The 142,128-nt window shown below is 52.4% G+C and overlaps 1 protein-coding gene and 2 long non-coding RNA genes across 5 annotated transcripts; 1 reads left to right on the forward strand and 2 right to left on the reverse strand.

The window, feature by feature from the left end:
• Window positions 1–20,589: 20,589 nt before the first annotated feature.
• On the reverse strand, window positions 20,590–95,603 carry SMAD6 (SMAD family member 6). Of its 2 annotated transcripts, XM_082737117.1 has the most exons (4): window positions 93,777–95,601; window positions 85,841–85,897; window positions 81,894–81,971; window positions 20,590–21,614 (listed from the first exon to the last, which is right to left on the reverse strand). In XM_082737117.1, the coding sequence occupies exons 1-4, from the start codon at window positions 94,588–94,590 to the stop codon at window positions 21,073–21,075; spliced, it is 1,491 nt and encodes a 496-aa protein (XP_082593243.1). In that variant the 5' UTR covers window positions 94,591–95,601; the 3' UTR covers window positions 20,590–21,072. The 2 variants fall into 2 exon arrangements, with proteins under 2 accessions (XP_082593243.1, XP_082593244.1); XM_082737118.1 differs by lacking the exon at window positions 81,894–81,971 and having other exon boundaries at window positions 93,777–95,603.
• Window positions 95,604–95,863: 260 nt separating this feature from the next.
• LOC309867908 lies at window positions 95,864–97,281 on the forward strand. The gene is made up of 2 exons (XR_014313391.1): window positions 95,864–96,254; window positions 97,035–97,281. It is a non-coding gene; the product is annotated as an uncharacterized lncRNA (long non-coding RNA).
• Window positions 97,282–104,703: 7,422 nt separating this feature from the next.
• Window positions 104,704–114,362, reverse strand: LOC309867911. 2 transcript variants are annotated; one of them, XR_014313394.1, is made up of 3 exons: window positions 114,029–114,362; window positions 112,822–113,034; window positions 104,704–105,314 (listed from the first exon to the last, which is right to left on the reverse strand). It is a non-coding gene; the product is annotated as an uncharacterized lncRNA (long non-coding RNA). The 2 variants fall into 2 exon arrangements; XR_014313395.1 differs by lacking the exon at window positions 104,704–105,314 and adding an exon at window positions 111,563–111,795.
• Between the last annotated feature and the right edge of the window lie 27,766 nt (window positions 114,363–142,128).

Genomic DNA, 142,128 nt, shown 5'->3' on the forward strand with positions numbered 1-142,128 from the left:
AGCTTGTTAAAATGCAGAGTCAGATTTAGTGGGTTTGGGTTGGAGCTCAGGACTCTGAAAGGCTAACAGGCTCCTGGGGGAAGTTGCTGCTGCTGGTCGAGAGGCCACCCTTGGATGGAGAACAAGATTTTGGGAAGCCCCACTTCTCCGCAGCACACTTTCCTCCTGGGCCTTCTCGTTCCTCTCACTCCACCTGCCTGGTTCCCTCTGTATTCCTCATTCTGGAGTGCGAGATCTCCCCACAGCCACCTTTGAGATGGCAGGGCAGCCTCTGAGGGGCCTTTAGGAAAAGCGACCCAGCTACACAGGGAAAAGTCTGCTGCGTAAAGCAGTTACCCAGCACGGGCCAAGTCCGTGCATCAGGCCCAGAGCCTCCCATCACCCCTAGATCCCCGAACACTGGCTTCTGGCTCCAAAGCAGCCCTGGGGTCACCTGTAAACTGGAGAAATGATCACAGAACCTGCCCTCACCAGGCAGGGAATGAAATGGGTTCACACGTGCAAAGCAGTTAGGCAGGGATCTGGCACCCAGTAAGCATTACCTCTTAATTTTTTTTTTTTAATTTTATTTGACAGAGAGAGAGAGATCACAAGTAGGCAGAGAGAGAGAAGGGGAAGCAGGCTCCCCACCAAGCAGAGAGACCGATGTGGGACTTGATCCCAGGACCCTGAGATCATGACCTGAGCTGAAGGCAGCGGCTTAATCCACTGAGCCACCCAGGCGGCCGTACCTCTTAATTTTTTGAATGAATATCTGGCAGGTGTGGATTTGAAGGTAACTTACAGATCAGGAAGCACAGTAGACCAGAAACCGGCCCGTGCATCAGAATGACCTGCAGGATTTGGTAAAACCGCACCCCCGGAGCTTCTGACTTAGTAGGGCTGTGGAGGGGCCCGAGAATCTGCATTTCCAACCAGTTCCCCTAGGGAATGCTGCTGCTGCTGGTCCAGGGACCCATGTTAAGATCCCATCTGACCTGGGACAACTCCTGCCTGATGAGGAAGCCTGGAAGCCGGAGATGGCAGGCAAGGCTGTGTCACCCCAGGAGGCAGGAGCCTTCCCACCTGCCTGGGCTCCAGGGATACCAGCGAGGGGCTCTTCTGAGCCCCGAGGGTCCTGAGCAGGCCTCTCCTCCAAGCCTGCCCCCTCTTGTCTGGCCCAGCACCCCCGCCCTCAGAAGGCCCCCCCACCCACCTTTGTTTGCATTCCTGGAGCCTGTGTCAGCCCGGGCAGTGGGCATGTCTATGCGGGCAGCCCTGTGCTCCAGGCCTCCTGGGCCGGGGCCACAGTGGCCACGCAGGGCTCACTTAGCAGGCCCCGTGACTCACGCTTCCTCCTGGATTCCGGGAAATGCTTTCCCACTGCTGCTGCTGCTGCCGCCGCCTTTCTCTTATTAAATGAGAACTTCTCTGCAGACTTCCATGGTAAACTTGGGATGGGAAGACAGCAGGAAAAGATGGACAAATCCATTCCCGAGGGGGGGCCCCAAGAATTCCCATCCCCCCCCCCCCCACACACACTCCCACCCTCTTGCCAGCCCTGGCCTGAGCCCCCACCCCACCACGGAGCTTTGGTCCAGCCAGGCCAGCCCCAAAATGCTTGCTTTTATTAAAAAGGAATGGCCTCACAAAGGCACGACTGTAGGAAAGGTTGTAATTTGCCCAAATAAAACTTAATTTGATCCATGAAATAGCTGTGGTTTATTGTGTAATAGATGTGCTATGTGTTTCAGTTTAATAGAAGCCAATATAATAGGAGGCCAGCTGGGGCCTCCAGAGTCCGGCCTCTTTCCCACCACGCACAGTAGGGCCACACAGCCCGCCCGGATGGCAGGAGCCTCCATCAGGAGAGGATGGAGGAGGGCTGCCCACGGACTCCTGGCCCAGACTAGGGAGGCCCATGGGAAAAAGAGCCCAGGGACAGACAAGTAAGTGTTTGGGGGGGGGGGGGGAATGAAAACCACCCTTTTTCCAAAGCAAGGCTGTGAGTGTGAGAGTCTGAGGAAGGGGCTGGGGTGCTGAGTCACTTTCCTGTCCCCTGCTGGAGTGGGAGGGCCCCCACCAGTTGCTGTGGGAGAAAGGAAAATGGTATGTCACCTGGAATGTGCTTGGGGGCCGTCCCTCTGAGAAAGCCTTCAGGGACAGTTCCCGGGGCCATGGTCCGGAGACTGCCTTGGCCTCCAGAGCCTCTGCGGGTAGCTGCCTGTCCCCAAGCTCAGCATGATGGCAGCAGAGGCTGGGGGAAAGAGCCAGGGCTGGGGGGCCCACTTAGGTCTGGGGAGACTCCCAGAAAGCATCTAGTCAGCACCCCCTGACCCCATCCCGACCTGGTTGTCCAGACTGATGCCCAGAGAGCCTACGTGAGCTTTAGGCCGTCAAAGAGCCAGGAAGCCGCTAAGCTGGCTCTCATCCCAGGAATCCTTAAGACCTACAGGTGTGGGTCAGGGATAGGGATAGGCAAGGGTCCCCAGGGGCGGGGACCCACTGACGGAGGCCAGTAGAAGAGAAAGTGGGCAGGAGAAGCAGAACCTCACCTTTGCCAGTGTCTCCCGGGAGCCTAGGGCACTCCAGCGTATCTCATTTAACCCTCATGACCCTGTTCAGTAGGTATTAGTAGCTGGGGTGGGGCTTGTCCAAAATCAGTTACCCCTGGACCTTCTAAGGCCTCCTGTGGGTGGAGACAGAGTCCCACGAGGAACCCCGCCCCTTCCCTAGTCTCTTCCGGCTCTGGGGGCTCTGATCCCGGTTGCTCCTGACTCATTCTCCCCATAAAGCTTCTGTTAAAAAGGCCTTTATTTGGCTCCATGTGATCTTGGACACACCTCTGAGCCCCAGTTTTCTCATTTGTAAAATGCCAATAATTACACGTACCGCACAGAGGCCGTCCTGGGAATTAAATCAGATACCATATAAAAGCGTCAGGCTTGGCATTCAGTAGGTATCCACTAAGTCCACCTGTTTCAAACAACTCGCTCGGAGAACAACATGTGCCAGGTGTGTTCTCAACATAGGTTGGGGAGAGAGAACTGTCTCGATTTGAATTCTTTTTTTTTTTTTAATTATTTTTATTTAAATATTTTATTTATTTGACAGAGAGAGAGGGAGAGAGAGATCACAAGTAGGCAGAGAGGCAGGCAGAGAGAGGGGGAAGCAGGCTCCCTGCTGAGCAAAGAGCCCGATGCGGGGCTCAATCCCAGGACCCCGAGATCATGATCTGAGCCAAAGGCAGAGGCTTAACCCACTGAGCCACCCAGGTGCCCCTGGATTTGAATCCTAACGCTGCCGTTTGCTTGCCTGGTATCCAGACAGCTCATTTCACCTGAGTCTCAGTTTCATCACCCAGAAAATGGGCAGAACACTACCTCCTTCACAAGGACAGTGGAATAATTTAATGGGATAATACATGGCACATAATAGGTACTCAATAAATGATAGTTGCTTTATTATTTTTTATCATCATTTCTCTCTTTTAAACGCTCTTCCATAGCCTGACCTCCAGTGTGTACGACCGGTATGTCCCACACAGCACGGCCCCATCATCTTGTATGTGCTGTCCCTGCAGTCCCCAATGGAGGGCTTAGTCTATCTGTGATCTGGGGTGTCTGTGCAGAGGCTCAGAGACTCCTCTGCATCCCAAGAGCCCCTCAAAACAAATCACACGTGAATCCTACAACTTAACGAGTGGAAAGCAGTTACCTGGAGGCATCAGGAGGACATGGTCTTCTGTTCTTCCGGGAACATGTCACCTTGTTGCCAAGCCTGCTATTGGGCTGACCCCGGTGGGTCTGCGGGCCATCTGGAAGGGTAGGGGTCTCACTAGTCAGGGTGTAGCCCTTAGAGCCAAATGAAGCTGAGATGCACCCCATCACCTCCCAAGGACAAGGGGCATCCTTCTCTCCTCCCCTCCCGCCCCTGCCCTGCCCACCCCCACCGTGGCCTACTGGGCCAGGGGAGGGCAGGAAGCCCCATTAGAAAGTCATGCTGTGGCTCAGTCATCAAAAGCCATGACATGGGTCTTACACAGCATGGGAGCCCTCCAGAACTGTGGCTTTGCTCAAGGTCCAGCAGACGTACGTGTGTGTGTGTGTGTGTGTGTGTGTGTGTACACGTGTGTCTATTTTTTCCACTGTGTTTTGCAGAATTCCCTTAGTCTCAGTACCTTGCAGGGTGGGCCACAAGGGTTAAGGGAGGCTAAGGGTTAAGTCAAGCGTGGAAATGCACTACTGGATGACAGAAATGTGAGGTTTCACTCATTATCCTTTCACACAGTCAGATTTCAATGAAGCAGAACACTGGCAGTTACAAATGTTTTATTTAGATTCAATGCCCAATCCCTTTTGGTGCCACGTTTATTCTGGAGACTCTGTTTTTATAATTATATAATTTGTAATAAAGTTTAACATGATCTAATAAAGCTCATCCATGCTCACTGCAGAAGATTTGAAAAATGTGACAAAGTAGGGGCGCCTGGGTGGCTCAGCCATTAAGCGCCTGCCTTCAGCTCAGGTCATGATCCCACCGTCCTGGGATCGAGCCCCACATCCGGCTGCCTGTTGAGCCAGGCTCCTGCTTCTCCCTCTTCCACTCCCCCTGCTTGTGCTCCTTCTCTCTGTGTCAAATAAATAAATAAAATCTTAAAAAAAAAAAAAAGAGGTAAATTAAGTATCATATTATCTGTATGTAGGTTTAGCACCTGCCTTTTTTTCCCATCTGGTCTTATTACATGATAACTTTTCCGAGTGATTAAAAATAATTCTAAAACATGATATTTTTCTTCATGAAAAAAACACACACTTCCGGTAAATAGTCCAGAAAAAGACAAAGTGCAAGGAAAACAAACCCAGTTGCATCTTGGTATCCCTCCCAGCCTCCCAGGTGCAAAAGCCATTAACACTTAAGCACAAGTTTATTTGTTTGTTTGTTTGTTTGTTTGTTTTAAGACTTATTTACTTACTTATGTGAGAGAGAGAGACCTCGAAAAGGCACTAGGGGAAGAGAGAAAGAATCAGCAAGGTTCCCTGCTGAGCAGGGAGCCTGACCTGGGGCTTGAGCCCAGGACCCTGAAGACTGTGATCTGAGCTGAAACCAAGATGCTCAAATGACTGAGCCACCCAGGAACCCCGCTTAAGCACGAGTTTTAAAGGCTGTGTAATATTTTGTCATACAGGTGTACCATCATTTCTGTAATTCTCTGTTATTGGCTATTTAGACCATTTTGGAGTTTTTGCTATTATTAAAAAAAAAAAAAAAAAAGACTATTTCTCAGAAAGAACCCCAGAGGCAGAATTGTTGGAACAAAGGGCATAAACATCTTTAAGGCTTTGAGCTGTACTGAGAAACTGATTTCCTGAACATCGCCCCCTATAGAAAGACATTTATCCTGTTCATCTCACTTGATCTCAGCCCCATGGAGCACTATTTTTCTACATATAAATAGTTGAGTAAAGCAGTAAGTGAAAAACACCATCTCCCTATTTCAACAGAATCTTGTGTTTTCTAACGAGGTTCCACATACTCTTACTTACTTTAAAACATAAACCTAAACTAAGCCACTTACATTTTTCCTTTTGTTAATATCCTTTTCAGGTCCACTGCCTATGTTTTTTCTATTGAGGTTTGTAGAGTTACTTTCTTTTTGATTTGCAAGTGCTCTTTACATATTTGTTTTTATTTTAATTCCCTCTAGGGCGTATTTGGATGCACAGAAGTTCCCAATTTTAAGCAAGCAGATACATACATCTTTCCCGGGATCATTTCTTCCATTACCGCTGTGCTTAGAGAGGCCCTTCCCAGCCAGAGATCAAAATCATCAACATTTTATTCTAGTTATTTCATGGTTTCATTGTTTTCACATTTTGCAGTCTCATCCATCTGGAATTTGTTCTGCTCTATAGCTCGAGGTGAAGATGTAGCTCTTTGCTGGTGTCCCCTCCCCCCACCATCTCCCCCAGCCCCTAGCACTGCTCATCCTTCCCTAACACCAGGGGACCTGGGGAAGTGCAACAGCCCCAGGCATTCCACCTTCACCATCAGAAGATACTTGCTTGCACCATATCCTCCACTTACAACCACCGTACCCCAGGCTCTCTGCCCAGAAATCAACATGACACAGTTACCGCCCTCAAGCAGCTCCCCAGCCAGCCCAGCAAAAGACAATCATGATAACATTCGAGGATGCAAAGGCAGGCAACAAACAGGTAACCCAAAGGGGTCTGGGTGGCTGAGGCGGAGTGGGGCAGGGGGAGGAGACAATCCTCACCATACGCCATTTTGTTTCACGTGCACGTCTCCTGGTAAATACATGAAATCTGCCTAAGGATTACTTCGTTTATTATTTTAATTCTTATTTTTTAAAAGATTGTTTATTTATTTATTTATTTGACAGAGAGAGAGAGTGAGAGAGGGAACACAGGCGGGGGAGTGGGAGAGGGAGAAGCAGGCTTCCTGCCGAGCAGGGAGCCCGATGTGGAGCCTGATGTAGAGCCCGATGTGGGGCTCAATCCCAGCACCCGGGGATCATGACCCGAGCTGAAGGCAGACGCCTAATGACTGAGCCACGCAGGAGCCCCAGGATTACTTCTTTTAATGAACAGAAAGGAGTTTGACAATCAAGGCAAGGAAGTGGGTGAAGGGCATCTGGGAAGAGTGAACAGCATAGGCAGAAGCTTGGAATCACAAATCATTTCAGCCATTTAGGGCACCTTCTTATTTAGGGAACAGGTTCTGCTGAGAGGGGCTGGGGGGCTGCAGGCCAAGGAGGGCCTTATATGTGCTGTAAGGAGCTTGGGACTTCCATGGGCAGCCTATAGAGAGCTTTATGCAGGGGAAGGACTTGGTCAAGGCTGCTTTCTAAGACGACCCCTCTGGCTGAGGCATAGAGGGGAGCAAAAGGAACTCCCAGATGGACCCATTATGAGCCCCGTTATGGGGTTAAAGCAACATCATGGAAAGGTTATGATGCCAAGAGCCATGTGGTCTGGGGTTGTCCTTCTCAGCCCCTCCTGGAAGAGAAAACCAGCCTGTGGGCAACTGGAATCCCACCCACAAGGGAGGACTGTGGGCCCCCTCTGCCCCTACCCCAATCTCAGAGAGCATGGCTGTCTGTCAAGCGTATAAAAAACCAAGGAGCCGAAAGGCAACCAGACTCTGAATCCAGGGCAGTCTCACTCCAAACCCTGGCTCAGTCCCTTACCTCCCATGAGACCTGAGGCAAATGACTCCTCAGAGCCTCATCTGTCCGTACCTGTGAAACGGGACACACAGATACATTAAAAGGGTTAGTGCGTGTTCAGTGTGAGTATCCCATTAGATAATGTATGTGAGCTTCCCATACGTGGGAGGGGCTCAGGGCTGTGTAAGTACAATCCCACTGCTCTACAGCGGTGGGGGGGGGGGGTGTTTTAAAAGGAGAGTCTAGAAAAGGCACCATGTACCTCAGAGGACTGCTCAGGATTTCAGGCACAGGAAGGAAGGTGGCATCACAGCTGACAACAGCTCATAAGGGAATCCCGGCCCAGACCCCATGTCTGATTGGCCCCTTCTGCTTCCTTTCCATCCCAGGCCCTCCACCAAGCCCTTCATTCTCTCCTCCTGAGCCATGTCTCAGACCACATCAATGTGCACCCCTGTACCTCTAGTTTTCCAAAGCACTTTCAGCTCCTGAGTTCATGGGTTCTTTGCAACCTGTCTGGGGTCTCAGACCCATTTCACAGATGAAGAAACTGAGGCCAGCCTCCCCATATGGGGAGGTGGTATTAGGAAGCCCACTAGCTACTCCATGCTCCCCCAGCTTGCTAAGCCTCTCACCCATGGGGTCCAGAACTAGGGGCCAGGCTGAGGGGCATGAAATTCTATGACCAGTGTCCACGAGTCACAGAAGAATCCCAGCACCTTGAAGGAAGGAAAACTAGCAAGGTGCAACCTGGAACACATGGACACAAGAGGCAGGCAGACCTGGTTACAACCTGCACCACCACTTGGCTGTGTGACCCTCGGCAACGGCTTCACGTCTCTGAGCTTTTGCTTCTCATCGGTAAAGCAGGCATCATCCCACAGATGCTGAAGCATTGTGGTGAGTGTGAAAGGGGAGCATGGATGGTGTATTCGTTATTTATTGCTGTGTAACAAATTACCTTGATTTTAGGGAGACTACCTCCCAGGACTAGTCAGCCCTGTGTGTCCTGTCTGTCAACACCAGGTGGCAGGTGGCATCCACCAGCCCCACCGGATGCTGGCACCGTGGTGTGGGTGGGCTGGCGCAGACATCTGGGGGTGCCAGAGTTAGGACTCTTTTACACTGTTTCTCTTAACATCGTGGTTGGGGAGGAAGGTTCAGAAAACCTTCTGCTATCAAGTCAGAGTCAGAGCTGACTGTTGGGGGATGGCTGACCCAGCAGTCAGGAAACGGAAGGTGCCAGCATGAGTGTGGGAGGGCTACAGGGGCCCGGTCCATTAGGTTGGGGGATCCCAACATACAAGACGCTCCCTTCCCAGGGGCTGGGGCTCGTGCCCTTCCCTCCACGGCCAGTATTTCTTTTTGAGTGCCTACATACCTTTCCTTTTTTGTGTTATTTTAAGATTTATTTATTTATTTGAGAGAGAGAGTGAGAGAGAGACCTTGAGCGAGTGCGAGGAGGAGGGGCAGAGGGAGAGAGAGAAAATATAGCAGACTCCTCACTGAATATGGAGCCCAGCGTGGGGCCTGATCTCATGACCCTGACATCGAGGGTTGGATACCAAGAGTCAGAACCAAGGGTCAGATACCTGACTAACTGAGCCACCCAGGCGCCCCTGCACTTCACCTTTTTTCCAAGCACACCTATTTGTACCCAGACCTTTCTCTCCGAAGGACCAGGTACAAGAGTGATGGGACATTTTTATAAAATTTAACCAGAATTCTGTTTGAATCCTCCTTTGGCCAGACTACCAAGCATAGGTGGTGTTAAGGAGGCTGGCTATTGGGGAGATGTAAGTAGCAGCGTGTCCAGGAATGCTTAGGGCAGGATGGCACCTTCTCAAACTGGGTCTCTGTAACCCCACACCCTTCTCACCCTGGTCATTCCCCAGGACATGGCCCCACAGAGGAGCCCTTTCTGGGGACAGCCACAATCAGTGACCAACCTGCCTTCATCAGGAGTTTGGACCAAGAGGAATGTGAGGGAAACGGAGTGGGGAACTTTGACTCACCAAGACCATCCCTGGGAATGGGAGGGAGCCGGAAAGGTCACCGTACACCTTGACGGTCAGGCTTCTGTGGAGTGCCTTCTGGGATAAAAGGCACACCATTGTCACCTTGCACATGGCCTAGAGAGCTGAAAGCATGACACGATTCGTTTCAAGAGCCATAATATTGAGGCTCAAACTGGCTGGTTGAGCAGACCGGAAGGCCACCACCATTACCTGGAAAAGGGTTAACAGCAAGGAGGTACCCGCCCATAGTCAGAAGACGGGGTCAAAGTTTTGGGGCAGTGACTCTGCCTGAAGCAGGCAGGGACCACACCCACGGCGAGACAGCCAGGTCAGCCTTTGGCCAGGGTTACAAGCATGGCGTACAGCGTAGACGCTCAGAGTCCCTTACTTGCACGGGTCTCTGAGGGTAAAAGTCTGACCACATCTGGTAGGATGAGAGGTTCAGGTAGCCATGGGGGGCCGTCTGGGCCAAGGCAGCCATGCAGTCGGTCTCAACAGAAACAGGCCCCTTCCCCGTGGGCGTCTGCAGGAATGACCCACACTGCTCCATCGACAGCGTCAACCTCTTCCCAGTCTGTGACCCTGCAGAGGTGCGTCTTCAATCTACCAGCCTCTAGTTTTCCAAGTGGTAGATGAAACAGCCAGGTCATGGGCTTGCCCAAAGGACAGGAAAAAGACGTGGAGCTTCATGGAGGGTTGGCTGGAGCTGTGAGAATCATCTTGACTTCCGTCCCTGGGGAAGGGTGACAGTGCCCATTTCCGGTTCTGGAGAGCTGGCACCAAGGTCAAACAGCCACAGCAGTTAGTGGGCACCATCAGCACAAACCTGACCTCAGAGCCTTGGGTTTCCTCTCAGAATTTGTCTTGGGCTAATTTTCCCAAGAAGGTCAACATTCCCTTACGGCAGCAGGACCCACTGATGGGCCTTTCCTTGTCTCTGACTGGATCTGAAGTTAGCACAGTGGACTGCAAGAGGGGCCGGGTCATCCTTCTTCTTAGACGGTGTGATGAGCCCACACCCTTGTCTCCAAGGGAACCAGCCTAAGTTCTAAGAACACCTTGGGTTTCTGCCAGCAGCAGTCATGAATTTTCCTCCTGTCCCCCTGGTGTGAGTGCCCATCCGAAACTGCTATCCTAAAGGAGCAGAGGTCCTAGTTGTAGCTGTTTGCACGGGGAGAAAGTGAGACTGGTCACAGACTGGTGAGGAGATCCCACCACCCAAAGGAGAGTCAGCCACAACCAGGGCACGATTTGGGCCACCTCTTCTCAGTGCTCAGCCTGCGACCGCCTCCCCGGGTTCCCCTCATCCAAAGGCAGCAAAACAGAGGGTCACTGATTGCCCACTTGGCCATACAATTCAGGCAACGTGTTTGGTGCTGATTTTCATGGACTCCTCCCCAAATCCCATTAACTGTCTTGGGATGCCCTCATCTTTCCTCTTCCAGCGCCCCATCCTCATCACTGTCAAGGACTGCGACAATCTCAGATTTTGCCCTATTTGCAACATAACAAGTCTGCTTGCCCCCTTTCCCGCATGCTGGCGGAGGACTGCAGATTCCTGAGTTGGAGACTCCAGGTCTCTATTACAGCACAGCCAGCAGCATGAGCCTGCCACTTGCCTTGGTTTCCTTGTGCAAAGAGGGAAGGTGAGCCCTGCACAGTTGGTGGGGTCCTTTAGAGGGGAGGAACCCTGAGCTTCGGGAACCCAAAACTCTTACAACAGTGGGTAGTCAACATGCCCACCCTCGGCACAAAGGGTCACCTTCTAAGGCTGTGGGCTGTAGTGCCTCTTTGAAGAGATCATCTAGAACAAAGGCAGTCAGTGCCTTTGCTTGAAAGATTTCCAGAGAGACCCGTGGAGAACTGGCTCCCGACACTCCATGCTTTTTCATTTGGTCCCAACGTGATAGAGGATATCCTCACCATTTCGCCTATGAGAAGGCCAGTGCCTGAAGACATAGAAGTCTTGGGCACGTGAAATGCCCAAGTTCACGGAGACTGGGAAATGATGGAGGCAGGAGTCAAACCTTGGTTCGCAGGCTTTCACTCCTCTCCAAAGCTGGTCCTCCATCCTCCGCAGCAGCAGCAGCTTTGGCATGAGGCTTGGGGAGAAAAGTGGCAAAATTTCTGTGTTTAAAGATGGTCTTCAGGGGCACCTGGGTGGCTCAGTGGGTTAAAGCCTCTGCCTTCAGCTCAGGTCATGATCCCAGGGTCATGGGATCAAGCCCCACATGGGGGGGGGGTCTCTGCTCAGCAGGGAGCCTGCTTCCTCCTCTCTCTCTGCCTGCCTCTCTGCCTACTTGTGATCTCGGTCTGTCAAATAAATAAATAAAATCTTAAAAAAAAAAAAAAAAAGATGGTCTTCAGTGGCTCTGTGGATTTTAGGGTCCCAAAAATCTCCTCTCCACCCCCCAACCCTGGCAAATTCAAGAGCAGACACACTTCAAAGGCCTGTGGCTTATTCTGGTCCCTTGGGAGCCCACCCCCAAGGCCTAGAAACTGTCCCAGAAGATGTCTAATGACACTGCCTGCTTGGGCGGGAGCCAGGCCAGCCAGAGCACTCCCCTCGAAGAGCACCTCTGGGACTCTCCAGGCTTGGACTCAGACAGAATGGGATCCCAGCTATGTGAACTGACAATCCCTCAACTTAAAGCCCTCAAGCTGCTGCTTCTTCCCTGCAAACCATGGCGGGGACACCCTTTATCATGGTGAGGACGTGGCAGAGATCCTGACCGTGGTCCCAGATGAGGCCGAGTGGCCCCGGGGGTCAGACCTCAGCCCCCTGGAGCCCCAGAGCCAGGAGAGCCCAGGAGCCAGCCGAGGCCTGTCACCAAGGCAGACCCGGCGCCACTTGGCTTTCTGGAGATCTGATGTGGTTTTTGACATTCATTGACATTATATTTGGGGCAGCACAAAGCAGAGGATTCATAAAGAGTCAAAATTGCTGCGTCAGGGCCAGGAATGGAACCATCCTTACTCCTCCAGTAGAGGAGGCTAGGAAACAGCAGTGGGTGGGGTCACCATTTTCAAAGGGTCTACTTTCTATACAGAAAACTCCAAAATGGGGTGCCTGGGTCTCTCAGTCATTTAGGCATCCAACTCCTGATTTCGGCTCAGGTCCTGAACTTTAGGGTCCTGAGCTCAGGGTCACGAGACTGACCCCTGCTTCGGGTGCTGCACTTAGCAAGAAGTCTGCTTGTCCATCCCTCCCCCTCTGCCCCTCCCCCATTCCTGCACAAGCGCACATGCACGCGTGGGCTCTCTCTCAAATAAAGAAGATAAAATATTAAAAAAGAAAACACCAAAATGCTGCCCATCTTAGACCAATTTTTAAAAAAGATTTTATTTATTTGAGAGAGAGAAAGTGGGAGTACACGCAGGGAAGGGCAGAGAGACAGCACTCAAGCGGATTCCGCCCTGAGCACAGAGTGGCTGTGGGGCTGGACCCCATCACCTCCAGATCATGACCTAAGCCAAAGCCAAGAGTCAGATGCTTAACCACCTGAGCCACCCAGGTGCCCCTCATCTTAGAGAATTTAAGGAACTCAGCCAACACTGAATGAGCTACGGAAGAGACTTTTTCTCTCCTCTACAAAAGATCATACATGAATATGTTTTTGTTAAAACAGTAAGGAAAATGCCTTTAGGGCTGTGTGCGCGCCTGCAGTGTCCTTTGTGTGTGTTTTTTTAACATTCCTACAGCTACGTTTTGTTCATTGCTCGATGATGAGGAATAGAAAGCGAAACTATTAAAAATAAACATTTCCAATTTGCTGGTTCAAACAAAACTGACCAAAAGAGGAAAAAAAAAAAAGCTGGCAACAAACATGATATTGGGGCGCCTGGGTGGTTCAGTGGGTTAAGCCTCTGCCTTCCGCTCAGGTCATGATCTCAGGGTCCTGGGATAGAGCCCTGCATCGGGCTCTCTGCTCAGCAGGGAGCCTGCTTAGCCCCCTCTCTCTGCCTGCTTCTCTACCTTCTTGTGATCTCTCTCTCTGTCAAATAAATAAATAAAATCTTTAAAAAAAAGATACTCAAAAAATTCAACAAATGCTAGTTGTTACAGTCAGGCCCTGTTCTAACTGCTTTACACATAGAAACTAATTTAATTTAATCTTCCTAACCACACTGTGAGGTGAGTACTATTTTTATGTCTATTCTAACAAAGGAGGAAACAGAGGCTCAGAGATTTTAAGTGACTTGCCCCAGGTCGCTCAGTGGGAGGCATAGCTGGGCCTGAAGCCTGGGGAGTTACCTTCAAAGCCTGCATTCTTAGCAGCTGTGGAAAATCAAGTTGCGTTCTGTTACCCTCAGGGCTAGGGGGTAGGAACACCAGCTTTGGAACCAGAGAGATCAAAGTAGGAATTGGAGCTCTGAAACTTACTAGCTGTTTAACCTTGGGCAACTTACTTAACTTCTCTGAGCCTCATCTATAAAACAGGGATAAGGATTAGATGAGATGATGGCAAAGTGCGTAGTACAGAGCACATCCCTCAGTAAATGATAACATTATTATTCCTATTGCCAAACAAAGTAAATATTCTGTTACCAGCAACTGTTCCAGAACCTCTCAGGAGGTCCAGTCTGAAAGTCGGCTCCACCTGCCCCTCTTGAGTCCTAAGATTTTGCGGTGTGCAGCAGGAAGCCATCTAGTTTGGACCTTTTGTTTTCAAGGGGAAACTGAGGCCCAAAGAGAACACAAGCCCCCTCACAGCATCACTCAGCCAGGTCTCCCCCAGTCTGGGGAGGTCACATTAAAAACCATTTACCACCTCTGCTTGGCCCATAGGCTCCCTGTTGTACAGCTGGGAATTCTAGGCATTTTATCTATATTCCACCAGCCTCCCTGGGAGCTGCTTTGCACACAGTCAGCCAGCAAGGCTGTGGTCAGCCTGGGCTGGATAGCCCCTTCCCCAGCACCTGCAGCAGACCCCCCCAACCAGGCCAAGGTGACACACAGCTTCCTTTGGGTCATACGGCTGCCAGAAGTCAGCCAAAGCCTCAAAATCTCAGGGTGTGGAATTTTATTTTTTTTAAGATTTTAATTTATTTATTTGACAGACAGAGATCACAAGTAGGCAGAGAGGCAGGCAGAGAGAGAGGAGGAAGCAGGCTCCCTGCCGAGCAGAAAGCCTGACGCGGGGCTCGATCCCAGGACCCTGGGATCATGACCTGAGCTGAAGGCAGAGGCTTTAACCCACTGAGCCACCCAGGCGCCCCCAGGGTGCAGAATTTTAAAAACTTAGTCTTCATTGGCCTTTTATTAAAAAGCATAGGAAATGCAGCGATGAGCAGGCACTCAGTGTTCTGGAACTTAGACTTAACACATGATTAAAGTGGCAAATTTTATGTTCTGCTCATTCTACCACAGTAACATAAAAATGAGCGGGGGCAGGGGGGGCTCCTGGAGGGTTCAGTCATTAGGCGTCTGCCTTCGGCTCGGGTTGTGATCCCAGGGTCCTGGAATCGAGCCCCACATCAGGCTCCCTGCTCGGCGAGAAGCCTGCTTCTCCCTCTCCCACTCCCCCAGCTTGTGTTCCCTCTCTCGCTGTCTCTGTCAAATAAATAAATAAATCTTAAAAAAAATTTTTTTAAAAAAAGCATGGGGGAGATGAAAACATTCTAGAAGTGGACGGTGGTGATCGCTGTACGACAATGCAAATGTACTTAATGCCACTGAACTGGATACTTAAGAATGGTTTAACTAGGCAATTTTTTTAAAAGATTTTTATTTGTTTATTTGACAGACAGAGATCACAAGTAGACAGAGAGGGAGGCAGAGAGAGAGAGAGGGAAGCAGGCTCCCTGCTGAGCAGAGAGCCCGATGCGGGACTCGATCCCAGGACTCTGGGATCATGACCTGAGCCAAAGGCAGTGGCTTAACCCACTGAGCCACCCAGGTGCCCCCTAACTAGGCAATTTTATGCTGTATCTACTTTACCACAAATAAAACCAAACAGAACCAAAAATGATCTGTTCCTCTACCCTTCTTGCCTCTCAACTGCTTTGCTCAGGCCAATGTTGGCTTCACAGAAACCTTTGCAGCACCTCAAAGAGGCCAGGTCTGGAAGGAGCTCCAAGTCAAGGGCTTGGCCCCCACTGGCCACTGTCTTGGCTGTGTGACCCCGTTTAGCACACTGTCCATCTCTGGACCTTAGTTCTGTGACAGTGATGGAACCAGAGCCACTCTCAGGGCCTTTCCAGCTTGGACGTTCTTTGAGTCTGTATTCTAAGGCATCAAAAGAATACCCCCGAAACTGGGAATTCTTGCTACCACACCCCTGAGAGGGCAGAATAAGACTGCAGGACATGAGCCCCCAGAACCTGGAACCTGAGGATAAGTGAGGGTTCTCAGGGGTCTATAAGCAGGCAGCTGGGGTTGTTGTGGAAACACAGGAGAATAAACAACACACACCCCTCTAGATGCCCACTTGGTCCTTTAGAATTTATCAAACATGCCCCATCCATTACCTCTGTGACTCTTTTATTCCACAAACATCCAGGGAGTCCATCCTCTGTGCCTGGCACGGGGCTGACCCAGGGCCATGTTGACAAATGGAACACGAGAGCTCTCTGGCATCCAGGAGACCCCCTGGAAAGAGAAAAGGGGCAGCAGTGTGGCCAGAGCTCAGACTGGGCATGCAGGGTCCGGGTCAGGAGGAGGGCACGGCTTGGGCACAGCTTGGGCAAAGGCCCAGGGAGAGAGGTCTGGAGTGGGCTGTCTGAAAGGGGCTAGCCGGGTAGGGATAGGGCGGGGCCAGATTCCCTTGGGGTGAGGGTCTTCCAGGCCACTTTAGGAGGGGATTCTCCATCCCGAGAATATAGGGACGTTACCATCCTGAGGAGGAAGGTTACCCCCAGATTTGGCAATGCAGCATCACTCTGTGTGGAGAGTAGGTTGGAAGAGGCAGGAGAAGGGCAGGAGGCCCAGTGACGAGGCCGCAGCAGTGTCTGGGGGAACCACTGGTGTCCCCCCGCCCCCGAGAGACTACCCAGTGGATCGCGGATGTCCTTTCTCACTGGGGAATCAGAAGTTCACACGGGTGGGGTGGCTGCCCGATGCCAACAGCAAGTTAAGGCACCTGGGTTTGAGTCCTTAATACTTGCTCTGTCCCCAGCCAAGCTTTCCGGACCAACCTGGACTACCTTCCGGGCTCCAGATGATTCTAATGAGTCTAATTTGTAAGTGTACTTGCTGAAACCTTAATACACGCCCGTGCTGAGCGCGTAACAAGCATTGGTTCATCTGTCCTCCCAGCAATCCTAGGAGGTGCGTAGTCTCATTAGTATTCATATGGGGAAACCGAGGCACAGAAACGTTTAAGTAACTTACCTCAGATCTGGTAACTGGTAAGCAGCTCAATCAGGGTTGGGACAAGGCAGCGGTGGGCACTAAGCCCCCTGAACTGTGCGAGTAGGGGGTGGGGGCAGGGAGCTTCCAAGACAGGGGTAGGAGGTCAGGAGGGGAGTTCTCCGAGGGGAACAGAGCACTGTAGGAATCTGCGCGCACACACACAGGAAGCAGCCTGACCTGGAGTCCTGAGACCAGAGGTTTCAGCTCCTTTCTGCCCTGACCTTGCTGTGTGACCTTAGGCTAATTGCACACACCCTTCTCTGGGCCTTGGGTTTTGTCACCTGAAGCATGAATCAAGACCTCCAGGCCCATCCCTCCCCTTTCCTAGATGTTTCTTTCATTTCTAGATCAACCTCTTCTACCCCCCACTCCCAGGCAGTAAGGCAGCGGAGGGACTGGAGGGACTGGAAAGGGGGCAGTGGAAGGAGTCTCTGGTCTCTAAAAGCCTAGGAATAGCAGGAAATCCCTCCCTCCCCTCTTCCAGGCCTGACCTCGGGTTTGAGCCCCACCCACCTCGCTTCCCAGGGCCTGCCGGGACCAGGCTCCCACCACACTCTCCAGAGACCCGGCCTTGTTTAGAAAGTGTCTCCTTTGGAGCCTGAGTCACTGGATCCCTGGGTGGTCTGGGGGAAACCACAGAGTTACTGCAAGTACCTTACCATGACTAGGAGAGCAGGGAGAGGGGCGGATCCTGCTGCCCCTCTGTGACCTCGGCCACTCGGCTTCTGGTGTCTGGGACTCCCCACCTGTAAACTCAGGGGCTGGAAGGGGAGTCTCAGACACACCCCCCCGCCCCGACACTCACGGCCGCCCAAGGACCTCAGGGAAGTCCTCAGCCTCGGGACAGGGCAAGCCTGGGAGCACAAGAGCTGTGAGGTCAATGGCCCGGGGCCCAGGAACTCAGCGATCTCCTCTGGTAGACTGTCCCTGAGGGACAGGCCTGCTCCCGCTCAGCCGAGGATAACCAGCACCCAGGAGGGGCCTGAAGCTGGCCTCTGACACAGAGGACTTGTTCCTTCCCCCAGGGATAGGGGAGGAAATGACAGCATTCATGTAAGCATCAGTTTCTCCATCTGAAAAGGGGGCATGCCTGAGACCATGCGGGCAGAGATGCTCCTGGAGACCAGTTCCTAGCGTGTAGAAAGGGCTCACCAACAAGGCCTATTACTAGTTATTGCCTAGAAGAAAGAAAAGGAAGAAGAAAACGAAGAAAAACCCAGTGACTCCTTGCCCAGCCTCACATCGAACAGCTCGGTTCGGCTCAGTGCCCGAAAGGAGGACCAAGGCCTGACAATATAGGAGAGCAGAATGGGGCCTGTGTCCTCAGGCACAGGCCTGAGGGTGGCAGCTGGGAGTGAAAGGGTCTGGCCTGGCAGGGGACCCCGGAGGTGGTTTTCCTTGAACAGTATGGTCCTTAAGGCATCATTCTAGAATCAATGTCATCTGGCTGCATGGGCACCCTGAGAACCTGGAACGTGGCAAAAGGAAGGCACTATATGGTCTTCACAGAGTATACCTTGTGGTGGGAAGCAGGCAATCGGGGTCATATCCGAACTTCCACAATTAAGGGATTGAGGTAAGCACATCCCTGCTCTGGGTCTCAGTTTCCTCATCTATGAAATGGGTGCAAGTGTCAATCCCTGTCTCTCTTGTTCCCCGATAAAGGCGGATTGTGATCATTACTTGTGGAAGTAATCCAAGCATCATGGGGTGACAGACAGGCTGCTTCTTCTGAGAACAAAGAATCCCTCTCAAGAGACTGGTGTTGGTGAGCCCTATGCACAGGGGGGAGCTTGGGTGGGTGCTGGGCTCAGCCCACTCATTCCTGCCCACATCCCAGCCCTCCTGCTGGAAAGCCCCTACAGAGAGCTTTCTAAAGGCCCTCACAGGACACCTGGGTGGCTCAGTCAGTTAAGCATCTGCCTTCAGCTCAGGTCATGATCCTAAGGTCCTGGGATCAAGTCCTGCGTTGGGCTTTTTGCTCAGCTGGGAGCCTGCTTCTCCCTCTCCTGCTGCTCCCCCTACTTGTGCTTTCTTGCTGACAAATAAATAAATAAAAATCTTAAAAAAAACCACAAAGGCCCGCACAGATCACCTCCCTGGCCCACTCAGAAACCAGGCACCCACTCCCCGCACCTGTCACCCCAGCACCTCATCCTGACACCTAAGGGCCTGCTTCCCTTCCCGGTTCCGACCCTGTGTTACTAACAGCTGACATATGCTGACGATGGACCAGGAACGGTGCGATATCCTTATTTCTCCCAATTCAAACCTACTTCTCAGGCAGGAGCAGTTTTATCCCCATCTTATACCCCCTTACGGTAACACTGAGGCATGTAGAGACGTCTCCAGAGTCGGTCTAGTGGCAAACACGGGATTTAAACCTGGCTCCAGAGCAGGAGTGTCTGGAGACACTTGTCCCCACCTCCTAGCTGTTGCACGTGACGGATGCCTCCTGGTCTCTTCCAGTCTCACTGCATCACCCCTTTGCTCCTGTCCTCCCCACCACCCTCAACCTGTCACTTGGCCGTGAGTACGGGAGCCTAACGCCTCCACAGAACCAGCTCCTTCTTCCATCTTGTACTCCGCTAACTGCCTGAGCCTGAAGCCCCCCCCCCCCCAGCACTGACCCTACACCCAGATCCCGAGTGGGCATCATCAGGACAGGGCCTCGGCGTGGGGCATCCTGGTGTGTCCAGGGCTTGGCAACATCAGAGGCACCCGTGTGCCTCCAATATGGGGACAGGATTAGCTGGGGTGGGGAAGAGTCCATCAGTAAATAACTTTGGGAAACAAAGTCAAATGGTGTATTTCTCAGAGGATGTGGTAGCCATGATCCCGCCTCCTAACAGTCACAGTCTCGGGCAGTCCCTCCCTCATCGTCAGCGAGAACGGTTCAAGCGGTAACAGAATGTGGCGAAGGGATGCGTGCCACTTTCGAGCCAAGGTGATAAAGGATGGCAGCTTCACTCTCATTTGGGTCGTCTGCTCTGGGGGAAGCCAGGTCATGAGTAGGCCGGTGGAGAGGCCTGTGTGGTGAGGGATTGAGGCCTCCAGCCAACAGCCACGTGAGCGAGCTTGGAAGCGGGTCGTCCAGCTCCAGGCAAGCCTCAGATGACTACAGCCCTGGCGGACAGCTTGACTACAGCCTCACGAGACCCTGGACCAGAACCGCCCAGCTGAGCGCCTCCTGCATTCCTGAACACAGAGACTGTGAGAGATAAGAAATGTTAGTTTCAAGCTGCTACAATTTAAGATAATTTATTACGCAGCAATAGATAATACACATGACTTCTCTGAGCACTTAATATGCTAATGTAAATCTCCAAGAAAGAAGATATACAATGTAACATTCCCCTTAGTTATCTGGCCAAAGAAGCCTTCTTCTTTTTTTTTTTTGAGTTTTCTCATTTAATATGGCTCTGGTCCTACAATTAAATGTGACTTCTAACCCTGATCTGTTACGAGCTAGTCCTCTGCTCTTTCAGAATCTCCACTTTTCCCTTTTATAGAGTAGAAACAACCAACCTGCCTTTGCATAAATCATAAATACAACCCCATATGGCCCTAGTTCTGAGCTCTTTGGTGAGTGGTGGGAGAGTGGCTTGTCTAGGTCTTAAAAAGACCCTCACCCTGGGGCTCAGGTGGGTTTTTGAAGGCAGCAGGTGGGCCTGAGGCCCATTATCTTTTTCTTCCTCGGGCCATTACCCCAGAGTGGTGAAAATAAGCGTCTTCTTCCAGCTTGTGCACAATGCAGAGATGGGAGACACGGACCTGTGCCTCCCCCATCAGACTGGGAGAACCTCTCCTGCCATATACACCTGCCCCATCCAGAGGATTCAATGTAGCCATGGGTGGGAGGGAGCACCAGAACCTTCTCTGGCCTCAACAGTAAACATATGCCCTTCCTCCCTTCTCAATTTATCCCCTCTACTCTTTCCCTGGTAAAAGACTGAGATCAAGTTTCAGGATGCTGGATAGGTCAGAGACCCACGGGAGCCCCGCACATCCCTCTATGTTAAAAAGAAGACATTAAAAAAAAAAAATCATAATGCGAATACTTTATTATCAATGAGTGACTGGTATTAGCTTTTTGTCTGGGCATTAATATTGGAGAAACCATACACCAAACCCAGGCTTTTCCACCTAGCTCTGCTGTATCGTTTTCTTAAAAACAAAAACAAAACAAAACGAAACAAAACCACAAACACACAACAAAACAAAAACCAAAGAATAATAATAAAGGAGGAAGGAGGAGAAGAAAGAAAATATATTTGTATTGAAAGAATTAGAAGCCAAAGTGCGTCTTTCTTGTTTTGTCCATATACACACATTGCACCATACATAAATAATTACATTGTAAAAATGACTCCATAATTACAAGTATAATATATATTTCCATATAATATATAAAACTTTATATTAAATCTAGGTAGATGATATTTGGGGGGGGAGGGGTGTCGTCCGTGGGGGGGGGGCTGTGTCTCTGGGCGGTGGGGCGCGGGGTGGGGGTGGGGCGCGGGCCACCGCTATCTGTGGCTGTTGAGGAGGACCTCGAGCCAGCACGGGCAGGAGGTGATGAACTGCCGCGAGTAGCAGGGCCCCCAGCCCTTGGCGAAGCTGATGCGGACGCTGTTGGGGTCGTAGGGCCCGTCGGCGGCGTCGGGCTCGGGCCCATGCTGGAGCAGGCCTGAGCGCTCGAAGTCGAACACCTTGATGGAGTAGCCGGGCGGCACCTTGCGCACGACAAGGGCGCGGCCGCCGGGCGCGTCGAGCGTGGGCGAGTTGACGAAGATGGGGTGCTCCGCGCGGTTGTAGGCCCACACGCCGTCGGGCTCCTTGCTGAGCAGGATGCCGAAGCCGATCTTGCTGCGCGTGCGCCGCACCGACTCGCTGCGCTGCTCCAGGTTGAGCTGGCCCAGGCAGAAGCCGCTGCCCTGAGGTAGGTCGTAGAAGATGCTCACGGCCTGCTCGTACACCGCGTAGAGGCGGCCCACGCGGGTCCGGTGCTCCCAGTAGGCCACGCTGCACCAGTGGCTCGGCTTGGCGGCATCCGGAGACATGCTGGCGTCTGCGGGGCAAGCACAGGGCATGGGGGAGAGGGGGTAAGTGGGCGGCAGGGCGCGGGGCACAGGGGCTCCCTTTCCCCTGGCCAGGTGGCTTGGCTTTTCCATATAAAGTACGGTGGGGTTTCCAGCGCTCAGCACACCTGAGGGCAGCGCTGCCCTGAACTGTAACTCGTGGGAGAACAGACCCCTAACACACCCGCCGAGGGGAGCACCCGAGTTTAGGAGCCCACGGAGAAGGCAAGTCACCCGCTGTGTGCTCCGGCTCCGGGTACGCAGACAGGAACTGCACCCGGCTCCTGCCCGTAGAATTTTCCAAGCTCAAGTTAGCAGGAGAGGGATAACCGCCCCCCTCCCCCCACACACACGCCCAAAGGAAGGGCTGCACACTGTACTTCTGGCTACATCTGACTCACTGGGTCCTCCCATCACTCTGGGTCGAGGCCACCTTCTCCTCATTTTACACAAGAGGATCCAAGACCGGGCAGACACCAGCAGCCTGCCAAAGGCCACACAGGGTCTGAGCCCTGCCTGCCCAAGCCTCAACCTGAACAGAGTGGGATTAAGTTATTGGGGGGCATACATCACCACTGGAAAGAGGACTCGGGCACAGGAAGACATGGTAGGGTGGGGGAGTTGGCCCCCAGAACCCCTTCCCAATTTTGAGCAAGATTTGAGCAAGATGCCCAGTTTCCCAGTCTCTCTTGGCACAAAGTACAGATTTTTACCCGAACTGCAGCCCCTTCCGCCACATGGGAAAGCTGAGGGTCTCTGAATTTTAAAGCAAAGTTGCTTTTGTTAAAGCAATTGTTCAACTGCTTTGATTGTTACATTGCTAAAGCCAGGGCTCCAGAGATCACCAGCTCTCAAAGGTGTGTGCTGCCCCTCTCTGGCCCTTGGTTTCCCCAGCAAAGGGACAGCAAAGGGGTGGCCCGGATGACTGGAATCCCTTTCCCCTCCAGCTTGAGGCACATGTGCATGTCCGGATGAACAATTTTCTGTCACCAGACTGAAGGTCACACAGAGGCCAGGGCCTGTCAGAGGGGCTGCCCCTCAAGGACAGCGGGCAACCCCCTATTTGCTGCTGTCCTGTGTGGGCAGCTTCTCAGATTCTGAAGCTTTCACATATCTGGCCCTTCCTTTGAGGTCAGCTCTGAGAAGCAGGTGGGCTACCCCGTGAGGGGACATGTTCCCATACAGCCCTTGGATGGGGCTCATACTCAGAGGGAGAGGCTCCCCCGAGACTATCATGGGAGCACAGCAAGGCACTCTATGGCGTAGCTTCTCCAAGATCGAAGTCCAACCAAACCCCAGGAAGAAAACACAGCTAACAACCTCATTCAGGAGCCTGGGCGAGGTCAACTGTCTGCCTTCAGCCCAGCCCCGCCCCGCCTAAGAAGCCCCAGAGCAGCGGGGTGACAGGGCCCCTCAGATCTTCCTAGGCCCTGGCAGGCCCGCCTAGCCAACTAGCAGGAAACTGTCTCCTCGAAGGGCCTCCTGTAGGCTACCAGCTCTGCTGAGGCCTGGGACTGGGCAGAGCCCCAAAGGGCGTGCCCCTCACCCTTGGCCCGGCGTCGAGGTCCCAGACACAGGTCCCCAGGCCACTCCCCGAGAATGTGTTACTTTGCCTCATAGTCCCCTCCAGGCTCCTCCTGGTTCTGGCCAGTGGGGGGATGGAGGAGGGGAGGAAAGACCCAGGTCCTTGCCCTCAGCTGACTTGCCCTTGGCCAGCAGGTAGAGAAACAACTTTGGCGTGGGGTGGGCGACCAGGCTGCTGGCAACTAGGCCGGTGCCAGCAGGTGGGCAGCCAGGTACGCTGCAAGCCACGGCCCCTCTCTCCATCCATCCATCATCCGGTACAGCTCTGGAAGTTTCCAAGAGGAAGCAAAGCAGTGCCATCCCAGCCTGGCTGTGAAACCCCAGGACCAGTCTTCTCATGAGCCATGAGAGTTCCTTTAGTGCACTAGAAACAGAGAGGTAGGGGAGCAAACATCTGTGCCTGGAGAATGTTGGGGGACAGGAGAAGCAACGTATGTCCCCTTCCTCCCAACAGCCTTGGATCACTTCTGTTACCAGCCCCTTTCACAGGTGAGAAAACTGAGGCCCAGGGAGGTGCCATGAGCTGATGGAGGGTATACACGAGGGAGTGCCAGGCCACACTCTGGAGTGGTGGGGGGCTCTCCTCCACACTCTGGGTAGACTCCCCGCTGAAGCCCCCACACTAAGCAAATCCTCTCCTTCCCCAAGCCTCAGTGTTGCTGTGTGTAACCAGACTGCTGTCATGGTCTGAATCCTAGAGGTGCTCACCCACTACCCAGTGAGTCATACCCCCCCAAACCGCAAAGAAAGGCCTTCGCTCCCCAAGAATGCACTGCAGCTTCACTGAGGCTTACTACTGTCCCAGCTCTACAGATAAGGCTCAGAGGGCCACCCAGTCATAAAGTGGCAGCTCTGCCCCAGGGTGGAGTCCCTCCATCATAAAAGGCAAAGAAGCACTTTGGCAATCTGGGGGAGGGGCAGGAAAGGGAGGAGGGGGGTTAAGAGTAATGGAACTGAAGGCCTTTGAGGGGGATACTTCCTGACCCTCTCCTCTTAGCTCCTCCTACCCAGGCCAAGCCAAATGTCCCTCATCATCTACCTCCACGTCATCAGTACCCATGTCCCAGCCTTGCTCCAGCATTCCTCATGGGAATTGGATCCTGTGCTTGGGAGATGAACCCCAGAGCTATCCTAGGCCTCTAGGGCCCAGCCTGTCCCAACTGTCTGGCTCAGAGACACTGCCTGGGCCAGGCCTCACCTCCCGCAGCCTCTATGGTTAAGCAGACTGGGTAACACTTCATCACACCTGGGCTCCTGGCCAAGTCTTCCAAATTCCAGAAGATAGACTGCTGCCTCTGAGAAGCCCTCTCTGATCTCCCCCTCCCATGCACCTGCGGCCTTCAATGCAGTCACTCCTGATGCCTGAGCAGGTGTCTGTGCTGTTGGTCAGTGCCCCTGGCTGGTCTAGACTTTCCCGGAGGAAGGGGTGTGCCTCAATCCTCTTTACCTCTGTCCCAAGACTGCATGTATCCCCAGGGTGCTCTTAGAACATGCTAAAAGGGAAGGAGGAAGGAAATAAAATTCATCCTAAGGGTCAGCCCAGTGCCCTCACCCCCAGCTCCCATTGGATCCTGCCCAGCAGGTAGGGCCGGGGCTCTCGGACCCCGAGGGACAGTGGGCAAGGATTTAGGTCTGAAGTCTCCCAGAAGCAAGCCAGCAAGTGAGCCCATCACCATGCTGAGGGTCTCCCTGTCCCCACCCCAGCTTTTAGGGTCTTGGGGCCCCAGAGGTTAAGGGACCCACTGATGTCATCTTGTCCAGGGAGCCCCAACACTTTGGGCTTTTGCAAACCAAAAACATTGTTCAACAGAGGGACTGTGAATGTACTGGGTTACTACTGTTTTATTTTGTCATGTACAGACTTATTGAAAACCCCAAGACTGTCGACTACTACTAGCACAAAAGAAAGTATAATTTGATACTAATGAAACAGGTAGGACCTAAATCAGAAATGTAAAAGTTAACATGATTAGATATAAGAAATGTTCTCATCTCTTTCACTGTGAACCAGTGAAGATGCAGTGCAGAGACTGGCCTGTGGGAACCACTAATTGAATCCAATGTCCTTGTGCCCCATGGATGGCACCCCAGGGGTCCAGTGGGACTCACCCAAGCACACACAAGAGCCAGATAGCAGCACTGGGACCAGAACTTGGGACCCTAGAACTCTAATTTAATACTGGCACAGGAGCCAAAGGGTTTCAGAGTGAAACAGACCTAAGGCTCTTGCCACTGACTGGACGTGAGGCCATGGACCAGGCACTGAAGTGTCCCTAAGCCTCAGTCTGCCCACTTGTAAAACGGACTTATTCCTGACCCAGTGCCTCATTTATATAGTTCATCTTTGGGTTTTCTGGAAACTCCAGCAGCAGATCAATCAGGTGCAGAAAGAAGTAGCTGTCTCTTTACTGGTTCCAGTGCTGGCCCTAACCCTTCACAGGTTGGGGCCCCTTAGGGGTTTCGAGGGTCACAACCATGGGAGGTTATGATAGGATAGTGGATGGCAGTGCCCCTCACTAACTGTACAGCACTGTACTGATGGAAAGAGTAAGTTTCTAGCTTGGAGCCTGAGGTTAAAGAGGGGGGCTCATTAGCACAGGAATAACGAATGGAGCAAGGCATGGCTGAATGTCTAGAACCAAGTCAAGGGCCACTGTGGCTGTTTACACACACACACACACACACACACACACACACACACACGGATTCGGGTCTCATGAACTGTGGTGGACACAAAGCTGACCAGCATTCTGCGAGTGAGAAGGCCAGCCCCCCAAATTCTGCCCTCCCCACAGTGGCAGAGCCCCACTCTGTGGCTCTGCTCTTCGTCCTCGGCCCAGCTGCCGCTCGGGCGCAAGGGGACAGTCTTCTGCAGAAGATCTTTTTCTCCTTGTGGCTCCAAGGCTGTGGTCCCGCCATCAACCTAATTAGGAACCAGCTCCTTAATTGCAAATAAATACCAGGGAGTCAGAGCCGAGTGAACAACATCAAAGATGACCGCGCTCTGACCGAAACTCCTGCTCACTACCCCCTGCTCGGGGCCTGGCCTAGTTCCCAGCCAGACTCTGGGTCCTGTGGCTGGGAGGGCTCTGGGCTGGGGGTGGGAGGAGAGAAGAGGCGCAGTCTGGCGCTGTGTATGGGGTGGACCTAGCAGAGCGGCCCCAGGCTGGGGGGTCAGGAATCCTGCCTCGGGGCCTGCACCGGGCAGTCCCTCTTCCTTTCCCTGGCCTCTGGCTTCCCATCTGAATAATGGGCTCAAGATTTCTGCGATTTAGTGAATGTTCACAGCAGCTCTACTTGGAATCACCTGAACTTGGCAGACAGCTCAGATGTCCATCAACGGGAGAATGGAGATTAGGGACTGAGTATTTGTGAACCCCCGAAATTCAGATACTGAAATCCTAAGCCCCAGTGTGATTGCCTTTGAAGGCAGGGCCTTTGGAGGGTGATTTGGTCATGAGGGTAGAACCCTCCTGAATGGGATTAATGCCCTTAGAAGAGAGACCCAGAAGAGTTCCCTCACCCCTTCTGCCCTCCTGAGGATACAGGGAGAACACCGCCACCTATGAACCAGGAGTTGGGCCCTCACTAGACACCAACACTTGTCAGCACCTTGATCTTAGACTCCCCAGCCTCAGGAATGGTAAAAAATAAATAAGTGTTTTTTAAGCCACCCAGGCTACAGCATTGTTGTTACAGCAGCCCAAAGAGACTAAGATCATGGAAACACAGAACTAAGGGACATCCATAGGACGGAATCCAACTCACCAATAAAAAGGCACGAACTAGTGAAACCCACAACAACGCGGGTGAATCTCCAATATGTTGTGCTAAGTGAAAGAAGCCAGACACAGAAGATAGGCTGTTGGTTTCTATTTATAGAACATTCTTGAGCAGACAAAACGAACCTACGGTGATGGAAATCAGAACAGGGATTACCTCTGGGGAGCGGGAATGACTGGGAGGGGGTGTGAAAGAACGTTCTGGAATGATGGTCATGTTTGACATCTGGATTGGTACCATGGCAACTGGGGTGTACACGTACATGTACATCCACAGGCACCACCTATACTCGGAAGAGTGGTGCATTTAAGTGTAGCTATGATGCCTTGAAAGCAGGAGTATGTGCTGCTAGGGCAGCTCCCTATGGCTGCCCTGGAATGGCCTCAGCAGGGCTCTGCGGTGGCCCAGGGGACAGCCCCTGTGTTTCCAGACAAGGCACCGGTGACCTAACCTCCCCGTGGTGCCCACATTCCTGCCACCAGAGGGTGGTGGACACCTGTGGTGGGCAGGAGGAGACACAAGAGGCACTCTCCCCTGTGCCCAAGCCAACCCCTCTGATGGCTGGCATTCCTTCCTCTCCGCCTCCCATGTAATTGGGGCGGGGGGTGGGCACCAAGGGAGCTGACTGCAGCCTGGGGGAGGCGGGAAGAGCTCAAATCCCAAGAAAAGCCTTTAGCTTCTTCGAATCAGCAGTTTTCTGTCAAAACAAGGGGCAGGAACGTTCCTGCGGGCTCCCCCGTGGGCTGCACGCTCCAAAAATCTGAGCATACGCAATGCAGCTTGTTTTCCTCGTGATCACCCCCTTTCAGTTTGGCCAAACTGCCTCGGACCCGGCCATCCTGTGAAGGGATGTACCCAGGTTCAAGTCTCTGTTTCCTCAGGCTCTAAGAGAGTGAGATGGGAAGGCTCAGAGCATTGGCAGGCTGGAACCCTGAGTCCTCCTGGTCTCCAGGGGCTTGGCGGGTTAGCCCATACGCCTCAGTGTTCAAAGCGTTTGCTGCTGCCTCCCAGCCGTCTGGGGCCATAGCAGCCTCCCTGCCTCTCCCCGGGGTTGGACAGAAAGAGCTGACACAGCCACACTTCACATGAGCAGAGAGAGCTAGGGCAGACAGACCCCGACCCCACCGAGGGCTGGGAAGGGAGACTCAGAGGCCCAGAGAGGTGAAGTGACTTGCCCAAGGTCACCCAGTAAGCTGGCAGCAGAGCCTGGAGAGGAGCCCCCAGAGGGCTGGCTTTTCCAGTCCCCTTTTCACAGGCCGCTCTGGGGCCTCCTGCCCTCCGGGAAAGCTCCTTTCTTCTGTCCCTTGTCATGCCTGTGGCTTCAAGTTCCCTTCCAGCCGGCAGCTTTTTCATCTGCGGCTCCCAGGCCTGGGAGTAATTATGTGGCCCTGGATCTGGTTAACCTAACACCCCTTTAAAAGCCCTGTTTGCCCATTAGATAAGTAGTTTTTGTAATCAAACGTAAGGGGGGAAAAGGAGTTTCCACTTAACCTTCCTTTGTCATTTTAAGCTGCAGAAATGGCTTTGGGTTTTGCACCAAGTTCAGAGATGCAGCATTCATTAGAGGCTCTTTTTCTACTTCTTTTTTTTTCCTTTGTTAAGGGAGGGGGAGACCATTCCTTTATCCATTGGGCTCTGGCAGTAAAAGCAGAGAAGGAATGCGCACGGGGCCATGTCATGTTAATGGTCAACAGCTCAGAACGAGAGTCTCTCCGCTGAACTCTTTCCAAAAGCAGGGCCCAGCTGACAGGAGTTTCCTCTTATTCGCTCCCACTCGCCCCTCCCCACCCCCCACCTCAGCTCCAGCACCTTTGGCTCCTAGAGGAAGCCAGGCTTCCAAGAGGAAGTTCCTAATCGGTCATTACATCACGGGCGGTCTGGCCACCGCTGCTGCCTGCCCAGGGTCCACCTCAGGGGCTCTCTCAATCTCCGGGGCCGAGGACGGCGCTGGCTACCCCCGCACTCCCCCACCCCCCGCAGCCAGTAGGCCAGCCAGCTGCTCTGCTTGGGAATTCCCCCCGCCCACCCCCAAGACAGGGATGAGATGGGAATGCCAAGGGGGAATGACAGCAGGAGAGGAGGGAGGCCAGGAATCACACAGGCCGTGTGGCCCAAAAGGACCACTTTGCAGAGGATAAAACTAAGGCCGGAAGACGTAAAGCGACTTGCCAAGGCACACTGGAAATTCACCACTCGGCCAGGACCCACTGGGGGTCTCTCCTGCGCAGGGCTGGACTTAAGAACGTGGTTTCAGGAGCAATGAGTGCTTCCTGCATGTGAATCTCAGTTCTGCCACTCACCAGCTGTGACATCTTGGGTACACGACTTCACCTCCCCGGACCTCAGTTTCCTAATCTGTGAAATGGGGATGCAATCATTGCTTACCTCAGTCAGGCTGCTGGGATTCACTTCAAGGGCACCGAATTAATGCCTGGTTCGCAACAGGCACTCCGTAAGTAACAGCTGTCCCTATTCTTACTAATATTATTAACCACTGTCAATCTTATCTTTCTATATTATTTGTATACATTATTTAACAGACTGAGTCGGCTCTTTGGTTCATAAAGGTTTTCGCATTAGGTAATAATATCTACAGAGATAAGACATGCCAATGGAGTTGAGAAGTAAGGGGAAATAGCAGTAGTAATAAAATAAACCAGCCAATGATACTAATAATACTATATATCAGCCACCATTTAATGAACCGTTGCCAGATGCCAGGCAGAATACGAAGCACTTTAAATGCACTATCTCAACATCTGGCGAGTCACTTTTACACTTCCACCAGCCCTCTCAGTCACTCCCATTTTAAGATGAAGGAACCGAGGCCCGAAGGTCAGGTAACGTGTCCACAGCCCCCAGCTAGGAAGCTGCAACACTGGGATCTGAGCTCGACTACCTGGGCTTTGAGACAGGGGACTCTGCGCTACCCCGGTGGTTGCAACCTGGAGGAGAGCAGGGTAATGCCACTATCAGGGACCACCCAGCCAGGTCCACTCCGAGCTGGCAGGGGAAGGTTCTATAAAGACTCGACCTAAAAAGGGGTCCTTGGGGATGCCTGGATGGTTCAGTCAGGGAAGCGTTGGACTTCAACTCAGGTCATGGCTCCCTGCTCAGTGGGGAGTCTGCATGTCCCTCTCCCTCTCCCTCTGCCTGCCACTCCCCCACTAGTCATGTGCACGTGCACTCTCCTCCTCTCTCTAATAAATAAAATCTTTTTTAAAAAGGGGGGAATCCTTGGATGTGGCACTGTGGTGGGCTACCACCCCACCACGTGCTGCCCACCTTACCATTACCAGGAGGGCAGTGCGGTTTTCGGAGAGCATACGGCATACGGCACAACGGCTACCAACAGCCCCCTACAGAGTCCCGCAAACATACATACTTTCTTAGTGTTTCAGTTTTCACACACCCCCTCTACCCTTCCAAAACCCGATGAGCGTTTTCTAGATGCTACAGTGCAGAACAGTGGTTTTGGGGAAGGGATACTAACCCCAGCGGAGTCCTGGGGTGGGGGTGGGGGGCAGGCACGCAGGCTCTTTATCCATGCTCTCTCTAGAAGCTGCCAATTCCATCCAAGAGATGGAATCATCCCCTTCTCCAAGGACAGAACCCGGGTTGGTGGGGCCACAGGGCAATGCGGGGTGGGAGTCCTGAGGGGTGGCCTCACACCCTCTGCTGGGTCCTTCATGCTGCCTCATCGGCTCCCTCTGCTCTTCAGGGTGGTCCGCAGAGCCTCCACCCTGGATGGGGTTGGGGGCGGTGTGCTAGGATAGTCTGTGGCGGACACGGGCCATAACCGGCCTTCTCTAGGGAAAGGCCTGTGGGGCCCTGCAGGAAGGCCTTTATTCCAGCCTCCGCGCCCTGTCCCTGGCCTGCTTGACCTCGCATCTCTGGTGGAACAAAGTGGCAGCCTGGGCCGCGGTGGGGAAGGTTTCCACTCCTTTTTCCTGTGCTGTATTCAAACAAGTTCTGAAAAGCAAACTCCTGGGGCACCCTTGACAGAAAACAAGTTCCCAGCCGGGCCCTAACATACATGCCTGCTCTGTGTCCCCCTGCAACCCCACCCCACTTTCTCCAGGACCTACTGCTTCAGGGAGACCCACCAGGGGGGCAACACTGGGGCCCTGCTGCCATCAGCGTCCATCTCGCTCTGCCGCCCCGGTGAGATTGTTTCAGGCTCCCTGTACCGAGGCTTCTCTCCCTGTGTCTCTGTGCCCTGTGGTCCAAGCTCCCTTCTTACAACACTCTGCGGGAGGCTACAGCCTCCCACGGCCACCCCGGAGGCTGCCATGAGCCTGGAGGACCAGACGACACCAGAAACACCATGCACTTGCCTGGACCAGCCTGGCCCTCCTAAAGGAAACCCAGTCACCTAAGCCAGAGGCGGAAGAAGACCCCCAAGGAGGCGGGCCTGGAACCCAGTCCAGAGTCGGGGAGAATTCTGGTTCCCTGGGCCCTGCGAGCGAAGGACAGGAGACAGGTCTGCTGAGAGGAGAGACAGCGATAAGAAGCTTAGAAAATCAGCCCCCATTTTCAAGAAGGAACCAGTTTCTGCAACAAAAGCCTCTGAACTTTGCTCCCATTCCAAGTCCTCTTTTGTCTTATCACAAAGTCGACTCTGAATCTGTTTGTTTGTTTTCTTACGCAGAGACCTACTGGGGTGGGAAAGCCTTGCTTTTCATATTGTGCCTGGAAAGATTCTGAAATAACACTATTTGTGCAAGATCATGAAGCTGCGCACCACCTGGGTCCCCAGGAAAGAGGCGGCAGTTATGAGGCACCCCAGTCCTCCCTGCCTGCAGGTGGGCCCTGCTCATGGCCCAACTCCCGAATTCACACACAAACCGGGCTCCTCCCAGGTCTCCAGGGTTCTCGGTCCCCGGAGCTGGGTGTTCTATTTTTTTTTTTCTTCTTCTTTTTTTTAATATTTTATTTATTTATTTGTGTGAGAGGGAGCGCGTGCACAGAATGCAGGGCTCAATCCCAGGATGCCAGGACTATGACCTGACCCGAAGGTAAACACTTCAACTGAGCCACCCAGGCACCCCATGAGCTGGGTTTCCATCTTCAAGCTTTAGGTGCCAACATTGGCCGATTCAACCCAGCCTGACTTCCCTGTTGGATCCGAGACCACAGAGAACAAAATCGACCCTTTGGGGGGTTCAGATGGGGACAGCCTGGGCATGTGGGAGAGGTGCAGGGGGGTGCAGTCTATGGCAGGTGGTGGGGAGCTCCGGGGTCCGGGAGAACGTGGGACCCCTTTGCTTTCCTTTCCTTTCCCAAATACAATTTTACTGGAAAACCTCCTGCCCTGGACTTCTGCTTGGACCCAACATAACGCCATAAAAGCCAAGTACCTCAAAATTGCCCTCCATCAGCCTGTCTCAGCCCTCAGGGGCAGGAACCTAAAGCTGGTATAGAAATGGCCCGAGGGGGGCACCTGGGTGGCTCAGCAGGTTAAGCCGCTGCCTTCGGCTCAGGTCGTGAACTCGGAGTCCTGGGATCGAGTCCCGCATCGGGCTCTCTGCTCAGCAGGGAGCCTGCTTCCTCCTCTCTCTCTGCCTGCCTCTCTGCCTGCTTGTGCTCTCTCAATAAATCTCTCTCAAATAAGGCCCCCCACAGCCTGGACCCCTCAAATCCCTGGCTCTGTCACCTCCTGCCATTGGGGTCCCTTAACTCCCTGTGCCTTAACACCCTCCTCTTGTGTACTTTGTCCATCCTACTCTCCTCTGATCTGGCAGGCTCCTGAGACTGCCCATTTGCAAAACTGGTCTGTGGGCAGGTCCCTCCATCTCTGAGAGCCAGGACCGGCTACGTACTTTTGGGGGTCAATATGAAAATGAAAACGTAGGGTTCCTTGTTCAAAAATTATTCTGGGGCCGCCTGGGTGGTTCAGTCGCTTAAGCGTCCAACTGGATCTCAGCTCAGGTCTTGATCTCAGGGTCTGGGAGTTCAAGCCCCACGCTGGGCTCTGCATTGAGTGAGGAGCCTTCTTCAAAAAAGGATTTAGAATTTCAGTGGTGAAGGCGTGTGTGTGTGTGTGTGTGTGTGTGTGTGTGTGTGTGTGTGTTTGTGCAGTGGATGGAGCAGAGGCCCCACCCGAGCACGGGTCTGGAGTGAGGCATGTCAAGATGCACACCAAGAAGGGAGTCTTAGAGAGCACTGGTTTCCCTTGCAGAGTACCTCACTCCAGGGGAGTTAGCGAAGGTCCTCACGACAGTTTCCTCCCCTAATCCCCAACATTTGTCAGACTCCTGCTCACTCAAGATCCCGTTGTCACTCCCCTGGAAAAGCCTTCCTCCAACCCTAGGTGTGACCACATCCTGTCTGATGCTGCCATTAGGAGGGCACGTGTGTCCAACCCATTCACCCGCGAGAGGACTGGCCCAGGATGAGGCTGCCCTCGGCTCTGCTTCTCCTCCCCTGGGCTCCGGCACCACGAGCCTGACAGGGTGCTCTCCACAGTGGGGTGCCAAACGGCTTTTACAGCTGGGAGCTCGGGGAGCCACTGGGAAATCCCTGGGTCATCCCTGGGTCTTCCCTGGGTCTGAAAAAGGTGAGCAGCCACACCTGTTCCCAGTTGACAGATGACAACATGGATGCTCAGAGGCCCGGACACCGAGGCAAGGAGGGCGAGGCTTCATTTCTACTTGAGGATCCTCATGAAGCAGCCTGGCCAATGGAATCCCAGATAAGCTCACTGTGCGCAAGGCTTGTTTCGGTACCCCCCGCCCAAATCGCCTACAGCCTACAGTCATCTGTCTAGCAAGTCACTTCGCTGACTTGCTAAGTCCATGAGGGTGAAGGGAACAGAAGGGATGGCTCTGAATGGAAGAGCCAAAGAACAGGGTGGAAGGCTGTTTGTCTTCTCTGCATAGCTCTCAAAAATACGCTTCATCTTGGGGTGCCTGCGTGGCTCAGTGGGTTAAAGCCTCTGCCTTATGCTTGGGTCATGATCCCAGGGTCCTGGGATCAAGCCCTGCATTGGGCTCTCTGCTCAGCGGGGAGCCTGGTGCCTCCTCTCTCTCTGCCTGCCTCTCTGCCTACTTGTGATCCCTGTCAAATAAATAAATAAAACCTTAAAAAAAAATACGCTTCATCTAACACCAGCCTGTTGTTATTTACCAACAAGACAGTGTCATGTGACCTCTGCCAAACACACCTGCCTTGACTTTACACTACAGGCGCAGGTTGCCATAAGCACCCCCAAAATAAAGAAGCAGAGGCAGGGGCATTCGATTCAAAAAATAATCCCCGTGTTAAATCCTCTTTTCTAAGATATCCTTTTGCGACACAAAGGTGCATAAACCACACCTCTTCAGTGAACGCAGAGTCCAACCTGGTGGATTTTCTTAAAGCGAGGGTTGCCTGGATCACTCTTGCGTATTTCTAGAACAAACAGGAGGGCTTTGTAATAAGCAAAAAACTAATATTGACTGGAGAGATCATTAAGCCACAATTAAATACTAGTATTTGCCGTAAAGAACACAGTAACAGGAGATTTAAATGTTCCCTGCAGAAATGTTGCAAAAGGACCCGCAGGCTTGGCAGTGGCTCACGCCTGTGACCAGGTCTCCCATCTGTGGCTGTGCTACCGTGTGCGGCTTGAAGCCGTCTCGGCCCAGGCTCCGAGCTGCCTGTCACGGGCTGGCTTGTCAGGTCTGGGGCAGGAGGTGCAGGGGAGGAAAGGAGCCAGTCAGTCCATCATGTCAGGCTAGCAGGTGGACACAGTCCCAGAGCCCTGGCCCCACACTCCAACCTCAAGTCCAGTACTGGTTTCCACAGCCTCAGGAGGCCAAGCTTGGTTCCCACAGCCCCGAGAGCCCAGGCCAAGAAAGGTGGCTCTCCCCCATCAGTGGTGATGGGATGCTATTTTGAAATGTGGAGGGCTTTCTGATCCTCCAAGCCCATCATTCATAAGTGACCCTATTTTAGGTTATGAAATCTAAAACTCAGAGGGGTGGGTGGGCTGACTGCCCCCTGGTCCTCACGGGTTAACAAGGAAGCAGGGCAGGGCTTGTCTGCATCTTTTGAGGCTCCTTCTACCATCACTGCCTCCTGCTAGGCTCCTCAGGGAGGTGAGCCATCACCTCTGGAACAGTTATGTATTTCTCAAAGTAATCCTTCGGCCTGTGTCTGTGCACCCATGGCCTCACACGGCAGGGCTCAAGTCACGAGAGCAATGGTCCTGTCAACTGTGCTTCTAACTGGTCTGCCACGGCTCACTTTTTTTTTTTTTTTTAAAGACTTTTATTTATTCATTTGACAGATCACAAGTAGGCAGAGAGGCAGGTAGAGAGAGAGAGGAGGAAGCAGGCTCCCCACTGAGCAGAGAGCCCAATTCGGGGCTCGATCCCAGGACCCTGGGATCATGACCCAAGCCCAAGGCAGAGGCTTTAACCCACTGAGCCACCCAGGCGCCCCTGCCAGGGCTCACTTTTCAGCTCAGAGGGGCATAGGGCTTGTGTTCCATGACCAAGTTCATAATCCTTGACAAGAAGCCCAGGGAGACATCTGGGCTGAACCCAACTCATGGCAATGCCCGGTGCCTTCTAGAACTGCCTCCCCCTGTGGAGGGCTGTTTGCAGTCACAGGGACCCAAGTGCTAGCGGGAGAAAGGAGTATCTTTGCTGAGACCTGGGCAGGCGCGAAGGGACTCCTAGAGAAGGAGGGTGAATAATCGTGTCTGTACGGTTGCGTATGGGCCCGGCAAACACGAGCAGAGCTCTGCAAAGTGACGACCCTGCCTACAGGTGCCATAGGCATCCTCTGCCATCACCGGGCTGTCACTGAGGCCTCATCTCCGGTCATTCCCTGGGAATCCAGTTGCTCCTGAGCATTTCATTTAACCCTGAGAACAATCCAGGCATAATCTTATAAGGAAGGAAATGGAGGCTCAGGGAGGTTAAGCCCCCTGCCCAAGGTCACACGGGCGAAAGTGTGCAACTGCAATTCCAGGCAGCCAAACCTCCACACCCACCGCTCCCTCCATGCCTCCTCTCAGAAGACTGTGTCCCAGCGGGCACTCAACTTCCAGCCTAGACACAGCTGGGCCAGGTGCCCAGGGCCAAGTCCCTCTCCCTGCTGTCTCCCACGGGTGTGCCTCACGCCTCCTCCACCAAGGCTGGCACCGGCCCCACAGCCCCCCACCCTTTCCTCCTCCCTTCCAGTGGGCTCGAAGGGCCGTGCAGGCCGCCAGCGTCTACATTCCTGGAGCACATGCCCACATCGGGCCCACTAAGGAGGATCCCAAATAATTCAGCCCATAAATCATGGCCATTGTGAATTTCCCTCTTAGCCACAGGCAAAGTTGAACTTCTCCTTCCCGCACTGGAGTTAACCACTCTTTGTTCACTCTATCTCTCTCGCAGCTCCGCCTGGCTGGGGGCCAGCTCTCAATTATTAATTAATCTGGGAGGCGCAGGTTGCATTCCTGGCCGCCTAACCACTTCCTCCTCGGTCAGCCGGGGCTCGCAGGCCAGGCCCACTGAGCGGCATCACGCCTCCCACAACGTCCCAGCCCTATCTTTTGGCCATCGCTGCCAGAAAAGACACTTTAAACCAAAGTGAAAAATAACAGCACCAAACCCAAACGTACAGAAGTCTCCTTCTCTGGCTCCATCCCAAGCTAGGTGCCACCATCACCCATCACCATAAAACTGTGACATGCCTCAGTTTCTCGTCTATGCCATGGGGGGAAGCTCTTCCCTCCCTGACATGCAAGGCTGCTGTCAGTGTGTGCACCGAATTATACCCTGATAATTCTCACTAGCCAGAAAGGAGGACCCCAAGATGTGAAGCCCAGAGGCCATCAGAGGCTGGGCTGGGGAAGATGCTGCTTCTCATTCATTCCCTCTATTCTCTTGCTCTAACCTCATTGGAAGAAGAATGACAGGCAGGTGGGTGACACAAGGCAGGGGACCCTACGGTTATGCTCAGTTTTATTCAAGTCATTCGGGTATCTGCAAAGACAATGAGGGAGAGGATGGGAATATGGGCCCGTCTTTATCTGGGTCAAGTCTCTGGGAGGCCTTTGCATGGGTAAACACCCCAAGAAATCCAGGAATCCACAGAACAAAGTGACCAACCTTGGTGTGAACTTGTAGCTCCCCCCAAGGTAGTGAGAACCAGCTATGAAATGAGACCCTGGGTCTCCTAGGATCAGGGCCGCATCCTTAGACCAAGCAGGATCTTTCATTGCTGATCAGCAGTAATGTGGAAAGGCTCACGCCAGTGCTGGCTGGCAGAATGTCGACAGTGAGCCACGAGACCAGGGAAGGATAAAAGCAGTAGAGGGAAAACATCAGATCACAAAACAAGAAAGAACATCTGTTGTCGCTGGAAAGTACCATCAGGTATCCCTTGGTCTGTCATCTTTCTCCTTTTCTCCTCTTTCCACTGGCCCCATACACCCCCCCGTATGCCAGCTTCACCTGGAGTGTCCACAGGCCAGACAAGCTCCGGGGACAATACCAGTGGGCATGGTCTAGGAAAGATCTCATGCTTCATCTACTCTGTAACATGTCTGCTTTTGATCTGATAAAGACATATGATTTGTCCCTGGAGTCTTCACATAATGTTGACACTGAGGAGGAAAGGACACTTTGGGCTTCCCTTACCCTAAGCGCTGAGGCTCTTGGACAAAGCATGCATGCTCCCGAGATAAACTATTGTGCACGTGCAAGAAAGCACCATTAATGAGGACTTGCAAATCCAGAGTTTGTAATAATTCCGAAAGCAGCTTGGGTTGAAGTTAAAAAAGAAGTTTTGATAAACAAATGCAAAATATAAATAAGGTTCAGGAGAACTGTTTATCCTACGAGGGCTGTATAAACAACTGACATACCAATTACAGATCGCTCTTATCTGCCCACTCAAGCACATCTCCAAATGACCGCCAACAGGAAACATTATCCATGAGCTTTCCAGTCTGCCCTGGTTGAAAATCACCAAACATGGTTTCTTAGACAGCAGTCTTTCCAGTCTGTCGCCCACCATCCCATCTGCCTGCCCTGGTGAGGAGTCCCCAAGTTGACGCTGTTGCCTTTCTAGGTATCTGGAAGGGAAGCCACTTGGATAGCTGAGCCCCTGGCACCCCCAGGGCCTCTCAGAGCGGCTGCCTGAGGGAGGAGTGGTGGCCCTTGGCTCCAGCCCACCAGCTCGCCCCCTAGTTATCTCCATGCCCATCTTAAAGCAGCAGTGTCTCCTAGGGCATCAGGCCTGGGGATCCAGCCAACTGGAGTAAGTGCACATGAGGGCAGGTGGGGAGAAGCCCCAGCTGGTGTCAAAACACCTCGGGTGCCCACGGCAGGTGGGGAACCAAGGTCGGTCATGGCCTTGGTGATTTACACACAAGCCAGGTTCCGTGCCTTCTTCCTGAGAGGCAGCTGCATTTTCAACTCTGAGGCATCAATACTGTCTTCTAGGGAGCAGGCAAGGTGAGAGTCCCAGGAGTACAGGGTGGCAGGAAGAGGCCCCGGGTAAGGCTGGGAAGCAGTCAAGCTGAGAGGGTGTGTTGGTCCTGGCCCGCGAGGGACAGACTGCAAGGCCCCAGAGAAGCGGGCAGAGGGCCAAGCTGGAAATACCGAGGGCTGCTCCAGCTCCAGCAGGCGGCCCTGCCAAGTCGGGGAGGCGGCACTGATGGGGGAATGGCAGGTTCCGGCCGGGCGGGTCCCCAAGGCCACCGAGTCAGGAGCAACTGCCTGTGTCTCCAGGCACGTGGGGACTTGAGCCGTGCCAGGGAGACCCAGAGCCGCCAGTCTCCCTGGGGTGCCTCTGTCCTGGCGCTACCCTGCAGCCTGCCAGCCTAAGGACCCCTGAGGAATGCAGAGCCCCTGCGAGTGGCACTGACTTTGGGCCAGGAGTCAGGCACAGTCTCCGGGCCAGAAAATTTTTCTTCTGCCTCTACCTTCTGCCTCCAAGTTCTGGAAGGGCTCCATAGAGCTCTCCCGAGACCACTGCCCACATGGAGTCTACGGCTACTGGCCTTGTGAGCATTTCAGTGGTCTTCTGGATCACCAAGACCCTGAGAGCAGACGCTGGGTGATGGAACCAGCCAAAGATGGGCTCCCGAGGCTAGCAGGGGCCTCTCTCTCTGCTATGTCCCTTGGGGAGACAGGGATAGCTTATGGGACAGGGAAGCCAGGCATCCTGGTGGGCGCTTTTTCTCTGCTGCCCCAACTCCTCTGCACCTCCCTCTTGGGCTTCAAAACTTGCTATCAGTTCAGACCAGCAAAAACACTGAGGCAGGGGCTTGTAAGTGCGTGCGACCAGAAATGGGACAGACATTCTGCCACTAACCCACAGATGAAGGAACTTCACCCAGACGTTTGGAATCTGAGCATGACTTGGTTCAACCCTTGCCCTCTTCTTGGCCTTTCCCGTAAAACCAGCAGATGGACCCACCTACTTACAGAGACCCACCAAGAACCACAACCTAGCAGGTCATTCCTGCCAGTCTGAGCCTCTCTACCTTCTCAAAGCGCCCCCTCCCGACCGCTCCCACCCAGCCACAAGAGCGGCCCTGCCCCCGGGGTGGGGGGAGAGGGGGCCCGCTCCCCCCCAACATGTGGAGCCCCACCCCAAAACCCTGGAAGCAAATTCCCTGAGGGGAAAGAGTGGGTCGGATGTTTTCAGGAACCACTCATTGTGGGTTTGGGGTCCAGCCAACAGAAGTACCGCGGAGATGTGAGAAGAGCCCTTGCTGAGGAGGCTGGCTCCTCCCTCGGGCTCACTAAGCGCCTACTGTGTGCAAGGGGGCAACAGCACAGGCTCCCTGGAAGACGGGTCCTTCCGTGGCGAGGGAAGCGCTGGAGGCCGAAGTGAGGACAAGATGACGGAGATGTCAAAGGAAATCAGAGAGACTCTTTGTTTTTGTAAACATCATTCCTTCTGGTCAGTTCCAAGTTATTCAGCGGGCTCTACACACATATTTCTTCCCTCAAACCAAAATAGCCCTCCCTAAGACTTCCAGTCTGAGAGGAGTAAAAGAAACAGCATAAACATTCTTTGCGGCTGGCCTATAGGCAGTGAGCCTGGGGCCTGGGCCTGGAGCTGAGGGCAAGCCCGGGACAGGCCCCACCCCCGACAGCCCTGCTCCCAACTCAGGATGGGCTCGGTCACCTGGGGAAGCCACCTGCCTGCCTAACAGGTCTGCGACCACGGTCTGGCAGTGGAGGGGCGCGGGGGGGCACACCACTCCTGGATTGGTGGAAACACTAAAAAACTACAGAGTGCTGGGGCAGGTGTGTGTGTGTGGGGGGCAGGACATACTGTCTAAGAGCAACCTCGTGCTTATTTCAGAGAGAAACTTGGAGGAAGTGAGGGGGAAATCAAAGGATTCATAGAGACTTGCTAAGCTTCAGGGCTACAGACCATCGGGTCCAACGCCCTCCCTTTCCAGAAGGGGAAACCGAGGCTCAGAGAGCAGAAATCACTTGCCAGAGGTCAGGCAGCGGGGCCGGGCCCCACAGCGAGGGCACCCCGTCTCTGAGGAAAGGCTCAGTCCTCGATACCACGGGGCTCCAGGAACAAATAATCCTGAGGAGGCCAGCCAACACGAATTATTTTTGCAAAAGGGTCTGTTTGTTTGTTCTTGTGGGTAACAGGGAGAGAGTCCTTCCTCGCACGGCTGTCAGAGCAACCCCCCGCCCCCGCCTGAGAAGTGACCCGCCCTGGCTGGCCGGCACCACCACAGACTCTCAGGCAAAGGATGTGCGTTGCAAAAATGGGGCAAAGTTTCCTATTCTGAAGATAACATTGTAAGACACAGGAAGTCTGCGAGCAGAGAGCCTGCGTTTCCAGAAAGGTCTCTGCACACCCATTCGCAACCACTTCCATTGTACAGGGCTTCTCGAGAGTCAGAGTCAAGGCTGGGGGTGGGGAAGGAGGCATGGGGACAGGACTGGGAAGGGGCAGCAGCCACTGCCCACGTAAGGGTCCACAGAGGGCTTTCCAGTTTCCCAGGCTCACTGGACCTCGCCGCGACATGGACCCCATTCCGAGCCCCAGCTTCCCACCTGGAAAACTAAAAGGGTTAAAAGAGTCTGTGTTCCTCCTACTTTGGGCCCTGGTGTCCCGATTCCCAGGCCCCGCCCCTGGAGTTTCTGATTCATGGCTCCTGGGTGGAGCCCGGGAACCTAAGCTTTTTAACAAGATTTAAGAGGCCCCTTTTCTGGCTGATATGTCATGATCCCAAGAGTGGAGGGTTCAACAGCCTGGCATGGTGGTCGAGAGACCTGGCTTTCTCGAGGGAGGAATGACAGGGGCAGGAAGGAGACCGAACCAAAGGGACTTCCTAGCATCAGACAGATGTGGCGGTCCCAGCGCCAGGCCGGGAGACCGGCAGGAAAGGCGACACTCTGGAGCCACAGTGGATGGCCCTGACTCAGTGTGTCTGGGTGTGTGTGAGGACAGAGCCTCGGGTCAGCGTGCACCTCCACGTGAGACTTGGAATCAAGGACCTCGGTTCAAATCCCAGCTAGCTGTGTGTCTGGGACAGATGGCCTTAGCCTCTCTGGGCCTCGGGTTCCCCGTCTGCGAAATGGGATCCAGAATACCCACAAGGAACCGTTGGTTGGAGGCTTCCATACTAATAGCTGACGTCTCTGGCAAGCTGACCATGTACCAGGCACAGCTAGTTCCCACCATAACCCTGGGAGCTAATGCTATTTAGTGCCCCATTTTACAGAGGAGGAGAGAACTGAGGCCTCTTGGCCAATCCAAGGTGGTGCCTGGATTCATAAACATTCAGCCTGACCTCTTCACTCCCAGTGGTGTGTAGCAGGCAGCAAGGCTCTCCACAGATGCTGCCTTCCTCCCCACAGGCACCTTCTAGAACTAACACTGTGCACAACCCTGTTCTCCTGGGGTGTCAGGAAACCAGACTTAAGAGCTCCAAGTCCTAACGAAGAGAGGACACAACTACAAAAGAGCATCATTACACTCATTTATAGATGAGGGGTGTGAGGCCAAGAAGGCCAGACCCCCAAATCCATCTAGGGGAGAAGGACAGCTGAGTAGGAGGGGCTGGAAGAGATGGGGAAAGAAAGCAATGCTCTGGGGGGTGAGGAATGGCCTGGGTCAAGGCACTCAGCCAGGAGAAGACAAGGCAAAAACAGCCTCCTGTGGCCGGACCACGCAACACCGAAGGGCAACACGGAGAAAAAAGAGCTTAAGAGGTTGGCTAAGGCCAGACCATGCAAGACCTTCACCATCGGACTAGGGCTGACCACTCGTGTTGTGGTATGGACACAGGGAGCCATGGAAAGGTGGTAGGCAAGGAGGGTCATAGCCCTGACAGCTCCCCACGGTTTCATGGGTGCACACCCCAAAAGACCACTCGCTCATTAAGGACAAGAACGCTGGTTACTATTGGCTATGACTGATACAAGAAGACAGGTGGATTTTCCAAGTGGGAAATCTAGGACCATACAAAGCACTCTGACATCTTTATTAGTCAAGCACATTTCGAGAGAAGACAGACTACTAGTTTAAAAAAACCCAAGGCGTGAGCAAAGACCTGGTATAGTACAATGAGACAAGCATCTGTAAATATGTATTTATCAATAAGCTTACAGTATTGTTCATGATTCTCTATGTCTCTGGCTACTGGATCTTTCAACTTCTGAAAGCAACGTGTCATCAAGCCCTAACCTTCTGAGGGCTTCTCAGACTCTTTTTTATTTGTCTATCATTGATTTAGAGATTTCAAAGTTACGCTGTTAGGTGTATAAAGGTTCTTGGTTATTTTAGCTTTGATATAAGTCAGGGGTTAGCAAAAGCCAAATGTGGCCCACCACTTGTTATTATAAATAAAGTTTTACGGGAACACGGATACATTCACTGTTTCATGCATTGTCTGTGGATGCCACAACGGCTGAGTGGAGAGTGGAACAGAGACTGCAGAGCCTGCAAAGCTGAAAATGTTTCTTATTGGGCCCTTCACCAAAGTCTGCCAACCCTTCATCCCTGTAAAATTTTGCCTCTTCGTTCCTTTTAATGCTCTTTGCCTGGAATTCTACTGTCTCACATTAATACTGTTGTACCTACTTTCTTTTAGTGTTTCTCTTCCCTTTTCCATTTTCTGTCATCTTGACCCACTTACATAATTTTGTTTAGGTGCGTCTCTTCTGGAAATCCAGCATAGAGCTGAAAGCGTCTATCCCGTTTACTGGCACTAGTGTCTAGACTTGCCATATGGTTATTTGTTTTTGTTTGTTTGTTTGTTTTTTGTTTTAAATCTACCATGGTTTGTTCTTTAGAGTGGTTAAGTCCCAGGAGGAAAAGGAGCGGGGCAAGGAAGACTTCTGCTGTATCAGTATATTTTGAAATTTATATAAAGAAAACATAACTCTATGACTTATGCAATGACACATGATTTTAGATTTAACAGCCAAAAGGAGTTTGAGAGACCCAAGAGTCATGAACATACAAGGGTCAGTATGATGAATTCTTCGGTCAACAAAAGTTCCAGTCACACTTTCCTTCCCACCACCTCCACCCGCAGACACAAAGACAACAACGACTTTATATAAGTGGAGTTCACATAATGCACAGTTTGCTTCAGGGAGGGTCCCCCGGCCCTGTCAGACTGACCAGAAACTGGGCAATGGCTCCCTGAGGTCACCGGTGGCCGTCCCTCCCGCCCTGGTCCCAGCCAGGCCATCTCCACGTTTCCAGAGGGCTTAGTCCCCAGCGCCCAGCCCACTGCCTTCCCCACAGCTCTGTTGTCTTGCCAGCACTTCCTTCAGCTCCGTGGACATTCCGGCATCCAGGGCGTGTGTGCGGAATGCGTGCTCGGGGCAGGCCCGGCCCCGCACCCCCAGCTCCGAACTACCGCCCCTGCTCTCCTGCCAGCCCCACCCCCAGAGCGGCCTTCGGCTCCCTCCAGAAGCAGGAGACCTCCAAGAGACCCTGTGCAAGGCCCCGAGAGGGGTCAGAGTCCAGATGCCTCAGCAACACCCCCCTTCGGCCTGGGGGATCAGGGACAGACCCATCCTATGAGTGGGGGAGGTTCCCCCGTCAGGAGCCATCAGGGGTGGCACCCTGGCCTCAGGCTGTGGGCCTCTGCCCCACTGTGCTAAAGAATTTGTCCACTGTCTCCTGCCTCCACGTGAGTCCCTGTCATTCTGGGTGACTCCTCCTCAAGGAAAGGGTGGCTGGAGGAGGTCTCCAGTGAAACGGGAAGGGGCATTTCCTGCCATCTCTGACATAGCTGCCGGACGCCCAAAGACACCTCTCCCCCCACGTTCTGCTCTGGGAATCGGAGTTGGAAGTGGGTGAGGATTGCAGAAAAGCACTCCCTGGACACCTGTTGTGCTATCCGCCAGACCGTCTCCTGTCCTCTCACCTCCGTGAGCTCATCCACGACAGTCTGGGAGACAAGGGCTACCACCCTCACAGTACAGATGGGGAAACTGAGGCTCGGAGAGATTTAAGTAAGGTTCCCAGGTCACAGAAGCTAGTTGGCAGCAGAAGCTCTGCCCCAAACCCCAAGAGGCTGAGGACTCTTGGTGGGGGACTTTTCCACTATGCACAGCTGCCTCAGATAGACCCGAAGCAGAACTTCCCTCCCAACTTGGGAGGGGCAAGCCCAAAGCTCCCTGGGAGGAGAAAAGTTTCTTCCTAGGGAGCAGAAACAGCCATGAGGTGAGAACCCCCGGTCCCCCACTCTCACCTCTGTCCAGGGAAGCCAGCTTATGCCTCAAGCCAACTCTGCTCCTAATTTGCTGTGTGACTTGAGGCAAGTCGCTTCCCCACTCTGAGTGTCCATTTCTTGAAAACAAGGGGTTCGGACGAGAAGAAACTTTGATATTCCTTCCAGCTCCATCAGTCCCGTTCCGCCCATTCCTAAACCTGATGGAGTCCCCCGCTGGAAGATTCTGCCGTGGTATGGGACCCCTCCCCTCTGTGGATACGTGGGATGGAGGGGAGGGCGGACAGAGCAATGGAAAACAAATATTTTCAAGGGATGGGAGTAAACACCGCTGTTGGCATGGCAAAGCCCGTGGAGTTGCTGAACTAGAATCCTGAAACCGTTAAAAATAGGAAAAGAAACGGTACAGTTCACATATTTTGCAAAGCTAAGTTAAATCAACATCTGCAAAAAATATCCCCGTTAAACGGAATAGCAGGATTTCATTAAGTAAATTGCAAGTTGGCAAAAATTCTGAAAGAAAGGGGAAAAGCCACGGGCTGGCCTGTAATTTAAACCTTATTTTAACTGTGACAGCATGACTGCAAAGGGCTCCGTTTCCAAACAAAAGGAAAAAAATAAAATAAAACCTAAAAAAAAAAAAAAAAAAAAAAAAAAAATTTTTTTTTTTTTAAAAAAGGGCCTCCTGCACTCCCAGGCATGCCCCTCCCCCTAGCTTCCACAGACCCACAATATTTTCAGTAATTATAACGTTACCTAGTTTTCCCATGGATGTAACAAATGAGGGACAGAGGAGAAGGGGGAGGTGTGGGGAAGAGGGAGGAAAAAGTGAGCACACAGACAAAGTCACCATTGTCACCTCTAATTAGGTTTTTTTTACCAAAATGGCTTGAAGCACAGAACTCTGGGAATCTTTTCCTTCCTCCAGGAGGCCTTTCTGTTTAACCCCACTGTGGGTTCCCCTGGCCTAAAGCCCCATACAGAGGTGGGGGCCAAGCCCCATGCACCCAGGGAGGAGGGATTAACCGCCTCGTGCTGCCACTCACGTGGCCCCTCACCTGAGCCAGGGCTCCTCCTTCTCTGGGCCTCAGCCCCTCGTCCCTAAAATGGGGGAGAGGGTGGCTGCTCGCCCAGGCGGGTGCCAGGAGGTCGGTGGAGAGCACCCACAAAGCCCAGATGGCCCTTCGTGCATGGGAGCAGTCAGCTGCTGTGGCCATTTCACAGACTGGAAAGCAATCTGGGATCCTGCCCTCTATCCTCTACCAGCGCCCCAGCCTCCTGCTCTGGGGTTCCCTGGAGGGTCAACCAAGCATGAGCTTAGCAGAATAATATGCTCATCATCAAAAGACGCTGGGTCGGGAAGGGATCATCTACTTGGTTCCTCAAATGTGTTTTCCTATTTAGCGGTAGAACGCTGCCCGCCGCTGCTCCCCAGCACAGAATCTTGCCGAGAAGCCCAGGTTCGAAGGTGCTTTTACAAGTACAGCTCCTCCACACTTCATGCTGTGTAACAGTGCCCCCCAAAGTTCAAAAACCCACAGATCCAAGGTGTCTCCTCTCCTGCGACCAACGAGGAAACTGAGGCCTCGCAACACAAGAGTGATCGTGGTTTGTAGGCTTCGGGGCGGGTGCAACCCTGCACGCATGCTGAGAGCACCAGGGAGTCCACGAGGGCCTACAAGGCACTTTCCGGTGAGCAAAGAGGAATTTCTGTCGGATCCCCAGCCTGGTGGTGACTGTTCCACAGGAAAGTGACCCTCAGGGCTGGGCCATGACCCCCACACCCTTAAGGAGCTTTTGAAGAATAAGGACAGTACTGGAACCAATATAAGACAGTTCCTTTTTGCACACAACTGATCTGCTGCCGGAGCTTCCAGAAAATCCAAGAAGATGGGCGGAATGAGTATATAATCCTTAGAGGCCCAGAAAGGGAAAGCGGCTTGCCTAAGGTCACACAGCACGGGAGTGGCAGAGGAGGGATGAGGGATGAGAACAAAGCAGTCCTTCCCCAGCCCCAAGTCTTACCTCCTCGGTGCACCCCCACACCAAAGAGGCTCCCCTGACCCCCAGATCCTCACTGTTGCCTCTGCAGGGAGCTGTAAGGGCTCATCTTGTCCTCTGCACTACTGTCTCAAACTGACCTTTAACGTGTGCAATGACATGGGTCTTTTCTCTGAACTTCAGCGAACTCACCTGTAAAATGGGGATTAGAATGAACTACACCTCTCCCCCCAATACACGGTGGTAAGGATTAAGGAAGACACTCTGTATAAAATGCCCAACATCGTGCTCAACAGCCAGTAGGCAACCTGCCTGCACCGCCCTACAAAATGCCTGGTGAAGAGGGCACCCGCCCAGGAACACCACCACCGAGGGATAGAAAATAAAACAGGCACCTGCATTTACTGAGCTCCTGCCAAGTCCCACCCGTCGTACTTCCTGCGAGGAATTGGGGTGCACTGTGTGTGTCTGTGGGCAAGCTGAAGGCGGTCGGGGAGACCGAAGTGTGAACCCCTATCTATTGAGAAGGGTGGCCAGGCCCTCCTGCAGGGCAGCGAGAGGCCGCCCACTACCCAGGGAGTGTCCCCTGCAGCCAGGCAAACCAACCTTTTTGCAAGTAGGAGTTTGAGCTCATCCTCTGCCTTTGATTTCAGGAGGCACAAGCAGGAGGCCCGCCCGCTTGGTGACAGAGTCGGCACAACACGAGAGGCAGATGGAGAGAGATAAGGGGTGACTGCCTGTTTATGGAGCATTTACTCTATTCTATGTGTTGTTAACTCACTCCCGCGAGGTCACACTACCATTATCCAGACTTTTATAGGACAGATGAGCCTGTGACCAGCCATGGGGAGTACGTAGCAAGCCTGACTCCAAAGCACAAGCTCCCAAGCACCCCCACCTGCTGACTTTTGGGACCCCTGATGATGATGAAGGTGAGCAGGGCCAGGAAGAGGTGCGAGGACATGGGAGTCCAGCATCACCCAGCTGGGGCTCTTTCCCTCAGCAAAACCCTGTCCCCACAAATCTCCAGAAGAGGAAGGAAGCCCTTGCAGGAAGAGGAGAGAAACATTTTGGAAGTTTCCACCTCGAGTCTGTGACGACCTTTGGAACGGGGGTGCGTGAGCTGTATAAGGCGCCAAGTACTAGACCCCATTAACCATCCCACCATGGTGACGGGCTAGAGGTCCACCCCAGTTGCTCCTGGCCAGGGATCCCCAGTAGTTCCAGCGCAGTCCCCAGTATAGTGAGACTTCGAGCAAGTCACTTCCCTTCTTAGAGCCTCAAGTACCCTGTCTGTGGGCAAACATCAGGCGCCATCAGTTCAAGGCATCTCAGGCCCATGAAGCAGGACCCTTAGAAAAGGCTGCCCAGGGACTGAGGGGAGGAGTAGGCATGCTGAGGCCACGCTGGCCATACCTGCTTGCCCCTAGAGTATGTCTGAGGCTCCCCGGGGAGCCAAGGCAGGAGGAGTAGGCAGGTGAAAAGATGGTGCCCAAGGGGAGGTAGGTGTTAAGGGTTCTGGGGCTCCTTAGAGATGTCCCAACTCACAGAAGGCCCAACTCTGTCCAGATCCCACAGCTAGGATGAGGGGACAAGGTGGCTGGTACCAATGGGGGCACTGTCTCAGTGCCCTTCCACCCCGGGCATGCCCTATTCCAACATCCCTCACAGCCTCACCACCTCTTGTAGATCTCAGACCCTCAAAGAGCCCAGAAGGTCTGATCAGGCCTCAGGGCCTTTGTGGCAGTGGCACAAGAGGCTGGGGAGAGGTGGAAGGGAGCCAAGGGGCTTTAAATCCCAAACCTGAGATCCTAAACAAGCTATCTCCCCTCTCAGGGGCCCAATGTCCCTATCTGCAAAATGGTAATAATTAAACCACCTTTCCGGGCTTGTCTGTTGTAAGAATTCTGTAAGACAACATGCATAAAGTATGGTGCATTGTGCTACATGTCTGGCAAATGCTACTGTTATCCCCTGACACCTTCTCCCTGGAGTGTCCCTTACGTGCCCCCTACCCAGAGTGAAATGTCACCTCCTCCATGAAGCCTTCCCACGCTCACCTAGGCAAGCCCTGCTGGGATCCCACAGCAATCCATTGTCAACCCTTATGACACACTGCTGGGCGTAATCTTCAATTAGGTATCTGCTTCCATTAACTGTGAACCTTTGGAAAGAAGAGGCCAGAGCTGTGGCGGGGAGAGGGGAGTGGTAGGAGACCATCTAGCCGAAGCAAAGAACTCAGAGCACAGAGGTGATGTGTCGCCCAGCAGAGACACTAGAAGCCAGGGCCAGCAGGAGCCTTGAACCTGTCTTCTGAGCACTGGCCCATGGCCTCCCACGATCCAGGCAAGCTTCCTGGGCCTCAGTTACCCCAGCCTGAAAATGGGCGATGCCAGTTTCCCCTCAAGTTTTCCTAAGGAGCCAATGAAAAGATGGATTGTAAACTGCTTTTTAACAAAAGGCCCCATCCAAAAAAAAAAAAAAAGAAGAAGAAGAAGAAGAAGAAGAAAAAGGCACCATTAAACACAAGAGGTTTTTATTGTTTATAATCAACTACAATAAAACATATTTTACATAGCAGCTTCCTACGGAAGGAGTAGGAAGAAAAGCAAGCTGGCCATCCCGGGCCTGGCTGAACTTCTAGTTGTCAATAAGTCACTGTGTGACTCGGGGAAGTCACTGTGTGACTCGGGGAAGTCACTGGTGTCTCTGGGACCGTTTCCTCTTCTCAACAAAACAAAGCTTTGGGCTGGCTGACAGCCAAAGCCCCTCCGGCATGGCTATCGTGCTCCATGGCCAGCCTGGTTCAGGCACTGAAGATACAGACTGCACAAACCAAGAGCTCAAGCTCAGTGTGTAAGGCCCCCAGCAAGCTACGTATCTTGATGCAACAACCTGCACGGGACATATGGGTGCCACAGCCAGAGAGCCTGCCAGTTCCTCTCCACCCCGGGAGGCACCTCCCCACACCCCACCCCCCCGCAGCCTCCAGGCCAGCTTCCCAATCCGCTCTGTCTGACCTGGACACAAAACGGTCCTGTCAGGAAGGCAGTGTGGCCCTGGCATGCGGGAGACCTGGCTTTCAGTCTTAGTTTCTACGAACCCCAGTGTCCTAGAGGCAGCGACAGAACCCATCCCCCCTGCCACCACATGGCCCATACTCAGGAAATGCTGGCTGAAGGAGATGGGCTTCTGTTGGTGCTCTGCCCACTGCCCCTCCGCCCTCAAGGAGCTGGTGCACGGCCTGGCTTCCTCATGCCAACACCTGCTTCTTCTTCTTCTTCTTCTTTTTTTTTTTTTTTTTTAAGATTTTATTTATTTATTTGACAGTAGGCACAAGTAGGCAGAGAGGCAGGCAGAGAGAGAGGAGGAAGCAGGCTCCCCGAGGAGCAGAGAGCCCGATGCGGGGCTCCATCCCAGGACCCTGGGATCATGACCTAAGCTGAAGGCAGAGGCCTTCACCCACTGAGCCACCGAGGCGCCCCCCCACACCTGCTTCTATCTGAAGCCCACGCCCTGGCCACCTTGCTTTGCCCGATGACCGCCAAGGGCTAGAAATGGACACCCCAGGCCTGGAGAATGAATGCCCCAGCTCCCTCACCCCTCAGGCGGGATAACCCTGAGGAGAGCTGGATACTGTTTTCCCAAGTTCACAGCCGGGTTCAGCTCCAAGTGCTCACAGAGGCACCTGGCTTCCTCGTGCTCCCCGCACTACCCCTCCCCACTCTCCTACTGCTGCTTCCTGAGTCCAGCCCTCACACCCCCCCGCCCCCACAATGAACTGTGCACTTGAATTGTTGTCTCAGGGTCTGCTTCTGGGAACAGTCAAGCTAAGAAGACACTGGCCAGGAACCACACGTATCGCAGCCTGCAGGAGCTATTCCCCAGCCCAAGCTCCTGGACAGGCAGGAAGTGCCACAGATCAGGGGCTGGGTCTGCTCGGCTTTGCACCCCCATGCCAGGCACAGGCCAAGCTCCTGAGAGGTGCCCATAAGTACCCATTCTCTGAGTAGACTGGCCACATGGTACACCTGTCCTTGTCCCAAGGAGCCCCCACTCTAGCTGGGAGGTGAGGCATGAAATAGTTCATGAAGGTTCTCACCAAAAAAGAGATATTTGGTGCCAGGGGGGTTTCCCAGGCATCTAGAAAAAAGGTTATGATTCTTCCCGACAGATGACTTAGCCAAGGTCACACGGCTCCTCTGCCTTGTAAAAACAGATTAGAAGGAGCCCCTCAAGGGCAGGGTTGAGCAGAGCCTCTTTGCGTCCTCCACAGCAGCTCAGAGCAAGCCCGGGGCTGGCCAGGCACCCAGGAAGGGCCATCAGTTAACCTCCGAGGAGCAACCCACAGCCCCACCTGCAGCAAACGTTCAAAGGCTTGCCTACGTGTGCTTCTCATTTGTACACATTAACCTCGAAGCACAGCACCTGGCCAAGTGTGGCACGTGTGCTGCAGACCCGTGATCTTCCCCGGCTCTCTGACGCTGAGCCCAAAGTGTCAGCAGGCCCTCGCCGGATCCACTGTCCCGGAAACTTGGAACCACTATGCACACACACAGACTCAACGCCCGGCACGCGGCGTGGGGCCAGGCCTCCTTCCACAGGTATCAGTCCAGACCCACCTCCCGGGATTAGAGTCATAAAGTCCCTAATCCAGGGGGATTCAATGAGGCAACTTTGTAGCAAGCACTAAGCACACAGCCCTGCCCCAGGAAGTGCCCTGTGGTCGCTGTGTCCGTGACCTCCTGTTGCCTCACCTCACCCGACCCCAACCCCCAGAGGGCCTTCAGGAGCTCCTACCTCAATCATTTTTAACCAGGAGGCATCACATTAGCACCCGGGGAACCTGGGCACCAGGCACGTGTCCTAGGACAAAGATCCAGAGCCCCTATCTGATCTGAGTCTCTCTTTCAACAGAGGAGAAACTGAGTCTCAGGACGGGGCAGTGACTGATGCAGGCTCCCCAAGCCAACACCAAGCCGGGGCATTTGGAAAAGCCCACCTCATCTCTACAGCTCTCTTTACAGCTTTGCAAGGCAACTCCCGGTCCAGTCTCCTTTTCCTGATGATCTCGGGCCAAAGAGAGCTGGGATGCTGCAGGGAAGGGGAAAAGCCCAGGGAAGGGTGGGAGCGTGAACCCTCCCCCCAGGAGGCTGGCAAGCTAATGAAGTGAAGAGAAAGGTTCAGGTGGCAGTTCAAACGCTCACATTTTAAAGATGAAAGTACGCGATTCAATTAAATGTTTAAGTAGTGTTTTCTCATACTAAATCACTGAAACGTTTGTGCATTCCTTGAATTTCTCAGGGCACTGTTCATTTTTATTTATTGTTGTAACCCAATGCCCTTAGCAGCGTGAATGGTGCTATTCGAAGGAAACTAGTTTTGCAACGGGGAAAGCTGTCCCAGGTCTCTTAAAAGGTTCATTATGTGCGTGGTAATTCAGTTCTATTAATAATCCCGGACTATATAGGCAGGGCTTACTTTCCATTTAGCATTATATTTTCCACAATTCTGTAAACAGCTCCGCCACACAAACCCTTTTGATATTCAATTCCTCCCTGTTTTTTTCCCCTAACCACCCTTCTCTCTGGGATTACTCCTTATAAAAAAAAAAAAAAAAAAAAAAAGAAGAAGAAAAAAAAAAGGAAAGAAAGAAATCACCAAGCACACATATTTTTTCAATTAAGCCATGCTTGGTGCCAAAATATATGGATCCCACTAATAGCCATAAGTAATCTTAAGGTCTTTTCCCCAAATATTTTGATTATTTTACAAATCCCCCAAGGAATGCACTCTTAGGGTGATTTATGGAGCCCGGGCGGGATTCATGATTTGGGGAGCGGTCTGGATTCAGGGGGGGGCAATTTAGGGTCTGGGGGTAGCTGTGTGTGCCCTCCAAAAACGGTCCAGAGCTGGGGCAGAGGGGAGGGGGAGGACCCAAAAGGCTCCTGGGGAATACTTTCTGCCACATCTGCAGGGATGAGAAGGGCAGGCGAGTGGTTCCCATGCAGGACAGTCAACCCTCTGAGGGAAATGGTGGCTTGAGCAGAAGTGACCACCAGAAAACCTCCCCGAGTCACCTGCGTTTGCCCTGCATTCCAAGGGGGTAGGGGTGTTCTGTTCAACCTCTATCAAATTCACTCTACTCACTCTGCAACATTTTAATGTCTACCTGACTAAGAGGGAAAACCAGGTGTCAGGAAAAAACGAACCTGGAAAGAAGAGCCTACTGTGAGTCATCTCCAGGTGAAGAAGCAAAGCTAGCAGGTGGGCAGGAGGGTGCCGGTGGCCCGGCCATGACGTCCACCAACCACTGGGGGACACGGCCAGGGAACCTCACAGACCTGCTGCTGTCCCCGGGGTTGCTGACGAAGTCTGGTCAGAGTTTCCTGCTCACCAAGGGGGCTGAGGATCAGGATGCGGAGCGGGGGTGGAGGGGCAGATGAGGCCCTGGGGGCAGGGAGAGCAAGGGGTCAGGCCTTGGAAGCCAGAAGGCGCCAGACGCATCTATCTACACCCCACTGGCTGGCTGCACGACCCCAGCAAACCCCAGCAAACCGTGCGCCCTCTGCTAAGCCTCAGTCTCTCCACTTGCCCAGTGGAGCTAAGAATTTTGTCTTCCTGGCCAGAGCCTCTCACAGAAGATCAATGGGATCCTTGAATTGTTCTTTGTAAACTGAAAACCAGGCCAGAGGAATTTTGCATTATTATTGTTGTCACACCAGTAACTGACATACAAAACATCCACATGCTTCTGCACCTCCCAGAAAGTAGCCTGCATATAACCTTCTCTTATTTATGCTTTAAAACAAGAAGAACCCTCCAGAGCCAGGGCCTTCGAATTCTGAGGGTCACCACCACCCGCCCCCCAACTCTGGGGAATTCAATTCTTCACACTTAACTCTGACACAACTGTCTCATGAATTCCCTCGTGGGGAGACACTGGATTCACTAGAGAGTCACCATCACAGTTCACGTCTGGAGGCCAGGCCCGCCTGCTCTTACTCCCTTAGCTGCTGTCAGACTGAAGTCCATCGCTGATGGGACAGTTTAATCACCATGCCCAGGAAGGGCATGAAGTCGGCTGTAGGCAGAAATGGCCAAGCCTCGGCTGGACAAAACTTAAGATACAAAAGCCCGTGCAGTTACTATCTTAACCGCCATGGAGCAAGAGGTTGTCCCAAAATGACATCCTCCCTCAGTGAGCAAACGAGTGGATGCCTCTTCATTAGCAGGTATATATCAGTCCCAACCCCTGGTCCCTACTGCCAACCGCAGGAACCCCCCACCCCAGGGCAAACCCAGAGAGGAGCTCAGAGCCTCTCTGTCCAGCATCACAAACAATAGGGTGAAGTCAGGGTCCTCGAGGATGTGGAACAAACAGCTCGCCTTTAACTCCCAGAAACCACACACATCCCACCCTACACATCGTCCCACATGCCAGGACAGAACCCCAGAGTCCTGTGGCCTTCTGAATGCCAGGTTTGCGGGGGCCGGAGAACTCCCAGCCTTGAAGACAGGTGATAGGACAAGAGTCACCAAAGTCACACAGCTGCTGTGTCCCTTGCTGTCTGCAGGTCCAATGTTTCCACAAAACCTCTCACTGTATGAGGGGGCTTGGGGAGGTCCTGGGGCAGGGGGCGATGGGCAGAGGCTGGTGAGACAGGCGCCAGTGCACCCTATCTTCCCCCCTACCAGCACCTCCCGCTGATTCACAGGGAGCCTCCGCTCTTATCAGGGCCCGCCAGCCAGGCACCGGCACACATCCCCAAGGGCCGCACCTTCTACCCAGAGCAGGCCTTTGTCTCTGGCTCCAAACTGGCTGCAGGAAGTGGGGCGCAAGGGAGGGGTGGGGGTGCCACGAGGCCCTGGAGGCACTGCCAGAACCTCCCCCCGCCCCCCGTGCCGGATGCTGTGTAATCCTCACCTAGAGACAGAGCAGCAGAGGCAGAAAGGAGCTCCGGAGCTCATCGGCCACGCACCCACTCACTCCGTGGATGAGCAAACTGAGGCCCAGAGAGGAAAGGGGACTTGTCCACAGTCCCACTGCAGGCAGGAGGCAGAGGCTGGGCTGGGACCCCGGCTTCCCCAGGCTGATTCTCCGTGCTGTGCCAGGCCGCTGCTGCACCAGGGGCTCTGAACAAGAAGCTTCGATTTTCTGGTGCTTAGTGTCCTCACTGATGAAATGGGGTCAGGGCGCAGATCTTGAGGCTACAAGTCCAAGGTGGCAAAATGCATTCCTCCAGTAGGAAGAGCTTCTCTTAGCCTCACAGCAGAGGGGCAGAGTGGGTTATCAAGTGGAGGGGAAGAGGCCAGAAGGGAGAAGGGAGCCACCAGGAGCAGTTTTACTGTGGGGCTCAGGAAGGGAACAGGGTAGGGTAGCTGTGGGGGAGTCAAGCTGAGGGGCAGAGCCCTGGGCTTGCCCAAGAAGCCACGGGGGGGGGGGGGGCAGGGATGGAGGGCAGGGGTGAGGGGTGGAGGGGCTGGCACTTAGGACTCTAAATCCAGGATGTTTAGCCAGGGCCTCTCCTCTCTCAAACAAACAATCCACCACCTTATTCGAAACAGGAGGACACTGCTGGAGAAGGGCTGGATCACCTTATTTCCAGATCCTCTCCTCAGGGCAGTGCCACCAGCCACCTGAGAGGGCCCTGCTGAGGGCTGGGGCAGGACCAGGGCTGAGTCGAGCTCACCAGTAGGAGCCCCCATCTTACTGGATGTGACACTCTTCCCTGCCTCCATCCTGTCCACAGACACCGAGAGTCTCATCTGGAGAGCCAGAAGGGACCCTGAGAACAAAGTCCAGGCCACTGAGAAAGTCGAGCTCAGAAGGGGGTGAAGGGGAGCAAATAGCCCACTCACACAGAAGTGGAGGCACCCAGATCCCCAATCCATGCTTTCCAGCACTGACGGGAGGGCTGGGGAATGGAGCAGCAGCAGCCCAGTGACAAGAGCTGGACGGCGCCTTCACCACCTTCTTGGACTCATCTGCCCCGTGAAGCCTTGGTTCACCCAGCCAGTATTTATAGAGAACAGGCACCATTCTAGGCTCGTTCTAGGCTCAAGTTAGAGCCAGCTGCCAACAAGACTCAAACCCTACTTCAAAGAGCTCACGCCGGCTTCGGTCAGTAACAAGCTGCTTTTTGTTATTCCACAAATATTCACCCCTCTCGTCCTTCCAAGCACTGAACCAGATGCCAGGGATGGAGGTGGCCCCTGGCGGCCGGCGGGAGCCCTGCCCTCAGCCTGAACTTGTCCCCTGCCCGGGGCTGACGCTCCCATGGCCTTTCAGGTGTTCACCGCCTTCCCTGTCCCAGTGGATGGGACCACGGACCAGCTCTCGGCTTTTCTGCATGTTCCCAAGTGGCTTGGCCCGAAGGCAGGCCTCAGAGCATCTACTCAAAAACTGGGAGTGGTCTATTTACCAAATGCCTCCCTTCCTCTGGCAGGAAGTCGCTCCCAGCTCGGTGGTTTTCTTCTCTCTCTCTCTTTTTTTTCCCAACTCTTTTTGGGCTCACGGTTTGGAAATAGCAAGGGTTGTGAGTTACAAGATCCGGGACCTCTCTCTTCCACGGCTGCTGAGGGAGAAAACGGATACGGCCTTTCCGGAGGGCACTCTGACCTTAAACGTGCATAGCCTTTGACCTAGCAGTCCCGCTTCTAGGAACTTACCCTAAGGAAGCAGCCGGCGATGCACACAGACATTGGCACAAGGATGCTCGCCGCCACAGCATTTATGATCGTTAAAAAATGAAAAACAAAATCGCTGTGACAACCTCCATGTCCAGGCCCGGGGACCGGTGAGTAAATGCTTCACAGCTGTGAGCTGGAATACTAAGCACCCGTTAAAAGTCACACAGAATGTGTGCCTAGTTAAGGAAACATTCTCGATGTTGCCAAGCACCCAGCTACTTGCACTGTGCGTGTGGCTACCTTCATTTCATTTGGCAACAGATGGGTATACAGCAGATTTCTGCTGCCTGTCTTTTGCTAAGAAAGAGAACAAGAAAAACAATATTCCGGGGTGCCTGGGTGGCTCAGTGGGTTAAAGCCTCTACCTTGGGCTCGGGTCATGATCCCAGGGTCCTAGGATCAAGCCCTGCATCAGGCTCTCTGCTCAGCAGGGAGCCTGCTTCCCCCTCTCTCTCTGCCTACCTGTGATCTCTCTCTGTCAAATAAAAAATAATAATGATTTCCTTTCTGGGTGGTAGAATTAAGGATAACCTGGGTTTCCCTCATGCTTGTTTTCCAAATGTTCTGCACCGATCACGTGTTACTTTAAAAAAGAAAAAAAGGCAAGGAGGAGGAAGTACTGTTGCAATGGGCAGAACTGGGGTCTGGCTCCTTCACTAACAGGCTGTATGAACAAGCCACAGGGTGACTTTGGGAGCTGCCCTTACTCGTCTAAGAAGGATATCAGGGATGTTTACGGCCAAGAAGACAGTATCCGCTCGGGTCTTCCCATGCATCATCTCATTTCCCACTCACAAAAGCCCTTTCAGGTAGAGACCCATTTTCCAGATGGCAGAAACTGACTCCATGCCGGCCCAGACGCTTCTGTGCACCATCCAAGCTCTACCAGCAGCCACCCCAAGAGAATGCCACTCCAGTCAACCTTGTGGGATTGGCTGGGAGTGGGGGTTTGGGTGGGACCCTGGCAGAAAACTGCCCCTCCCAGAGCCCCCAACCTTTCTCCCTGCAAACTGCAGGGGGCTCTGGGAATCCCACGGGAATAAGACCCTGCAGGTGTGTCCATCCAGCTGCTCAGCCTTCCTTTGGGAGCTGCCACATCCAGGGCAGGGGTGACTCATGCAAAGGCAGGGCTAGAAAGGAACAGTGATGTCCTATGTAGAAACTGAGGCCCATGGAGAGAAAGGTCACGCAGGAGTGTGGCCCACCATATGTGAACCATGGAAGGGTAGCCACAAGGGACTGCCAGACCTGCTAGAGCACCAAGGAAAGAATTTCAGAGCAGACGATATAGACAAGCACTCAGTAAAACCACCCAAGCCCAGAGGCAAAGGCCACGTCTACTGATCCCCAGGGCTTCCTTAAGTCAGGCTGGGGGCCTAGGAAGAGGCGCTGACTGGGGACAGGTCAGACAGCCATGATGACCCTGAGAGCCATAAGGTGCATCAGGGAAGGGGCACAGAGCCATCTGGCCACCCCCACGCCAGGGGAAGGGTCACCCAGCAAGAGCACTAGGGGCAGAGTCCCATTCTGTCCGAGGGGCTAGCTGGACACCCCACGGAGCCTCGAGGGCCACCAAGAACCTTGTGCAGGAGCTCCCTGCCTGAAGGAGAGTGGCCCACCAGAGACCACCAGACACAACCTCGGTCAGGGCGGGGCATCCAGGGAAAGAGCTTGGCCCCTTCACTGAAGAGGTGCAAACTACAGTACCCCGCCCCTACCCCTCAGACTCCATGACCACTGTGTCGAAATCCTGTCCACTAAGGGGTAAAGTTCTCAGGGGCCCCGAGTTGCTTGGAGGGGAATTCACAGAGGGTGGGGGTGGCATGGGTGGGTCACAGTGTCTAGAACAGGGGTGCACGAGCAGGGCAGTGAGGGGGCACTGACAGCCACAGGGGTGGGCTGAGAAAGAACAGAAGGGGGGTCCCTGGGGTGGGAGTAGCCCCGTGGGCCATAACTGTGCAAGGGTCCTGGCTGTGAGCCCAAAGCAGCTCCAGCCATTCTCAGAATCCCAAGCTGAGAGTTAAAGGGTCACCAGAACTGAGTAAGGGAGGGTTCACCGGCTTGCGAGGTATGACATGCACTGGACAGAGATGGGGTTAGAGCCCCTGCTCCCCTCAGAAGCTGGGGGTGGGGAACACGGCCCCCCTCCCCCACCCTGGCCTCCTCCTCTAAGGGACCTCGTACCTTAGCTCATGGAGGTCCCGAACACCTGCTTCTCTTGGCAGAGAGTGGCCTTCACTGCCTGGCACCCAAGGGTCCAACTCAAGCCCTCAGGGACACTGGCTCGCAGAGGCCCCCCGAGGGATTGGGGGAATCTCTTGGGGGCCCTTATTCAAGATGCACATTCCTTCTGGAATTCCATAGGGGTGATATTGCATAACCCGGAAAACATCCCAAGAACCAACGAACTGGTTACCGTGGTGAGTTGTATATTAGGTTAATTTAGTATCAATTTTAAAATTACCCCAGGGGTGCCTGGGTGGCTCAGTTGGTTAAGCCACTGCCTTCAGCTCAGGTCATGATCCCAGGGTCCTGGGATCTAGTCCTGCATAAGGCTCCCTGCTCCATGTGGAGTCTGCGCTCTCTGACCCTCTCCCCTCTCATGCTCTCTCTCACTGTCTCTCTCTCAAATAAATAAATAAAATCTTTTAAAAAATTAAAAAAAAAAAATTATCCCAGAAATGTACCGTGCTGGGCCCTACTCCAGAGAGTGTGACTTAGTAGGCCAGACAACCTGCACGGGACACATGCCCTAGGTCTCAGACAGGACTGGAAACACTCAACCCTGGGACCCCGGTGTCCATATAATGCTGGGCCTGAAAGTCACACATCCTCCCGTCAATCTCTTCTTCATTTTACAGATGCAGAAACTGAGGCGCAAAGCAGGGAAAAGACCCAAAGCCCTTGCAAGATCCTACTGGAATTCTAACAATCCCTCCCTCCCTAAGAGTAGGGTTTGCTACAGGGAGGGTCACTGAGAGGCAAAGTCCCTTGGCGGTTCTGCTCAGGTAGGTGGAGTGTCCCCACCTTTTAGCAGATATGGGAGGGGCGACTGGGGACCCTTCCTGTCTGACTGCCCTGCACAGAGTTCACAGAGCAAAGGCATCCACCGTCTCCCCACCTGGGCCTGAAGGAATCAGAAAGCCAGAGGAGACGGAGATTTTTCTTTTTTTTATTATTGTTATTTTTTAAATACGAATTATTTCCAGCCGGAAGGCAGAAGGATGGGGGCCGTTGGAGGCCTCGGGCCGCCGGCACCCAGCCAGCCTCATAAATGTCTGGCAGCTGGAGGGAGACTCAGCTCATTGCTATCGAAATGAGCTCGTTTCTGCTAATTTCCCTGGCTCACCAACTGATGTATCCAGTGTGTTCCTGAATCCCTAAAGACGTTCCCTACGCCACCCTCCAGGGATCTGCCAAGAAGTCATGGAGTGTAGGCAGAACTTCAGGGTGGCCTCAGTTTCCCCGACCAAAGTGTGGGCAGAAGAAAAGGGAGCAAAGATAGTTCATTCAACTGTAGCTAGGTCAACGGCAGTTCGGGTCAACCGTTCCCCGCAGGGCCGCTCGTTCCTGCGGCTGAAAGGGCAAACGAGAGGCCAGTACGGTCTCATAGCTGATGCTCAGAACAACCCTTACCACTTACCAAGCATCTCCCATGTTCCCTAGGACAAGAGTAGGCACCGGGGATAGATTCTCTCTTTTCATTTGCCCAATGAACCAGGAAAAACAGGGCATTATCACTGATTTTAGAGACAAAGAAACCAAGACTCAGAGAGGTTATGGTACGTGTCTAGAGTCACACAGCTAGTGAATGGCAAGGCCCTCCTCTAAAGCCAATAAAATAATCCATGAAGCAAAAAGGCCAGGCACAGCAAGGACGACGCTCACCCCACAAACACACCATCTGAGCAGGGTGTGCGAAGGCTCCCCCTTACGGGGCTTTCAAAAAGGGGAGCAAACATCCACTTGCCACCCCAGGCTGGGGTAACCAGGGAAGGCTTCCTGGATGAGCCCCTCCATTCATGCCCAGGGCTCTGAAGCTTGAAGGAGGCAGTGAGTCATGCCACCCCGGCTGGACGTCTACCTCCCTGGGGCCAGGGTTGGCCCGGGGGCACTGCAGCCCAGAGGAGTGGCCAAAGAGAACCCAAGGAGTTCAGAGCCACAGCACACCCCATGGGCAGGGCTCTCCTCACAGCTGGGGTTCATCTTCCCACCTTGGGGGGGCCAGGTGTCTGACTTACCAGCTGCTAAGTCAGTGCTAATAGATCCCCAGGCTGGAATAGAATGCAGCCGTGAAAAACAACGTTTATGAAGAGTGTTAATGACACGGGAAAATATTTATATAATGCTGTGGGGGAAAGGCAGGATAAAAAATATTTTGTTAACAGAAAAGAAAATTTAAACAGAATAGGCCAAATATTAACAGTGATTATCTCTGGAGGGTAGGATTATGGCCCCTTCCTTGCGTCTCTTCCCATTTTTCTACGCTTTCCAAATTGTCCATAAATAAGGCACACGTTTCTCTGGAAAACGAAAGCCAGGAGGTGTGTTTCAGGCTAACCAAAATGATGCTGCCAGCAGCCCTTCCCAAACCTCTCCCTCACCAAGAGCCCTCCACCCTGCACAGCCGCGTCCCAGAACAGTGCCACCTGCCTCTGTCTCCAGGAGAAAGACCAGGGAGCCAAACTGGGACCCACACCCCTGGCTCTCTATGCAGGAGGTCCTATCAGTGGCCATCTGGGGCCCCGGGACGATGGACACATGATGCCAGACACTCACTGGCCACCTCTAGTGTCCTCAAGTCTTCCAGGTTGAGTGACGCACACCTGGGTCCCGTCTGCTGCCAAGTGAGGGCCTCCAGTCCCCATAGGAGCACCTGCACGGCTTCGAAGGCGCCACATAAGTATACCCACAGCCACTGTCCGTGACCTTGCTCCAAACGAGGAGACTTGCTCCCTCCACATTCCGGCCTGGCTTGGGACTATGTCCTCTGCACCCACAGGCAGCCAAAGCCCCGCACAGAACTGCTCCCTGGGAAAGCAGGGAGGCCGGGAAACTTTGGTAGGCGGAGGGGTGCCACGCGGGAGAGTGATACTAATCCTAAAGGCCTTGAGGAAGGTGGCAAAGAAAACGTCACCTTCCATGGCACGGCGTCATAATGAACACACACGCAGCAGGAGACCTGGGCAGAGAGGGAGCTGAGCAACTTGTGGGATGGCTGGGACACTTGCTTCACGCTCCCCCCCACCGATGTTCACGGGGGTCACACGATCCGCACTCAGAGCCCGAGGCCGGCCTCGTCCCCCTGCCCCACACGTCCAGCTGTGTCTTCACCAACCTCTCCTGCATGACCTCCCCTGGCGCCATGGTCCTCTCTGCCCACCCCCCCACACCCCCAAGAATGAGAGCTCCTGGAGGGCAGGGGCTGTTGTATTTCCCCGGGGCCTCAGCCCCAGCCGGTAGTGGAAAACATTGTTTCTCAGTTACATTTTTCAACAGAATGGAACAGGCTTCAAAGAGCTGCCCTCCTTCTGCAAGACGAAGAGAGTTCTGCGGACGGACGGTGCTCGTGGCTACATCACAACCTGAATGTACTTGAGGCCAGTGAACTAGACAATTAAGAATGGTTACAACGGTTAAGTTTTCTGTTATGTGTATTTTACCACGATTTAAAAAAAGAAAAAATTCTTTTAATACCAAAAGCACAAGTGCCCTAGGCCTCTCCGAAGTGGGGTCTTGGCCCCCGCCTCCCCAACCACTCAGCCTCCTTCTGGGCCATGGCCTGTTTCAGAAAGGGGGAGGCTGCCCCCCTCACTTCCTTCCGTGTTTATCCAGAGGAGTTCTGGGAAGCAGAGGCTCAGCCCAGGCCGCTGGGGCCCAGCTCCAAGGCTCAGGGCCTGCCACAGGGGCCTTTTTCCACCTACCCAGGCCCATAGCTGGCACTGGCCAACTTCCTGGCTCACTTGCTTTTTTTTTCCCCTCAAGTCATTATAAACCTGTTTACCTTTGGGCTGCACAGGGCCTAGGCTCCAGGCAAATGATCTTAAGTGTCAGCCAAGGAGAGGAGCAGAAGGAAAGAGGGGACCCTTATGGGGAAAGATGGGGCTCCGTTCCCTCAACAAAATCTTTCCTTCTCCCTCCGATTCAATACCCATTTACTAAGTGCCTCGCCGTGCCAAGCACCACCCATCAGACACAAACAAGTACCAAGCTAGTGGTGAGATGGCCCCACAGACCCCTCGCTCGTTCCTATGCAGACGTCAACCACTATCGCTGAGTCTTTGCCACAAGGTGCTGGAGGATGGGGTGACAGGCTCTGCTGTGGGGGGCAAGGCAAGCTCCCGATATGGGGTGGCATGTGAGCTGGACCTTGGGAAGGAACAGGAGGAGTTGGCCAGGTGGACAAAGACAGCCCGGCGGGGCGTTCCCAGCGGAGGGAATGGCACGGCGAGGGAGCCGTCAAAGAGCCTGGCACGCGGCAGGCCGAGGCAGGGCCTGTGTGCCAGGCCGAACTTCCGCTGGCAGGTGACAGGGAGCTGTGGGAGGATGCTGAAGTGGGGAAGGTGGCCAACAGGGCCAGGCTCCCTGCCTCTCGAAAACACATTCCTGGGCCCAACACAGGGCAGGGGCTGTGGGGTACATTCCTCTTGGTCTCCAGTATATGCCTTTCCAGGTCCGTGCACATGGGGAGCTGGGGGCCCAGGCCAATGAGCCTTCCATTCACCTGGGGTGCTTTCAAAAAGGTGGAGGGGTGCAAGAGAGACTCTGACTACGTTCGTCTGGAGCAGGACCGAGGCATCAGAATTTTCCAGAGCCCACCACATGATCCTAACGGGCTCTGCTCTTAACAGCACCCTTATGAGGCCCCGGCAAGACGCTGCCTCCAAACATCTTTTGTGAGTGCTGTACTCCTCAAGGTTGAAAAACATAAGCCTTTAGCATCAGCCTCACTTGACTGTAATTCTTAGCTCCCCACCTTATAGATGCGTGACCTGGGCAGCGCCATCAGGCAAAACGCAACATGCCCCTTGGAATTTGAATTTCAGGTACACAACAAACAACTTTCCCCAAACACAACCTGGGACATGCTTCCACAAAACTTGTTGCTGCTGTTGATCTGAAATTCAGCTGTAACTGGATAGCCTGTATTTTTATTTGCTCAATCCGGCAACCCCTAGACTCAGGGCTACTCAGTTTCTGAGTCTTGACTACTCCATTCGGATCAGGGAAATCACCCAGGCGGAGGAAGGCAGTGGGGTGCTTGGCATAAAGCCAGCACAAGCGGGCACGACTCCCCCCCCTTTTTAAAAAAATATTTATTTATTGACAGACAGAGATCACAAGTAGGCAGAGAAGCAGGCAGAGAGAGGAAGGGAAGCAGACTCCCCGCAGAGCAGAGAGCCCGATGCGGGGCTCGATCCCAGGACCCTGAGATCATGACCTGAGCCTGACCTCAGGCTTTAACCCACTGAGCCACCCAGGCACCTCACGAGTCCCCTTTTTTCTTCCTTCCTTCTCAAAAGCTTGTTTCAGCAGAGATTTCCTTTTTTCCCATTTTGAAAATTTTCAACCATACCCCCAAAGTAGAGAGACTAGAGACTCCCATCTATATCCAAGTAGTGGGTGCTGTTGCTTATCCCACCCGGGGCTCCTTTAATCCCTGGCTACAGGGAGGTCGGGGCCAATAATGGCTCCCAGATACCCCTTATGGGAACAGTGTCCTGGTCAGCTGTTTAGAGCCCCCCCCAACACGGGGGTATGTGTGTGTATGTGTTCACACACATGCGTGTGTTGATGGCCAACGACCGATGTGGGAACAGAAGGCTGACTCCTTGGCTCGCAGTACAGTGCCAACTCCAGAGCTCCCTATGGAGGAGCCCGAGGCTGGCCTCCAGTTGAGGCCACATCCTTGCTGCCCCGTCCTGCTTCCCTCATGCCCTTCTCCTGAGAACATGCCTCCCCATAAGCCATGTGTGTCCACAACCCCCTCGCAGGTTCTGCTTCTAAGAACCCAACCTAAGCTGACTCACTCAGATTCAACAATTACCAATATGGCTTCGTTGAGCCCCTTTTATTTAGTTATTTGCTTGTTTGTTTTGGCTGAAGTACCTCATATCATTTCCCCTACGTCCTTCATTATGCATCTCCAAAAAAATGGGGGCAGTCTGGTTTTGACTTCCCTCCCTGACTTCCCTCCCAAAGGGGAAGGCCCTGTGGGGGAAAGAGCTTTAAGTGTCAGCAGTGCCAAGGGACAGGGACCAGAGGCCAACCGGGCGGGCACCAGGGCAGCCGCTCTGGCCCCAGCCCAGCCCTGGACTATGGCACAGCTTTGGTGGCCAGCAAGCCATGGTCACCCCAGGTCCCACCTCTTTTGTGTGGATCAAGAGCACTGGGACAGTGTCCCAGCATCCTCTTGGGGATCCTGCCAGGGTCTAAGTTTCTATCCTTAAAGGAGAGGATGGCATCAACAGCCAACCCAGCTGCGGCTCTCCACTGGCCAAAGCCCCTGCCTGCCCTTCTGCCTGGAGCCCAGACACTCCCACCGACCAGGAGGCACAGGTGTGACGGCCCACACTCGCCCAGGCCAAGGAGCCTGCTGTGGAGAGAGGCAGCATGGATGAAAAGGACACACAGTGCTTTTTTTCCTTCATGGTTGTAAAATACACATTAACATGAAATTAACCACCATTTAACCATTGTTCAACGTACAGTTCAGTGGCACTGAGTATACTCACCACGTTCTTCAGCCATCACCACTATCGAGTCCCTGACCATTTTCCTCACCCCAACAGAAAACCTGTGCCCATCAGCAGCCCTGGTCCAACAGCTATTGAGCTCAGACCAAACTTGGGTCCGACTCACAGCTCCTTCACTGGCTCCACATGTGACTCTGGTGGAGAAATGAAACCTCTCTGAGTCTCAGTTTCTTCATCTGTAGAATGGGAGAACTCAGAGAGGTACCAGGAATATCAAAGCAAACAGGCATTAAAAGCTGAGCTGCTCCTGGCACTATCCAACCAAGGCCAGGCTAGGTCCTCGATAACTGATGGACCTGCCACCTCTCCCTTCCCTTCTCCCCACTGCTTGTACCCTTCAGGTTCCTGGGCTGTCTGCAGTGCTAAGGGGAGAGGAGGCTGCTTCCCTCTCCTCAAGGCAGAGCAACTGGAACAAGCACTAATGGGTTCCAGTGCTTTCCTCAGCCATGCCCAGACCCAGTTCCAAACCAAAGAGTTACAAAGGCCTTTAAACTCCACACTTGGGGTGAGGTCAGCCAAAACCCGCATTTCCAAGCATGGTGCTTTTATACTTTGAAAACAGCCAAACGTGAACTGGCCACTTCTGAGGGTCATAGCGCCTGGCAGCTTCATGGCTTGCCAGCACTAATGGCCGCCTCCCCAGCCTCTCCCTCCCTCCCAGCTGTGGAGTCATCTCCCGCTGGGCTGTCTTGCTGCACTGTCTTTCCCCATCCGAATCGGGGTGGGGGGTGGTAAGGGACTGGATTTGAGAACAGGAGATCCATCCCCTGGTCAGGGTCAGCCGCTGTTGGACCCCAGGCACATATCCTCCCCTCCCAGTTCTGTGCAATAAAGAGAGGGTCAGATCAGGACTCAGCTCCCTTCCAAAGCTCCCACCCCATAGTTAGTGTGAACATCTAGCTCAGAGCTGGAAAGGATCTCATCGGGTCATCTGATCCAGTTCTCTCTAACGCTTTCCATTTCACAAACGGAGGCTGTGGCAACTCACCCAAGATGCCACATGTCTTAGTAGGAAAAATTCACACTTGACCATCTTAGAAAATGTCATAGGACAGAGGTGACATTCCTGAGAGCCCAGGAGAACAAAAAAAATCTCCATTTTGCAACTCTCCCTCCGAAACATGGTACCCAATACCAAGCACCCAAGCCATTAAAATCCTGTGCTTTATATAAAGTCAATATTTTAAAACTGTGTTTCTATATATTAGTAATAATTGGAAAATTATTTACATTTTATAAAACTACCAAGAAATGTAAACTACTTTGGCAAAATTTAACAACGATGTGCAAGATCTGTATTCTCTGATGAGAGAAATCAAAGACCTAACTATATGTAGAGGTATACCATATTCATTGATGGGAAGACTCAATTTTGTCAAGATGTCAGTCCTGCCCAACTGATATATAGATTCAATACAATCCCAATCAAAATCCCAGCGGGCCTTTTTGTAGAAATCAACAACTGATGGTACAATTAACAGAAAAATGCAAATGCTTAGAATAGCCAAAACTCTGGAAAAAAACCAGTCAGGGGATTCATGCTAACCACTTTAAAAATTTAGTATGGAGCCACAGTAATCAAGACAGGGTGGTACTGGTAAAAGGAAAGACAGATAGAAAATGAAACACAGTAGAGTCCAGAAGGAGAATGTGCATAAAAGATCAACTGATTTTTTGACAAAGGGGCCAACATGACTCAGAAGACTCAAAAGAGAAAGGGCAGTCTTTTCAACAAATGGTACTAGAATAAGTGGACTTACACACACACACACACACACACACACACACACACACAACCCAGGCCCTTATCTCACACCTGACACAAAAATTCACTTATCATGGATTATAAACCTAAATATAAACCTAAGGCTACAAAATGTTTGGAAAAAACATAGGAGAAAATCTTTAGGACCATGGGTTTGGCAGAGTTCTTTATGAACACAAAAGCATGAGAAGAAACAATTAATAAACTGGACATCAGCACAATTAAAAACTTCTGTGCTTCAAAATATCCCATTATGAAAGTGAAAAGACAAGCCACAGATTAGGAGAAAGTATTGACAAAACACCTATCTTTTAAAGGACAGAGAACCAGAATATATAAAGAACTCTCAAAATTCAATAAGAAAGCAATCAACCCAATAGAAAAAAAGATGCAAAGATCTGAACAGACACATCACCAAAGATATACAGATTGCAAACAAGCATATGAAAAGATGTTCAATATCATTACTCATTAGAAAAGTGTGAATTAATACCACAGTGAGATACCACTACACATCTATTAGGATAACAAACAAAAATCAACTGACCCCACCAAGCACTGGTAAGGACACAGAGTAGTAACTGGAACTCTCCTGGCGCAGCTGGTGAGATTGCAAAATGGTACTACCACTCGGGGAAACAGTTGAGCAGTTTTTTATAAAGTTAAATCTTCTTTTATACTAAACACCCAGCAATCCTACTCTTAGGTATTTACCCACGTGAAGTGAAAATGAACGTTTCACAAAGAAACCTGACCACACATGTTTATAGACAAAAATACTGGAAATAACCCAAATGCCCATCCACGAAACAACATGACTGAATCTCAAAGCATTTTTCTGAGTTAAAGAAAAAAAGTACAAAAGGCTACCTGTTGTGTGATTAAATTCGTAGGACATTCTGGAAAAGGCAAAACTCCAGAGAAATCAGATCAGGGGTTTCCAGCAGCTGGGGGCTGGGGTTAAGGGCTGACCACAAAAGGACACCAAGGAACTTTCTGGGGATGATGGAAATGTTCTGTATCTTAACTGTGTGGCAACAGTTACATTAACTACCAAAATTCCTAGAACAGTACACTTTCAAAAGTTTTACTGTATACAGATTATATCTTCATAAACCAAAACAAACACTAAACCCTGTGCAGCCCCATGAGGGCTTGTCTGGTTTCTCCAACCAGTCTGTGAACTCATGGACAAAATGAGGGGGTGGTTCCACCCAGAGAAGGGTAGCAACTTGTCCAAGGACACAAGCTCTGACATCAGCCAGATCTGGGTTCAAAGCCCACTTCTACCACTAATTAGCCTGACGTCCCCCTGGGGCAAATGACTTTGCCCCTGTGAGCCTCAGTCTGCTCATCTATAAAATGGGATACGAAGTCATACAACCTACCTTACTAAAAGGTCATAAGGAACTCAAGAAACACGTACTGTGTATGCCACATGTTCTACCCTCGAATTTTGGCCATTATTATTACTATTTCTTTGACAACTGTTATTTCTGTGAAAGAGCCAGGACTGAATTTCAGGGGATGTCTCCAAACCATGTCTTCCTACATGAGATGGGCTAGGCCAGGGACCAGGGCTACTAGTTTCCTCGTCACACCTGAGGGACAGAGGTAGACCCAGGTTCTGTCTAGAAGGCATTCACACAGTCTGCTCCAGGACAAGGGATAAACTCAAAGCCAAGTTGAATCCTGGCAAGGGAACAGTATGGAGGTGAAAACCACTGAATGCTGAGAATAAAGAAAAAAAAAAAAAAGCAGCCGCTGTGGGCTGCCCAATCCCTGAAGGCTTCCTGGAAAAGGAAGGCTTTTGGTCAGCCTCAAAGGGCAAATCAGATGTGATTAAGTCAAAGGAAAGGAGCTCTCAGGAAGGGGAGAACCAAAAGATCCCTCCAGCCCTTACATCTCCCCCACCCAATCCCTGGCAAAAAGCAGCAAGCAGCCCGCAGCCTTGGCGCTGCCTTCCAAGCAACAGCCTGGGGCCAAGGGGAGGTGCAGGCATGACAGCAGAAGGTCCAGGCACCATGCGTCAGCCGGGTACCCACATGCGTCCCCACATCTGGGCAGAAGGGTCCAACGGAGGGTTGGCCCGGAATGTTGGGCTTTCACTTTCCCCTCTCCTTTTTTGTTTTTTTCTCCATGGACCTGAATTTGGGTTTGTCTGGGGAGTGTTTTCTTAAGCCCAAGTGTTTTTCCTGCAGCTAAGGCCCACCCCCTCCTGCCCCTCCTGGACCGTGGCTGAGCAGCGGCCAGTGAAACTGCCTGGCTCCAGAAGGAGGGCCGCCTTTGATGCGCACCCCTCTGCAGACATCAATGTCGCTGTGTGCACGGCCCCTTTAATAAGTTATTTCCGTGGAAAACCCTGGTAACTCAGTCATGAATCAAGCCTATAAACACCTCAAACCCATCAAAGCACCCAAGAAAGGGAGGGGGTGGGCGGGCAAAGAAAATCTCTTACGGTAACTCACACACTGCTCCCTCAGAAGGGCTCGGCTGCTCTGTTGTCAGAGGCCGCCCCTGGGACAGAGCCAGCCCACCCAAACAACGACAGGTCACCCCGACGCCCCAGGAGCTGAGTCCCCAAAGGACACTGCCTGTCTGTGTGTCCCAGGGATGCTGCTAGAGTCCTAGCCCGACGCCCGGCAAGATTTACAGCCCAGAGGAGCAAACCCGGCCGGCGGCTCCCAGGGCCCAGGAATGTAATAGTTTGGCTACCGGTGAAAGGCCCAGTTTATTGGAAACACACTTCTTTTCCAATGTTTGGTTTCCTTTCACTCTTTTCTCCTTTTTGTTTTTCCCAGCGTGCACCACCCAGGCCCTTCGAGAAGGGCAGGGAGCTAAAAATCCTACCCTAGGGGTGAAGAGGGGAGGTAGGGTATGGGGCCCTGAATCCACTGGGAGCTGTGCCGGCCAAGGTCAGACACCACCCCTCTCCGATCTCATCTGTAAAATGGGTAGGATGAACTAGTGTTCATCCTAGAAGGGTACAACAGCCAGGCAGCAAATGGAATAAAGCTGACCTCGTGTAATGCACAGCCCAGTGATCCCACTCCCAGCTAGATGTCCTCATGTCCCCAGAAAGGCTTGTCCGAGAATCCTTATTGTCACATCACGGGTAGGAGCCCCAAAACTGGGAACTGCCCAGGTGCCTATCGGTAGTCAGATGGCTCCATCAGCCTAGGAGAGCCGAGGCATGGGCCCATGGGGTACTATCCAGCAATGAATGATGGACCGCAGGCATTCACAGCAATATAGAGAGCTTCGAGAACATTCTGTCACGTTAAAGAGCCCACAGGTTCTGTGGGTGGGTGCCTACCAGAAGCAAGGGGGAAGAGGACGGTGCTCAAAAGGTACAAGATTCCGGTCAGAAGATAACTATCCCGGGGGGGATAAAATGTGCAACACTGTTAATGTTCCTGGATTGTGTACTTCAGAGTCATGAAGGGAGTAGACCTCAAAAGTTCTCATCGCAAGAAAAAAAAATTGTCACTAAGTGTTTATGAATGTTGGCTAAATTTATGCACTAATCGTTTCATAATATAACCATATACCAAGTCATGCTGTATACCTCAAACGAATACAATGGCAGACATCAATTATACCTCAATTAAACAGGAAAAAAAAAGAAGAGCCCAGAGTATAGGTTTCCATCTGTACCAGCTTCAGAAAGAGGAAGATGAGCCTGTGGTATTTCAAGTCAGAACAGAACCCACGCAGAAGGGGTGGGGTAGTGGGAAATGACTGGAAAGGCACATAAAAGGGGGCTTTTGAGGTCACATTACGCTTCTTGATCTGGGCGATAGTAACACAAACACATTCAGTCTGGAAAACCTGTTCCCTTGTGATATATGTGGTTTTCGTCACATATATACATCAATAAAAAGTTTACATTAAACAAATAAAACTGTATACTCTTGGGCCATACAAACCCATCCTCGAAACGTACAGTCAAATCCACCCATCTGTCAGAAGTATTCCTGGGGCACCCAGCCGTGACTCACCCCAGAGAAAAGTCTGGCCATCCCTGAATTGGCATTCAAGGCCTTGCCATGGGCTTCACCTCTTACCGCCCTGCCAGGGTCACTCCCATTCCCAGAGAAGCATCTTCACACGGCCTTGCCTTTGCCCAGCGGCCCTGAGACCTGGGATGCCCTTTCCCCTGTGGCCTGGTGAAACCCTCTGTCTGACCTTCACCCCAGCTCCACTCCCAGCATCCCCTGCGGCCGCCCTGGGAAGTTGCTGTCTCCCAGCCTGCACTGCTCCCTTAGGAAGTAGCATTCACCGTAACTGCCTCGCTAGGAAGTGATATTCTCCCCCAGCCCCCATCCTTCCAATTAGATTCTAAGTTTCCTGAGAAGGCGCTACCTTGGGGACCTTGTCCTTCATGCAATCCTATCCTGCATGCTGAGACTCGGTTACCAAGTCACCTCATGACCATTTACAGAAAATCAAATGCGCACCAGACACCCTACATAGGGGGCCTCCGTGGGGTCTGTGAGGTGTTGCCAGGCCTGCTTGTGAGAAGTGGAGTAAGGCTGCAAAAGGGAGGCTAAGTGATGTACACAGCAGTCTGGCCCCCAAGGCTGGGCTTTCCACCCCCGCCCAGCAGGGTCCCCGAGTAGCCCATCACCCATACACCTGACTCCACACCTGACCTCCAGGTCCAGAAGCAGGCCTGGGCAGAGCTGAGTGGAACGTGTTCCTTTTTACTCACACCAAGGGAGGCTTCCCGGCATTGAGGGTAGGGCTCAGGTGGGGCTGCCTCCAGCCGCTGGAGAAGGCGCCTTACTGCAGAAGCTGGAAGTTACACCCGCCTCGTGGAGGAGGAGCTCGTCAGACATCTGCTCGCCTCTAGCTGACTGACTTGGAGCAAATCATTTTCACCACCTCCCACACTCAGTTTTCTTACTCGAAAACTGGGAGTTATACCACCTGTTTTAAGACGCCTTAAGCACCCATCCCCAGAAGTGATGGAGTACAGGCTGGGGGCCCAGCTATGGAACAGGCTGGACGCTCTAAGTCCCTCTGGACCTGGGTTCTTAGCTCTGGCAGCATATCAGAGTCACCTGAGGAATGTTTTTTTAAATCCTGATGGTAGGTCTCTCCACAACCACTCCAGAATGGGTCTGAGCCTTTTAGAAACTCTTTAGGGCACTCTAATGTGCAAAGAGGATTGAGAACCAATGAGTCAGACCAATGGACTCATTTTACAGATGGAGAAGCCAAACAGAAGCAGCCTGAGACCACCTAGAGATGAGGGACAGAGCCAGGACCGGGAGCTGGGTTTCCTGGCCCCCCAAGCCAGGTACGGCACTACTATTAAACTCAAGAGGAAACCCCTGGGGCTCTCTCCAGCCTTTGCCCTGTGCGGAACAGGGCAGGCAGCTAAGACAAGAGCTGGGCAGCCTGGTAGGAGGCACTGGGCCCTCTCTGCCATCCTCAGCTCCTCTCTCAGGTCTAAGAGCAGTAAGTGCCCCAGAGGCAGGACTCCCCCAACCCAAATCAGGGTTTCCTTGAGTCCGAGACAGACAACATAAGAGAGTCTAGGGGTGTGGAGAAGCCACAGGCATTCCCATGAAATCTGCTCTGTTTTAAACCCTCTGGGGTGGGGGGCAGGGGGGTTTCTGTAAATCACAGACACAATCCCAGTATCTACTACATACCAGGCCCTGAGCTGGGCATGAGGTAGAGAAGACCCAGGCCCTGACTCTCAAACCTCACTCCCAACCTCTGCCCCCTGAGAGCGGCCTGGAGTCTGTGTTTTGTAAAGCGCCCCCTCTCCTCCTGGGGGTGAGTTGGAGTGACCCTCCCCATCCCTCGGCCCAGCAGGGCAGAGCCTAAGGCCCAGAGCTGATCTGAGCTTTGCAGAAGCCCACACAGCCACTGAGTGTAAGGCTGGGACCCCACGCGGCGACCCGGGAGCCTCTCGCCTCCGCACTGGATGGCGGCAGACCAGAGGACCGAAGAAGGTGAGTAGAGACAGGCGGAGGGGTGGGGAAAGACACAGTCTGGGACTCGCTGGGATACATACATCCTGATGGGCTGCTGCGGACAGCCTGTCTACAGGGGTGCCTCTGAGTGCCCCCATTTCAGCCCGTTCAGCCCAAGAGGCCAGAGCCAGAGGGAGAACAGGTGTACTCGGCCCCTGCCTCGCTCCTGACACTCCCTGCTGCCCACAGTTACCCATCACCCCCATTCCCGGCTGTGTGCAGGAGCCCACCTCCCCACCTTCTCCCCCCACCTCACACAGAAGGCCCACCAGCCCAGTGGCTCCCAGCTCTGTCCTGTGTGGGCACAACTCTGGACGACTCCGAGAGACTGAAATGGTTTCCAGGCTCCTATCTCTGAGCTCCTACCTCTCCTTTTAAAGATCAGTTGAAGTCCTGGCAATGGTTCACCTTGCAGTCTGGGGCAGTGGCTTTGATGTCTGCTCCAGACATGAGACCTCTGTTTTTCCAAACCCAGAAGCTTCTACCACCGGGTGAGGGTAGCGTCGCTCCCTCGGGCCAGGGCAGCCCCTGCTTTGCAGGGGTGCCACCCGCAAGGCCTTCCCCTCTCCAGCTGAGGGTGCCAGGCCCTGACAGGGGTGGTGTGGGGAAAGGGCCCATAAAACACCAGGAATTCTTTCCACAAAGGGCAGCTGGGAAAGCGATGCATCTCTGCTTCCCTTGGCAGCCAAGGGCCATGGAGGGAGAATGTTTAATAGAAAAACATCTGACAAAGTACCTTCAGGATATATTTTCTGCATCAAAGAAGGCTCTTGGCAACAGCCACTCTACCCTGACAAGGAAACTTTCGAGCGCGGCTCCCGATTGTTACAGACGCCCGGGGAGAGCGTGCCAGGGGGCACAGGAGGAGGCCGAGCCACAGAGCCTGGCAGACAGATGATTGTGATTAGGCTAGATGCAACCAAGTGCATTTTCTGGAATTTCAGGTCTCCTCCAAAAACCTGCTGGTTCTCCCAGAGATACAGGCTGCCGGAGGTGGAGTGAGGGGTAGGCGCTGGCTGCCTCTAGCTCAAGCCAACCACCCGGGACAGGAACAGGCCCCACCCTCACCGCAACAGCCCCCTCTCGGACACCTGCTCCCTACCCCCACCTGCATGCCACTGGTCATTGGTGTGTTCAGCCAGCAACCGTCTGATGAGCAGAGCTGCTCTGGGACCTGGTGAGAGTTGTTCATGCCAGATCTCAGGTTCCCGGGGGGAACAGATGTGCCACAGGGAGCAGGAACCGTGTCGGTCCTGCATGGTTCCGGGGAGAGCAGAGAGGGCACCGTGCCAGACACGGGGGATCCCACAGCGGCCAGACAGCCTGAGTTCTGATCCCACTTCTACCGTTTTCTAGTGGGATGACCTTGGGTACGTTATTCCCCCTCTCTGAGCCTCAGTTACTTCTCCTTTAATTTGGCTACTAAAAGGAGCGACCTCACAGAGTGGTTGGGAGGATTCCATGAATGAATAAAGGCATGGCACTTGGAGAGAGCCTGGCACAGAGCTCTGCATTAACTGTGATTCTCAAATAAGTGTCATCATCTTATGTGTTCTCTCTCACTCTGGATCCCTTTGTCCCAGGCAAAAAAAAAAAAAAAAAAAAAGGTAATTTACTCTTTCGTTCATTTATTCTATAGTGATCTCTGTCTATGGGCTAAGTCCTGTGCTGGATGCCAGACAAGGTCCAGAGCCAAGTATATCCGGGAGTTTCTCTGGCCCCAGTGACCACAGTCTCTCTATTCCAGTCCATTCCTCCAGCATTTGGAACTTGCATCAAGCTTCTCCTGTGTGTTTTTTTAAGTTCTGACCAACCAAAGGGAGGGAAAAAAGCCTTCTCTCCTTAAAAACTCCAGGGCAGGTCACCCAAATGGTGGATTCAGGACAATCTCTCTGGATTCATCTTTCCCCGTTCCCCCATCTCTCAAATATTAACCTTCTAGCCACAAACCGATTCAGAACACAGGGCTACTGCACATCTCTCTGCTTTTGCACAAGCTGTTCCTTCTATCCGACAGGCTATCTCTCTACCCTGCTGTCTTCTTGATGAACTCCTAGGCATCCTACAAAACCCAACCCAGAATCACTTTCTCCTTGATGTTCTCCCTGAACATCCCATTCCCATCCCAACAGCAAGCATCCCCTGCTCCTGCTTCTGTGCTGGTGCTGAGTCTTGCCCCTATCTCCACAGCACTTGGCACAAGCAATCATTCACCAGTCTTGGCTTGCTGCCTACCTTTCCTGCTAGATCATTAGCTGTTAAAAGGGAAGGTATGGGCTTTCTTCACTTTATATCACCTGCCACTGGCATGCAGTAGGTTCTTAATAAATGATCAAAACATTGACTCCTTATCTCAAAGCCAACCATCAGGAAACACACCAGCCCTAAGTTCCTCTGTCAGGGACCCCAGAGGGTATAAGGCTATGTGATCTCAGGCATGTCAGTTGCCCCCTCTGGGCCTTGGATTCTTCATCAGTCAAGTGTACCCCTACTCCAGTCCCCAAGCTTTACTGCTCTGGGGGTGGGGGTGGGGTGCAGGACACGAAGCCCCTCCCCCTGCATGGCCCTGTCCCAGGTGTGGTTTTTGCTTTGGGACAATGAGGGGAAGCTCGGATACGGCAGGCTAGAAGCCCCAGCTCCCAGCATAACCCCGAGGCCCAGGAACTGGTACCCTCCCTGGAACACAGCATTATCAAGGAGCCCCTTGAGATCAGTGGCCCAATATACAGCTGAGCAAACTGAGACCAAGGAGGAGAGGTGCTTGCCTGAAGTCACGTCCCTGGGGAAATCTCCAAGCCAAGCCTGGAAGCCACTCCAGCATGCTGCTCGCCATCCAACCCTGCTTCCTGGCAAACCAGGTTGGCCAGACCCCCTCCCCCCACCTGCCCCACAACTGCCTGGTCCCCTGGGACTGCTAGAATCACCTTTGTCTCTGCTGCTCTTCACCCCTGCCACCTCTCCAGCCTCAAACAACCAGCCTGGGAAGAATGGGTCTTTGGGTGACCTGCCCTGGAATTTTTTTTTTTTTTTTTTTAAGAGAAAGAGAGAGAGAGATCACAAGCAGGCAGAGAGAGAGGAAGCAGGCTCCCCGCTGAGCAGAGAACCCGATGCGGGGCTTGATCCCAGGACCCTGAGATCATGACCCGAGCTGAAGGCAAAGGCTTAACCCACTGAGCCACCCAGGTTCCCCTGCCCTGGAGTTTTTAAGGAGAGGCATTTTTCCCTCCCTTTCTGTCAAAACGTAAAAAAACCCAAAACACACAGGAGAGGCTTGGTGCAAGTTCCAAATGCTGGCCATGTTGGAACCAGAGGTGAATGGTCCTTCTCGCCACTCCCCTGCCCTGAGAGAGGGCAAGGAGTCTGGGCCTATTTCTGAATTGGACATGGCAACCTGGTCCTGACCCGGGAGCCCAGCGTCAGTCCTGGCCCACCACCTCCAGGCCGGAACCTGACTTGGTAGGTAGGCAGAGCAAGTATGGGCCATACCCAAAAGCCAGCTCTGAGTCCATGGGGACGCATCTGGGTTCAAGCCTAATTGTGCCAGGCTACCATCTGCCTTGAACCCCAGAATAAGACTTCTTTCCCGCTCTCCAAAACCAAGTGAAACCCCCTTGCAGCGAAAACTCCCCCACTCCCCGCCCTCCCTCCTAAACCATGAGCTTAGCACCCCAGATCTACAGGTCCTGAGCACTGTCATGTGACAGTGACATTATCCGGACTCTGTCACCAGGTGGGATCAGTTTGTAAAAACTGAGCTGGACACATACTGTACACTCTATGGTATAATAAAGTTTTTTAAAAAAAATTACCCAGGCCCTGGCCTCCCCTTGCCTCAACTCCCACCAACACCTGGTGCTTTGCTTTTTAACCTCCTAAATTCCTTTGCTTTTCTCAGCCTTCGGCTGTTTTCACACCTCCAGACCCTGGCACCTGCTATTTCTTCTACCTGGAACACATCAACCCAGCCCCAAACCTTGTCTCTTCTATAAGCTCCTATTTATCCCATAAAACCCAACTGGCATATCACTGCTTCCAGGAAGTCTTCTTGGGCTGCCTCCACACCACACCAAGAGTCAATCATTAATTAATCTCTTCCTCTAGACTGCGTCTTCTACTACTTCTCATTATCACTGTGTCTTCACACAAAGTTAGAGATCATGTACTTTGTATGTCTCTGAGCTCCCAGCTGTAAGCACAGCGGCTGCCACGTCGTCGCGCCCACATCCACCACATGTTATGTGCCAAGCTGTGGCTGATTCACAGGCACCATCTCATGGTGGTTAAGTGCCTGCCCCAAAGTCCCACAGCCAGGAAAGGGCACGGCTGGGACTTGAACTCAGGGCCTCGTGGTGCGCAGCCCACACCCTTCAGCTGATTTTGCTGAAGAGCCTCAACACCGCTGAATGAACTGAACTTGAAGAACAGGGAGCTCTAGGGTCTGTGAGACGGGAGCATCCGAGGAGAGCAACTTGGGTCCTAGAAGGAGGAAGCAGCAGGAAACAGTGCTGCCCACCAATGCTCCTCTCCATGCTTCTGTAGACACTGACAATGAACACCAGATAGCACCAACCCCAAAGGGTTCCTCTTCAGAAACCACAGAGGTGAAAGGAGGCAGGCGTTTGAGCTGCTCTCCTAATCTCTCTGAGCCTCTGTTCCCCAACTCTGCCCGTGTACAGAATGTAAGAATCCTGGAGAATGGACTGTGCCCTCGAGAAGCTTAAGTCTGGTTGGTAGAGGAAAGACACTCACGTGCAGCTGAGCTCCCAACCACGTGATCCTCCGCAGCTCCCTTCCTTTGATGGACTCTTCCCCCTAAAAATGAGGGGCTCACCCTCACTGGCGCAGCTCTAAAGAAACAGCATGCTCTGACAACTGAGAGACCAGCAAACACGTCCAAGGTCAGTGAAAGGGACAGCTCAGTCCCGATGACTGGCAGCTGACAACGCACCTTGCACACAGTGGGTGCTTAATAAAGCCGTCAAACAGTTATTCATTAGGCACTAGGATACCAGAGAGGAGTCACCAGTTCCTGAAGACGCCAGCCCAGCGCTGCAGCCCCCAGATGAAGCAAGTCTGGCTTTCAAAGCAACACAGCACCTCAGGCTCTCATTCAACAGCCCAATGCTCACTCAGCACCCAGCACAGGGCCTCATCTGGCTGCTCCTCAAAGGGCCTAATGCTCCTTGTGCAGTGCACATCCTGTTCTAGCCTAGAGCCCCCGAGAGCCGAGAGAACCCTAATCCCCTTCCTCAACCCTCCTCAGAATGGCCATGTCTATGCGGCTGGCCCTTCCTCCCGCAATTCCTTGAATTATGGCCTAGTCTACCTTCATACTGCCAAGAAGGGCTGTCTCCCAGCCACTCACACCTTAGTATGAATTTAACCAGCTAACCCCATTGTCCTCCCCAAACTAGACTGAAACCCAAAAAACAGAAGGAGAAAGACAGAGGTATTGCCACAGGGAGGGCTCATAAGGACAGCCTGAGGGGAGACTTTAGCTAGTCAAGGGCAGCATCCCAGGCCCTGAGTTAGGCCAGGAATCCAGAGTGTTGAGCTTCTGAAGGCACCCCAAAAGGGGGACTTCTAGGTTTTTGAGACTCTGGGCGTCAGAGTCTTTCAATCTCATAGAAGCCCTGGGTTCTACCCTTCACGGAGCAATCTTGGTAGAATCATCTGTCCCTTCCCAGCTTCCGGCTTCCATTCAGCAGGAATCATGAACCGAGGAGATCCTTAACAGGTCGGACGAGTGTCCTGTCCACCACTCTGCAGAGAGCGGTAACCAGACCCTCTCCTACCCTGCCACCCACGTGTCCTTGCCTGCCCTGGCAATGACAGCACCTCAAAATGCCCACCATCCCCGACGTGGCCTCAACAACAGTACAGGAAAGTGAAGCGGAGACTTTGGAGCTGGATAAAAATAGTGCAAGGCAAACAGGAGTGGGCTCCGTCCCGGGGCTACAGACACTCTGCTCCAGAGAGGGGCGGGGCTCTTGGGGACTCAGGGAGTCAGAAGGGGCCGGGGCAGCCGGCCGGCGTGGTCTCAGGGTAGTCTGCACCCTCCTGCGTGGTGGCAAGGATGGGTGCTGAGCTCTAGGCCTCTCACCATCCCTGCACCCCATCCCCAGTTCCTAAACAGGGCCAGGCTGTCCCCAGATTCTTTCGATCCTTCTCCCTTGCCCCATCCCCCACCAGGGTGTGTCTCCCGGAGGGGGCTGGGAGCCCTAGCTGGAATGCCAGGCAGGACCCTCAGGCAGGAGGGCTGGGCAGTCACACCGCTCAGGATCCCAGCTGGAGCCTGCCACTTACAATTCAGGAATTTGGGCAGCTGGCCCAGCAGAGAGCCTCAGTTTCCCTGGAAGACAGGGGGACTCACACCCGTCTCCCTGGGGTGCGGTAAGGAGTCCAGGAGGTGGAGAATGACCAGCTCTTAGCAAAGAGCTAAGCAGGGAGTGTCAGTAAGTGTCAACTGTTGTCAGCAGGGGCGTTATCTGTCCTTGAACATCAAACATCCTGGCCTGGCCCAACACAGTCTGCCCTTCAGCTTTCTGACCTCACCTCCCGTCCTGCCCTTGGGCAAGCCCCGCATTCCACCTCAGCCAGATGAATCCTGCCTCCATCCAGGGAGGAGACCTGTCACCTCTCCAGGGCTTCCCATCACCCTGCTGGGCCTCCCTCCCGGAGCCTGTCCTCCAGGATGACAGCTACCACAGCCCCGAGCCTAGGAGCTCCCAGGAGGCGAGGGCAGTGCCGACCCACCGGTCCTCTGAATCCCACAGCTCAAGGAAGCTGGAAAAGCTGGCCAGCGAGCCCCCAGAGCCCCTAGAGTGGGAGGAGATGCATGACGTCCCCAGAAGGTGCCTGGGGGACTACATGGGGAACGCTCCACTCACCTCCTGAGACAACCTCGAACTCAGACCAAAGCCCAGCAGACCCCACTCGATCCCTCCACCCCCACTCCGGAAACCCCAAACTCCTCCCCAGTTCCTCAGAATTCCACTGGATGCCAGATTTTCATGCGGGCCTCACCCACAGGAAAGAGCACCAGGGGTGTCTGCTCACTGGCTGTACCACACACCACTCGGGGATGACTGGGTGGTAATCCCAGACTCTGGGCCCCGGGGCCAAACCTAACAGCCCCCAGGGTCTCCGGACATGTCCCTCCAGAGGGTGCTCTCTCCTGGTTCTAGCAGGGACTCTGGGGTCTGCTCCGATCCTGCCTGAGCCACACACCCAGGCCACTCTGGGAGGGCAGAGAGAGATCCAAAGAGACTATATCCGTAAACAGACCCAAACCAGGGCCCTCTGAAGCATTTCTGCAAATGGGAGTTTCCACCATTAACAGGGGGAGGGGGAGCAGAGAATGTCGAAACACTGCTCATCCATTAGACGACCCATGCCAATGTACTCACCTAAATTAAATACGTTCTGAGGGCTGGCAGGGGCACAGAATCAGGCATTCAGAAACACTGTTAAGCCTCTTGCTTTAAAATTATATGTGGCTTTCATCCATGTACGCACAGAAGAAAAAGAATGGATTAAAGTATTAACTTCTTGTGCTCATCTGATAAGGTCTTTCAGGCGTTATCACCAAGTAGGGGCCCACAGGCATAGAAGAAACTCCCAACCAGTCTGGACCACCAAAGACCAGAAGGTAAGGGGGACCCTGAAGACTGGGACACCAGTACCTGAGCCATGAGCCCCACTACGGGACCCTGGCAAGTCACTTCCTGCTCTAGCTTCTTGTTTTCCTATCACAGAAACGGGCACCCTCGTGGGATCTCCCACGGTTGTGATGGAATACAGAATGAATGCGGAAGGGCTAGGACCTGGGTAATGGCCAGGCAGCCACAGGCAGCCAGCATCGCGTCCCTCTTAGAGTCATGGGGAGGGGATGGCAAGAATGACAGCCAGAACTTCATATGGGGAATGCAGGCTTTGGAGGTACATTCAGCCCTTGCAGAAAAGGGGGACGGGACAGCAGTCAGGAACACAGTAGCATGGTGGCAAATGGCTCTGCTACTATGTGACCCAGAGCGAGTACTTTACTGCTATTCTGAGATGATGCACGTACAATGCCAGAGCAGACAACATGGCCAAAAGGAAACACTCCATCGACAGCTATGGTCACTGCTATTGCCACGGGCATGGAGCAGGGGAAGGACAGCTTGGACGCACACAAACAGAAGTGCTCACCCAGACAGCCAGCCATGTCCACTTAGGACCCAGTGGCTGTCACGCCACACAGTGCACACCCATGCCACAAGCCCCAGCTGTCTTTCCAGGACACCCATCCACCATGCTCCCAAAGGGTCCCACAGACCTCGGCACCAGAGTCCCTCCTGGCCCCGCGATGACCCCAGGTCACCGCCAGCCTCTCATTTCTTAAGGCAAGCCTGGTTTAGCTACTCCCAGGAACGAGAGGATCCCTGTGGCCAACTCTTCATTGCAGGGGCCTGGGGAACTCCAAACTGGGGTTCTCTCTGCTTCCTAGCCCAGCATCCACTGCTCAGAGAGAGACATGGATACCACCAGCCTTTGGCCAACTCCTCGCTTGCCAGACCCTCCCCGGAAGCTAGTTCCACCCACACTCCATTCCCCCTTCTCTTGACCCTCCCCGTCAGTCCTTCCCCAGAGGGCAGACAGGAGAAGAAAGCCACAAAGATAAATGTATACACATACATGCATTTTGTAGCCTCTCAGCAGCTGGGAAAAGAGGCTTCTCCCTGCTAAACTGAGGGATGGAGAGCCGGGCTAGGCTTTCACCAGTCCCACGAGAGACAAGGTGGAGACAACTGGTGAGCGTGTGGCCCAAAAGGCACTTTCAAAGTGACCATCTTTAGATCTCATTCATACAGATGGTTCTTAACCCCATGGATGCTGGCGACGAAGACCGTTGAGCCTTCCTATCCAAGAGGTGGAGAACAGGGGAAAAGAAAAGGAGGGAAGAAATCATAAAGGTCTCCATCAAACTCCCCCCCAACCTGTCCCCTTCCGTGAAGTTCAACACAACAGCACCGTGCAAGGACAGAAATGCCAACCTGAGAATTCACCCGGGGCGGTGATGAGGGAGTTGGTGGCCTCCGTTTCAGTGTAAGACAATGTGGAATCAGATAGATCTACGGAGGAAAGAGAAAGACAACTTAGTTGGCTGTGGGGGCAGTCCTCTCTTTTCTTCTGTGCCCGCGCGCGCGCGTGTATGTGGGCAAGTGCACATGCATGCGTGTTCACACGTAAGTGCTTGCAAAGGGCACTGTGTCCCTCCCAGCTTTCTGATGCCACTCTGTAACCTCGTCCCATGATCACACGAGACCAGGCCAGCCAGCCCTGGAACTCCTCTGGAAAATGCTGACTCTTATAGCCTTGGCACCTGAAAAGTCTCAACTACTCTGACCACAGAAATAACCCAAGTTCAGGGGACTAAGCAAGTATCAACTTGGAGCCTCCGTGGGTAAGGTTAAATTAAGCCCCTAAACAATTCATAGTTGCTGCACTTAATTACCACCATTAAAATTCTTAAAGTTGTTCCTTCTTGCTTCCTTCCTTCCTTCCTTCCTTCCTCGCTGGAGCTGGGGAAGCTCTGTTTTAACAAGTTACCAGCCACCCTCACTCTGCCCCACTTGTACCCCTCTAATTAACGGCTCAAGCATTTGCTCCCAGATTAACTTTTTTTTCCCTCTTCCCTCCTCCACTTCTTAACATCCAGACCTGCTCACAGAGCAACTTGCAATGCCTGGACTGGTTTTTTGCCTTTTTTTTTTTTTTTTTTTTTAAAGTAATTTCAAGTACTTCATATGGCTTGTGTTATTTGTTTTCCCCTGTCTGTGCAGTGAGTGAGATGGGGAAAGGAAAATCTTTTGCACATTTTCTCTGGAATACTGAGCTGCTACCCAGACAAGCCCATGCCTTTTTGGGCAGGCAGACTCGCAACATTTTTCCTCTGTTCCCAGCCATGAGGTGTTGCCCGTGTGAAGGAGTCATAAGGCATGTTCTGGAAGGCTGACAGCTCGTCACCTTCTTACCCAGCTCGACCCAGGTCTGGCTCAGCTGGTCCCACCTGGCTCAGGAGAACCACTCCAAGCTGGAGATTCCTGGCACAGAAACCGTTAGCCAAGGCCCTGGCGAGCTAGAATTCCATTCAATCCTGTAGGACTTTTTTCTTTTTTCTCCTTTTACCACAAGGTTTGAGGAACGGGAAGATGAAACATTAACCAATTGGGGTTTTTGTTTTGTTTTTGGTGTTTTTTTTTGTTTGTATCCCCACTTGCCAGATGCTGAGGGTGTTCTGGGTTTTATTTGGGGTAGGTTTTTTGTTTGTTTGTTTCTTTGGGGTTTTTTTTGTTTTTTTTGTCTCACGTGATCACAGAGGCTTAGAAGTGAACTGACTTTTTGTTTATGAAAAAGCAACAATGCAAGGGAAAGAAAATAATACAAAAAAATAGCTCAGACTGTTTATCAGGGCACGAGAAAGTTATCTGCTAGTAAAACGTGTTAGGAGGGAAATAGGACAGATGGAAAACCTCTTTAAAATAAAAATAATACCCACAATGCCCAAGTGGGAGCTTCTTAAAGAGGGTTTTGCTTTTCATAGCTAACGGTCCCAAAGTGTTCAGCACCCTGAGTCTTTTTTTTTTTTTTTAATTTATTTTATTTATTTATTTGACAGACAGAGATCAGAAGTTGGCGAGAGGCAGGCAGAAAGAGAGGAGGAAGCAGGCTTCCCACAGAGCAGAGACCCCAATTCGGGGCTTGATCCCAGAACCCTGGGATCATGACCTGAGCTGAAGGCAGCGGCTTAATCCACTGAGCCACCCAGGTGCCCTAGCACCCTGAGTCCTGCTGCCTCTTCCTGTCTGAAGGGCTGAACCTTACTTCCAAGGGAGCCGCTAGAAAGCCCACGTGGCCAGTTTTGTGAGTGAGGGTCCCAGAAGTGGGACGGCCCTATTGTGTGCATTCTTCCAAAGCCTCCCGTTTACTGCTTCTTATGACCTTGAAGAACACTTCCGACCTTGATCACGGCACAAGCACCACGGAGAGACCCTGCCTAGAAGCTGGGGGCACAGGTTTGAGTCCCACCTCCATCACCAGTCGTAAAAATCAGGGCTCATCAACTTTTTCTGCAAAGGACCCCCATCGTAAATAGAACTTTCAGCCTTGCGAGCCACAGGATCTCTGTTTCAGCGACTCAACCGTGTGGTCAGAAGCAGCCAGAAACGATGTGGGAACAGGGGAACACGGCCATGTTCCCACAGGCCTATTAGTACGGATGCTAGACTTTGAATTTCCTATCATCTTCACACACAAGGAAATAGTATTCTTTTGACTTTTTTTAAGCATCTAAAAAAGTGCAAACCATCCTTAGCTCATGAGCCATACAAAAACAGATGGCGGGCCACAGTCTGCAGACTCCTGAGCTGTGTGACTACCACCGAGTGTCACTTCCTCTTTCTAGGCCTCAGTTGTCTCATTTGTAAAATAACCGAGACACCTGTTGATTTCCAAATGGCTGCTCGGCAGGGCCAGGCACTGTCCTTATTTCTGCTGCTTTATCACAGGCTGACCCGCAATTCCTCAGGGCAATGATCCTTGACTTTCAAACAGAGAGGCTACATTTACTGAGAACATTTGGGTGGTTTTTTTTTTTTCCTTCCTCTAATGGAACTAGGGATCTTCTAAGGGACTAGTGCAATTATGTTCACTTGGGAAATGCTGAGACAGGCCCATGAGGGAGGGATGGGGAACGGCCAAACCCAAACAGGGGGCTGCTAGTGGGTTTCCGCCTCAGCCCTGCTGCTCATTAGCTGGGGGGCCCTCTCCATCCCTCAGCCAGATTCCTCATCTGCGAAGTGACAGGGTCCCACCAGATGACCTCTTCAGGTCCCTGGAGAACTAAATAAAGCTCCTCCCTCCATGGGATGACCAGACGTGGAGAGAAACAATGAGGAAGCTGCCATCATTAAACCACTGACTCACACACCGTCATGGGATAGCCTCTGTCCCTCTCGACAGAAGAGGTCAAACTCCTGAACGGACCTGGTGGGCACCTCTGACTTTCCAGGGAGGCCTGGAAAGCAAACTGGCCCGGATGCCTGAGAGTCTGGGACACTTCGAAGTGACCTCCCAGACGATGCTGACACAGGCTACTGGGAAGAGGTCTTTACCCAAAACAAAACAAAACCCACTTCTTGTGGTCACTTGGTGGAATGTATGACTTCGAGAGCCTGAATCCCATGAGAACGGCCTGGGTCACAGAGTCCCTCTCCTGATACTGGTAAAGCCAAACTCATGGGCCCCACCCCTGGGATCCTCCGGGGAGGGTACAGCAGGGCCAGAAAACAAGCCATTGCTGCTTTCAAAACCACATGCCTCTACTCCAGGATCTGAGCTGCCCATCTAGCCCCAAGGTTTTCCAGAAAACCCATTCTGCCTCCGAATGGGATCCGCCTAAAAGGATGGATAACCGTCTCCACTGAGCACACGGACAGGACTGCACACAGGTTTCTCCACGGTCCAACTCTTGTTTCTGCCCAGGAGAACTTCTTGGCTTAACCAGGAGCGGGCTTGGGGGGGGGGGGCACGCCACTCCCCTTCAGGTGACTTCCTGCTCTCCTATCTGTCATAGTGCTAATTACCACAGGCTCAAAGGAGAGCAACCAAGGGCTGGGGGAGGAGGGAGAGGAAAAGGAAGAAAACCCAACCCATCTCCAGTGAGGTACTTAAGCCAAAACCCATTCATCTCCCACAGGCCCATGTTTAAAGGTCACAGAGAGGTTAATGATGAGCGGAGGAATTTCGAGATGTAAATAGTCCGCTATAGACCCGGAGTCTCCTCTGGCCCAACTGTAGGTGTGTTTGTAAAAACTTCATCCCATCGTCCCCTCGCAAAGGCAGCCAGGCCTGCTTTCCCAGCCCTCCCCTCCAGCCCTTTCGCACTGAGGCTGGGCGCCCCCAGACTGGAAGGGAGCTGGGTGGGAAGGAGCACACTTACCCAGTGGCTTGTACTCGTCGTGGGGAGACAGCCGAGAATAGGGGGGTGGTGGTGATTCTGGAAGACAGGAGACACAACACGTCAAGGCTGGGGCAGGGGAGGTCACACGTGGGGGTTTGACCTGCTTTTGATTATTGGTGTCCTCAAATACTCAACCTAGCCCCCAGGAAACTCTCATCTCCCAGCACGTCTCTTGCTCAACAGGTGAGGCTTGTAGGCTTGGGGTACAGACCCAGATTCAAGCCCTCATTGGCTCCCTTTGGCCCCTTTGGCTGTATGACCTCAAGCAAGTTCCTTCACCTCTGGGAGCCTGTCTCCTCAGCTCTAAAATAGGGTTAATAATCATAAAGACCTGCCAGGTTCACTAGGAGGGCAAACACAGATAATATATGTAAAACAGCTCTTGGTCTTCTGGAAAAGTACCTGTACAAACACTGCTGTCATGATAACACGTGACACATGGGTGCAGGGAAAGTCAGAGCTGGGGTTGCCTAAGAAAACACGGGATATATGCGGCATCATCTTTAGTATACGTATGTCCCTTGCACTATTAGGGGCATACATATGCTGAAAAATTATGTGCTGTGTTTTGTTGTGGGTTCTTTTTTTTTTTTTATCAGAAATTCAAATTCAGCTAGGCATTCTGTCCTTTTATTGCTAAATTTGGCAACTCTAATCAGAACTGAGCATGAGAGACACAGAAACTCCTTCCCAAATAAGCTGCATTACAACTGACATTCTTTGGGGCAGACAGAAGGGCAAGACAGGCTAGAAGCCAGGAAGGAAACCCAGCTCCCCAGATGGGAGACCTTAAGTCAGTCACTTCCAGCTAGCTCTCGGCCTCAATCTCCCCCTTTGTAAAGAGAAGGGGCGGACCCCAAGCTCTCCGTGGCCTCCCAGCTCAGACCCTCTGTGATTCCTTATTGTCTATGGTACTTTTCTTTTGGTCTCCTTTCATTTGCCTAAAATACTCCTCCTTAAAAACATATATTTTGTCTTCAGAAGAATTCCTTAGCCTCTTGCTTTAGGGGAAGTAACAATTTGCTAAACTAAGTAACAATTTGCATGAATGAAATGACCCTTCATTTTCCCTAAATGAAACTAAACACCATCAAATCGCAAACTAAAACAAACTCTCAGTGGTAGTAAAGCAGTAATAACTATTATTAGGCAGGTATCAGTAATGACACAAGGGGTAATAAGTGTTTTTCGCAATTATAATAAGGCACAATTAGTTGTAGGAGCATTTGGTTTGCTCCGTACACCCAGTGCAGCTTCCCTTCTTCCCCACCCAGCTTTTCCATCCTGAAATTACTTCAACAAAGTCAAGGCTCTGAGGTCTAGAAACAGGGACTCTTTTGTGGACCAGAGTTTAGGAGAAGGAAAAGTGAATCATGGAAGCGCCACTGGGACCGAGGCAAACATTTGCTGAATGCCCACCCTGTGTCTTTCTCCATGCCAGGCATTTTCAACTTCATTTATTGTAAGTAATATCATTCTTTTGGATCTTAGGTACAGTGTGGTTAATCACACTCTGGGTGCCTACTCGTTTTTCTCAAAAATAAATTAAGATGGCCGTTGTCATTCCCATTTTACAGATGAGAAGACGGACTTGCCCAGGGTCCCCTCCAGCCAATCATGATGAAACTGGAATCTGGACCTAGGCCCTGACTCGACTCTACATCCCAAGGACACAGGAAACAAGAGGCACCCCCGTATTATACTCGTTCACCCCAGGCATCAAGCCATCACGTGCACCCAAAGTGCTTGGTCAACATGATGTGCAGACAAAGACAATGGTAATCAGGATAATGGAGAAGTTGGGGCCTCTGCAGACACAGGTGCGGAGAATGAGGACCTAGAGGCTGAAAAGGGTGACCCAAAGGAGCCCCCAACAAGGCTCTAGGAAGGCAACAATTTGCCTTCAGTAGCAGCCACTTACTTGACCCACGGGTCCTCAAGCTGTGCAGGGACTAGAAACAAGACCTGAGTGAGGACCAGCCTTTCAGGACAAGAGGCAAAATGCAAGGAGGCCTAAAGCTCCACAGGGAAAGAGAATTGAGGCAGGCGCTCCTACCCATACAGTGATCACAGAGGCCTGACAGGAGGAGGTGACCCCCTCCCACCTCCACCCCTGCCCAGGGCCACACAGCAAACTGACAGTAGAGCCAAAGCCTCAGCCAGAAGCTAGGTCTCCTGATCCCTGGTCTCAGGCCCTGTCCACGCCCCTACTCACTTACTGGAAGGCCTGTAATTCTTGTGTTAGGGTTCCTTTTGCAAAAATCTGATTGGCTGAGGCTCAGGCCACACACGGTGGGGCACTCTGGACAACTGCCCTCCCGGATCTGTCCCCCCAGAGTGAAACTTGGCAGCAATGGGCAGTGGTGGCTGGAGTCAAGCCATTGTCATCAACCCCACCATTTCTCCCAGGATCTGTTTATCTGAGACCCAAAACGTGGAGGGGAAGAAAGGCTATAGAGGAGGTTGCCTCCGAGATTCCTGCCACCCAAGGCCCCTCCCGGTCTGGGTGTCTCCTAATGTGAGTGAAGCAGAAAGCAAATCTGTAAATTAGAAATGTCCCTCACACCAGCTCGTGAGAACTGCAAAGCTTTTAGGAGGGACTTGACCAGGCCCCCGTTTGCTCCAACAAAATGGTTTGCACAGAACTGCTAAACAACTTCAGAGGCTGAGAGCTGAGCGCTAAATTCCATCCTGGGCAAAAAGTAGGAAGGCCTACAAACTCCACCCCAAGACCCAGGGATTTATAATGTCACGTGTTCACCCAGCTCAACTGCTCCTTTTAACTGGTTGGGCCAGCTGAGGTCCAGCCAGGTACAGGACCTGTCCAAGGCTACATCCGAAGGCAGGAGACATTATTTTATTTCTCTGAAACAAAGCAGGAGGCCAGGTGGGGACTGATTCTGAATTACCTTTTCTCAAACAACTGAGTTCTCATTCACATACTGAGGTTCACTCTTTTAAAGTGTATAATTCAGGGGGCGCCTGGGTGGCTCAGTGGGTTAAACCACTGCCTTCGGCTCGGGTCATGATCTCAGGGTCCTGGGATCAAGCCCCGCATTGGGGGTCTCTGCTCAGTGGGGAGCCTGCTTCCCCCTCTCTCTCTCTGCCTGCCTCTCTGCCTACTTGTGATCTCTCTCTCTGTCAAATAAAAAATAAATAAATAAAACTTTTAAAAAAAATTCTTAAAGTGTATAATTCAGGGGTTTTCAGTATACTGAGAGTTGTGAGACCAACACCACATGTAATTACTGGACATTTTCCTCATCCCAAAGAAGCCCTGTCCCGTTAGCCGTCAGTCCCTATCTCCTCAAACCCCAAACCCTAGGCCACCATAAACCTACTTTCAGTCCCTATGGATGTGCTTATCCTGGACAATTCCCACGAATAGGTTCACATACTATGCGGCCCTTTGTGTCTGGCTTCTTTCCCTCGGCACAATGCTTTCCAGGCTCACACGTGCAACAGCATCGATGGAACATTTTTATGGCTGAATGATACTCTGCTGTATGGATATACCATATCTGGTTAGCCATTCCTCAGCTAATGGACATTTGGACTTTCTCCATTCTTTGACTATTAGGAATAATGTTGCTGTGTACAGTCCTGGGGGACCTTTAACTGGCATCTTCACTTCACTCCCACGCCTCCCATTCCCACTGATCTGGGGGATCTGGGCGATCTGGGCAAAGGGATCACCAGGTCATCAAAGCCCCAGGTCATTAACTCAGGTGAGAGACAGAAGGTCAGAAGGCCAAGTGTGGGCTGCCTCCAGGCCCTCCATCCAGTCCCCTTTTAGGAGCTACCTTAGGGCTTCCAAAAGTCATACTAATTTTTCAGTAATAACTTAGATGCTCTAAACTCGAAGGGGAGAGCGCCTAGAACCCTTGGGGACCCTCTGAAAGAACTGGATGAGAGAGAGAGAGAGAGAGAGAGAGAGAGATCAGACACTCCAGCCTCAGGCATCAACTTCAGGAATCTCCTCCAACTTCCTTCAGAAGTTGAAGAGCAGTCAGCCAGGGGCCGAGGGTACCAGAAGGTTAGTGCTGAGCTCAGCCCAGCCCAGACGGGCCTCTGGTTAGCCCCCAGGGGGTACTTAGCCTTCTTGGGATCTAGACCCTAATTCTAAAGCCAGAAGAGCTCCCAGCCTCTCCCAGAGCCTGGTAAGGTTTCAGTTTGGGACAAAGCCTTCCACCCCTGCTCTGCAGCCCAACATCTCCCTTAGGAAAGGATCCACATGACGCCAGGGGCCTCCCAGTTGCCCCCCTCCCAGGGGTGGCTGTGGGTGGGGAGGGGGCCTCCCAAGCACCAGTCCCCTGCACCCCCAGAACCTGAAGGCTCAAGCTCAAGCCGGGGATGGGAGCCTCAAAAAAAGGAGCTCCTGGCGCTTTAAGGCCGGCGGAGCCTAATTGCCCAGATTCCCCCGGCAGCCAGATAAACAGCACGGCCGGCTGGCGCCAGCAAGAGGCAAACAGCACATTATCACCCCTTCCTCACCTCCAAGGAGGAGCTCTGAGGAGCAGGGCGGGCAGGCCGAGGGGCCGCCAGAGGGGCGGGGCAGGGGCTTGGAAGCCCAACTTGAAATTGATCTCATTTCAAAGGGATAATGCCAGGCCAAATAAAAGGAAAACTTTTTAGCCCATTCTAATTCCTATAGTCCTGGCCTGGGAGCCCTGTGTTTTCCTAGGCGGCCTCCTCCAGTCGCTCAGAAGTTCGCTCTCGCTCTCTTTCCCTGGCGCAATTTGGATAATAGTAATTTACTGAATATAATTACAGAAAAAAAAAAGTGGTGGAGCAAAGAGCAGGAGATTTATTCCAAAGTTAATGGATACTTTCAGGAGAAAGGAGCTGTATAAACACAGGTTAGAACTGTGATTAAAGTATTTCTCCACATTTCCGTCCACATAGGCACCGAGCTCAGAGAACTGGCTTTTCCCGGGACAGAAAGACACACAAGAGGGAAGGGCAGCTGGGGCCTGACTTCCACAGGGACGGAGGTGCAGGACAGAGCCACGAAAGGAGGGAGGACCTCCACTTTCTGAGACAAGCATGGGGGAGAGGGCAGGGGAGGAGGCCTGGGTCGCCTGGAATCTGCCCATCAGACCCCAGGATTCTGCCCACCATCTCATTTTACACCGTGTGAAAAGAGGTCCAAAGAGGGGGACTGGCCCCAGGGTCCCAGAGCAAGCTGATGGATGGGATCAGGGTTTGCTGTGAGCAGCAGGAGTCAGCACTGCCCAGAAAGGGGCCTCCTGGCCACCTGGGCTCCCTGTGGGGGTCAGGTGGGTACTGGGGCAACTGGTGGGTGCCCCTCAGTTGGCCTGCTGAGTATGCTGCTATATTCTCCAGCTAGGTGCCTCCTCTCCCCAAGTGTGTCTGTCTGTCCATCTGTCTTGTCTGTCTGCCTGCCTGCCCGCCCCACTGCCCCAGCCCTCTTCCCCCTCGAGCCCTGGAAGGAGCAGTCTCCTTATCAGGATGCGCACGGCTGAGCTCCAGCTATGTACCCGCCCAGTTCTAGGAGCCAGGCTGGCGGCCAGGCAGCAGGGGTGGAGTGGGCAGCAAAGGGCTCCCCAGTTCTCAGTCCCGGCGGCCCACACCATCGGGCAGGGGAGGAAGCAAGAGGGTCAACCTGGCACCTCCTGAAAACTCTTCCCAGGCCATCTGTCCTCCCACCTACCCCCAGGGTGGCCTCAATGGGGAGAGGGGAGAGGGCTGGCAAAGAGGCAGGGTACGGACACCAGGCTGTAACAGTGCCTCCTTTGGGGAGGAGGGAGGGAGTCAAGTGCCAGTGCTCAGGCTAGAATCAGATGTGGAGAATCTTCCTAGAGCCTCCCAAGAACTAGTAGGGAGACTGTGAGGGCAGGTTACTCATCCAAGGTCAAAATTATTAAATTACTAAAGACCCTGGGACCAGGGTTATGGGGAAGAACTGCTCCACTACAGCTCACCCCTCAACTTGTACCCCATCCCCAAGTTGGCCAAACTCAAACCACCATCTAAGTTGGCATCTAAGCTGGGGAGAGAGGGGTGTGCATCCCTTCTGGCTCTCACACACCTGAGCAGACCAGGCACCTTGACTCTCAGCGGGCCCTCTTCTCCTCCTCTCTGCCCACTTCCACGGCCCACCTCCCTGACCCACCCTCCAAGGCTGTCTCCAGACAGAACTATGGAGCTCCAAGAGGGGATCCTGTTATCCTCCACATCCCACAGCACTCAGATAGTTCAGACCTAAAGACCTGGCCCTTCTTCCCCCATCTCTGACCCATCTCCCACGGGTAGACTGTTTTTCGAGGGCACCCTACTCATATTTCTACTCTCTCTGCTATACAGCATCCAGCACCATGCCTGGCACACAGTAAGTGCTCAACATGTATTTGTGGGCACACTGACCTGGTAAGAGAGAAAGTAAGCTGCCAGGGCCTGCTGAAAGCACAAAGTGGGCCCCACCAATTACCTCCCATGCACCAAAAATGACCGGCGACAGAGCAACCACCAACAGGGACCCTTGCCCCAGAGTGAGGGAGGAGACGGGGTACCATACAAGAGGAAGACACTTCCAGGAGAAGCTGTCCCAAAGAGGAACAAGGAGCACAGAAAGCCTCCCATGGGCCACAGGTACTGCCAAAAGCCCTTGAGTCGGGCCTGGAGTGACCATGCAGGGATCAGGGCAGCCAGATCCATGGTGCTTCTCCCCAACCTCCCCCCACCCCCCAATCAGTGCTCTCTCTTCAGGAACCACCAAGACAGCTACACCTGCCTTTCCCCCCAGCCACCACCCCCACATGTGAACAAGACATCTGGGACAAATCCTGGGCCCACCGTCCCCTTCCACATTGGGAGTCTCGAGATCTATGATCTGACCCACTATGTGCCCCCAGGCTGGATGCTGACTCTCCAAAGGAGACATAGGCTGGAGGAGCTCAGAGCCTACCCAGGCCCAACAGCCTTCAATCTTCTAGAAGTCCCACCCCCACCGAATCCCCAGTGCCACCAAATGCTCACGCCCCTAAGATGCTCTGGGCTGAAATGTGTGAGCCATGCACTGCAGAGGTCAGAGTGGGGCGGGGGCCGTCTGGCAGTCCTCACCTCTGCTCCAGAATCCAGGGCCTGCTCAGTAAGCAGGGCTGGGGGTGGGGTGTGTGTGGGGGAAATCCCAGGAAGAGAACAAAGAAGGGAGGCAGGTCTCAGAGGTAAATAAATTATCTGGCTTCCTTGCTTCCTCCACCTGCAGTCGCCTCCAGGACCCTCAACTCTAGAAAGACTGTACACAGAACTGACAGTGATGACCACCATGGGGGGGGGGGGGGGCCCGGCGGCTGATATTTGACACCCAAGGGATGCTGCCAGCAACCAGGGCAAGAAGGTGATCTCCACCTGGAGACAGCTTTGCTTCAAATTGCACAAAGGAACCAATGTGACAATTTATGAACACTTCTGACTCTAGACATGAATTGTCTACGCCCAATTTCACAACTTGTGTCTACCTGGATATAGGGAAGTGCAGCATAGGGATAAGCATATGCACACAAACGCTACAGGCCTGGGCACGGACTGAGGGTAAAATGAGGAGGGGGGGACTGGACGACACTTGCGTTTGGTTTCTCCTAGGCCTGCCCTCCTCTTTCACCGTCTATGAAGCTGCAGCCTACATTAGGTCCCTGAAGCTGCAGAGAAACTCCAATGCCACCCTTTCGAGTTTGCCCAAGTCTTAAAAAGGTGCCATTTGACACGTGTGCCACTTCCCGGGCTGTCCTGCCCGGCACGGCGCCTCCACCCGGGGCTCCCACGCTCCAGGGGCACCCGCGGGTGCAGCCGCAGCTCCACCCGCCCGCCAGCCCGCGGTGTTCTGGCCCGAAAAGGCCTCGGGAAGGGGCGGGAAGGGGAACCCCCCAGCCCCCACCGGCGCGCGCGCGCTCACCTGGCCCGCAGAGCCGGCTGAAGTGGTAGGGGTTGCAGCACACGGTGGGACCGTCGGCGGCGGCAGCGAAGCTGTGGCAGCCGCACAGGGGCTTCAGCTCCACGGCGTGCTGCAGGTCGGGCCAGCGGAAGAGGCGGCCGAGCAGCAGCTGCGGCGGCGCGGGCTGGCCGCCCAGGCGGAGGTCGGCGCGCGGCACCAGCACGCAGCCGCCCGGCACGCCGCCGCGGGACTCCACCGCCTCCAGCAGCGTGTCCAGCGAGCGCTCCTTGAGCCGCTTCAGCAGCGAGTACGTGACCGTCTTGAGTTCCTGCTCGAGGAGCAGCAGCCGCGAGCGGGCTTCGCGACTCCGCCCGCCGCCCGCCGCCTCCAGGGCCGCCCCGGCCAGGGGGTCGCCGGCGTCCCGCGGGGCGCCCGCGGCGTCCCGCTCCGAGAAGAGACAGCAAGTCACCGTCTCGCAGTCACTTTCGGGCAGCCAGCCCGGGCCTCCCGGCTCCGCCACGTCCAGCGGGGAGTCCCCAGCGCCGGCCCCCGGCTCCGACATGGGCCTCGGGGGGCCCCCTGCGCGCCGGCGCCTCCCCGCGCCCTGGGCGCCTCGCTGTCCCACCGCGTCCCGTGGCCGCCGCGGGGCTACCGGGCGGACTTCGGAGCGGCCGCAGCCTCCGCCTTCTCGTGCCCGCGGGGCCGGCTCAGCTCGGCTGCCCCAGCTCCCATCCTCGTCGTCGCCGCCGCCGCCGCCGCCGCCTTCCTCCCGGTCGGGGACCACACGACTTCGCCAAAGTCGCCGCACCAGCCCCGAGCGTTTGGACCTGAACATACGATATCCTTTGGCGCCGGGGGTGGGAGGGAGGCGGTCTCCGGTTACCGGGGGTCCGTTCCCTCAGCGAGGCGCCGACTGCGCGGGCCGCAGCCCCACATGAAGCTCCGCCGCCGGGCGCCGTGCAGATTGCGCACAGCCTGTCGTCGAAGGGGCGCCGCGGGGCTGCAACATGAGGGAGCTCGCCGGGCCGGGACGGCGGGGAGCAGGCGCGCGCCGAGCCGCAGTCCGCGCGGGGCCAGCGGCTACATGGACCCCGGCGGCCGGGCTACTCAGCAACTCCAGCCCCGGCGCTGGAGGGGGACTGCAGGCGGCGCCGCGCCAGAAAGACCCCGCATGGGCCGGCGAGCCTTCAAAAGTTGCGCGTTTGGTCCATGAGCACAAAGCGCTCGCGCCGAAGCCCCCAGACGTTTCGGGGGCAGCCCTGCCTTTAAAACCCAAGCGCTTAACTACATGGGCTTTTCCTGCAGGATCCGAAAGGCAGGCTTGTTGATACCCTCAGCTTCCTTCTTACTCCCTGCAAAAAGGAAAAAAAAAAAAAAAAAAAGGAAAGAAAGAAAAAGAACCCCAAACAAAACCAAAATCCTGGAATTGCATGCACGAGAAGCCAACTCCGTCTCAGGTCCCAGGCGCTAGATGCACTTGGAGCAAGTTTCTCCAGAACGCGGGTGTCAATACTTGAGTGGAAACTGTAAAAATCCCAAGAGCTGTTGGGAATCCTTAATTAAAAATGCAATCCACCGAGGCAGAGGTCGCAGCCCGCCCCACGCTGCGCTCGGACGCCCGGGGCGCCGCGGCTGCAGAGGTCGTCCCCCTCCCCCCTCCACAAAAAGTGCCTCCCGGTGGCCCCGCGGTCCCTGCGAGGTCTGGCGAGGCAGCGCCCGGCGGCTCTTTCTCTCGGCTCGGCTCCCTCGCTCGCTCCCCAGCTCGGCTCTCTCTCTTTTTTGTTCTCCTCAAACGCACACTGAGGGCCCCCGGAGGAGCGCCGCGGAGTCATTGGCTGCCTCCCATCATATGCCAGTCTAGACACTTTGGCGGCTCCGCGGCGCTGATTGTTGCGCAAACAAGGTTTCAAGTTTCTTAACTCTTAAAGGAGAACACGTCCCATTGCAGGGCCCGAGGCTCCGAGGGGCCGGCTCCCGGGGCGGGCCGAGTCCGGGCTCCCGCCCCACGCTCGCCCCGGCACCCCCGCCCCGAGCCTGACAGCGCCCACGGCCCGCTTTCTGGCCCGCGTTGCGCCGCGGGCACGGATGCGAGCGAGCACACGCACACGCGCGCGCGCACACACACACACACACGCGCGCGCGCGCGCGAGTTACACAAACCAGGGGTGAGCGCGCGAGGACTCTGTGGACCCACTGAGACTTGTATGCAAATGGGGCGCTTTGCCTCTCCCTGGCTTGTGCACAAACTTGCAAACGCACATTGCACTTTCGAGTTGGTCCAAACCCCCATCCCAGGGAAGGCTAATAAATATGGGTGTGCGTGTGTGCCTTCCCGGCTCCAGTCCCTTGGGAGCTGGGGAGCGGCTGATTTGTTGGGGTAGCGGGATCTTCCGCGATGGCTCAAGGTCTCCACATCCCCTGCGCAGTCAGGGGTCGCTCTGCTGGGCCAAACGGAGGGCGTGGGACGCTTGGCGCATGGGGGCTCCAGGCTTGCGCGAGGTAGGGAGTTGCAGGGAGTGGGGTAGAGGCGGGGAGTGTCCCCTCTCCGGCTCTTCACGGTCGCCACGGCCCTCTCTCGGAGCTAGGCGGACCGCCAGGCGTCCCGGGCCCCCTCGAGGCCGGGTGCTTCCTCCTTCCCTTTCCCCAACTGACTCCGTACACCACCGAGAGGAATGTGGGTAGGGGTCGTGCTTTCCCCAAAGAAATGGGGTGGGTTGGGGGCAGGGTCCCGCCCCGCCTGGCCCCGGGCTGGCTGGGGGGGGGGGGCGGTAGCAGCGAGCCTCCCGGCGCGGGAAGGGTTAAGGCCGCTCCTGCCCCTGGAGCCGGCGCGGCGGGGTACCTCCTCGGGCGCGCTAGCTCGTCCGAGGGTGGCAAAAGTTCAAGCTTGTAAAGTCGGGATTGGTCCCGCGCGGAGGGAAAAAAGGCCTGGTTCCCCCCTCCCCCCCCGGTCGCGGCGCCGATTGGTCCGGCCTTGGGGCGGGCACCGCCCCCTCCCCGGAGCGCGGCGGCCCGGCCCCCGGCACTTCGCCCCGCCCCTTTCCGGGCGGGAGCCGGGCCCCGCACTGAATGAAAGAAATTCCGCTACTCTCATTGGCCCGGGGCTGGGCGCCATTCCCCCGCGGGGTCCCCGCGCGCAGGTCTACCCCAGGGGTGCCCACGTGTGGGGCTGGCCCTTTGAGTGTGCATCTGCAAGTACCCTTCAGGGCTGCGAGCCTGCGTGAGCGCTGGGGGAAGGGCAGTACATTCAGGAAGGACTCAGAACCTTTTGCTTTTACCTAGAGCCAGGTACTGCTGGCGCCGTGCTCTCCGGGAGAGTTGGTGGTTCTCTCGAAAGGAGCTTCCTCACCCCCATCCCCTGCTGCTTTGACCAAATCAAAATCGCTGTCAGCTTCTTGTTTGAAAAATGGAGATGACGATCTTCGCAGGACCGTGAAGATCCTGGGAGATACTGCACTTTAAGCGCACAAAGCCAAGTGAACAGCAAGATGAAATTTCCCAAGTGAATACAGCACTTTCGTAACCAGCACCTAGAAGCTCCTCTCGTGGTCCCTTTCAGTCATTTCTCACCCCTGGTGGGAGGTGGGGGGGGGGGGTGGATACAAAAAGAAACTCAATGCAATGTAAAATATTTCCTTTTATTGGGGTAGTTGCTGGTTTGGCTGTGGATTGCAGTAACAATCGTTCGTGCTTAATGACTCCTTACTACCAGCAAGGCAATGGTTTCAGGCATGCTAAGGATTCAGTCATTGAATTCCCGCAACAATCCTCCTAGGTTTTATTACTATTTCCATTTTACAGATGAGGAAACTGAGGTGCAGGAACTTGCCATTCAATTTGCCACTGACATGAAGATAGTGTTGAGAGTGCCTAAACCAGTATGTATGCTCACTCTCAACCGCTAGAAAGTGGTATGTGGGTCTGTGTTGCCAGAACACACCCTTCCAGGGCAGTGACTTTCCAAATGTGGTCCACTGGACCTGCTGAATCAAAGTATGATGGGGTGACACAGGCCACTTTACACTTTGGGGGTAGATATAGTTGTTACCATTACTTTACAGATAAGGACACTAAGGCACAGAGGTTTTAACTGGCACAAGCTTTTAGATAGTTGCAGAGGGGGGATTTGAACCCAACCAGTTGGGGGGCGGGTTGCAGGTATGTGGGAAGCAATGGTCATGGGGCAGCAGACTGGAGATGGGTTACCATCCTTTGGATGGCTACCTTCTTCTCTGGGCAATAACTCAAAGTTTGGCTTCTGCTCTTGCTCAGGCAGAGCTGAGACATTAGGGGTGGGGTGCCATTAGGCACCTGTTGGATGCCACGTGAGGAGCACTGAAACCAGAGTCTGGGAGGCCCGAGTTTAGTCCTGACCTTCCTAAACCTCCCTCAGCTTTATGAGCCTCTGGGTCCTCATCTATAAAAATGGAAACAAGAATCATGTTTGAGGCTGCTGCCAAAATTAAATGACATGAGGACCCATAGTCATGACAGGAAGATGCTTGTTAGTGGAGAGAGTATCAGGAAGGGAAGGGCAGTGACAGTTCCACCGTCCTTGGAATCCCAGGGCCCATCCCGCCTAGCGGCCGCCTGCACTATAACCACTAGAGGGTGTGTGAGAGCCCGGTAGGGCAGGGCCTATGAACTAGGGCCTAAGGGCACGGTCCTAGACCGCCCTCTGGAACACAAGCTCTAGTTACCTGGGGTTGTAGGAGGGGAGGAGAGGGGGGTCCCAGCTGCCACTCCTCAGGTCTCTGCAGCCATATTTCTCAGAAAGCACATCACAAAAAGAACGAATCCTAACCCGTCAGAGTCCATTATTCCAGTGTTTTCCGGAAGCACCCTGTGCTTCTCTTTACAGTGAAGCACAATTCATAACCACACAATTCTGTGTCCATTCTTCTCTGTTTCTGGAACATAAGCCCCATGTGGAGAGAAACGGTGAAACTATGAAGCCACCCGCAGCAGCACTGAGGGAGGGGAGTCAGACCCTGTGCCATCAACAAAGGTCATTTGAGACCACCCTAGGCCATCAACAAAGGTCATTCATGCAAGACAGCCCCATTCCTTCTCTCCAGTCCCTAGCCCAACACCTGGCACATAGCAGGCACTCAGTAAGAATTTGGGAGATGGCTGAATTCAAATCTCTCACTTTGCCAAGCTTTGTGTGTAACATCCTGTGCCAAACATTTATATGCACTATCTCATCAAGCCCCCCCCCCCCCAAATAAGACAGTGAAGAAGTTACCATTCTTACTAGACCTGTTTTGTAGAGAAGGAAACAGAGAGCTTGAGTAATTTGTCCCTGGTCACCCAGCCCATAAGTGGCAGAGTTGGGTTCAGAGCTGAACCCAGGGATGCTGGAGCTACATCTTCTTAACACGTGGTCCTGGAAAAGGAAGCATGGTCCTTTGCCCTTGGGAAGTTTCCATGTTAGCTGGGAAGACACAAGGCATGAAACAGCAGAAATCATACAAGGCAGCACTTGCTTCTTGGTGGTGGGAAGAGGCGACTGCTTAAAGGGCTAGGGATCATGCAATAAACAAAACACAAAATTCCTAAGCTCAAGGAGTCTAGTGGGAGGACAGACCATAAACAAAACAATCAGTATATGGTGTTTGGGAAGGTAAAGGGATCGAGGTTAAAAATAAGGCAGAGAAGAGGAGAGAGGAATGCCTGGAGAGGGTAGGCATGGTTCAGAGAAAGTGGTCAGGAAATGCTTTCCTGGGAAGGTAACATTTGAACAAAGTCCTGATAGTGGTGGGGGAACCACTACAACACTACCAGCAAAAGAATGTTCAAGACACAGAAAGCAGCAAGTACAAGGTTCCAGAGGTGGGAATGTGCCTGATGTGTTCCAGGACCATCAGAGAGGTGATAATAGGTGAGAAATACTGGGGGAGAGATCGAAGGGTAACACAGGCCATTGTGGGGTCTTTGGCTGGTTCCCTGAGCACCTAGAGCACCCCTGGATGTTCTGAGAAGGGGAGGGACATGCTCTGCCTTGTTTTAGCTGGCTCCCTCTAGTGGCCATGTGAAGACTGGCGTGCAGGGGACAGACCCTGCAGCAGGGACTTGGTGGGGGGTTGTCCCTGGAGAGACCACGCTGGCTTGGGTTGGATCCTGGGCATATTTGAAGACAGAGCCAGCATCATTTTCTGTTACAGATCTGAGTGTGAAAGAACATCTCTATGGTGAACACATGTTATTGACTCTTATTTGCTTAATTTTTTAAAATCAATTCACTCTTACTTAGCCTTGTCGTAAGCAATAATATCCATGGTGTCCCAATGTGCTAGTTATATTTATCACTTTAAAGTAAATATATAGGGGCACCTGGGTGGCTCAGTGGATGAAGCCTCTGCCTTTGGCTCAAGTCATGATCTCAGGATCCTGGGATGGAGCCGCACATCGGGCTCTCTGTTCAGCAGGGAGCCTGCTTTCCCCTCCCTCTGCCTGCCTCTCTGCCTACTTATGATCTCTGTCTGTCAAATAAATAAATAAAATATTTTTTAAAATTATAAAGTAAATACATAAAATATGTTTGCGCATCATCTAGAATTAGCCTGGGGACCACCTAGCTCCATGCAATGCTGAGGACGCTGATTCAGCCGGTTGCTAATCACCCACTTACAGGCTTTTTTGCTTATTTATTTGCTTGCCTTTTTACTACTTTCTCGCAGAAAGGATGATTTCTTTTTCCTACCTATAATTAGCTCCTGTCTAAAATTAGGGGACCCATTCCCATAGCCCCCATGCACTGAATGCTGGATTTACTCTTGGCCCCTCCAGGCAACCAAGCACAGAGTGGTGGTCCCTTACCATTGCTCTGTCAAGCCCAACAGACCAGGGTTCAGATCCTGTTCAGCGACCTCTTAGCTGTGTGGCCTCGGGCAACTTCCTCTACCTCCTAGGATTACCCCTCTAACTAGGTGCTATGCTCATGCCCAGATGGTAGATTCCAGGTGAGGAGCCTGAGACGTAACCAGTAATAAAAATATTGGGAGACTGTTTTCAAGATTAAAATTCTTAGCACGGGGTCTGGTACCTAGTAAGTGCTCAGTAAATGATGGTAGCTGGGATTAGTGAAATGAGCATGGAGTCAGTCTTTACCAGGACAAACTTGGGTAAACAGAGTGGTTAAAACTAGCCCTGGAGGCTCAGTTTCCTCATCTATAAAGCGGACCTACCTGCCTGAGGTGGGAGTGAGAGGAGTTAAGTTGTGCCACACAGTAGGATTCAGCAGCCCATGGTGAGACATGACCTGGAGAAAGAAGGCCGGCTGTGTTAAGGGAACCCAGAGAATCATCCCTTTCCTGTGCTAAAGATCACACCCCTTGGGCTGCACCAAATCCACCACTCTCCAAGCAGCATTTCACCAGCGCAGAGCAGAAGGGGGCAGGGATGGAGGTGCCTGGAGAGATGACCTAGTACCAGAGAAGGAGGCTTACTTACCCAAGATCACACAGCCAGTTGCAGGGAGCCAGGGATCCGGCCAAGGCTTTTCTGACTCCCGGGATTCCCTGTCCCTCTTCCCATGGCTTAAGGTGTCTCAACCCAATAGCACAGCGGATGTGGTGACGAAAGCAGGAGGGCAGGCTCTGGGGTCAGACTTCTTGGGTTCTAACTCTGCTTCTGCTCCTTACAGAGTGGCCTTGGTCCCTTTGCCTATGCTTACTTATTATTTCAGCTTCCCATCCTTGATAACTGGACCTAACTCATAGGGTCAAATCTGAGTATTGACCCAGATTATGCAAAGCATTTAGAGCTGCTATTCTCACTCAACTCATTGTGGATGACACAGCAGAGAAGGCAGTGCCCTGCCCATTATCAGCTTTCAGAAATACAGAATGAATGAATGAATGAGTGAGAGTGAAGTGCTGCAAGTACAGAATGAATGAATGAAGGCATGAATGAGTGAAGTGCTACACGTCTCATGATTGTTAAGAGGGCTGCAGGCAGCTGCACAGAGATCAGAGTGAGGACTGTGGATTTACTGCAAGGCAGCTGGGTTACCCCACCCCTAGGTAATCTACATCCCTCTCAGGCTGGGCGACTGGGGGGGCTTCTTGAAGTCAAAGAGTTCATTTGACTCAGAGATGTTCAAGAAAGGACATCTGCGTGACTCAGCCAGTTAGCGTCCAGCTCTGGATCTCAGCTTAGGTACTGATGTCAGAGTCATGAGCTCAAGCCCCGTGTTGGGCTCCACGCTGGGTGTGGCGCCTACTTAAAAAAAAAAAAAAAAAGTTGAAGAGGATCGCCTGGATGGCTCTGTCTGCCTCCAGCTCAGGTCACATTTTGTGGGTCCTGGGATCAAGTCCCACTTGCTCAGGAGGGAGCCTACTTCTTCTTCTGCCTGCTGCTCCCCCTGCTTGCACACATACACACACACTCTTTCTCTCTCTCTCTGACAAATAAATACATAAAATCTTTTTTTTTCCAAAATGTTGGAGAAATTTATTTTTACACTGTAATGTAGTCCATGTTTAATATTAAAGCTAACCCAGATATATCAAGGAATAGAATGCAAGATTCCCATGAGCTTTTGACAGAGAAGGCAGACTTCCAAAGAATGGCAGCACGAGCAGCATCAGACCATCACCCCAGGCCTGACCCGGGGCCTCCTGGCCCAGGCTCACTCCCTCAGCCTTCAGAGGAACACAGGGACCCTTGCTGGAGTCCAGTGCCCACGGATATGGCTTAGTTACACTTCAACACATTTCTCCTGGGCACTTGCGAGAAGCCAAAGGCATTTGTGACAATATATACAGTTATGTAATATCCCTCCAGGACTCGGAATTTATTCAAAGCAATGTCTGCATTCAGCCATTCCTCCATACCACCATGGCCAGAGAGAGCCACACAGGTCCCACCTCACGTCCCCCTCCCACCACATGGACCCTGAACAAGAGAGGGCCTGCTCCTCGGAACACCCCCAGTTCCCCTGTTTCCTCTGTGACGTCCAGTCTTCACACATGCTGGACCTTCTGCCCAGAATGCCCATCCTTCCTTCCCCTTGAACAAATGTTTCCTCTCTCCCCAGGGAGAGGACTGAGGCTATTTTCCTTGCTTTTTGCCATCCCTCCTTCCCAGGACTGGGAATGATTTGTCTACATCTGAGAGCCCCTCAGGAGCTCAGCCGAGTGCCCCGCATCTCTCCAGCCCTCCCCTAGCACCCAGGAGGTGCTAGAAATGGGGAGTAGGGATTTCATTTTTGATAGATACAGCCAAACCGGCCTCCCCAGAGCAGCTGTCCCGAATTCCCCTCCCACAGCTGTTGACATTCTACAGAGAGCACCCCGATGTGCTTGCTCGTAACTGAAATTATGTATACCTCTGCATTGCTTCAAGAATGGGGAGTTACCTCCTATCAGGTCACTTTAGAAGAAAGCAATTGTGAACAAGTTAATCAGTAGAGAGCTAGTTAAATGAATGATGGCATATTATCCAGCTGTTAAAAAGAGGCAGCCTTCAGTATGAAAAGATACCAAATGACCAACAACAATGCAGGTGGGATGCGACAATTTGCGTAAATTCTTTTTCAAGGATAGTGTGCATGTGCATACAATGTCTTTGGGAAGACGCAGGATAAGCCAATCAAGGTGGATGTCTGTGGGGTTGGAGAGGTTGGCTGGGGGTGGCAGCTAAATGAAATGAAGATTATTTTTCAGCCCAAAACTGGTTGTTTTGTTTGCTTGCTTGCTTGTTTTAAGTCATTCTGTTAAATAGGTGTTGATCACACATGGTACAACATCTAAGCAAGACCCAAGTTCAGTCCAAAAGAAGCCACCCTCTCTCTCCTGCATCCTGCCCTCTTGGTTTGCCCTCTTTGGTACCTCCTCAATCTTTGCACTGTGGGAAGAATTACCCACTCAAAAATAATTAAATCCATTATTATCTTAAAAGGTTTTTTTTATTCATTTGAGAGAGAGAGAGAGTGAGAAAGAACATGAGAGGGAGAGGTCAAAGAGAAAAGCAGACTCCCCGAGGAGCAGGGAGCCCAATATGGGACTTGATCCCAGGACTCTGGGATCATGACCTGAGCCAAGGGCAGTCACTTAACCAACCGAGTCACCCAAGTGCCCTCCAATATTTTTTTTTAAATATTTTATTTTTATTTATTTGACAGAGAGAGATCACAAGTAGGCAGAGAGAGGAAGGGAAGCAGGCTCCCTGCTGAGCAGAGAGCCCGATGCGGGACTCGATCCCAGGACCCTGAGATCATGACCTGAGCTGAAGGCAGAGGCTTTAACCCACTGAGCCACTCAGGTGCCCTCAATATTTTTTTTTAAAAAACAACTAAATTGTGACTCCTGGGTGGTACAGTCATTTAAGGTCTGACACACTCAGCATGGAGTCTGACTGAGTTTCTCTCTCCCTCTGATCCTCCCCCTGCACCCCACCCCCACTCTCATGCACCTGCTCTCTTTCTCTCTCTCCTTCTCAAATAAATAATCTTTTTTAAAAACCTGAATTAAAGGGATGCCTGGAAAAAAAATTTTTTTTTAATGTTTTTAAAAAATGGGGCACCTGGGTGGCTCAATGGGTTAAAGCCTCTGCCTTCAGCTCAGATCATGATCTCAGGGTCCTGGGATTGAGCCCCACATGGGGCTCTCTGCTCAGTGGGGAGCCTACTACCCCCCCCCACACCAACCCCTACCTACTTGTGACCCCTGCCTGTCAAATAAATAAATAAAATCTTTTTTTTTTTTTTTAAGATTTATTTATTTATTTGTTTGACAGAGAGAAATCACAAGTAGACAGAGAGGCAGCCAGAGAGAGAGAGAGGGAAGCAGGCTCCCTGCCGAGCAGAGAGCCCGATACGGGACTCGATCCCAGGACCCCGAGATCATGACCTGAGCCGAAGGCAGCGGCTTAATCCACTGAGCCACCCAGGTGCCCCTAAAATCTTTTTTAAATAAAAATAAATAAAAATAAAGGGACACCTGGGTGGCTCAGTCAATTAAGCATCTGCCTTCTACTCAGGTCATGATTCCACAGTTCTGGGAGCAAGCTCTGCATGCTTCTCCCTCTCCCTTTCACTCCCCCCGCTTGTGGTCTCTCTCTATCAAATAAATAAATAAAATAAAATTTTAAAAAACCTGAATAATGAATTTAATAAACATTGGTTGAAGAAAGGAATAAACCAACAAAAAAATGGTTGAAGAATCAAAGACATGAAACAATGCTATAACCAAAGAGGGCCTGACCCAGTGACAGACAAAATGACAAACACAAGAAGAGATACAAGTAAGACTGACCACAGTTGGAGAGTGTGTCCTGTCTTACCTTGCCCTTGGTTTCCCTGTATGTACATCTTCTCCTCCTAGGCCGACCAGGGCACGACCGATGCTCAACTTTCCTCCCCAGGGCTAGGCAGCCAGCAAGTGTGTGATAAACATTTCTGGCCCCCGGCCCCACTAACACCAGCCATGCTCTGTTGGGGAAGGGACTGAGGGACACAGTTGTCAGAGCCTGCCTTCCAGAGCCCAGGACTATATGCAGGGCTATGCTGTGACTTCTGTGGGCCTTGGACACTTCCATCTTCCTGGGCCCCTTCCACTAAAAACAAACAAACAAAAAAAAAGGAAGTATATTTTACAAAAGTATTGGTATAAGGACAAATGTAATCCAGGCTAGACTCATTATGATACATTCATTATTAGTCATTTCTTTTTCTGATTTCAGACAAAATGCAAATTGAAAACACTTCATCAGTCCCGTAAAATTACCGTGGGGTCCTAGGCCTGTGTCTTTCTAGACCTAAGGATAAAGTTGGCCCTGGGCCTGGCTCGTGGTCAGTAAGCAGGCACTGCTGCTGGAGGCAGCCTGGCCAGGGAAAGCCACATGGGCCCTCTCCTTGCTTCCGCCTTACCCCCTGGGGCTCTGAAGGCCATCACTAAAGTTTCCTGAGTTCAACTTCCCCACTGCTAACATGCAGTGCTGCCATGAGGATTAGGGGCTTGATAATCGCCCGATGTTATTGGATGATTTGTCCCCAGGTTGGAGGGAGACCTCTGTAGGTGGGCATCAAGGACACATACCACAGTCAGATAAAGATAGCTTAAAATTCCGAGACAGGCCTCTCTGCTTAGGGTCCTGATCATTGACTAGGCATTAGAATCACCTGGGAGCTTTAGAAACTACTAGAGCCTGGCCTCCACTGGAGCTGATGTGGGACCAGACCTGTTTTTTTGTTTAGAGCTTCCCCCCCAACCCCGCCCTGGGGATTCTAACAGGAGGCAGGGCTGAGCATCGCGTGGGATTCCTGCCCATGGAAGGAGTGAGCTGGGGAATGCTGTCTCGTCCAGTGGACAGCTTTTCACCCTGACAACATCCAAGCCCACGGCGCTCAGTGGCTGCCGGAGACAGTGGGGCAAATGTTACTTTTCTTAAAGACAGCGCCCCCATCTTGAGCATCTTCAGACGGCAGCCAGCCACAATGCCCGCTGTGGGGGCCACTCCCAGCCTGGAAACTTGCTGGACAGACACACTGACGGAAAGGACCAGTGCATGTCTCCCAGCTAACAGGAGGGGAAAGACTATAAGACCCAAGGACTTTCCCACCAAGCACTAAGTGGGCTTCCCCAGTGGGGCTGTGGGCCCCCTCCACCTGAAGATATCGTGCAGTCACCCTGCCCTCCTGGGCCACTAACTCAGCATCTCTGGGTTCAGTGAGAAGCTGCGTTTTTTACAAGCTCCAAAGGGGATATCCGTGCACAGGAACATTTTGGGGTTGGTTCTACATCTTGATTTGGGTGGGGGTCATGCAGTGTTCACAGCTAAAAAAAAAATCATCAAAGTTGACACTTAAGGTGCACCTGACAAAAACAAAACAAATACTGCAGCGCCTGGCTAACTCAGTCGGTAAAGTGTCCAGCTCTTTGTTTTTGGCTCAGGTCATGATCTTGGGTTTGTGAGATTGAGCTCAGTGTCAGGTTCCCTGCTTGGCGGGAAGTCTGCTTGAGAGTCTCTTCCTCCCTCTCTCTTTCTCTCTGCCCCCCACCCTCCCACTTTCTAATAAATAAATAAAATCATTAAAAAATTATAAATAATAAATAAGAACCAGCCTACCATGTGTCTGGAGCTTTGGAAAGAGAATCAGGGGAGGCTGCCTAGAGGAGGAGTCCTTTGAGCTAAGCCTAGACATGGAGGGGAGCAGGGGACAGGACAGAGGGAGTAGGGAGGCCCACAGGGAAGGGACTTGTAGCCAGCCACAGAAGCAGGGGGCAGCAGGTAGGAATGGATACAGGTGGGTTCTGGGGCCTTGTCAGGCAGTGGTCTCACCCCCACCCAGGGACAGGGTATCCTCAGAGGCCCGCAGGCTGCTGTGGTCAGCATAGGTAGCCCATGTAAACTCCCAACTTGCCTCCAAGTGCACCCAGGTCACTCTCCCCAACAAGCCGGCATTGTGTGGGGTTCCAATGCAGGGCAAGAAAAACAGAGAGCCCAATTGTCCCTGTCATAATGGGTATATAATTTATAATAATGTCAGCTATTAAAGGATTTTTAGTAATTAACTGACAGTGGTGTGCTATTTCACTGCATTTTTGCCTGCCATAATGATCTTGAACTTTGCAAGACGGTTTTGAACTTGCTCAAAATAAGCCCCAAACACAAAGAAGGGCGACAGCATTCCAAACGAGGGGTAAGAGGGGTTGGACAAAATGGGGCTGTTCTTCTCTCGGGGAGAGGGGTGAGCTGTGCACAAGTAGGGAGATCTGAGGTCCACGGTCATCCCAGAGAGCTGCACAACCAGTAAAATGCCTGCCAGGCCAGAGTGGGGAGTAAAAGCAAGTCAGCTGTTTCTTAATAGTGTTAAGATACTTTTTTTTTTTCAATACACCTTGTTTGCATGATGCACAGCTAGGAATATTTTTCTCTTCCCCAAAGAAATAGGCTTCCAATCTCATTTTTCTTGAAATACATGTCTCTGTTGGTATATCTTTTGCTCTTTTGATTTCTACTAGAAACATAGGAAATATTTCTTTTTTTCTATTAACCCCACTAAGAAAAGATAAAGCCAGCATGAGCCCATTGGTAAATAGTAACTGACACTGGCAAGGGTTGGGGGGATGCATTAGGGAGTGGAGGGGTCTGTGGCAAACTGGAGAGCCCAGTGTAAGCGAAGTATCTGTTGTTCTGGTCTAGGCAATCAGGACTGCAAACCCTTGGTAGAGACTCGTAGGTGCCTATGGCAACCTCAGTTCTCCCTCTTTCTCTTTAGTAGCAGAATGAGGATTTCTTTTCAGCGGGGCAAATTTTATCCTGGGGAATTTTACAGTCTTCTATCAGTCTTTCTTCCTGTGGGTGAAATTTCCCTGTCTTTCTAGCCCTCTCATTCTTTCTCCCCCCATTTATACTTTTACTCATTCACACATTCATACATCAAACACATGCACTTTGGGCAAATTAGTTAACATCTCTGAGTCTGGGTTTTCTCCCTGGAGGTGGTAAGGCATTTTACTGGTTGTGCAGCTCTCTGGGATGACTGCGGACCTCAGATCTCCCTACTTGTGCACAGCTCACCCCTCTCCCTGAGAGGAGAACAGCCCCATTTTGTTTTGTGTGGCAGGTCAACTCACTGAGTTGTTTCTCTTGCCAATATCCCTTTGGACCCTTCTCAACCTCCTTCATATCCAACCCAGCAGTGGAAAGGAATAGGGAGAGAAGGGGAGGAAGTCTTTAGAGGGTGGTCTCTCAGGTCTAGGATTCATGTCAAGGTTGACTGGTTTTTCTTTCTTCTGTCTGATTCAACCCTTACCACCTCCAGGGAGAAAACCCAGACTCAGAGATGTTAACTAATTTGCCCAAAGTCACACAGTTAGAAAGCAGTTGACTCAGCCTTGAAGCTGGTTCTGACAACCTACAAGGCCTGTGGCCCCCACCACCCCATCCCTCCTGCCTTTGTGGATGTCTACATGCTGCGGACGTCCTCTGCAGCCACAGGCCAGCACCACAGAGAAGAGCCCATTGCACTTCAGATGCTTCATCACAGACTGAAAAAGCATTTGCAATTCTGCATCAAATCTGCTGTGGTGGCTGCAAGCCCATTGTCAGGAGAGGGAAATAGGAGGGCTTGGCTAGCACACTGCGGGAGCCTGGAGCCCTTGCACACGGGCCTGGAGACGGTGGGGGACAGCTCTGTCCTTTAGGAAGCTTTGAGCTGCAAGTAATGGGAAATCCAACTCAAAGTGGTTCTTATGCTAAGAATAATAATAATGCTTTCATTATTTCATGGATTAAAAAAAAAAGAACCCTAGGTTCTAAGAGGCGTTCCACAAGGTCATCAAGGACCCGGTTCTTTCCGTCTCTTTGCTTTTCCATCCTCAGTGGGTTGGTTTTAACTGTGGCCGGCTCCCCCATCACGGCAAGAGAGCTGTTGCAGCTCTGGCCAGCACAGCAGACACAATGAAGAACAATTCTCCTACATCCTCCTTCCTAAAAGTCAAGAAACTTTCCCCAGAAACTCCTAGCGAATATCACCTCAAATCTCCTTTGCCAGAACAGGGTCACCAATGGACTTTAGCTACAGGAGTTTCCTCTGTTAGGTGGCTAGGTGCCTTCTGCTAACCCCTCCCCCACCCGGCCTCCTCGGCGTCCTGGGAGGCTGGCGAGCAGGGGCTGCATCAACATGCAGCCTTGCCTTTGGCCTTCAGGTTGGACTCAGCCAGTGGGCGACATCAGAAAGTACTCCCAGGCAGGAAGAAGGAGGGGCCAGGGTGCTCACTCCTCTGTGTCCTCCTTGCTGGGTGGCATGGGCCCACAACTCCTGTAAGGCAGCCCTCTCCATGCACTCTCTCCTGGTTCTCATTCCTGCTCCTATCCTCAGGGGCTTCTCCAACCTAAGGGGTAAGAATAGCTGCTCCCCATTGCCAGCCCAGGCTCATTCACCAGCTCTGTGCAATGCCCAAACCCTTCACACACTCTTGTAATTAGGCCTTTCTCCATTTCTCTCAGTTGCCCATCCGAAGGTGCATTCTCTACCCTTCCTGAGACCAAACAGTACACGAGGCAGAGGATAACGCTCCCTTTGAAGCCTGGACAGTCTCCTAAGCCTCTTCCCAGAGGTCTCTTTTGCACCGCACCCTCAGTCCATCCTGGTAGCTGGCATATCCCTGTCCCCCATGCTGACCGCCCCATCTTTGGCAGCAGCACCACCAACCATTCAGGTGCCCAGGAACAAAACCTGGGTGTTGACTCTCCCGTCACCCTGCCCCCAACCCAATCCAGAACAGTCTTCACTGATCCTGCCTCTACTGGTCTCTCCCATTCCTCGCCTTGTCCCAATTTCAGGCCTCCATCACGGCTCATCTGCTGCGTGACAGCAGCCTCCTAGGTGATCTCCCTGCCTTCAAGGCAGGCCACTGCCCCAAGAAATGTCTGCAACCACAGCTCTGATCAGGATCGTATTCTCCTACTCCACACCTGCCCTTATGGCCTGCTAACTGCCCTCACTTGGCCATAAAGCCCTATGCATTTAGGCTGCTACACAGGTTCCCAGCCCCATTTCTTATTGCACGCAGGACCCCCGGGCTAGACAGGTTCTATCAGTCAGCTACTGCTGGGTACAAAGTCATCCCAAGGCTCAGCTACTTAAAATAACAATGTATATTATTGCTACCAAGTCAAAGGTCAGCCGGAACTTTGGCAGCTCTGGGCCAGACTCAGATGATCCTGGCTTGGCTCACTCACGCATCTGCCAGCAGCTGACAGGTGGGCTAAGGACTAGCTGGTCTAGGATGGCCTCACTCCCTTGTCTAGCGGTTGTCTAGGTGAAAGGAAGGGACTGGGTCATATGTCACTCATCACCCAGCAAACCAGTCTGGTGGGATACTAGATACAGGGTTGTCTAGAGCTGCAGAGCAAATTACACAGCTAAAAACAACAAACTGGTATTTTCTCCCAGGCCCTGGGGGTCAGGATGCCTAGTGTCACTTAGCCGGGTATCTCTGGCTCAAGGACTGTCCCAGGGCTACAGTCAAGGCGCCGGCTAGGGCTTCTGCCATCTCAAGGCTCCAGGGGTAGACCTGCTTTTCCTCGCTCACTCCTAAAGATTTGGGTAGGTCTCCGGTCCCACTGGCTGTTGGCCAGAGGCACCCTTTCCTTGCCATATGGGGTATGGGGTCCTCCAATAGGCACTCCCTGCAGAGCATCTGGATTCCCTCTGAACCAGCAAGAGAGCAAGAAAGGGAAAGCAAGATGGAAGTCACACAGTCTTTCGGTAAGCTAATCTCAGAAGCTCCAACTCATCTCTTCTGCTGTATTCTGTGCGTTGGAAGGGAGGCATGAGTCCAGGAGATTACATAGGGCGTTCATCTCAGGGGGTGGGGATTATAAGGAGCCACTTTGGAGGCTGCAGTTCACACCTGAGCTTGGTCGTAGACTGGTTTCCAAACCACAAGAGTGAGTGCAGAAGTGTGTAAGACCGCTCGTAAGACTGGGCTCATAACATGCATGTGTTTGGCCAAAGCAAGCCTCAGGGCCAAGTGCGGATTCAAGGCACAGAGGAGATACACGCCATGTCTTGTTGAGAAGAGCTGCCTAGTTACATTGCAAGGAAGATATGGGCAAGGAAAAATGTCCATTTTTGCAAAGAACCAAACAGGCTTTCCCACCAGTCCTCGAAAATGCTTTGTGCTTTCTAGCCTAAAGGCTGTTGGATCCAGTTTCATCTTCTCATACATCTAAGCTCCTCCTCCACCAGTTATCATCCTGTCAGTCATCGAGGACCAACTTATACACTGTATTAATTTCCTTTTGCTGCTATATCAAATGATCACAAGCTTGGCGCTTCAAGCAACTCAGATTTTATTGCCTACAGTTCAGGAAGTCTGAAGTCCAAAATGAGTGTTACTGGTTTAAAATCAGAACATCGGCAGGACTGTAAACCTTTCCAGGGGCTCAAGGGAGCTTTTCCAGATTCTAGAGGCAGCCTGCAGGGCTTGGCTCATGTCCTCTTCACCCACCTTCAGCACCAAGAATGGCTGGTGGGTCTTTCTCCTCCTCACTCTGACATGAGTTCTCTCTCTCCCTCTTCCTTCTGCTCGTAAGGACCCTTGTGATTACAATGGGTCCCCACGGACAAGCCAAGATAATCTCCCCACTTCAAGGTTGGCTGACCAGCAACCTCAAGTCCACCAGCAAGTGCAATTCTCCTCTCCATGTAACCGAACAGTACTCGCAGGTTCCAGGCACCATATACCATACACAAGTGCCTTCCCCGGAGGCCGTTCCTCCACCTACCACCCCCCCATCCATGAATGCTGATGGCGGCCATGTTTTGTTGAGCACATGCTATGTGCCCACCAGTGTGCCCAGGTCTCCTCTCCCTGACTGATCCCACCCATTCTCATACTCCCATGAGGAAGGTTCTATGAGTGTTCTGATATAGACTCAAATAAATTAAGCAACTCCCCAAGGCTCTCCAAGGAGCCACCCAAAGAGCATGTGCTGGATAGCAGAACTTGAACTTGCGTCTATCACTCTCTGAAGTCAGGGTCCCAAACATACACTCATGCTGCCTCCTCTGAAGTCACTAGGTCCCTTCTAGAGATCCTCCCTCCTCGGTGCTCCCATAGCTGAGGAAGACTGGGCCTCTCTTTGAAGAGATATTCTTCTGAAGTCTCAGTTTTGGGCAGGCCACCTCCCCACCTCAGCCATTAAAGTCATAACAGTAATTATTTAACGAAGATCTGCCATGTACCAGAACTTTCTCATACATCACGTCTCACACCCACTGCTAAGGCAGGTCTTATTTCCACTTTCCAGAGAAGGAAATGGAGACTCAGGGGAGGGGAGGCCTCAGGGTTCGCTAGTGTCAGTGCTGGGAGTGGAACCCATGCCTAATCCCAAAGCCTGTTCTTGCTTTGCTAGGCCGCCTCTGCCGTCAGAAATGCCCCCTGCCTCTGTAAGCCAGAAGCCAGTTAGAAACCAACGTGTCGCTAGCTGGCTTTCAGCCAGACACATCTGTAGCCCAGTCATGCTAACTAGAGTTCAAATCCCAGCTCTCCTACTTTCTGCCTGGATCCGCCTCAGTTTCCCCATCTGTAAGACTGACAGCACCTACCTCCCAAGGGCTGTTGGTGAAGAATAAGCAAGCTAATGCATCTAACGTGCTTTTGACAGTCACCGCCATACGGTAAGCATTCCCAGTGGCTGGAACTGGTCAGCTGGGGCTCATTCAAGGGCTCCTGCTCCAACGATGGCCATACTCGCTGTTGGCTAGGCAGCTCTCCTCTGTGGAAATTCAGCACCCCAGAGTACCTACACAGAAGGTTATCTGGAAGAGCAAAATAGATCATTGTTGAGAAAACGCTTTGTAAACTGTAGAGTGGGGTGCCCACGTTGGCTAATAAGGAGCTTTACAAAGTACTCAACAAGCAGGCCAGAAAACTATAGACCCCCCTGGAGGACCCAGGGCGGCAGCCTTCTCAGTGAGGGCCCCAGGGGAACAGAGGGCCAGCAGCTGTCCTATTTCCTCCTCCCCTCCCCTTGCACACCGCCCCCCACCCCCATCCATCCTGGGGTGGCTGAGGCTGCAGGAATGCGATGGTATCTCAGCAAACAGACAGTCTGTTCCCAGAGGAGCCGGGGCCGCCCCCAGGAGGCCCCACTCTCCCAGCCACAGTAAACACAAGGGTCTGTCCTCATTATCAGCTTGGCTCAGCAGCAGCGGAGACAGTCTGCCCACTGGAGACTCTCTGCAGCGCGATAAGCCGCTGGGCCCCTTGTTGGCTGTCCTCCTGGGGCTACAGCCAGGCTGCCCGGGAATAGGAATCCTAGAGCTGGCCTGGCTCGGGGCCTAAATACCTCCTCCAGGGGTCGGGGGCTGAGGGTAGGGAGCTGGCTGCCTGTGCAGGGAGCATGTCAGTCACTGAGACGGAGGAAGCAAAGGACCAGAGCTGTGCCAAGGGGTCGGGCCATGTTGTCAGCAAAACTCTCCATTGCCCTCAAGGACTTCTGAATCCATTTCTCACAGTGCTTTGGGAACCCCCTTTGTCATCATCATCATCTTCATAGACTGTACATATGGACAGTAGTGCTGCTCCTTCAAGTGTTTTCCAACCCACGTTCCAGTCAATGAATTACCATGGGGAAAGCCCTTAGCTCTGGACCTGGTGAGGGCTCAGAGAAAGTCAGGTTGCAGGAAGGAGGGTGATAGCATTCTCGTCATTATTCAAGTGGTGCAGGGAACCCCCAGTCCCTCAAAGGAATACCAGCTAACTCTTCTCTGGGACGGCCACGCCCACCATGTCCTCAGTCTCTCAACTCACCGAAGGTGGGGAATGCTGGGCTAATGGTGTCCCCGTTTGACGGTGAAGCAGGCTGGAAGGGCAGGTAGGTGACACGCTTTGAAGGCTGTATAGACAGGACATGACGCTGCCAAAACAAGCCACAAGCCCTCAGACTCAGAGTCTGACGAGTTTTTTCCATCCTGGCCTCTGCCTGCCCTTGGCCAACCACTGAGGAGCCAAGACTGGGTCACTGGTCTGTGTCCTGGATCCTCGCTGGGGTCAGGCAGAGGCAGATCAAGATCCTGGGGGTGGAAGATGAGCTGACAGCTTCTTTGCAGCACTTTGGAAAGCCGCAGTGAATCAAACTCCAAATAGCCAGAGGCAGCTGTGGACCCGCAGGGTGAGCACTTGGCTGGGAGTCCAACAGCCCTGGGTTCCAACCAACTGCTATTTTCAGGCTAGTGACCTAGGGCTAGGCCCTTACCCTCTCTAGATTTGGTCCCAAGATCCTTATATCCTTACCCCTAAGATAAATCCTCCCCTCTGCCTTGGCTCCCTCTTCTGAGAGTTGCTAGGAGAATGCAGTGTAATAGGGCCCATTAAAGCCCCCTGTTTTGTAGCTTCTGAGTCAAATGTCCTCTCTCACAGATCAGCTGACTTTCAAACCCCTCACCACCATTCAAGGCCCAGTTCAGATGCCTCCTATCTGGGCAGCCCTCCCTAATCTCTGAGCTAGCATAACCACAGCCTCCCTGAACCTGTCACATCTCTCCCAGGGTACCCTCTCCCTTGTGTGGGGTCAAAGTTTAGGACGGATTCCTCATGGCACCCCCATTCCCCAGCATAGAGTGCAGACTCATTAAGTGCCTGATACAGTAAATGAATGGGCCACTCTGCCCCCTTGTTAGTCTCCAAGCCTTAGAGAGCGTGTCTCCTCCCCCTCTTCTGTAAAGACTGGTCAAGACCCCTGAATGGCAATTCTTCCTGGACATGGCTTCCTTCCTTGGCCACCTTCTGCTCTCAGCTCCAGATGCTCGTGTGTTCCCTGGACCTCCTGAGTTCTCTCCTGACTCCTTGGCCTGGCCTTCGAGGCCCTTCCCAACGTGGCCTCAGTGTCTGCTTCCTTCTTTCTCTGGCCTCTGGTCCCAAGAGTGCCCTCTACCTGGGTCTTGCTCTCTGCTCTTGACACTCACAGAAACATCTCTGCTCTGAGTCTACAATCCAGCCATGCCATCACCAGCACAGGGCCTTCTGCTGCCTCTTTCCTTCTCAACACCGCCCACTGCCCCCCATAGGTACTCTCTCATAGGCAAGGGACCTGCCAGTGGCATTTGGTTTTCACAAATGTGTCCACCATCACCTTCCCCAACAAACCAGCGGGGCCCCTGAGTCTCCCCTCCCCCATAGCAACAGGCTCTGTTTCTCAGGATAAGGGAAAGGATAGGCACTGAGCTGCAATTGGGAACATACAGAATGGTCCCCAAGGTGTCTCAGATTTTCTCCAGGTCACGTCTTCCACCTCATGCCCACTGGAGAATTCCCGATCCACCATCCACATCTCCATCAGTTCCCACATCACAGGGCGCTCCTTCTGTCCATGGCCATAGCCTTGGGCCTCTGGCTACCTCCCCAGGCATGGCCACGGCCGCTCTGCCATCCACCCCGAGCCCCACCCCCGAGCCCCCATACTCCCAAACAGGAACCAAGGGTCCTACTCTAGGCCAGGTACTGTTCTAGGGCCAGGGTGGAATGGGGTGGTACACAGCAGTAAACAAAACACACATGGTCCCTTCCCTCATGGAGCTTGCATTCTAATGAAGGACGTGAATGAAACAGACAATTAAAATGAGTAAAATGCAGAGTATTTTAAGTTACTTTCAGTATAGGTAACTTCGCTGCCATTGAAAATAAGGACTTAGGCTAAAAATAAGAGAGAGGAGTTTGGGGCGTGCAGGGAGGAGTTGCTATTTCAATGGGGGAGGTCAAGTGGGCCTCCTTGAGAAGCGGACATCTGCTCAAAGCATTGAAGGAGGCAAGGGGGTGGGCCTTGAGGATCCTGGGGGAAAAGCATTCCAAGCAGGAGGAACAGCCAATGCAAAGGCCCCTGCTTCAATGTATGTCCCTTCCTCTATCCATCACATTTTTCATGCATTTACTTGGCCTTTCATAGAGTTCAAGGGTGTTAGAGGAAAGTGTTTACTTGGTCACCTGTCCCACTGTGCCCGAAGCTCCTTCGGGCAGGGACCCCATAATGGCCAACTTCATAGTCATCCCACAGGCCACCCTGACATGTCCAGAAGAGCACACACCCAGACATACACACCCACACTTGTACAGAGAGACCTATGCACTGCGTCCATAGAGAAGGGCTCGGTTATTGTCTAGGACATAAACTGAAGGAAGGGTAAATACCAATTAAGCTCACCCAGCCCCACCAAGTTTACAAAGGTCTCCCTTATGCCTACCCTTTGAGCTGGGACCTGGGTGGTTATTAAAGCGAGGCTCAGAGAGACCAAGGTGAGCAGACTGGTAATTGGTATTTGCAATACTGGAAGCTAGCTAGCTCTTCTGATTTCCATCCAATGTAGGATTTCATTTCTTAAAACAATAGGGCGGATGTGAATATAGTACAAAATTCAAAATATCCATAGAGACATAGACGTGTCCCTTTTGTCCTCTCCCCACCCCTCTCCGCCCAGCTCCCAGCTCCCTCCCTGGAGTTTGAGGGCACTGACCAATTTATTCCCGATTTACTTAAATGGGGACTTAGGCCCCCCTCTTTCTGTGAAGAGACTCTGCTTCGCAAATACATCTGACAGGACAGAAACAGACTTGGAGCCTCTGCTCTGAAAGCATCTCTTCTCTGCTCCTAGAACCCAGGCTCTCTGGGACCAGACTTGGCATCCACTTGATTTGCCCAAAACCACAAGCCTCTTGGATCCATGCCACAGTCACTGCATGGCCTACATCTCAGTCCCTGGGGAAGATCTACTCATCAGGAGGGACCCAGTGTCCTCAGAGAGAGGAGACAGGGATGGAGCAAGAAGCGAGAAAGAGTTAGCATGGGCTTGGGAGGGGCAAGTGGGCACGGAAAGAAAATGGCACTGTGCTGGAGTGGCTTTACAATGGGGACCCTATTTAATGACCTCTGTATTCTTCCGCAGTGGTTTTAACCGCAGAGGGACTATAATTCCCCATGAAAAGGATGGCCTTGGAGTCACTGGATGACCATCCTTACCACACCCTAGCAGGGTGCCCCAGACACAGCTCCAACCCAACCGTGGAGTGTGGTACATGCCTTCTCTTTACCAGGAGCAGATGAAAATGAGTCAGCACACGGCCTGCTGCCAGGAGCTCCCAGTCTAGGGGAGGACAGACGCTCACTCACACCAGTGGGAAGGTCTCAGGAGGCTGGGCGGAATCAAAGGATGGCACTTCTCCTGGAATGAGTAAGCGAGCGAGCGAGCGAGAATGCACAGGACCCCAGCCCAAGGGACCAACATATACGAAGACCAGAAATGGTAAGAGGAACTTACCAAAATGAGTGCCGGAGACCAAACAGGAAGTGTGGGCAAGGATCAGAGGTGAAGGGTCTGCACGTCAAGGGGGTGCGTCTGACTTTATCTTCTAGGTGGAAGTTTTCAAGCAAAGTTATGACTGGGTCCAGTTTGTGATTTATTTGGATCTCTCACACACGGTGAGCTCTGTAGAGGATGGGTTGGAGGCTCCCGGTGTAGGAAATATCAAGGCTTAACTCAAGTTAGGGCAAAGAGAATGTATTTATAACGCTTTATTTCTTAAATAGGATGGTGGGAACACAGCATTAATGTTCTTTTTTATATGTCAGTTCATAATGGAAAAGAAATTTTAAAACTAAAGTCAGCGAATACAAGCTCCAGGAGTGTAAAGATAGCAACAGCTAATAATGAAGGTTCTCAGGCACTTAATAATAGTGCTTAATAGGCATTATTCCTAGGATTTTACACGTATGCATATATTTAATCCTCACAGCCCTACGAGGTAGGTGTTACTCTCAAATTACCCATGAGGATAATTTAGTACAGAGAAGTTGATTACCTTGCCCAAGGTCACCCAGTCAGTAGGATATAAAACTGGGATTCCCTTGTCACACCCTTAACCAGAGTTTGGTCGCCACCATGGGGCCTGTTCACCACCATATCCCCAGCACCTGGCACACACCAAATGTACCCTAAGTTTTCTTTGGATGAATGCAGCCCAGAGAAGTTCATCAAGTTCTTTTAGATCCCACAGTCCTTCAAAATAAGGCTCCCATGGAAGCCTGGTTGGCCAGTCACCAGGTCCAGCCCTCCTTTCCCAACCTGGCCACACCCCTTCTTCTCTCTCTCCTGTTTGTCGCCAGTCTCCATTCTCAGCTGTCCCAGGGTCACCATACTGGCAGCAGAGCCTGACTCAGCCAGACCAGTGGAGCCAGGCGGGCGGGCGACCACACTTCGGGCACCCGGCTAAGAACACCACCCAGGGGGAGGCGGGGCAGCATGTGGGGCGGGGCTACTGGGCGGGGTCTGAGGCAGAGCGGGACCAACGGGGGCAGAGGCACACTGCCCACAGGGCTGCAAGAAAGCTCCGCCCCCTGTTAGGGCTGCCGGGGCTTGCTCCCCCGCTGCTTGTCGCACGACCCAGCTCTTTGGGACCTGTTTTCCAATGCAAAATGGCAGTGAAATCAAGAAATCAAGAGTGGGACCCTTAGCTGACGAGACACCGCAGGCTGCCCCTGAGAATACATTCAGCATGGACTTCCTGGCCCTTTGTTATTACCTTTCTTTCTTTTGACCAAAACTCCAAGTTTCTCTCTTTCAGGAAACTCCCAGAATACCTAGCTCTTGATGCCTCCCTCCTGGGAGTCCTGTCTTCGCAGTCTTGCCCAGCGATAAGCTTTAGTTGGTGTTTGATTTTGTTATGGGCTAAATTGTACCCCCACTACCCTCCCCCACCCCACAAAAATTTGTATGTTGAAACCCAACCCCTGCCCAGTACCTCAGAATGTCACTCTATTTGAAAATAGGGTTTTTAAATAAGTGATTCACTTAAAATGAGGCTGTCTATGTGGTCCCTAATCTAATAGGGTTGGGGAAATTTGGACACACAGAGAGACACAGTGGGTGTGTGGCCACAAAAAAAGACTGTGTGAGAGGCAGCACAGAGAGATGCTATGGAGGAAACCTATCCTGTGGCACCCTGACCTTAGATTTTCAATTTCCAGAACCGTGAGAAGGTTAACTCCTATTGTTTAAGATCCCAGTCTGATATTTTGTTATGGCAACCCCAATAGACTAATACAGATTTTCAAGTGGTGAATGGCATTTTTCCCGAGGGGTCTCCCCTTTCTAGAACTTACTCCTCTTTGGGCCACGGTGACAGGCTCTGCCATTCCCCGCTCACATAACCCTGGGGCCTGAACAACAGCCAGTTAGCCCATAGGGATCTCTGGCTTTCCCAGTGAAGTAGTGAGGGGGACACAAGCAAAGGCAGGTGGAGGCTGTCTACTCCCTCTGAGTCACAGCCTCACAAGTGGCTTCTCTTTCTCAGGGACAGTATGCTTAGCATTAAAGGGGCCCAGACACAATTGTTTTTGCAGAATTGACTTCCATTAGTGGCTTCCACCTTCCTCATGCCCTGCCTCTCACCCTTTCCTCAACTCAAGTCACACTGTGATACACAGAACATCTGCTAAAATGGCCCACCTAGGAAACTAGAAACTGCAGATCAGTCATGAAAACCTGGGCTCCAGAACTGGTCCCTAATCCGCTGTGTGACCCTGGCTTCGTCACATCCATCTCTGGGCTCCAGGCTCGCCTTATGGAAGGAAGAGCCTGGATGAGCGGTCACCAAGCACTTCTGGAAGAAGATAAGAGTCTCCAATGGAGCAGAGCAGAAGGTGGGGTGGGAGGTGGGGAAGTCAGACTAGAGGGCAGAGAAGCTGGAATGTAGAGCCACGAGGTGGGAATTCTGTGGATACGCAGTGGGGAGCCCTGGCAAACTTCTGAGCAGTGAGGGGGCCAAGCTGACCTGTGTCAATGGCCCATACCCCTGCCTCCCTAACTTCATTCCTTGCCACACCCCCTTCTTTACTCCTGACCTTCCTTCCTGATCCTCCTACAACGTTCTAAGCCCTTTTCTACCTCGTGGCCTTCACCCTTGCTGTTCTCTTTGCTAGAAAAGTCGAAGTCAAAGAAGCAGACACTTCTAGCACTTTCTAATGTGCAAGGCACTGTCTATACACTTCACCTATATTAACTCATTTCCTCCTCTCCTCAGCCCTGTAGATACTGTCCTCCCCATCATGCAGATGAGCAAACTAAGGCATAGAGAAGAGAAGGGACTTGTTTAAGGCCTCATGGCAGGGGCAGAGCTGGGATATGAAGCTCTGGGATTCACTCTGATCCCATTGGAATGGCTTCCTGCTCCCTTCGCCACCCAGTATAAAGTGTCCCCTATACACACCTCACCCCCGCACTTCCTGTGGTTTCATCAGAACATTTGTGCCCCCTGATCTTTTGCATTTCTCTGTTGTTCATTCTATCACGTGCTCTCCTTAATGCTCGTCACCCAATTACCCCCTCACACACACTCTCCCCAGGATTTTCTCTTGTTTACAGGAGAACTTTCTCTTGTCGCATGCCTAGCTCTCAGCAAAGTGCCTGGCACAAAGTAGGGACTCAATAAAGGTTTGTTGAATGACTAAAGGAACAGGGATGTGTGTGTGCGATGGGGAAGCTCAGCTTAAGCTTCTCTAGCCTTTCCTGAGTCCCCAACCCCAAGAGAAAAGGTGCCTCCCTCCTGCTTTGTGTTCCCCATCCCACCCGCCCACACACACGTGTCTCCCCACTAGACCATTCACCACCTAAAGACAGCAACTAGGCCGTGTCATCTTATTGCAAATAACACTAACCCATTTTGTGAGCATCACGTGTCAGGCATTGTTTCAAGCTTTCTACACGAACTCACTTACCCTTTCCAATGATCCTGTGAGGTGTGTCCTGCTGTTCCCCATTTCACAGGTAAGGAAACCAGGGCAGAGAGAAGCTAAGTAATTCACCCATAGTCATAGGCCTAATTAAAGGCAAGGGCAGGATTTAGATTCAGACCCTCCAGCCAGGGCCCCTTTTCCCCATGCAGCTGGCAGTGCTGTTCTCCACGGAGGTTCTGGGTGGATCTGGGGCCCAGCTGGAGCTCTGGCCTCCTCACAGGCTGGCCAGCACCTTTGCCTGACTACACACAGGCCTCAGGGCCCCTCTCGAAGCATCAGTGCATCTGAAGCCCAAAGATGGAGGCCATGTCCCTGAGCCCGCTGGGGTTTCCAGTACAGGCTAAGAGCTGGCAAGGCAGCAGCTTCTGGAATATATTAGTTTCCCATTGCTGCTGTAACAAATGGCCACAGACTTGCTAACACAGATGTCTTACCTTTTGTTCCAGAGCTCAGAAGTCTGCCATGGGTCTCTAAATTCAATATGTCGGCAAGGCTGTGCTCCTTCTGGGCCTGCTGGGGGAAAATTCATTTCCTTGCCTTTCCTAGCTCCCAGAAGCCTCCCACACTCCCTGGTTCAGGACCTCTTCCTCCACCTTCAAAGCCAACAACGCAGATCGAGTCCTTACGACCGACACACCCCTCCGACTCTGCTCCTATCCTCTCTCCTCTTGCCTCTGTCTTCGACGCTTCAGGACGCTTGGGGTCACCTTGGGCCCATCCAGATCATTGAAAATAATCTTCCCATCTTAAGATCAGCTGATAGGAACCTTAATTCCACCTGCAACCTGAATTCCCCATCTCCTTGTAAACTAACAATTCACAGGTTTGTAGGGATTAGGACGTTGACATTTGGGGAAGACGTGTGGGAGTGGGGCGGGGAGCGGGGGGGGGGGGCTCGGTTCTGCGTACCACACAAGTGTTTCTCAGATTGTTCCTCAAACCTCCCCATCCCTAAATATCCAGGAGATCAGCGGAGCACCTCCAAAGACCTGACGGTGGGACAACCTGGGCCCTGGTGTCCTCGAGGCCTCCAGTGCTGGGCCTCCCTGGAAGCAGCCCCCCTTCCCCTGCAAGGAAGAGGACACGGGGCGGGGGCCGGGGGGGTGCCCGGCCAAGGACTCGCAGACATCCACTTGGCAAGAAGAAAGTGGCCGCTCTGAGCATTTTCACCTGTTATCAATAGCACGCAATCCTGAGCCATTAAGAGATTCTTCTCCCCATTGTAAAGGGCAGGAAAGGGAGGCCTGGAGGAATGAGGTCCCATGCGCAGTGTCTTGCATGTCGCCCATGTGCACGTGCCCTGAATCACCTGCTCCTTCTTCTGCAACCTCGTGTCTCACGGTAAGATACTCGCACAGTCTAGGTGGCCAGTCCTGGAATTCGGTGCCTCTCTTTGCCTCCACTATAATGTCTGGTTGGGCATGCGCTATTTAAAACACCTCCTACTTTATTAAAGTCGCCCAAATATTCTGAAAGGAAGTGCAAAAACCACCTGAAATCTTACGAAAAGACCTGAGACCAGAGAGAAGCTGGAGGGGTTGCCTGGAGCAGGTCTGCCCAATCTCAGGGGCACTTCTTCCCATTCCCCAACGTCGAGGGACATTTCAGAGAAGCAAGGAGCCGCCTACCGCAGCACAACACTGCACACACTTGTATGTACACGCAGGTACACAGACACACGTGCTGTCGTTCCCCTGAGAGGCCCAGAAAAGCATGCGGCCCAGCTGCAGCCAACCCGACTCTTCCTTTCCCGTCTGTGCGTTTGTATTTCTTTTTCTTGCCTGGTGACATTAGCTACAAACTCTAGTACAATGTTGAAGAGAAAAGGTGAGAGTGGACAGCTTTGTCCTGTCCCTCATCTTAGGGGGAAAGCATTCCATCTTTTGTCATAAAGACGGTAGGGGTGGATTTTTACAGATGTCCTTAATCAGGTTGAGAAGTTCCCTCTATTCCTAATTTATTCGGAGTTTTCATTAGGAACGAACGTCAGATTTTGTCAAATGCTTTTTCTGCACTTTTTCTGCACAAATGATCGTATGGTTTTTCGCTTTTAGGGTGCCAATATGGTGAATTACATTGATTTTTTAATAGTATACCAAACTTGGATTCCTGTGATAAACCCCACTTGATATATTATCTTTTTCGTATATTACTAAATTCAATTTGCTAAAATTTTGCTATTAACTTTAACATCTATGTTTACAAAGGATATTGGTCTATACTTTTCTTGTAATGTTGTGGTTGGCTGTGAGAGTAATGCCAGCTTAATAGCACAGGTTAGGGGCTGCCTGGGTGGCTCAGTGTGTTGAGCAGCTGCCTTTGGCTCAGGTTATGATCCCAGGGTCCTGGGATCGAGCCCCGAATTGGGATCCCTGCTCAGTAGGGAGCCTGCTTCTCCCTCTGACTCTCCCCCACCACCATGCTCTCTCCCTCATTCTTTCTCTCTCTCAAATAAATAAATTCTTCTTAAAAATCCCCGGAATTAGCACCACTACAGATTCTATAGATATTAAAAGGATCAAGGAATGTTATGTATAAAATGTGCCAATACACTTGACAATGTAGATGAAATGGACATGTTCTTTCAAAGACACGAACTTCCAAAACTCAGGAAGGAATATATAACTCGAATAGCCCAATATTTACTAAAGACATTGGATTTGTAGTGAAAAAAAATCTTCCTGCGAAGAAAACTCTAGGTCCACCCCGTTGCCCCGAATATTGGTAATTTTTAACCCATTGTTTTTCTGGGTTTTTTTATTCCATTGACTTTGGTTCTGATCTTTATTATTCCCTTCTTCTACTTACTTTGAGTTTCATTTGCTCATCTAGTTCTTTAAGATAGACACTGAAATAATAGATTGGGGACTTTTTTTTATAGACTAAACTTTTTTAAAGATTTATTTACTCATTTATTTGAGAGGGTAAGGGCAGGGAAAGAGGAATACAAAGCAGACTCCGACTCCTGCAGATGGCAAAGCCCCAAGTGGGGCTCAGTCCCAGAACCCCCAAGATCACAACCCCAGCTGAAATCAAGAGTCGGACACTCAACTGACTGAGCCACCCAGGCACCCCTGTGGACATTTTCTTTTTAATATAGGCATTTTAGAGCTATAATTTTTCTCCATATACTGCTTTAGATGCACAAATTTGTAGATGTTGTGTTTTCATTCATATTCAGTTGAAAATACTTTTAATTTGCCTCTGATTTCCTATCTTACCCATGGTTTATTTCAAAGTATGTTACTTAGTTTCCAAATATTTGCTCATTTTCCAGAGATCTTTCCATCGTTAATTTCTAACTACCTTCTTCCTTCAAGGATTCCAGTTACACATCTCTTTGGCCCCTCAAAGCCCCACATAGTTCATTAATGTTCTGTCAATTTTCCCCTAATTCTTTTTTCTTGTTGTGTTTCATCTTGGATAGTTTTTTTGACTATGTCTTCAAATTCAGTGCTCTTTCCTTCTGTAATATTAGATCTGTCATTAACCCTATCCACAATGTTTTTCATTTCAGACACTGATTTTCATCTTTAGTTTGATTTGATCTTTTTTTATGTTTTAGGTCTTTACTTAACATGGTCAATCTTTCCTTTAGCTACTTGAACTCATGGAATACAATATAATATAATAATATAATAGGTATCTCAATACCTTTTGTTCTGGATGCATTAACCCTCTCCTCACTGTGTGTTGTATTTTCCTTCTTTGGAAATTTTGCTTGGACGCTGAGTATTGTGACTTTTACCCTGTCGGGTAAAACCCTTTTGAATTCCTAAAATTATTCTTGAGATTAGTCTGGGGACATGGTTAGTTTACTTGGAAAGAGTCTGCTTCTTTAAGGTCTTGATTTTTAGCCTCCTTAGGTGGACAAGATTAGCATTTGGTGGAGGGTAATTCTCCCCAATGCTGAGATCAGAGCTTTCATAATACTCTATGCCCCATGAGCTATGTTATTTTACACTCTGGTTTGGGGGCCCCAGCACCATTATGAGCCCTGTAGAGCTCCCAGTACTGTTCTTTCTAGTCTTTGGGGGTTCTTTCCTGGTCACAGGTAGCCTTCTCACACATGTGCTGACCAGTATGCAGCTGATTACCAGAGGGAACTCTGACTTTCCCCGTATGGCGTCTCCTCCCTAGTACCTGTCCCTGTAAACTCTAGCTACCTTAGCTTCCCTGCACTCCCAGATCCATCTTTCCAACTCAAGGTGACTGCTGAGCTCTACCTGGACCACTGCCCCTTTGCTGGGGCCTGGGAATGCTCTCTAGGCAGTAATCTGGAACAATCATAGCTCATCTCATTTGTTTTCCATCACTGTCCTATATTGCCTAATATCCAGTATCTTGACAGACATTGTTTCTCAGGTCTTGATCTCAGGGTCGTGAATTCAAGCCTCATGTTGGGGTCCACACTGGGCATGAAGCAGACTTAGACTTAAAAAAAAAAAAAAAAAAAAAAAGCCCAGATCAATCTGACAAAAGATATGAAAGAGCTGTACAGTGAAGATGACAAAATAGTGTGAAGAGGAAACAAAGGCATAGATAAATAATTGGAAAGCTACACCATCTTCATGTATCAGAAAACTCAATATTGCTAAGATGTCAATTCTGTCCAAATTCACATATAGATCCGATGTAATCCCACTGAAACCCCAGCAGGCAATTAATGGTTGAAACTGACAAACTGATTCTAAAATCTATAGGGAAGTGCAAAGGACCTAAAAACAATTTTGGAAAAAAAGGGGGGAAAAAGCAGGAGGACTCCCACTACCTGCCTTCAACACTTACTATAAGGCTACAGTCACAAGGACAGTGTGGCATCACCCTTGAGATAGCCAAATCGATCAGGGAAACAGAAGAGAGTCCAGAAATAGACCCACGTGTAAATGGTCAATTGATTTTTTTTTTTTTAAAGATTTTATTTATTTATTTGACAGAGAGAGACCACAAGCAGGCAGAGAGGCAGACAGAGAGAGAGGAGGAAGCAGGCTCCCTGCTGAGCAGAGAGTCCGATGTGGGACTCGATCCCAGGACCCTGAGATCATGACCCGAGCCGAAGGCAGCGGCTTAACTCACTGAGCCACTCAGGCGCCCCAGGTCAATTGATTTTTGAACAAATGTTTGGAACAAATGTTCCAAGATAACTGAGTGGAGGAACAAGAGTCTTCTCAACAAATTGTACTAGGACAATTGGATATCCATATGCTAAACAAAACAACAGAAATCTTTCATCCATACTTTGCATCAAATATAAAAAATAACTCAAAAAGGATCATAGACTTAAACATAAAACCTAATAGTATGACACCTTGGAAGAAAACCCAGAAGAAAAATCTCCATGACCTTGGATGAAGCAGAGATTTCTTAGATAAGCACCAAACACGATTGATACAAGGAAGAAAATGACAAATTGGACTTGATCAATCAACGTAAGAACTTGTGCTCTTTGAAAGGCAGTGGTAAGAGGATAAAAAGATAAGGCACAGACTAGGAGAAAATACTCGCAAATCAGATATTTGATGAAGGACTTGCACCCAAAACGTATATAGAACCCACAAAACTTGGTAATGAGAAACAACCCATTTAAAAATGGGCAACTGATTTGAACAGACACTTCACCAAAGAAGACATACAGACAGCCAACAAGCAAACAAAAAAATGCTCCATATCATTAGTAATTGGGGAAATGTAAAGTAAAACCACAGTAGGATATCGTTACACACATATTAAGAGGTCTAAAACCAGAAAGACTAGTTATATCAAGTGTTGATATGGAACAACTGGGATTTTCTCGTGCTGATGGTTAGAATGAAATGGTCCAATCACGTAGGAAAACACAATCACGTCAGAAAACAGTTTGGCAGTTTCTTATAAAAGTCAAACGTACATCTACCATGTGATTCGGCGTCCATTCCTAGCTAGGTATACACCAAAGAGTAATGAAAGCTTTATGTTCAGACAAAGGCTATATATGAATCCTCATAGCTGCTTTATTTACAATAGTAAGAAACTGGAAACCTCACAAATGCCCATTAACAGATGAATGGATAAACAAATTGTGGGATACCCATTTGATGGTATATCACTCCACAACAAAAGGGAATGAAAGGTTGATGTATACAGGCTATGAGTGAGTCTCAAAATAATCGCGCTGAGAGCAAGGAGCCTCACACACAAGAATATATATACTGTCTGAGTCCATTTATATAAAATTCTTGAAAATGGAAACTAATGTATAATGTCCTAGAACAGCTCGGTGGTTGCCTGGGGACTGTGGTGGGGGTGGGGAGAGAAGGAGAGAGGGAAGGATTTACAAAGTGGCATGAGGAAACTTCTGGCAGTGACGGACATGTTCATTTTCTTGATTACGGTGATGGTTTCATGAGTGTAAACATATGTCAAAACTTATCACGTTGTACACGGTAAGTACGTGCAATTTACTCTATATCAACCACATCTCAACAGAGCTGTTTTCAAACAGGACAGAAAGAAACACAGAGAGCAATCTGACCTGGACTCGGCTTCTAGAACCCTTGTGGGGGGCTATAACCTAATCAAAGCCTGAGGCTGGACAGGAGAAGCTGGAAGGGCAGAGTTGAGGTCCAGAGCGAGGGTGGGAAAGGGGCTGAAGACTCCAGCCTTCAGAGTCCCTGAAGTCACCCTCCCACATGAGAGGCTGGCTCTGCCTTATCTCCAGCAGCCTTCCCTCTCCAACATTCTTTCATCCGAAGACGTTTCCAGCCAAAAAAGACTTCCTGAAATTGGGCAGGGCCCGAGGAGGCAAGAACAATAGCAGAGCCCCAACCACGGGGCCAGGATCAGACTTAACCCTCCCTTCACCCCGGAGCGAGCTGGCTACCGTGGTCCCATTCTGCTAGGAATGAAACGGAGCTTGACCAAGGTGCCATGGTGGCCAGGAGGGTCGCAGCTGTCTGCACCCCCAGCCACAGCGGGCCTCTGGGGGTGTTCCTACGCAGGCAGGAGGACTCATGCTTGGCAGCGCCATTGTCAGCCTTTTCTCAACCCTGGCCACTCTCACTTTGGAGCTCCCCCTCCCCACCCAATAGGAGGCACTTTCAGTCCATGGATCCTATAATGAGTATGATTTTTACCGTGTTTATTCATTTCATTTGCACTGTTGTTACTACCCTGGGGGGCCAAGACAAGTCCTTTTTCCCAGTTGCAAACATTTTCTTAAGCTCTGTGTTCTCATGGCAAAGCGGCCCTATCGGCTGGGGATCTTCTCAGGATGTGCTGGGGATACTGGCTCTGTGGGCAAGGACGTGAAGCCACGCTCAGATATGCGCGTGTCTGGTTCCTGGGGGCAGTGCTGTCTAGAAGCTGGGTTTGCACATAAGCTCTGGACTTGAGCTGTCTGTGGGTCCTCTGGCTCCACTGGGGTTTCTGTGTGACCTGGGGTGCACTATCCCACCTCCCTGAACCTCAGTCTCTTCTTCTGTGAAGTTGGGATCATAGCACCTACCCGACACAGTCAATGACTAGAACACGCCTGGCTGGACGGGGTTTAAGGTCCTTTGCTGTGTGGAGACGTGCGAGGACTCAAGAACGAATGTCTGAACAGGTGCCAGGAATCCCGTCCGGTCAGCCATTTACCAGCCCCTGGACTCTGGCTGTGTTCCTTTGGAATCATCTTACCTTATCAAGTCACAAGTTCCTGAGTCACCCCCAGCCCCGCAGCCAGCTCCCCGGCTGTCCCCGCTGTGCTTCCTGTGGCCCTCCTCCACCCGCCCCATATTGTTCCCTCCCTGCCCCACCACATTCAGGGACATTTTGTCTCCCTGGGCCTGGCGACTGTGAGCCGCTGGGAACAGGAACTGCACAGAGGCCCTCAGTCATTCCTAGGAAGTCCACGTGGAATGGAAGGGGACGTGTCAAGCAGCGAGCCTGTCTGCCCAGCCTAGACACCGGCTTCCAGCCACCACCCCGGGGGTCCCCCTATGCCAGGGGGAGATAATAAGATCGGAGCAAGGGACACCAGCCTGGTTTGGGGGCCTCCTCTGTGCCTTTAGAGTCAGAATGTTCACTCACTATTCTAGCAGGATCTTGGCTGTGTTGTTAAGGAGGTTCTGGATATGGAGAGGTCCAGGGGCCTAGGGGCGGGGCTAGGCAGCCTGAGCATTAGTGGGAGGAAGAGATATTGGCATTGGTAATTTACAGCACATATATAAGTGCGTCATTATTTTAAGCACAGGTACGGACATACCCATGCATGCTAGCTGAAGGTCAGCCCTGCAGGATGAGGCCCCTCTGCCTACTCACCCCTTCCAGGAAAGCCCTCCCTGATCCCGCCAGTCCACACTGGTACCCTTTCCAGTGGCCAGGCTTACACCCATCACAACACTTGTCCCACCACAAATCTCCATTCCCTTATCTGTCTGTCCCTTGAGATATTTCGGGGAGAAGAGCTCAGGCTGTCTTTTCTATCTCTACCTCCATGAAAGAGATCACTTTTTTTTTAATGAATAAAAATCATCACGTAGGTTCAGAACCACTCAGGCCTGGGTTCAAATGCCTCTCCTCTCATAGTTATATGCCCTTTGGGATGTTTGTCAACTGTCTCATGCCTCAGTTTCCTCCTTCACAAATGGGGTTAACGATGGCTGCCCGAAGCATCCGTTGGAACCATCTGGGTACTGTCTTTTCCTCTTTTCACGAACCCTTGGATAAAACTTGAGCCACCCCTGCTACAGGCACAGATGCTACAGGCACTCCCTGCTACAGGCACAGATGAAGGGGTAGCCTTGGCTTTCTGGTTGGAGGATGGTGATCTCCCAAGAAACCCCCCTGAACTTAGCTGCTGAACATCACCTCCTTATTCTGTCCAATGCAAGGCCCACCTCCCCCTCTTATGAACGCCAAGGCCTTGAACTGTGCCATTCACTGTCATGGTAATGGGAACAACGGACTTTTACAAAGGGCTCTGGGAGTCACAAGCCTGATCTGATTTCCACAAGCACCCTGTAACATCAGTAACAGGAGCCTCCCATTGTTCAGATGAGAAAACGGAGGCACCAAGAGTCCCAAGGCATGAAGAACACAGAAATGACGAAGGCCAGGCCGCCTAGAGCTCCAAACCACACACATTTGCATTTTGACCCAAAGGAAGGGCAGTAATGAACCTGTGGGATTTCAGTCCAAAGAGGTGGCAGAAAAAACAGAGGGAAGACAAGGGGGCTTCCCCAGGCTTTTGAAACCTGATCCCACAGGTGCTCAGGCCCTCTCTGCCTACATCAGACCTGGAAAAGCAAACACATCGTGCCTCTGCTGACTCCCTAGCCCTGGGAGGATCCCGGAGAAACTTGGCCCAGGGTCTGTACCGAGCTGGCTCTGCACCCTTCATTTTTATAAGTTCAGGCAGGAGAAAAGGCCGGGAGAAAAATCTGCTACTAATAAGGAAATCAATTAGTTGGTGTGCGTGTCACGAAATGCTTCAATAAAGATCTGCCTTTTGGGAATTTTTCCTCCCCCTTTAACTTTTTCCCCCAAAGAGACCTGGCTGGGGCCAGAATGAGCTTCCAGCGTCTGCCTATCAGAGGAAGTCGGCCCAGCTACGTCTGGAGCTGATTACCAAAGGGCCATGCTCTGCTGCCCTGCTGGCATGGGGGGCAGCTGGGGTCCCCTCCTCTGCCCGGCCTGCCTATGCTAGGTCCTGATCAACCCGGCTCAGAGGGGGCCGGTGGAATTCTCCACCATTGCTGACATAGCAATGACACGCACACAGTCACTCCAAATGGCGCACACATAATCATGTACACACATATCCACACACACACATATCTCTCACGACAACAGACCGACAGCCCAAACCGCACACAGACCCCCAGAATGCAACCCACATAGATGCACAGACACACACACACACACACACATGCACAATTGCACACACTCTCACTCATCTCAAACACACACAGACACATTCACAGCCCCTGTTCTCCATCCACGTACAGTCCACACGCATGCACTCTCACACACACAAGTACACCTATGTACTCACCAACCCCCACATCCAATCACACACACATACCTAATTGCCCTCAATGGCACGCACAATCACACACACACACACACACACATACTTGGTGTGAGAACGCAAAAATGTCTGAGCTGGGACGGATCTTCAAACTCTTCAATTCCAATACCCTCACACTATCAGTGGGAAACTGAGGCCCAGAGAGAAGGTGTGAATTGTGCACGTGGCTCCTCTCCAGCCTTATCCATCCAATAAAAAGCATCTTGGGATGAGAAATACTGACCAGGGGGTCAGGGCTGAGAGAAGGCACGAGGGAGGAACTCATCTGGAGCCCAGCCCCTACAGAACTTCAGCCAAATCTTCTAATGAGGAAATGTAAAAATAATAATCAGGAAGGAATTCACCGAGCCCCATAATTCCCCGGACCGCCGCCCAGCCTTGAGAACAGCCGAGTCTAAGTGCAAAGACGGTGGCCTTATTGGGAAGACAGATCAGGCTTCCTGAAACGTGGCTCTGCCATTCACTTTCTGAGTCACCAGGGTAAGGTGCTTCATCTCTCTGAGCCTCAGTCTTCTCAACTATAAAATGGGAATGAAACAGACCTCACAGGGTTGTGGGGAGGGTAACATGTTAGCCTCTCTATAGTGTCCAGCACTGGGCCTGGTAGGTAGCAGCTACTTACCCAATCTTACTTCCTGTTTCCTCAGTCCCTTACTCAGTCCACAGTTTTGACCAGCGATCTGGGTGAGACTCTTCCCTCTCTAGGCTCCGGCTTCCCCATTCAAGGGCTCTCTGCTCTCCGTGGAGACCTAGTGAGCAGAATGAGCCTAGAGGGTAGCTAAGGTGATAGCCCAGAACTTTGCCCCTCAGACCTCAGGCTTCCAGGTTTGAGGGGAGCAGGACTCTTGCCCCTCAGAGAGAAGGCTTTGAGGGGAACTCAGCCTTTGTCAGGCCTGCCTGGTGAGGCTGGTATTTAAAATATTCTTCTGAACAGTTGAGAGACGCTGGGAGGTCTCAGGGCAAGCTGGGAGGAGGGATGCGGTTGCCTAGGAAACCATGTGTTTTCACTTTTCTGAGAGAGGGGAACCTGAAGAGGAAGGGCCTGGGGTGCACACCAGTAGAGGGGAATGGGGAGAATGCGTGCCCTTGGGGGGCAAGCTGAGGAGAAAGGAGGAAGCCCACCTGAAAGGAGGCTCAGGGAGCGGCTGAAAGGAAAAGTTGATGCATCCCGAATGCCTGAGGGCAAGCGGCAGACCTAGAACCACCAAAACATTTGCCAAAAATACAGATTCCCAGGCCCTGCCTGGCACTCACTAAATGGGAGGTCAAGAGGCTGGACAGGGGAATGGAAATCTGTATTGTTAACCAGCTCCTGGCCTGGGAACACCGGGAGGATACGGAGGGCGGCAGGAGCATCTAACTGGGAAGAAGGAAAATGGGGCCAAACCCGGCTCCTCTTGGGACCTGGGCGCCTTCACCCAGAAGAACAGGGTGGGAAGAAAGTGGAACAAATGGAATTCTCCACCATTTCATTCCTTGGAGGCTGTGACAGGGAGGCAGCAACCTGGTTTTTTGCACATGATCTCCGTGCAAATTCTAGTCGTCTTGGCCAAGTCCTTTGCCTGAGCCACAGTTTGCTTGCCTTTAAGGTGGGCATAACACCTAGTATTATTATTTATCCATTTAATAATGTGGTCAAGTAACAGGTAATATGAAACCTGCCTTTCTGTCCTTGCCTTGGGGTCTAAGAGCCTTCTTAATGTGGCCCTATCATCTCCAGCTCCCGGGCCACCCCTACACCCTCCTGGGCTCTCTCCAGATTCCTCATGTGGGCCTCCAGGCCTGTCTGTCTGTGCCGGGCTCTCTGCCTTCCTCCCCTCTACTTTCTTGCCTTGACCCACCCCAGACCAGCTCAAACACCCCTACCTGGGTGTTCCCTGGCTTCTCTCCTCTGCCAAGACTCCATAAGGCCTGGAAGTCGTATTTGGGTGGCACCTTAGAAGGGAAGATTCCTAGAAGTTGAGAAAACAGGGCCTTCCAAGCAGGGGGAGCAACCAGAGCCCAGATGGCCCCCGTGAGGGAGAACTGAGAGACGCTGCAGGGACAAGGGACTCAGCCCTCTGTCTCCGTCCCCAGTGTCCCTACAACTGAAGGAACCCATCCATTTTTGCTGTTGCCAGGGCCTGGGTCCCCACAGGTCTCGCTGGAAGTGGGCCCATTCTGGGGCTCAACGGGTCCTTCCCTTTGTCCCTGGCACCCAGGCACTGGGAAAGGAAAGCCTTTCTTAGACCAGGATGAGGAAGAACTTGACCAAGGCAAGGGGATGATAGGGTGGCTTTGGCCAGTCGTGTCCTTCCCTGGGCCCCAGTGTCTCTTCCATAAAATGGTGATGGGGCAATCTCCCAAAAAGGCCCTCCCGGCTCCAAGTTGGCCAGTTCCTCCCACGGCGGCTGCCAAAGGGGTGGTGAGGCCCGTCGGGGCGCCACCGCCAGCGGCCCCGCCTCCCCCACCGCCCTCTTGCACATTCTCCCAGGCCCCGAGGGCTGGGGCCGGCCGCCCCCACCCCAGCGTCGCCCCCGGGGAGCCCGCAGGGAGCAGCCCGCCAGCGTGGAGCCGGGCTTGGGGGCGGGTGGCGAGGGAGAGGCCGGCCAGCCGGGAGGCCGGGCGGCGGGAGACAGCGCGGAGACAGGGCGCGATAAGGCGGCGGCCCGCGGGCGGCCCCTCCCCGGCCGGGCCGGCGGGATGACAGAAGCCGCCCTCAAACATCCGGCGTGGGGAGGGGGGGGGGGAGCTCCCTCCTCCCTGCGCCCCCTCCCCAGTCTCACCCCTGTAGCCACACCCCTGCCTGCAGGCTTTCCTGGGGCTGATGGGGGGCGGTGCGGGGTTCCAAGGAGCGGTGCCAGTGGGTGGGGGGCAGGGGTAAAGGGGTGGGCTCCTGCTGTCCTAGGGGCTTCCTCATCCCCAAGGGACGGTGCCGATCTGGTTACCAGCACTTAGTGACCACATACTGTGTGCCCAACAATTATGATCATTATTACCCTTTAAAATGGAAAGACACGGAGAGACTGGCGAGGCTGGGCCAGGCCGCCCACAAATGCCCCCCACCTCCCGCCCCAGCAAGTGTCTCACTCCCTCCTACAACTTCTCAAACTTCTAGGGAGCCTGCAGTTGCTCAATATACTTCCTTTAATCCTTTTGTATTTGTGTTTTTCTTTCATCCTTTTGTCTCCGTGTTTTCATTCATTAATATTGATTCATTCAACTCTATCAGGCGCTTACTCCAGGCCGGGCACCGAGCCTGCTGTTGCAAAGTGCTTTGCAAAGTGCGGAGGACACAGCCTACGGGCCCCAGCCTCTCACAGTAGCTCGCATTCTAAAGAGAGATACACAGGAGGAGCACGGTTACAACTTGATTACAGCCTGGGGAGTGTTTCACAAGGGACCCGGTGTGCAGAAAACACAACTTTGTTTGCCCTACTTTGGAGTGCGAAGGGGAAGTTCAGAAATGTCTCCTTTCAAAGGAAGGCAGTTTGGGTGGAGATCTGACTGCTGGGCAGATGGTTAGGGAAAGGGGGGTGAGGGTGTGGACCCAGGGGGTCTCCTTGTGCTGAAGCCAAAAGGGAACCCTGCTGACTGGAGAAGATTGAAGCAAGCCAGCTGTTCAGAGCAGAGCCCCAAAACACGAATGGGGAGGAGACAGAGGCAGAAGGCTTCGGGCCAAGAACGGTCAAGGTGGTGCATGATAAGGGTGGCCGTGGGAAGGCAGAGAGCGCTAAGAACCTGGGAGCACCTTGACATGGGGATATTTTTAAGAGTCCTCTGGCCACTGTGTGGTGAATGGACTCGAGGGTGGGAGCAGAGCAGGAAGACCAGACAGGAGGCTGGGGCAGGTGCCCACCAAAGAGACGCAGGAGGCTTGGCCTCACCCGGTCCATCGGGCTTCTGCCTCACCCCTCCACTGAACAGCTTTTGACAGGTTCAGTTGGTGACTTCTGCGTGTGGCCAAATCCACGTGACCTTCTGTGCCTTGGGCCCGGCTGGCTGCTCCCTCCCTGAACTGTCCCTGCCCATGGCATTCTGGGGCCCATGCCATCCACCCCCGCCCCTCTCCCCTTTTAACTGCTTCTGTTCAGGCTCCCCTAAAGAGGTTCGTGTCCTCCCACCCCACCGCTAATGTCGGGACACACTGGCTCCAGGCTTACCTCCCTCTCCCCACTCTCTCAAGACAACCTCACCCACGCTTCTAGAGTCAGCTTCCACCTGGACACAAATGACTCTCAAACACCTTTGCTCCCTGCTCCAAAGGATGCTTACGTTCCTCTATTTCCCCAGCCAGAAACTTTGGGTCCTCCTTGACCCCTCCCACTCTCTCTCTCTCCCACATCTGATCCCCCCACCCATGGTTACCCATCATATCTCAAACCCATCCGCTCCTCTCCCTGCCCATACAAACTGCTCTTCTCAAACACAGATCTTTCTCCAGCTCCCCTCTCCATGCTGGTTCTCTGGTTTTCCAACAGCCTCCTAACAAGCCCAGGTTCCTTGGCACAGAATCCAAGTTCCAAAATTTACACTCTCATCTCCTGCCAGCTCTTCCCGCCTCACCTCGCAACTCCTAGACACGATTTTGCACCAGCTATTTCTTCTGTCTGGTTATCCACAGACTCTGCTCAGAGACACCTGCTCCAGGAAGCCTCCTCTGACTGCTGGCTCTGCTTGCTCCTTGTATTTCTCTGATGGTGCTGGTGATGGATGGAGAGGTCAGGACTATCATTAGAAGAGGTCTGACCCTGGGAATGCAAGCTGGTGCAACCACTCTGGAAAACAGCATGGAGGTTCCTCAAAATGTTGAAAATAGAACTACCCTACAACCCAGCAATTGCACTACTGGGTATTTACCCTAAAGATACAAACGTAGTGATCCAAAGGGGCACGTGCACCCAAATGTTTATAGCAGCAATGTCTACAATAGCCAAACTATGGAAAGAACCTAGATGTCCATCAACAGATGAATGGATAAAGTAGATGCTATTTATATACACAATGGAATACTATGCAGCCATCAAAAGAAATGAAATCTTGCCATTTTCGACAACGTGGATGGAACTAGAGGGTATCATGTTTAGCGAAATAAGTCAATTGGAGAAAGACAACTATCATATGATCTCCCTGACATGAGGAAGTGGAGCTGCAACATGGGGGGTTAAGGGGGTAGGAGAAGAATCAATGAAACAAGAGGGATTGGGAGGGAGACAAACCATAAGTGATTCTTAATCTCACAAAACAAACTGAGGGTTGCTGGGGGGAGGAGGGTTGGGAGGGGGGGTGGGGTTATGGACATTGGGGAGGGTATGTGCTATGGTGAGTGCTGTGAAGTGTGTAAATCTGGGGATTCACAGACCTCTACCCCTGGAGATAAAAATACATTATATGTTTATTAAAAAATAAATAAATAAATAAAAATGTACTGAAAAAAAAAAAGAAGAAGAGGTCTGACCCAAGGGACCTGGCTCCAGGGAGTCATGGAAAGTCACAGAAAGGCGGGACATCAGGGACAGACTGAGAGTAAGTAGCATGGCCCCTGGCTGGACCAGCAGGAGGATTGCAGTGAGAGCCTGTTTAAAAAATGGGGACATCCCCATCCACCCAGAACCCTCCATGCCAGCTGGACTGGCTTAAAAGGAGGTGCCGTTGGGGGGCTCAGGAAGACAGAGCTCATCTTCCGTCCTAAAAACCTCCTTGGACGCCTCCTACTCTTTGAGAAGCACTGCCTTCCCTGGTCATTTGCCAACTCTCCAAGAAAGGATAGAGCTATGGATCAGCAACTTCTTTTGCTAGAGTCCCTCTTAGACATCAACCCCCAAGATGTAGCACCAAAACCTGATTAGCTGGCCGACAGCCTAGGGTTGTATTGTAGGAGAGTGTTTATTTACATTTCAATACTCTGTGTACACAAAGCAGGACCCCAGTGAACTCTGTGTTTACAAACACACATTAGAGGGATTACCTGGAGGACTGTTACCCAGAGGGAATGGTCTGCTTTGCTCTGCTGATAGCTTGGTGGGGTAAAGCTATTTGAAATTCCGACTGTCACACAGACCCACGATAATCCAAGGCACCTCGTCTCTACCTTGGTTCTGCTGTGGACAGAACATTCCACAAAGAGGACCATCAGGGCAGGAAGGCTCCTGAGAGCTCACCTGGTACAACCCCACCTTGACAGATGGAGAAACTGAGGCTTAGAGTGGGGCAGGGGCCTGCTTGGGGCTGTAGAGCAGGACACGAGGCCAGACCTCAGGCTCCCATATCCTCGGGCCAGTAGTCTCCCAGTGGCCTTGGCGTCTGGGCCCAGGAACATTCTGAATTAAATAGGCGATGTGTTTTCAAAAGGCAATAGTGACTTTGCAGAGGGTTAAGTTTTGGGGGGCAGGGAGGGCAACTTGCTGGGGCCTCTCTTTAATAAGGGGGGGTGCTGCTGTTTAAAGAATGACACTACGGGGGACACCTGGGTGGCTCAGTAGGTTAAGCCGCTGCCTTCAGTTCAGGTCATGATCCCAGGGTCCTGGGATTGAGTCCCGCATGGGCTCCTTGCTCGGTGGGGAGCCTGCTTCTCTGTCTGCCTCTGCCTGCCCCTCTGCCTGCTTGTGTGCACTCGCTCTCTCTCTCTCTCTCTCTCTCTCTCTTCTTCTCTCTGACAAATAAATAAGTGAAATGTTAAAAAAAAAAAAAAAAAGAATGACACTACCAGCTCGGAGGAGGGAGTACAGGCACGTCTAGAGACACTGGAGTTGCATAGATCTCCCTTTCCTAGTTTACAGTCACTAAAACACACACTCACACACACAGAAACTCATACACAAGTGCTGCTCTCATTTAGCTGATTTTATTATACAAATATTCCATGGGCATTGAAGAAAAATGAGAGAATGCAGCTAAACACACACCAAGCAATGGAATTCAGCCATAGTCCAGCCCAACGGACTAAGGGGCATCACTGTCAAGTGGTCAGGAGTGCATACCCAAGTGTCTACTTAGCCCTCAGTTCAGTCCTGCCTGGGTCTTGTAGCAGCTGTGTGACCTTCTGCAGATAGCTTAACTTCTCGGAGCCACAGTTTCCTCATTTATAAATGGACACTGTTCTAGAAGTGGAACACTTAGCCTCCTGTCTGACATGCAACAGCCACAAGACCAAGGCCAGTTATGCTGACACTCGCTTGGTGTGTGGCCTTCCAGATGCCACCCACCATTTTTCAAGACAAATGTAGAGAAAAATAATTCATAGAATTAGACCAAGTAACCTTGGAGTTCCCACCCCACTCCATTTCTATGATTCTAGCACACTTGGCTATGGGTGCTGGGGCAGGCAACCTTCTTGCCTCAGGCCTCAGTTTCCCTGACTGTATTCTTGGCCCAGACTTGAAGCAGTTGCTCTCAGGAGTCATTTCTGTCTGCTGACCAGGACTGGGAACCTCTAGCACCAGCCAAACCATTCTGTGCCCAAGCTCCTGGGCATAGGCCAGATGGCCAGGAGGCTGGCCCAGGAGACCTGATGACCTGAGCAGCTGGGTGTGGTCAGAATCACCACGCCGTTGCAAGCCTTTCCCACCCCACTTCCCCCTGGCCCCCATAAGCCTCCCCAGACTAAGGCGGCATTGTGCACCACGGCCAGCTATCTGCAGAAGGTCACACAGCACACAGGCAAGGCAAATACATGGGTGCATACGCTACACCCAGCCTTCCCAGCTGAGCCACATGAAATACCAGCTATATGCCAATTACACCAAAATGTTGAGACAGGCTTTCCAAGCCACTGACCCTTAGGAGCTGGGGAAGGAGGTGCATAGAGATTCACCCGCTCATTGACTTGCTCCCTCACTCATTCACTGGTTCATTCATTCAATAAACTCACAGAGCGTTATCTTCACGGCAGACATCATGCTAGTGCTGCGGAATCAGAGGGGGCAAAACAGCCCCAGCTTTCAGGTTATTCTTGGGGCTGGCAATGATGTCATTTCTAGAGGTGCTGTCAAGATGAAACACTGCAAGGGGAGATCTGGAATAAAGCATGAGCTGCTTCTGGTTTGCAAAATCAGGGAAGACCGCCCAGAAGCAGTGGCCTTTGCCGCAGACCTTGAAGGGTGGGTAGTACAGGTCCAACGGAAAGGAGAGGTAGGAGAGCCCTGGCAGAGGGTACTTGGACATGAACAAAAGCTGTGATCGGTGACTGATCACTGAAATCACAGAGTGAATACTGGACAAGCCAAACAGACGAACTTGTCCCACCCCCTCATGTGACAGGTGGGGAGACAAAGGCCCAGGCAGAACCCAAGCATACCCGGCATGGCCTTGTAGCACAGGGGACCTGGAAACTTTGCTACAGGTAGTGTGAGTCAGCAGGCTTCTCGGGCTGAAGGCTTAAGAGTCAGAAACAACAGAAGACAGGTGTTTCCGGGGGGGGGGGGCAAAATTGTCTCTTCCTAAGGAACCTACAAGGGGTCGTGTGTGTCTGTGCACGAGTGTGTGTGTGTCTGTGTGCGTTGGGGGGTGTAGGAGTGGATGGGTGTTTATGGCGCACCTTTATTTGGTTAGTTCTATTTCCTAGTATATGCACGCAGAAACCCAGAGCTTTTTCTACTCCCTGGAGCTAGTTTCTCCTTTTCGGTAGCACAGAGGGCAGGGGAAAATAGATGTTTCAGCTTCTGCAGGAGAGCGTTAGGGTTGATGTGGGGAAGAACTTTCTGAGGGTGGACCCCAAGTCAGGCATAGGAAGAAGAGACCGCACAAGACCTAGTCTCTCTCCACTCAGAGCTCTCTCTCCTGTGCCACAGCGGAGCCTACCCAGTACCCCAAAGGAGCAGTGTGTCCTTGTCTCCCGTGACAGGGGCTGCAAACTCTGCCGTCAGCCGTAAGGGGCTATTCTGGAGACCTACAGTGGTTCTGGTCTGGAACCTGGAGCCATCTGGGAGTCTCATGAAGGCTCAAATCTGCCCCACAGAACTCTCTAGGTGTCTAACTTTTCACATACTGCTTGAAAGGCCCGAGACCTGTCCATGGCCTCCAGCGTGGTGACGGGAGGCTCGGAAAATGGACAGGTCTACCTTGCAATGCAGGGCCCACTGTTCACCAGCTGTGTGACCGACCCTGAGTCGCTCTGGGCTTCAGTTTCTCCACCACAAAAAGGAGGGAAAGGCCACTCTTCCCATAGAGTGTGGCAGGAGATGGATTAATGCCCTATAAAGCAGTAGGGCTGGGCAGACAGAGCCAAGGGACATGTGTACGCACCCTTCCCTCTCCCTACAGGGCAGGTTCGTCAGACACAGAGACACATAGGAAAAAGACAGAAATTCTTCAAGACCCCCCCTCTAACGTGAAAGACTGGAGCTCCCCCTCACTCCTCCAGGCCTTCCAACTTTTCGACAAAGAACACATGTTAGCTGTATGTAAAAAGGATATCATGACAGGGGAGAAAGAGGACCAAAGGGGATTTAGGAACAAGGCTGCCCCTGAAGCCTAACTAGGTGTAGTGTTTCCCCAGCCTTCCGCCCCACCTCCTGTTCTTCTCATGACCCTTCCACCTGTTTCCTCTACCTGGCACTTCCTTCTGCTCTTTTCCACCTGAGAAACTCCTACCCATCCATCAAAGCCCATCTCAAATGTCCCCTCTTCTCTGAGCTGGACAAGCTTGCTAGCACACCACACCTGCCCACAGGATTTCAGTCTCATCTCCAGGCTGGACTTGCAAGTACAAGTATGCCTCAGAGTAGGGTACAAGGTGGGCAGTGACAGCCCTGGTCCCAGCTCTCGATAAATAGCAGGACAGATGGTGGAGAACGATTGTAACAATGTACTTTGGGACATTAGGCAAACGTCAAACATATGGATGAACAAACGAGTGAGTTTTTCCGTGTCAAAACTTGGATGAGTCCACTGCCTGTTCTCATGAGTTCTTGAAAAGATGAGCCTAGCCCGGTTCCCGATCTTACCCTAAAGCCCTTGCCAGACGGAACCAGCCAGAGGCGATAGGAAAAGTCTGTGTGGAGGGGGGAACCGAGCTCTAGCTCAAAGGTTGTGATTTTCAACCTTCATTTCACAATCCCCCAACAACCAGCAAAGAACCTCGAGGGAAAGTATTTTCTAATCACTCCCCACTACGACATCTAGTAGCCTGGTGATACTATCTTCCTGTTTAAGTGCCGTATGTATACCAGTGACTGAAGATCTAGATGTTCTCATCCCTCCTCTCAGACCCAATTTCTGCCTTCGGTGGTAGGAGTGGGAGACATCATCCCCGTAAGAATACTCCCTCCAGGGTGGGCGATCGCACATATTATCTCCTTTAGCCTTCCCCCCAGCCTGTGAAGCAGGCACCAATGTCCCCATTGTACAGACTTGGAAACCGAGGCACAGGCGTTAACTCGCCCAGCTAGCGAGTGATGAGGCCAGGGTGCGTGGCTGCGGTGACTTTCAGAACAGAGATCCCTTGAGCGCCTGGGTGGCTCAGTGGGTTACGCTGCTGCCTTCGGCTCGGGTCATGATCTCAGGGTCCTGGGATCGAGTCCCATATTGGGCTCTCTGCTCAGCAGGGAGCCTGCTTCTCTCTCTCTCTCTCTCTCTCTCTCTCTCTCTGCCTGCCTCCCTATCTGCTTGTGATATCTCTCTGTCAAATAAATAAATAAAATCTTTAAAAAAAAAAAAAAAGAAAAGAACACCGATCCCTTGCCTCACCAGTTGCCTCAAGGTAGACAACGGGTAGCTGCGGGCTGATAGGGCAGGAGCTCTAAGCTGAGAGTCCAGCCCTGCCAGGCAGTTCCTGCTCCTGGGCCGGAAGGCCTGCCCATCATCACAAACCTGCCCCTCTGAGGACGGGACGAGGTAGGCAGTTTCTTTTCTCCTAAAATGAGGGAGAGGGCCTCAGTGTATCCTAAGCATCCCCCAGGCTTCGGAGCCTCTGAAAGGAGGCTTTGTAGCCCAGGGACACTGGGCGGCCACCCCCATGCTGGGAGAGGGCTCTGCCGCCAGGCTGGAGCTGCTGGGGTCAGGTGGAGGGAGGGGGTGCTGAGCCTCTGGCCCCAGAGATGCAGACGTCTGCTCCTGGCTGGCGGCCTCCCAGGGGTGCTCGGCTGGGAGTCTGGCTGGCCC

The sequence above is a fragment of the Mustela nivalis genome (genome assembly GCF_964662115.1).
Source record: "Mustela nivalis genome assembly, chromosome: 6".
Classification (NCBI taxonomy): domain Eukaryota; kingdom Metazoa; phylum Chordata; class Mammalia; order Carnivora; family Mustelidae; genus Mustela; species Mustela nivalis.

Excerpts from the sequence above, each read along its gene's own strand:
- SMAD6 (XM_082737117.1), bottom strand. The coding sequence starts at position 94,590 with ATGTTCAGGTCCAAACGCTCGGGGCTGGTGCGGCGACTTTGGCGAAGT. Across the intron at positions 85,898-93,776 it reads CAGCCGGCTCTGCGGGCCAG|AATCACCACCACCCCCCTAT; the intron begins GTGAGCGCGCGC and ends CCTGTCTTCCAG. Across the intron at positions 81,972-85,840 it reads CGACGAGTACAAGCCACTGG|ATCTATCTGATTCCACATTG; the intron begins GTAAGTGTGCTC and ends TTTCCTCCGTAG.